Genomic DNA, 144,179 nt, shown 5'->3' on the forward strand with positions numbered 1-144,179 from the left:
AAAGGATTGGACACACCTACTCATCCAAGGGTTTTTCTTTAGTTTTACTATTTTCTACGTTGTAGAATAATAGTGACGACATCAAAACTATAAAATAACACATGGAATCATGTAGTAACCACAAAAAGTGTTAAACCTGTTATGGACAGGTGTCCCGCTAGCGGTACACCTCGATAACATCCTAGTGAAATTGCAGAACGCGAATTACAGAAATATAAATATTTTACATTTGTGAAAATACAAGTGTTATACATCAAAATAAAGCTTAACTTCTTGTTAATCCAGCCGCTGTGTCGGAATTCAAAAAGCCTTTACGGCCAAAGCGCACCATGCGATTATCTGAGGACAGCGCCCGCATACAAAAGCATGAAAAACATATTTCAACCAGGCAGGTGCGCCACGAAAGTCAGAAATAGCGATATAATAAATGCCTTAACTTTGATGATCTTCTATCGGCACTCCAAAAGGTCCCAGATACATCACAAATTGTCATTTTGTTCGATAAGGTCCTTCTTTATATCCCCAAAAACTCAGTTTAGCTGGCGCGCTTCAGTCAATAATCCACCGGTTTCCCTCCATCAAAATGCATACAAAATTAATCAAACGTTACTAATAAACTTCTCCAAACAAGTCAAACAACGTTTATAATCAAACCTCAGGTACCCTAATACGTAAATAAACGATTAAATTTAAGAGGAGAATCGTTATTGTCTTTATCTTTATCGCTATTAATAATAGCGAACTCAGACCTTCCTGCTGAGTACATGACAAACACTCATTTCTATAGGAGTAGTTAAAACATGCTAATAATGGAGCTTTGAGTATATGAAAAAAAGGTTTGATATACCTCTACCAGTATGCCATCAAGCCCTGGGTTTATCCAGACTGAAAATATTTAATAGCCTCAAAAATGCATTCCTCTACAATTCGGACTTCGCACTGATCTTTTTGTGCATTTGTAAATTTTCAAAACAAATTTGGGGGGTGGGGGGAATAATTCCTTACAGTAATCGTCATTCAGAGGGTGAGGATGAGACTGAAAAGAAAACATCTGCTTAAAATATTTTGCTTCTTTAAAAAAATATGATTCTGAGAATCATAGATGACTCTGTCTTTAGTGACAAGTTTCTGCACATCCTTTTTAGTAGCGTTCCTGTGTTGGATAATCAGAAACTTGGTGCATTTTTCTCCATATTCCATCCAGTTTGCTTTGTTTTTGTAATAGAATACATTGAATAAGTTCCTCCAGTTATTCTTGTTATTCCTCTAACTCACTTTGTATCTCTGTATAACTGTTTTTATTGCTATCTACCTGTACTATTAGTTTGTGTATTTCCCTTATTAGTCTTGTCTCTTTTTTTGCTGTTGAAATGTTAACAAGGTCATCAAAAGTAGATTGAAGTAATGCATTCTAATAATAATGCAATCTTATTAGCTAAACAGAACTAGTCTTTTACCAGCAAAATTGTCACTGAAATCAGCTTTGTTTACATAGCGGGATGAAATTAACATTATTTTGGCTGTAATGATCTCCAAAATTCTAAGCGTTAGCTCATCACACTGTTAATATAGCAACAGACACTAACAGCTAATCGAATCCGATTGTGAAGCAGGGGTGGACATACAGTGCCTTGCGAAAGTATTCGGCCCCCTTGAACTTTGCGACCTTTTGCCACATTTCAGGCTTCAAACATAAAGATATAAAACTGTATTTTTTTGTGAAGAATCAACAACAAGTGGGACACAATCATGAAGTGGAACGACATTTATTGGATATTTCAAACTTTTTTAACAAATCAAAAACGGAAAAATTGGGAGTGCAAAATTATTCAGCCCCTTTACTTTCAGTGCAGCAAACTCTCTCCAGAAGTTCAGTGAGGATCTCTGAATGATCCAATGTTGACCTACATGACTAATGATGATAAATAAAATCCACCTGTGTGTAATCAAGTCTCCGTATAAATGCACCTGCACTGTGATAGTCTCAGAGGTCCGTTAAAAGCGCAGAGAGCATCATGAAGAACAAGGAACACACCAGGCAGGTCCGAGATACTGTTGTGAAGAAGTTTAAAGCCGGATTTGGATACAAAAAGATTTCCCAAGCTTTAAACATCCCAAGGAGCACTGTGCAAGCGATAATATTGAAATGGAAGGAGTATCAGACCACTGCAAATCTACCAAGACCTGGCCGTCCCTCTAAACTTTCAGCTCATACAAGGAGAAGACTGATCAGAGATGCAGCCAAGAGGCCCATGATCACTCTGGATGAACTGCAGAGATCTACAGCTGAGGTGGGAGACTCTGTCCATAGGACAACAATCAAATCAAATCAAATCTTATTTGTCACATACACATGGTTAGCAGATGTTAATGCGAGTGTAGCGAAATGCTTGAGCTTCTAGTTCCGACAATGCAGTAATAACGAACAGGTAATCTAACTAACAATTCCAAAAAAACTACTGTCTTATACACAGTGTAAGGGGATAAAGAATATGTACATAAGGATATATGAATGAGTGATGGTACAGAGCAGCATAGGCAAGATGCAGTAGATGATATCGAGTACAGTATATACATATGAGATAAGTATGTAAACCAAGTGGCATAGTTAAAGTGGCTAGTGATACATGTATTACATAAGGATGCAGTCGATGATATAAAGTACAGTATCAACGTATGCATATGAGATGAATAATGTAGGGTAAGTAACATTATATAAGGTAGCATTGTTTAAAGTGGCTAGTGATATATTTACATCATTTCCCATCAATTCCCATGATTAAAGTGGCTGGAGTAGAGTCAGTGTCATTGACAGTGTGTTGGCAGTAGCCACTCAATGTTAGTGGTGGCTGTTTAACAGTCCGATGGCCTTGAGATAGAAGCTGTTTTTCAGTCTCTCGGTCCCAGCTTTGATGCACCTGTACTGACCTCGCCTTCTGGTTGACAGCGGGGTGAACAGGCAGTGGCTCGGGTGGTTGATGTCCTTGATGATCTTTATGGCCTTCCTGTAGCATCGGGTGGTGTAGGTGTCCTGGAGGGCAGGTAGTTTGCCCCCGGTGATGCGTTGTGCAGACCTCACTACCCTCTGGAGAGCCTTACGGTTGAGGGCGGTGCAGTTGCCATACCAGGCGGTGATACAGCCCGCCAGGATGCTCTCGATTGTGCATCTGTAGAAGTTTGTGAGTGCTTTTGGTGACAAGCCGAATTTCTTCAGCCTCCTGAGGTTGAAGAGGCGCTGCTGCGCCTTCCTCACGATGCTGTCTGTGTGAGTGGACCAATTCAGCAGTCTCTTTGGCACTTCAGAAGCTTGTTCTCTGTCAACTAAATCCCATATTCTATATTATAATCCCATATCTTTCTTTCGATAGAAATCCCATGTTTTCAATCAGCAAGAAATAAGATGCAACCCTCTGCTGGAAACTTGGAACGATCCTGGGAGAAAATACTGCTTGAGTGTCTTGAGAAGACAGGAGAACAAATAAAAGCACAAACATTGGAAAAGATGGAGTTGATACAAAGTGGTGGGACCGTGTGGGAGGGAATGCACTTCTAACATCATAGAATATAGACTGATGCTAGTAAAACATAATGATGAACAGGCTCTCTTTGCATGCACACACATGCACAAACACACGCACTTTCCTTGGATTCAAGTACATCTGTCAATGTCTGCTATGGCTGTAGAGTACCATTCGAAAGAGACAGATTCACACTCTAACCCACACATACACATAGACACATAATCAGTACACACACACTCACGTGTATAGTACATACAGTACATAAACACTGACACTCACACACAGGCAGTGACATTGTTTATGTCATTGTATACATTTTTGACACACACATGCATTTCATTTGACAGAGGCTCATGTGCCATAACGAATACGACCCACCCAGCTCCCTCAAGACGTTGCCATGGGCTTGGCTCTGAATGTACAGAGAGACACTGTATCTAATTGGTATCAGTTGAACATCTGACTCATGTATCCAGATGTGTGCCATAATTTTTTATTTAAAGGCCCAATGCAGCCATTTTTATATAATCAAATCATTTCTGGGTTACAATTAGGAACTGTAATAGATTACTATTAGAATGGGAGAAAATAACTTTCTAGCAAAAAAAATATTTCTCAAACCAGAATTTTGCTAGGGCTGTCTGGTTGGGAGTGGTCTGAGTGGGGAGGTGAAAACTGAAAACAAGCTGTTATTGGCAGAGAGGTTTGGAACTCTCTTTGTTATTGGTCTATTAACCAATTTACCGCATGGTGATGTAACCATGGAAATCCGAACGTCCTGCCCATGCAACTTGCTGATTAAAACGGTCCTGTGTAAATTGTATTTTCAACCAACAACTATTAGGAAATGACACTGGTTGTCACGTTCTGACCTTAGTTCCTTTTTTATGTCTTTATTTTAGTGGGTCAGGGCGTGAGTTGGGGTGGGCATTCTATGTTGTGTTTCTATGTTTTGTTCTCTTATATTTCTATGTGTTTGGCCTAGTATGGTTCTCAATCAGAGGCAGGTGTCAGTCGTTGTCTCTGATTGGGAGCCATATTTAGGTAGCCTGTTTTCTATTGTGTTTTGTGGGTGGTTGTATCCTGTGTTAGTGTTTTCACCATACGGGACTGTTTCGGTTGTTTGTTTGTACTTTTGTTATTTTGTTCAGTTGATTTATTAAATATATCATTATGGACACTTACCACGCTGCACATTGGTCTGATCCTTGCTACTCCTCCTCTGAAGAAGAGGAATTCTGTTACAGAACCAACCAATGACCAAGCAGCGTGGTAACGGTTAGCGGCAGAAATCTCAAGACTCCTGAACAATCGAGGAGATTCTGGATGGCAAGGGACCCTGGGCACAGGCTGGGGAATACCGCCGCCCCAAAGCAGAGCTGGAGGCAGCGAAAGCTGAGCGGCGGTGGTATGAGGAGGCTGCACGGCAGCGCGGCTGGGATGAGAGGCAGCCTTAAAAAATTATTGGGGGAGGACACACGGGGAGTGTGGCTAAGTCAGGTAGGAAACCTGAGCCAACTCCCCGCGCTTACCGTGGAGAGAGGTGGACCGGGCAGGCACCGCGTTATGCCGTGAGGCGCACGGTGTCCCCGGTGCGCAGGCATAGCCCGGTGCGTTACAGCGCAGCGCCTCGTATCGGCCGGGCTAGAGTGTCCATCAAGCCAGGTGCCATGAAGCCGGCTCAGCGCATCTGGTCTCCAGTGTGTCTCCTCGGGCCGGGGTATATGGCACCAGCCCTACGCAGGGTGTCCCCGGTTCGCTAGCACAGCCCAGTGCGTTTTTTCCACCTCGCCGCACTGGCCTGGCTACGGGGAGTATCCAACCAGGTAGGGTTGTGCAGGCTCAGTGCTCGAGACCTTCAGTGCGCCTCCACGGTCCGGTCTATCCGGTGCCTCCTCCACACACCAGCCCTCCGGTGGCAGCCCCCCGCACCAGGCTGTCTCTCCGTCTCCTCCCTACAGGTGCTCCCCCGCCTGTCCGGAGCTGCCCGGAGTCTCCCCCCTGTCCGGAGCTGCCCGGAGTCTCCCCCCTGTCCGGAGCCGCCGGAGCCTCCCCCTGTCCGGAGCCGCCGGAGCCTCCCGCCAGTCGGGAGACGCCGGAGCCGCCCGCCAGTCGGGAGACACCGGAGCCGCCCGCCAGTCGGGAGACGCCGGAGCCGCCCGCCAGTCGGGAGCCGCCGGAGCCGCCCGTCATTCGGGAGCCGCCGGAGCCTCCCGCCAGTCGGGAGACGCCGGAGCCACCCGCCAGTCGTGAGCCGCCCGTCATTCGGGAGCCGCCGGAGCCGCCCGTCATTCGGGAGCCGCCGGAGCCGCCCGTCATTCGGGAGCCGCCGGAGCCGCCCGTCATTCGAGAGCCGCCGGAGCCGCCCGTCATTCGGGAGCCGCCAGAGCCACCCGTCATTCGGGAGCTGCCGGAATCGCCCGTCACTCCGGCGCTGCCGGAATCGCATTTCACTCCGGAGCTGCCGGAATCTCCCGTTCATTCGGGACCCGTTGCTAGGGTCCCCATTCCGGGGTCAGTGGCGAGGGTCGCCACTCCTAAGGTGCCACGTAAGTGGGCCGAGACTATGGTGGAATGGGGTCCACGTCCCGCTCCAGAGCCGCCACCGCTGTAAATGCCCACTCAGACCTTCCCCTATACGTTCAGGATTTGCGGCCGGAGTCCGCACCTTTGGGGGGCGTACTGTCACGTTCTGATCCTAGTTCCTTTTTTGTCTTTATTTTAGTTGGTCAGGGCGTGAGTTGGGGTGGGAATTCTGTTGTTTTTCTATGTTTTGTTCTGTTATTTTTCTATGTGTTTGGCCAAGTATGGTTCTCAATCAGAGGCAGGTGTCAGTCGTTGTCACTGATTGGGAGTCATATTTAGGTAGCCTGTTTTCTATTGTGTTTTGTGGGTGGTTGTATCCTGTGTTAGCGTTTTCACCATACGGGACTGTTTTGTGGTTTGTTTGTACTTTAGTTATTTTGTTCAGTGTTCTGTTGATTTATTAAATATATCATTATGGACACTTACCACACTGCACATTGGTCTGATCCTTGCTACTCCTCCTCTGAAGAGGAATTCCGTTCCACTGGTCAAATCCTTTCACAGTGTTAGTTTCATCAGCTGTTGTACAATATGATATAAAATACAGGAAAACTCCATTTTGACTGCACTGGGTCTTTAAGCCTCGTAAAGTATGCTCAGTCAAATTCATACTGACGCCATCAAATATTAGCATTGTCAACAAATGGAAACTTTTTTGTCTGGCTCAACTTGGTCATTGCATTTCTGTTTTGAACATCAGAGAGGCTATATTATTTTAATATTGGTTCCTCTCCCTGACTATTATGGTAGAGCACTGTCTGTTGACTTGGCATTAGCAGTTATACAGCATCATACTCAAAATATGTATTTTTTGTGGTTTATGCCATAACCCTTCTCTTTTTCAGATGGTACGTTTTAGAGTCTGGTTACGAGGTATGTCCACGGCCAGTCAAGGTCAAAGATACGATTGGTGCCTTATCAAGGCACAATTATCTTTAGTGTTCCATTTCAGTATAAAAATATGCAGCTACACTGCATTCGGAAAGTGTTCAGACCCCTACACTTTTTCCACATTTTGTTACGTTACAGCCTCATTCTAAAATCTATTAAATTGTTTTCCCTCCCCTCATCACTCTGCACACAATATCCCATAATGACAAAGCAAAAACAGGTTTTTAAGAATTTTGGGCAAATTTATAAAATAAAACCAACTTAAATATTTACACTGCTACATACAGTGCATTCGGAAAGTATTCAGACCCCTTCACTTTTTCCACAGTTTGTGACTTTAAAGCCTTATTCTAAAATGTATTAAATTGTTTTTTTCCCTCAACAATCTTCACACAGTACCCCATAATGACAAAGCAAAAACTTCTTAAAAATAAGAAATGGATATACAGTGGGCAGAACAAGTATTTGATACACTGCCGATTTTGCAGGTTTTCTTACAAAGCATGTAGAGGTCTGTAATTTATCATAGGTACACTTCAACTGTGAGAGACGGAATCGAAAACAAAAATCCAGAAAATCACATTGTATGAATTTTAAGTAATTAATTAGCATTTTATTGAATGACATAAGTATTTGATACATCAGAAAAGCAGAACTTAATATTTGGTACAGGAAACCTTTGTTTGCAATTACAGAGATCATATGTTTCCTGTAGTTCTTGACCAGGTTTGCACACACTGCAGCAGGGATTTTGGCCCACTCCTCCATACAGACCTTCTCCAGTTCCTTCAGGTTTCGGGGCTGTCACTGGGCAGCTCCCTCCAAAGATTTTCTTTTGGGTTCAGGTCTGGAGACTGGCTAGGCCACTCCAGGACCTTGAGATGCTTCTTACGGAGCCACTCCTTAGTTGCCCTGGCTGTGTGTTTCGGGTCGTTGTCATGCTGGAAGATCCAGCCACGACCCATCTTCATTGCTCTTACTGAGGGAAGGAGGTTGTTGGCCAAGATCTCGCGATACATGGCCCCATCCATCCTCCCCTCAATATAGTGCAGTCGTCCTATCCCCTTTGCAGAAAAGCATCCCCAAAGAATGATGTTTCCACCTCCATGCTTCACGGTTGGAATGGTGTTCTTGGGGGTTGTACTCATCCTTCTTCTTCCTCCAAACACGGCGAGTGGAATTGAGACCAAAAAGCTCTATTTTTGTCTCATCAGACCACGTGACCTTCTCCCATTCCTCCTCTGGATCGTCCAGATGGTCATTGGCAAACTTCAGACAGGCGCTGGACATGCGCTGGCTTGAGCAGGGGGACCTTGCGTGCGCTACAGGATTTTAATCCATGGCGGCGTAGTGTGTTACTAATGGTTTTCTTTGAGACTGTGGTCCCAGCTCTCTTCAGGTAATTGACCAGGTCCTGCCGTGTAGTTCTGGGCTGATCCCTCACCTTCCTCATGATCATTGATGCCCCACGAGGTGAGATCTTGCATGGAGCCCCAGACCGAGGGTGATTGACCGTCATCTTGAACTTCTTTCATTTTCGAATAATTGTGCCAACAGTTGTTGCCTTCTCACCGAGCTGCTTGCCTATTGTCCTGTAGCCCATCCCAGCCTTGTGCAGGTCTACAATTTTATCCCTGATGTCTTTACACAGCTGTCTGGTCTTGGCCATTGTGGAGAGGTTGGAGTCTGTTTGAGTGTGTGGACAGGTGTCTTTTATACAGGTAACGAGGTCGAACAGGTGCAGTTAATACAGGTAATGAGTGGAGAACAGGAGGGCTTCTTACAGAAAAACTAACAGGTCTGTGAGAGCCGGAATTCTTACTGGTTGGTAGGTGATCAAATACTTATGTCATGCAATAAAATGAAAATTAATTATTTAAAAATCATACAATGTGATTTTCTGTATTTTTGTTTTAGATTCCGTCTCTCACAGTTGAAGTGTACCTATGATAAAAATTACAGACCTCTACATGCTTTGTAAGTAGGAAAACCTGCAAAATCGTCAGTGTATCATATACTTGTTCTCCCCACTGTATTACATTTACATAACATGCTTCGTCATCAAGTGGAAGATGTAGGGCTGCCATCTTATCGGCTCTTAGCCAACCATGCTGTTTTGTTTGTTTTTCTGCGTTGTTTGTAACTTGTTTTGTACATAATGTTGCTGCTACCATCTCTCATGAAAAAAAGAGCTTCTGGACATCAGAACTGGGATTACTCACCTCACATTTGATGAGGAGTTATTCTTCAATGAGTCGGATGTGAGGGACATGTTACGGACACCTGACCAGGCCCAAAAGAAAACGTAGGTTTCGCAGAAAGAGATCAGGATGCATTGTGAGGATCAGGAGATGAGTGGCTAATCTGCCCTTGCCGTCCGTTCTGCTAGCTAACTTTCAGGAAAATAAATGGGACGAATTGAAAGCATATCCTACCAAAGGGACATTCAAAGCTGAACAACGACATTAAGAACATACAGCTGGCAGGTTATACACTCTATTGGCAGGACTGAACAGCAGCCTCTGGTAAGACACGAGGCGGGGCAAATGCATATTTGTAAACAATAGCTGGTGCACGATATCTAAGGAAGTCTCAGGGTTTTGCTCGCCTGAGGTAGATTATCTCATGATAAGCTATAGACCACACTATCTACCTAGAGAGTTTCGTAGCTGTCTACATACCACTACAGACCAAGGCTAGCACTAAAACCGCACTCAATGAGTTGTTTTCCGCACTAAGCAAACAGGAAAACGCACAACCAGAGGCGGCGCTCCTAGTGGCCGCGGACTTTAATGCAGGGAACTTAAATCAGTTTTACCTCATTTTCTATCAGCATGTTAAATGTGCAACCAGAGGGAAAAAAGATCTAGACCACCTTTACTCCACACACAGAGACACATGCAAAGCTCTCCCTCGCCCTCCATTTGGCAAATCTGACCATAACTCTATCCTCCTGATTCCTGCTTACAAGCAACAATTTAAACAGGAAGTACTAGTGACTCGGTCTATAAAAAAGTGGTCAGGTGAAGCAGATGCTAAACAACAGGACTGTTTTGCTAGCACACACTGGAATATGTTCCAGGATTCTTCCGATGGCATTGAGGAGTACACCACATCAGTCACTGGCTTTATCAATAAGTGCATCGAGGACGTTGTGCCCACAATAACTGTACGTACATACCCCAACAAGAAGCCATGGATTACAGGCAACATTCGCACTGAGCTAAAGGGTAGAGCTGCAGCTTTCAAACAGCGGGACTCTAACCCGGAAGTTTCTAAGAAATCCCAGTATGCCCTCCGACGAACCATCAAACAGGAAAAGCGTCAATACAGGACTAAGATCAAATCGTACTACATCGGCTCCTAATCTCGTCAGATGGGGCAGGGCTTGCAAAGTATTACAGACTACAAAGGGAGGCACAGCCGAGAGCTGCCCAGTGACACAAGCCTACCAGACGAGCTAAATAACTTCTATGCTCGCTTCGATGCAAGTAACACTGAAACATGCATGAGAGAATCAGCTGTTCTGGACAACTGTGTGATCATGCTCTCCACAGCCGATGTGAGTAAGACCTTTGAACAGGATAACATTCACAAGGCCGCTGGGTCAGACGGATTACCAGAACGTGTACCCCGAGCATGCACTGACCAACTGGCAAGTGTCTTCACTGACATTTTCAACCTCTCCCTATCTGAGTCTGTAATACCAACATGTTTCAAGCAAACCACCATAGTATTCTTGGGCACAGGGACTAAGGTAACCTGCCTAAATGACTACCGACCCATAGCACTCACGTCTGTAGCCATGAAATGCTTTGAAAGGTTGGTCATGGCTCACATCAACACCATCATCCCAGAAACCCTAGACCCACTCCAATTTGCATATTGCACCAACAGATCCACAGATGATGCAATCTCTATTGCACTCCATGCTGCCCTTTCCACCTGGACAAAAGGAACACCTATGTGAGAATGCTATTCATTGACTCAGTGTTCAACACCATAGTGCCCTCAAAGCTCATCATGAAGCTAAGAACCCTGGGACTAAACACCTCCCTCCCTGCAACTGGATCCTGAACTTCCTGAAGTTCCTGACGTGGTAAGGGTAGGTAGAAAAACATCCGACAAGCTGATCCTCAACACGGGGGCCCCTCAGGGTTGCGTGTTCAGTCCCCTCCTGTACTCCCTGTTCACTCATGACTGCACGGCCAAGCATGACTCCAACAAGTTTGCTGATGATACAACAGTGGTAGGCCTGATCACCGACAATGACGAAACAGCCTACAGGGAGTAGGTCAGTAACCTGACCTTGGGGTACAAGCACAACTACCTCTCCCTCAACGTGATCAAGACGAAGGATATTATTGTGGACTACAGGAAAAGGAGGACTGACCATGGGGCTGTAGTGGAGCAGGTTGAGAGCTTCAGGTTCCTTGGCATCAACATCACCAACAAACTAACATGGTCCAAGTCAGGACACTGAAAATATTTGGCATGGGTCCTCAGATCCTCACAAGGTTTTACAGCTGCATCATCAAGAGCATCCTGATGTGTTGCATCTGCTCGGCCTCTGACCGCAAGGCACTACAGAGGGTAGTGCGTATGGTCCAGTACATCACTGGGGCCAAGCTTCCTGCCATCCAGGACCTCTATACCAGGCGAAGTCAGAGGAAGGCCCTACATTTATTTAGATCGGGTTCAAGTCCGGGCTCTGGCTGGGCCAATCAAGAACATTCAGAGACTTGTCCCAAAGCCACTCCTGTATTGTCTTGGCTGTGTACTTAGTGTCATTGTCCTGTTGGAATGTGAACCTTCACCCCAGTCTGAGGTTCAGAGGGCATAGGTTTTCATCAAGGTTTTCTCCGTTCATCTTTCCCTCGATCCCGACTAGTCTCCCAGTCCCTGCCATTGAAAAACATTCCCACAGCATGATGCTGCCACCACCATGCTTCACTGTATGGATGGTGCCAGGTCTCCTCCAGCCATGACGCTTGGCATTCAGGCCAAAGAGTTCAATCTTGGTTTCATCAGACCAGAGAATCTTGTTTCTCATGGTCTGAGAGTCTTTTAGGTGCCTTTTAGCAACTCCAAGCGGGCTATCATGTGCCTTTTACTGAGAAGTGGCTTCTGGCTTCCGTCTCGCCACTCTACCATAAAGGCCTGATTGGTGGAGTGCTGCAGAGATGGTTGTCCTTCTGGAAGGTTTTCCCATCACCACACAGGAACTCTGGAGCTCTGACAGAGTAAACATTGGGTTCGTGGTCTCCTCCCTGACCAAGGCCCTTCTCCACAATTACTTAGTTTGGCTCTAGGAAGAGTCTTGGTGGTTCCAAACTACTTCCATTTAAGATTTATGGAGACCACTGTGTTCTTGGAAACCTTCAATGCTATAGACATTTTTTGGTACCCTTCCCCAGATCTGTGCCTCAACACAATCCTGTCTCGGAGCTCAATGGAAAATTCCTTCGACCTCATGGTTTGGTTTTTGCTCTGACATGCACTGTCAACTGTAGGACATTATACAGACTGGTGTGTGCCTATCCAAACATGTCCCGTTGAATTTACCACAGGTGGACTCCAATCATGTTGTAGAAACATCTCAAGGATGATCAATGGAAACAGGATGCACCTGAGTTCAATCAGCAGATTCTGACGTCATTTCCGGTCACAACTTGTGGACTTGTTTACATGCTGCTGAGCTGTTTCTTGCTAATGTTACTTTGCTACCTGCCAAGTTGAAGGTTTTTACCGTTTTATGTTAAAAAATATTTCCTCGCTCAACTATTTTCATTAAACTTACTCACCCTAAATGCTTTATCTGGAAATGGTTCTACACGACCTCCACCAGCCGAAGCTAAGTAGTAACATTAACATTATGCCTTCTAATTGCAGTCACTGTACTAATAATATACAAGAAAACGATCGCCTTGTGGTGAGGATAGCCGTGCTACAAGCCCAGCTTCAGACGCAATCGTTAGGTTAAGGGCAATTTAAGTGTAGGAAAGGATGAAGCAGTGTTGGTGCCACCAATAAGTACAGATAGTAGTATAAATCCCCTCGCAGTCCCCGCAGACGGACAATTTTCTCATGGCTTCTGGAAGGAAATGCCATTGGAATGCTCAACCGGTGTAGCTCATTCAGCCAACAGCAACTTTAAACCTAGTTCTCCCCATTAAGCAAGGAGTCGGAGTCAGAGGCCGAGCCTTCTCTGGTCTCTCCTCCACCCGTTACGGGGTCTGAGATGCCGAACCCTCCCACCATTAGCTCTGACAAATTGAAAACCCTAGTCATTGAGGACTCCATTACCCACAGTATTAGACTTAAAAATAATCATCCAGTGATCATACACTGTTTACCAGGGGGCAGGGCTACCGACGTTAAGGCCAACCTGAAGATGGTGCTGACTAAGGCTAAAACTGGCGAGTGTAGCGAGTATAGGGATATTGTTATCCACGTTGGCCCCAACCTTGTTAGGATGAAACAGTCAGAGGTCACCAAGGGCAACATAGCTTCAGCGTGTAAATCAGCTAGAAAGATGTGTCGGCATCGAGTGATTGTCTCTGGCCACATCTCAGTTAGGCAGAGTGATGAGCTCTACAGCAGAGTCTCACAACTCATTCGCTGGTTGATAACTGTTTTCTGCCCCTCCCAAAATATAACATTTGTAGATAATTAGCTCTCTTTCTGGGACACCCACAAGCAGGACCAAGCCTGGCCTGCTGAGGAGTGACGGACTCCATCCTAGCTGGAGGGGTGCTCTCATTTTATCTATGAACATAGACAGGGCTCTAACTCCTCTAGCTCCACAATGAGATAGGGTGCAGGCCAGGCAGCAGGCTGTTAGCCAGCCTGCCAGCTTAGTGGAGTCTACCACTGGCACAGTCAGTGTAGTCAGCTCAGCTATCCCCATTGAGACCGTGTCTGTGCCTCGATCTAGGTTGAGCAAAACTCAACATGGTGGAGTTCGCCTTAGCAATCTCACTGGAATAAAGACCTGCTCCATTCCTGTCATTATTGAAAGAGATTGTGATATCTCTCATCTCAAAATAGGGCTACTTAATGTTAGATCCCTCACTTCCAAGGCAGTCATAATCAATGAACTAATCACTGATCATAATCTTGATGTGATTGGCTTGACTAAAACATGGCTTAAGCCTGATGAATTTACTGTGTTAAATGAGACCTCACCTCCTGGTTACCTCTCCTCCCCCGCGCATCCCGCAAAGGCAGAGGTGTTGCTGACATTTACAATACCAAATTTCAATTTACAAAAAAAGACTGCGTTTTCATCTTTAAGCTTCTGGTCATGAAATGCCTACTCAATCACTTTTTATAGCTACTGTTTACAGGCCTCCTGGACCACATACAGCATTCCTCACTGAGTTCCCTGAACTCCTATCATGGCAGATAATATTAACATTTTTGGTGACTTTAATATTCACATGGAAAAGTCCACAGGCCCACTCCAAAAGCCTTTCGGTGCCATCATCGACTCAGTGGGGTTTGTCCAACATTTCTACGGACCTACTCACTGCCACAGTCATACTCTGGACCTAGTTTTGTCCCGTGGAATAAATATTGTAGCTCTTAATGTTTTTCCTCATAATCCTGGACTATCGGACCACCATTTTTATTATGTTTGCAATCGCAACAAATAATCTGCTCAGTCCCCAACCAAGGATCATCAAAAGCTGTGCTATAAATTCTCAAACATCCCAAAGATTCCTAGATGCCCTTCCAGATGGAAGTCTTCCGACTAGCTTGGAAAGACAGTAACGTGCAGTATCGAAGAGCCCTCACTGCTGCTCGATCATCCTATTTTTAAAACTTAATTGAGGAAAATAAGAACAATCCAAAATGTATTTTGACACTGTCGCAAAGCTAACTATAAAGCAGCATTCCCCAAGAGAGAATGGCTTTCACTTCAGCAGTGATAAATTCATGAACCTCTTTTGACGAAAAGATCATGATCATTAGAAAGCAAATGACAGACTCCTCTTTAAATCTGTGTATTTTTCCAAAGCTCAGTTGTCCTGAGTGCACACCACTTCCAGGACCTAGAATCAAGGGAGAGACTCAAGTTTTTAATCCTGTAACTCTTGACGCATTGAGGAAAATAGTCATGGCCTCTAAACCTTCAAGCTGCGTACTGGACCCTATTCCAACTAAACTACTGAAAGAGCTGCTTCCTGTGCTTGGCCCTCCTATGTTGAACATAATAAGCGGCTCCCTATCCACTGGATGTGTACCAAACTCACTAAAAGTGGCTGTAATAAAGCCCCTCTTGAAAAAGCCAAACCTTGAACCAGAAAATTTAAAAAACTATCGGCCTATATCGTATCTCCCATTTCTCTCAAAGATTTTAGAAAAAGCTGTTGCGCAGTAACAATATCCTTCCTGTTTGGCCCTGTCCGGGGGTGTCCTCAGATGGGGCCACAGTGTCTCCTGACCCCTCCTGTCTCAGCCTCCAGTATTTATGCAGTATTTGTTATATCTGGAGTACTTCTCCTGTCCTATTCGGTGTCCTGTGTGAATTTAAGTGTGCTCTCTCTAATTCTCTCTTTCGCTCTTTCTTTCTCTCTCTCGGAGGACCTGAGCCCTAGGACCATGCCTCAGGACTACCTGACATGATGACTCCTTGCTGTCCACCTGGCCATGCTGCTGCTCCAGTTTCAACTGTTCTGCCTTATTATTATTGGACCATGCTGGTCATTTATGAACATTTGAACATGTTGGCCATGTTCTGTTATAATCTCCACCCGGCACAGCCGGAAGAGGACTGGCTACCCCACATATGCTCTCTCTAATTCTCTCTTTCTTTCTCTCTCTCGGAGGACCTGAGCCCTAGGACCATGCCCCAGGACTACCTGACATGATGACTCCTTGCTGTCCCCAGTCCACCTGACCGTGCTGCTGCTCCAGTTTCAACTGTTCTGCCTTATTATTATTGGACCATGCTGGTCATTTATGAACATTTGAACATCTTGGCCAGGTTCTGTTATAATCTCCACCCGGCACAGCCAGAAGAGGACTGGCCACCCCACATAGCCTGGTTCCTCTCTAGGTTTCTTCCTAGGTTTTTCCTAGCCATCGTGCTTCTACACCTGCATTGCTTGCTGTTTGGGGTTTTAGGCTGGGTTTCTGTACAGCACTTTGAGATATCAGCTGATGTGCGAAGGGCTATATTAAATACATTTGATTTGAACTCACTGCCTTCCTGAAGACAAACAATGCATAAACGAAACGCTTCAGTCTGGTTTTAGACCCCATCATAGCACTGAGACTGCACTTGTGAAGGTGGTAAATGACCTTTTAATGGCATCAGATCAAGGCTCTGCATCTGTCCTCGTGCTCCTAGACCTTACTGCTGCTTTTAATACCATTGATCACCACATTCTTTTGGAGAGATTGGAAACCCAAATTGATCTACATGGACAAGTTCTGGCCTGGTTTAGATTTTATCTGTCGGAAAGACATTTGTCCTCTGACAAATCAAATGTAAATTTCGGGGTTCCTCAAGGTTCCGTTTTAGGACCACTATTGTTTTCACTGTATATTTACCTCTTGGTGATGTCATTCGGAAACATAATGTTAACTTTCACTGCTATGCGGACGATACACAGCTGTAAAATTTTTATGAAACATGGTGAAGGCCCAAAATTGCCCTCCCTGGTAGCCTGTGTTTCAGACGTAAGTAAGTAGATGGGGGCAATTTTGTTAACTTTTAAACAAGTATTACTTCAGTACTAGCCTCTCTACACTGGCTTCTTAGGGCTGATTTCAAGGTTTTACTGCTATCCTACAAAGCATTACATGGGCTTGCTCCTACCTAATCTCTCTCTCTCTCTCTCTCTCTCTCTCTCTCTCTCTAAATGATCGGCTATGAAAAGCGAACTGACATTTACTCCTGAGGTGCTGACCTGTTGCACCCTCTACATTTGACCCCGCTGGTCATCTATGAACATTTGAACATATTGGCCATGTACTGTTATAATCTCCACCCCTCAGAGCCTGGTTCTTCTCTAGGTGTCTTTCTAGGTTCCTGCATTTCTAGGGACTTTTTTCCTAGCCATCGTGATTCTACATCTGCATTGCTTGCTGTTTGGGGTTTTAGGCTGGGTTTCTGTATAGCACTTTGTGACATTGGCCGATGTAAAAAGAGCTTTATAAATACATTTGATTGATTGAATTTTGAGTCTCATAGCAAAGGGTCTGAATACGTATGTAAATAAGGTATTTCTGTTTTATATATTTTTTTATATTTTTTATTTTTTTAATTGCAAACATTTCTAAAAACCTGTTTTCACTTTGTCATTATGGGGTATTGTGTGTAGATTGATGAGGAAAAACATTTGTTTAATCCGTTTTAGAATAAGGCTGTAACGTAACAAAATGTGACCGACCGACTCTATTTGGTCTTATTAGAAAACATTTGAAAAGGTGTTTTTTACTTTGGATAAAAGTAGAGACTCAGAGATACAAAATGGTATGTCATACACTATAGTTGAGGTACAATGGGAAAGTAATTCTCCTTTGAGAGTTGATAAACTTGTAACATCACTTTAGAGAGAATGGCCCTTGAATGTTTTGGTACCTACTGGAGAGCTCTTCATTGTCTACACCCATTCAGCATCATTCACACCCTCTTAATAAGTTTAGCCCCACACATCTCTTAAATGATTCACATGTGAGGCTATGTGCTAAACAATCAAAGATTTCAAGACTAAAGGCTGGCTTATACTGTGGATGTGTTCCTAAATTTAATCTGGAGTTGCTGGCTAAACAATGAACCATAATCCCAACTCATAACATTACTACCCTTCGTGAATCTGCTGGTAGCTAATCAACCATGTGTCACGCCTTGGTCTTAGTATTTTGTGTTTTCTTTAATTATTTGTTCAGGCCAGGGTGTGACATGGGTTTATTGTGTTGTCGTATTGGGGTTTTTGTAGGCACCATGTTCAATGTTAGCTGGCTAACATTAGGCTATAACTAGCCATGCAAATGGCTCTGAGATATTAATAATATTACAACACAGATCATACACATAACTTTAGCTAGATAGCCAGCCAGCTAATGTTAGCTAGTTAGCTAACAATACACTTTCATTTGAAATGAAAATTACTTTCTGGCAAAATTAGAAATGTGTAATATCTGAAATGGTAGCTAGCTAGACTATCTTACCGTATACATGGATGGACGCTTCTCCCTCTCTGTCATGGATACCATGGTTGCCCTTAGTTTGAAGATGTAATCCGGAGACAGGTGTTTTATACAACAGCCTTCTGTGTGTTCTCTTTTTGAATCCATCTGCATATTTGCAATCAAACGGCAGAATTTTCATCATCTCCTTAGCTATCACACTCTATTTCCACTGATTTCTGGTCCTCCAGAAAGTGGAGATCAAAACTTATGCAGTTCTACTACGTGATATTTCAAAAAAGCTGCGTTAGAAAGGAATACCTACACATACTGACCAGCTCATGTTATAGACAGAAGTGTGCTACATGACAGACCAATCCGAACTCAACTCTTGGCATATCCAGTCCACTCATGTCTAGCGGGAAGGTTGCTGACTTTTTCCGTGGCTAAACCTACTAGGCTCATAATTTAACAATTGTATTCATATTTACAGATGGTATACAAGTTTGCTATTAAGGCACATGAAAGTTACAGAAGGCATTTCTGCCCCAAAATGCATTTTGATTAAAGCAGGTTTACGATAAAATGGCACTCCTGTGAAGCAGTGACGCGCGACATACGCCACGTTTCCTGAAACGAGTCACAAATGTGGAAAAAGAGAAGGGGTCTGAATACTTTCCGAATGCACTGTACATAAGTAAGGAAAAGTTTGATTTTGGTTAACCTTAAATCTTTGAACATAGTTTCTCCTCTGTCCTTAAGGATTTCACATTTGGGTGATCAAACTAAAAGGGCATGGGGAACTGCAGTTCCATCCGGTCTGTAATCTTATCATCTCCCTTAACAACAACACACACACAAACCTATACACCTATCCACATAGAACACACATAAGGGTCCAATGGAGGGGCAACAGATTGCCAGTGGCTGATGTAGGTTCTCAGAGTAGTGCAGGTTCACTAACTGTCTCCTGCCACTCTATCAGACTGACTTGCTGCTGAATCACACTCCTCTTCACCCTGGGCTGACAGAGAGGGATCACACACTCCGCATCCATCTATATTCCTCACCAAACATTGCTGCTTTCTCACCTTTCTTCTGTATTGACTAAATGCTCCATTATAAGATATATGGATAATATATGTTTCTGTCTGTATCTGCTGCTCTCTAGTGGTGTATCTTCAGACCTACACATTTAAAGCTGTGAGACAATGTTTTATGTCGCAATTTTGAATATCAAAGAACAGAAATTGAGAAATATAATAATATATATATTGAGTACAATGATGATTCTTACAGACGCCCAATTACTTACCAATAGCCAGCATCAGTTCACTGACTTGATTCCCTGACTTGGCCAAGGTCTCCATAAAATGCAAGCCTCAGTCAATGGCAAGACTATGTCCTTCCTATGAAATAAATAGAGAGGATAAAATAGTATATGAGTGAATATAAGTGGGAAAATGCATTGCTGTCACGTGGTGACCATTGTGAAAGTACAGTACAATGTGTATAGGTTTGTGGGATGGGAGAGGGATGATTATGTCAGAATGGTCATCATATAGGAATGCTGTCAATATCCCCGTAGGACATATGTATGACTCCCTACAGTCTCCCTATAGTCTGTGTGAATGTGTTTGTGTGCTGTTACATGTACAGTGTATGTGGGTGTGTTATGAGGGTGGGTGCAATTCTGACTATGCAAGAGTGTGTACATGTATTTGTGTTTGTGTGTTGTTGTATACAGTGAGTACAGTGCCTGTAATGTCACCTGGCGCAGCTCTGAAAGGTCTCCCTTGTTCCCTAGTAGAACCCTCACGATGGAACCTGGGATACAGTGCTTCTCCAGCTCCCTAAGCCACAGCTGGGACCTTATGAAGCTCTCCTAAATACACACACCCACCCGTGCACACACACACACACACACACGAGTGCACTTAAACGTACACACACACACACAGGACATGCATTTGGTATAAGCAATCTACATCCAGTGTGTGTTTGTGTGCATTTGTGCATGTGCGTGTTAGTTTTACCTGTTTGCTGATATCGTACACCACCAGTGCATTGTGGGCTCCTCCGGATTATCCCAGATCTCAAAGTGAAGTGTGACATCATTCAGACATACCACCTGGGTGTGGTAGGCACCTGGGGGGGACAGAATATACTGTGGTAGAATAAAGACATACAGTAACCTACCCTATGAGGCAACTTTCTTCAACCAGATCTCTGAGGTAGAGCCCAGTGACAGTATTAAAATCTTACTGAAACTTATACCACCCCCCCTAATACATACAGGAAATTATAAGCAGTTACTTTGGCAACCTTGTGAAATAAATACATTTTTAGCAAAACAGCATAGCAAAACATTTTCATGACAAAAATATACCAGAGTCAACTTAGCTTGTGATTTTGAAAAATAAGATACTACTACGGTATATGAAAAAACAAGTTCCAGAAACAAATGCAAAAATTGCACAGCTGAAAGAAAATGCCAGGCGAGTATGGACATAGCTTTGGCCACATAGCACTATGACCATAACGCTGAAATAGCCATTAATATGATACCGATACACTTGCAGCAACCATAGTACTACCAATGACAGTTTTACATCACGTATGTGTACTCACAGCCTACGGTGGGTAAAGTGCACTTAAACTCATCCTGAATTGTAAGTCAAGTCCTGGCCTCTCTGTTACTGGTACAGACAAAGCCAGCGAGTCATGGAATAGAATATATGGTGTTGTAGTTTTAGCTTAAGAACTCACAAGCACACAAGTAGGCACAAGTTAATGTGAGGCCAGGAAAGAATGTGCAGAATTATGATGGTTTGTCTCTCTAATTTAGCTGATTGTAGGTGAAGATCAAACCAAAGACCAGCATTGGAGAGCAGACCACAATATGAATTCATTGTACATACCCCACACCAACTAGGCTGTACAAGAATAAAGCCAAAGAAAATTCTGATATCACCTGAAGAAACACTAAAGAAAGAAGTCAAGCTAAAGACAATACTAGTGTTAAATAAAAAACAAGACCTTGTTCCCCAGAGACAAAGAGAGAGCAGCTACAAGTGCAGTATGGGCGAGTGGGTGTGTCGAAAAAGAATGTAGTGGGCGTGTGGAAAGGAGTGGGTGTGTCAAAAGGAAAGTAGTGGGCATGTGGAAAAGAGTGGGTGTGTCAAAAAGTAAGTAGTGGGCATGTGGAAAGGAGTGGGTGTGTCGTAGCGCTCTGCTATAGACGGTTTTGATTTTGCGTTTTTTTCTTCCGTTTCTTACCACCCAACTACCATACATTTGAGCTACCATATCATGAGAGTTTGGACTTCTGCTTGAGTCTGAGACATATTTCAATGTTAGTTTTACACAAATAATTGTACATTTTCAGTTATCAAACTGACGATTATTTTTTTTAAATTAAAAGCATTTATGATCAGTGTACTGTTGCTTCATGCGTTGTATGCCTGTGCTTACTGTGACTGTCACCCTGATATTGGCTACAACAGTGGTTTCTTAATTAAAGTTTTGAGCTTATGCCGCATCTATTTGAGGTAGAGAGTACAGAGTCCAGAAACAAGCAAGGGTGAAAACCGGGAGAACTGGAAAAAGGAGAATAGCAAAAGGAGTATGGGGAAAAACACACTGATTGACTTGACTAAACATACAAGAGAAACTGGCACGGAGAGACAGGAAACACAGGGATAAATACACTGGGGAAAATAAGCAACACCTGGAAGGGGTGGAGACAAGCACAGGAACAGGTGAAACAGATCAGGGCGTGACAATAATAGGACACGTGCTGCAAGCTTGTCATTTTTCCTTATTACATTTTTTTGTAAGATTTTATTTGATCTTTTTAGACAATACAAAACAGACACATACAAACGACATCAGACCCGCCTTCTCACACCCCCATCTCCAGCACCTGCATCACTCTCCACCACATGGCCTCAAACTGCACCATTTTGTTTCTCTCCTATTGTGAAGTGTAGCCTAACAGCCAAAATAGGGCAAACTTGCAATGTATTCGATGCTTAAGTACTCTAAAGTTATACGTTTCTAACTCAATATCACAGACCAGATGTACCCTAATGAAAAATGCATCAACCCCTACAAATATATTAATTTATTATAATCAACATAATAATTCAAGCAAAAGTAGCTGTAGCGAGAGGAGAGACTGCATGCTAAAGACAATCAGAAAGAATGTGTCTTTAACCCTGCATTATAATTTAACCTTTTTGAACAAAAGCCAGGAATGAGTGAGTCACTCAGCCCTATGTTGTTCCAGCTTCTGTTGCCTATTTGAGTGTTCATTTAATATCCTACTTATTCTATCATTACCAAGCCTCGTGCAACTGCAAAATGTCCAAAAAAGCAATTTCACAAATCCAGCTATTTTTAAACTTTGCAGTGCTGTATTAAAGGCTTTACAATTTTTTTTTCATAGAACAACCTTTCTGATATTACTTCAACTTTATTTAGTATGGTTTACACTGTTCCAAACGGTCAGATAAAGTATACTGTAATCTAATAGCACCTGTTTGTCATGCAACAGTATCTCTTGCACTTTTGACAATGATTTTACATGAGGCCTAATTCACATGATATGCCTAAAATACTTATATCCACATAGCTAATAAATCATCTAAATGTTCCTTTCAATTATTTAATTAACCTATATCATGTCTTTTTAAAAATTATTTATTACATTTACTTGTGGAATGTTACCGAATAGATAACACCAATAGAAAGTATAATCTGGTGGCATTGGTAGAGAGAACCATGGTGGTGGCAGCATCATGCTGTGGGGATGTTTTTCAGCGGTAGGGACTGGGAGACTAGTCAGGATCAAGAGAAAGATGAACGGAGCAAAGTACAGAGAGATCCTTGATGAAAACCTGCTCCAGAGCGCTCAGGACCTCAGACTGGGGCGAAGGTTCACCTTCCAACAGGACAACAACCCTAAGCACACAGCCAAGACAATGCAGGAGTGGCTTCGGGACAAGTCTCTGAATGAGAGCCCAGAGCCCAGACTTGAATCCGATCTAACATCTCTGTAGAGACCTGAAAATAGCGACGCTCCCCATTCAGCCTGACAGAGCTTGAGAGGATCTGCAGATAACAATGGGAGAAACTCCCCAAATACAGGTGTGCCAAGCTTGTTTTGAATACTTATGTAAATGTGATATTTCAGGTTTATTTTTGTATAAATTTGACCAAATTTATAAAAACCTAATTTGCTTTGGCATTATGAGGTATTGTGTGCAGATTTATGAGGGGAAAAAACTATTGCATCCATTTTAGAATAAGGCTATAACTTAACAAAATGTGGAAAAAGTTTCAGAATGCACTGTATTACAACAATGAAGGATGTTTCAATGTGAAATACAAAAAACAAGTGAGTCAGTTGATTGCCCCCCTGGGAACAGACATCAATTCAATGTGTGCCCAGTGGGTGGTTACTACTATATTGCTGATTATACAAAAATGTGTATACAACCATCAGCAAACCTCATACACTTGCATGTCCTGCAGGAATGTATGGCCTGATTGTTTTATGTGGTTTGTTATGAAAGATTTATATAAAACCCAATATTGGCCTGAAGGACAATGTGTGGTTTTACCCTGTAAAACAGGTATGTTGATATTGCATTGGAATTATATCAAAATCATTAAACAAACAACCCTATTTTTGCCAATGTAGTGAAACAAGTCAGAGTTTTTCAATGGTCAACCCTGTGTCTACTCAGTGAAGTCTGTCAGGTCTAGATATCTCTCTGGTTTGTTGCAAGACATGTGACCAACACCAGAGGAAGGCATTGCTTGTAGGCCAAGTAAATTTATGAGCCTAACGTTTTGAGAGATTTCCAAGTTTATGGACAGTGTTACAGATTCCAAAAACTTGAACTACACTTCTAAATATGCTATTGTCTGGGTTGCATTGCTTCTATGATCAATTCAATGAGTTTAATTGACTTCCTATAGTGATGATAGTCAAATAAGGCAACATGGATCAACAATTAGGCAACAGTTTGGCTTATGGAGGAACAACCATGACTCAATAGAATTTAAAGGGATACTTCAGGATTTTGGCAATGATTCTGACGTTTTTGTCCCTGTGTCCAGTATGAAATACGTTAGAGGTAGTTTTGCGAGTTAATGCTAACTAAACTTAGCAATTGCACTAGCACTAGTTAACAGCTTCCTTCAAACTGCACGCATAGATATCATTTTTTTAATCAATGTGTTCATCAGGGCTGCAGTGGAGAGGGTCAAAAGCTTCAAGTTCCTCAGCATAGAAATCCCTGACAACCTGAAATGGTCCCTTCACACAGACAGCATAGTGAAGAAGGCACAACAACACCTCTTCAACCTCAGGAGGCTGAAGAAATTTGGCTTGGCCCCTAAGACCCCACAAACCTCTACAGATGCACCATTGAAAGCATAATGTCGGGCTGTGTCATTGCCTGGTACAGCAAATGCATTGTCTGCAACCGCAGGACTCTCCAGAGGGTGGTGCAGTCAGCCCAACGAATCACCAGGGGCACACTTCTTGCCCTCCAGGATATCTACAGCACCCGGTGTAACAGGAAGGCCAAGAAGATCATCAAGGATCTCAGCCACCCGAACCATGGCCTGTTCACCCCGCTACCATCTAAAAGACGGAGACAGTTCAAGTGCATCAAAGCTGGGACCGAGAGACTGAGAAACTACTTCACCAGTACCCTGCCCTGATCCTTAGTCACTGTTCTAGCCGGTTACCACCGGGTACTCTGCCCTGCACCTTAGAGACTGCTGCCCTATGTACATAGAGCCATTGAACACTGGTCACTTTAATAATGTTTACATACTATTTCACCCACTTTATATGTATATACTGTATCTAGTCATGGCTCATTCTATAGAACTTTACATTTTTCTGAATTAGGTGTGTATTTGTTTTATTTATTGCTAGTTATTACTGCACAGTTGGAGCTACAAACACAAGCAATTTGCTGCACCTGCACTAACATCTGAAAATCTGTTTATGCGACCAATAAAGGTTGATTTGATATGACTGGGGAAGTAGATAAAGGGCCTCATTGACAAAATCCTGAAGTATCCCTTTAAGTTACAATATTACCATATTTTGTTTTTGGCTAGTCTACAATCTGAATATTACTTGAAAAGCACATTATATAATTCCAAATAAATACAAATAGGCCTAACCCAATCACTGTTGAGATACTTCATAGGAAATTAATTGAATGGACATGGAGGGAAAGAAAATAGAATACTATTCTATAGATCGTTTTCACAACAAATGGGGGCTTTTGAACATAAGTGGATCAAATATAATGTTATTGTTGTGAAATATGCATAGCCATTTGTCATAGTCCTTGCCTTTAAGACGTACACGAAAAGGTTTGTTTTAGCGCTCAAAACTCATCATAAAAAATAGTGGCGAGGGTGTGAGAGACTGCTTTCGTCCCATGGCAATTTGGTCGCTGCCTGCATGAGCCCCGGAAAATGAATTTGCCTCACACCCGCCATACGAAGCATGCATTTACTTTAAAGGCTGCTCTGACAGCATCGCGTCTCTGTCCAAGCGTGTTAACCAAGTGGATTTACAAAGATAGGTAATTTTTTAATTTATTGCATTTTCATGTTTAAAACAAATCTTACGTAGCCTATTAAATTATTTGGATTCCATATCTGAATAGATATATTGCCAGTCAATGTATCTTTATTATGCGTGTTTACCAGGGTACTCAACTATTTGTGATTTCCTCTGGGCAACTCACGTGTTACAAATGGGCGGATTCGATACAAACGACTGCAACGTTTGTTAGAAATGTCGAATTTAGCGTTTGGATAGAAACCACACAGGAAGAGGTCTTGAGGACGGATGTAACCCAATGACCAATGTCGCGAGTGGTAACGAACGGTTTGCCCAGTCATTGTGATTTGACAAATGTTTCTCCCAACATTGTGACAGGCTAGTTGTATTTTCTTTCCTTGAGACGTGCTTTGGATTCCTCTTCTACCTTCAACGATTTGGACCAGTAGCCTAATTACCGGGCAGAAACCAAGACATGGGGACTCAGGGCACAGGACGTAAAAGAAATCCCATTAAGGACAGGTCGACGGCCGAGGATGATACCCTTAATCTCATTGCAAGAGAGGTACTTTTTAATTTTTTTATTAGAAAACTATACGGAAGTGGGAAGTAGCCTATATTTTTCACACAGTTATTGGTGAGGTCAGTAGAACCAATGTCCACTTGACAGTATTCATATTATTTCACCCTCATCTTTTTCCCTCACCTTTCTCCAAGCTGGCAGGAATATATTTTGATATATTATAAATGTTGTGTTACGGCCTAAATTCAAAATTGCTTACATTTTTACATCTATCTTCACACAATGTATTAAATTAATAAATTAGATATTTCTGTACATATTCACACCCCTTTGCCAAGACACTAAATTGAGCTCAGGTGCATCCAATGTCCTCCAATATATATACTAAATTATGAAAATACTATGTAATGTCTCAAAATAGATATCTAACTAGATATCTATTTAACTAGGCAAGTCTGTTAATAAAAAGAAAATGCTTATTTCTTATTGGTTAGAGTGTTGGGCCAGTAACCAAAAGGTTGCTAGATCAAATCCCTGAGCTGACAAGGTAAAAATCTGTCATTCTGCCCCTGAACAAGGCAGTTCCTAGGTCATCATTGTAAATAAGAATTTGTTCTTAACTGACTTGCCTAGTTAAATTAAATGTACAATTATGGCCTACTCCGGCCAAACCGGACAAAGCTGGGTCGATCGTGCATCGCCCTATGGGACTCCCAATCATGGCTGGATGTGATACAGCCTGGATTCAAACCATGTACTATAGTGACGTCTCTTGTGAGGAGATGCAGTGCTATAGACGCCTGTGCCACTTGGGAGCCCCACTATTGTTTTCTGGATTTTAGAAGAAAGTTCACTGTTGAACTAACATTTGAATGGACTATGATCAAGACGTGCGGCTCGAACCATTGGTTTTCTTACAGGACTATCAACACCAATGAATATTTAATTTTACCCATTGGTCGAAACATTTGTTTTTGGATTGGACACCCTACATACGGTGACTTTCTGAGGGTGCCAAATGCACACTCATTCTAGTTCTTAAATGGTCATGTCATCATGCTGTACCGAGCCGACCATCTTAAGACAGTTTTGGTAATACAGCTCAGGCAGTTTTTAGAAGTACACGACCTAGAGGGTGTAGTACTTCACCAGTGTGGTCCCTCTAATAGAATGGGGCCTGCAATGCACCACGGTTAGAAACGCCACTGTTGAATAGAAGGAAGTGTGGTCTGTTCAGACTCGTACCGGATGTTGCATGAACTTTGTATCTCACCTCACACACCAGACTCACTCTAGTGTCTGCTGCTTCATCATTACCCTTGGCAAGTCTGTAGCAGTTGGCTATTTGACTGTTTTACTTTTCTGGTATCAAGTTAGCAGACTTTATTTACTTTACAGTCTGGGGGTATTTGTCTGGAGTTGCACATTCCTGCAGTTTAGTCATTGTTGCTTCCTGTAGTCAATGTGCAGTGGGCAGAACGTGCTGTTGAAATTGCTAGTTGTGTTTTAGGGTTTTGATTTTAAAAAAGTGTGTCAAGGGGCAGTTCCCTATAGCTGCCTTTGCACATTTCCTGAGTTATGGTTTGGTTAAAAAAACAATTGTCATTGGACTGTTTGCTGTTGGAAGGTAGCTTGGTGTAGTTTCAGGACAGTTGGTTAAATGCAGTATACTATAACTGCTAGTCAGTAAAGAGAAAAACGGTGCCCTTTTAAGTGCAGATTGGGTTGAGTCCCACACTGGCAGCCCCTCAGACAGGATGGTCTGTCAGTCCGGATGTGCTGGCCGATTCTGCTAAAAAGGCTTTAAAAATAGAAAGGCCCTGAAATATCAGCTGTTACTGCACACTGCATTCAGATTGGGTCTGTCGTGGGGGATAGGCCATGCCGATTAATCGGTCAACCTCTAATTCTTATAACCTGACGATCCGAGGCAGTTGATCTGAATTAAGCTTCTATTTGTATGCCATTAATAATAGGGATCTTATGGCTGCACCAGAGTTACTCGTATGAACCATTCAAAACATATCCCACATGAGCAGGTGATAATATTCTATGGACAACAAATAGCGTGCCCACTATGTTTTCAATACAAGAAACTCTGAAGTATTATTCAGACCAAAGGTTGGGATATGGGAATGAAGCAGTCCATCAGCAATTACATGTTCTACACAGATAGTGTCCTCACAATTGAGTCTTGAAATAGTACCCAGTGTTGATTGTAAGGAGGCACAGACTCCATCTTTGAATTAGTATGGATGTAGAGGGATTTACCTCATACATTTGATACACAAAACGGTGTCTTAACACTTGCTGAGGGGACACTCAAACAATCTTTTGGTAGTTTAATTTTTTTGTAAATACAGTCCTAAAAATGTTTGCATGTTAACAGCCAAGTTTAAGATATAGCACTTACCTGCTGTATTTCTGCCTGCATGAGTGACACCCTTTGTGTCATATGATTGTATTTACAGTGGACTAATGGAGAAAAAAAATCATTTTAAGTGCACTGTTTGTCAGGTAAATAGTTTGGGATCATCTTTGGCAAGAGGGCTTACTGCTTTTGTAGTGGAACCACATGTGTTTTTTTTTAAACAATAAGATAATTGTCCTGGGTGCAAGCCCATATGAGTGTCCATTGTTTGTGTAATGCCATTGTGCAATTATACGTGCACATTTCTAAGGCATTTGGTTTGTTTTTAAAAGTAGCTAGAATTCTTTCTACTGCCATTGGAGCTTCCAGAAGAAATTTTCTCCGCACGTGTTTTCTGTCATGGGTGCCACCGTGTGCTATGATCACCTCCTGTTCAATGTAGCCTATTCTGCTATCAACTAATTTCTTGACCGCAATGGCTCCATGTAAAATCCACATACTCTAGGGACCATGGTTAGACATCAAGTACTAGCTTCATTTGATTCATTTCCAGAGTTCAGACCCTGAATTAAGATGTTAAATGTTAGCAAAAGTTACAATTAGTCACATTGGGATGTTTATCTGTCTGCATAGGCGTCCTACAACCTGCAGTTGTAGTTAAATAGTGAAAAGTGTGAACATGGTCTGAGTAATCTGAATGCATGCATGTTGAAAACCTGTTTTACTACTGTCAGTGAGGATATATGGATTATGTCTGTAGAAGGCGAAAGCTTTAGTGTAGGTTGAATAACCACTGGATACCCCACTAGGAATGCCTTTCTAAGTGATAGTGAGGGAAGATGAAACTATTGAAACCCCGAGAGTGTCAAATAAGTTCCCATTCGTTCCTGCTGCTCCTGCTTGACACTTCCTTTACAAACCGGCATGTCTTGGATTGCTGTATCATCTTTGCAGGAATACCATTCACGAGAGTGGTGGATGGAAATATAGACGCAGGGCATCCTCTGACCAGGCCAGTGTCTGTATCGATGCTGATGGCTGTCAAGTATTCTGTTGACGTTTGTGTGTTTTGTCTTGAGTGCGGTTGGGAGACAAATTTAAGCCGCGGATTAAGTTGCCAGGTCAGCGTTAAGTGACAGCCTGAGGGGCAGTGGAGCGATGAGGGGGTGAATCAAGTGTTAAGAGAGGATTAGTCTGGGACTCTGAAGCAAGGAGGGGCACAACACACCGTCTTCCTTAATCTGACTGTCATCAATGGGACAGGCCAGATAATTGGCAGTCCTACACATGTGCGTAGGCACACCACACACATGCATGCAGTCACGTACACATGCACACACAGATAAAGGCAGAGATGTATTTCAAAACTGCATACCTATGGACAATCAGGCTAAATTATTAAGCAATTTAACAATGAGATGTCATTTCACTCCTGTTTAAACTCCAGCATTTCCAAATCTATTAGTTTAGCTAAAAGTATGCCAAATAAAGAAGCAGACTGAGGCTCACACAAACATGCAGATGCAAACATTAGTACTTCAAACATTTCCTCCATATGTTGAGACATGGACGAGTGGGTTCGGTTAGCCTAACCTGCTCTGACCCCTGAAAAGGGAAGTCTCCATATATGGAGGCACTGTGCGTTAGCTTCCTCTTGGTGACGTCACACACAGGACCCGTAGAGTTTATCACAAACGCCTTCCTGTTGATTTGCTTGTACTGGGCTCCCTCCCAAGCACAGTTCATTGGTCAAAATCTCTTAATGCTTGTGTTGATTGGTTTGTAGGAAGGAAGAAACAAGTCAAGAATAAACAGTACTGTCAGTGCTGTAGAGGAAATTGTGTCATATTGCCTAATCAATCCCCTCATCATTACAAAGGCATGTGAAATGTTGACTTGCAGCACACAGTGGCTGATTGAATTTGACCTCTATGTAGGACAAGGATTTTAAGATGAGGGAAGATGATTATTATTTTATGAGCATGGCCTTATTTCTATTACAGCATATTGGATAACTGTCATTCATATTCAATTCACCCAACTCAATTTAATATTGACAGGTTTAAGCTACTTCATGATACTAACATTTTCCCAATACAGCCTTGCACACTCTTGCATGCATCTAGCTGATCTAGGTTGTACTCAACAGTTACAAAAGAGTTTGTTAAATCTTTCTTAATCAGCAGAATGAATACACCCCTGATCACATGCAAAAACAGTTCACTTTCATAGCAGCCACATCAACAGCATGATCACTCGTTGTATATACATTTGAAGTCAGAAGTTTACATACACTTAGGTTGGAGTCATTAAAACTCATTTTTCAACCACTCCACAAATTTCTTGTTAACAAACTAGCAAGTCGGTTAGGATATCTACTTTGTGCATGACACAAGTAATTTTTCCAACAATTGTTTACAGACAGTTTATTTCACTTATAATTCACTGTATCACAATTCCAGTGGGTCAGTAGTTTACATACACTTAGTTGACAGTGCCTTTAAACGGCTTGGAAAATTCCAGAAAATGATGTCATGGCTTTAGAAGCTTCTGATAGGCTAATTGACATCATCTTAGTCAATTGGAGTTAGACTACATCCACAGGTACATCTTCAAACTCAGTGCCTCTGCTTGACATCAAAAGAAATCAGCCAAGACCTCAGAAAAAAATTGTAGAGATCCACAAGTCTGGTTCATCCTTGGAAGCAATTTCCAAATGCCTGAAGGTACCACGTTCATCTGTACAAACGATAGTACGAAAGTGTAAACACCATGGGACCACGCAGCCGTCATGCTCAGGAAGTCGACGTGTTCTGTCACTTAACGATGAACGTACTTTGGTGCGAAAAGTGCAAATCAATCCCAGAACAACATCAAAGGACCTTGTACCCGTTTCCTCCAGCGTTTTCACAAAAGTATCTATATCTACAGTAAAACGAGTCCTATATCGACATAAACTGAAAGTCAGCAAGGAAGAAGCCACTACTTCACAACCGCCATAAAAAAGCCAGACTACGGTTTGCAATTGCACATGGGGACAAAGATCTTACTTTTTGAAGAAATGTCCTCTGGTCTGATGAAACAAAAATAGAACTGTTTGGCCTTAATGACCATCATTTTGTTTGGAGGAAAAGGGGGAGGCTTGCAAGGTGAAGAACACCATCCCAACCATGAAGCATGGGGATGGCAGCATGTTGTGGGGGTGTTTTGCTACAGGTGGTACTGGTTCACTTCACAAAGTAGATGGCATCATGAAGAAGGGGAAATTGTGGATATATTGAAGCAACATCTCAAGACATCAGTCAGGAAGTTAAAGCTTGGTTGGAAATGGGTCTTCCAAATGGACAATGACTCCATGCATACTTCCAAAGTTGTGGCAAAATGACTTAAGGACAACAGTCAAGGTATTGGAGTGGCCATCACAAAGCCCTGACCTCAATCTTATAGAAAATGTCTGGGCAGAACTGAAAAAGCGTGTGCTAGCGAGGAGGCCTACAAACCTGACTCAGTTACACCAGCTCTGTCAGGAGGAATGGGCCAAAATTTACTCAACTTATTGTGGGAAGCTGGTGGAAGGCTACCTGAAACATTTGACCCAAGTTAAGCAATTTAAAGGCAATGCTATAGAATACTAGTTGAGTGCATGTAAACTCTGACACACTGGAAATGTGATGAAAGAAATAAAATATATATACACTGCTCAAAAAAATAAAGGGAACACTAAAATAACACATCCTAGATGTGAATGAATGACATATTTTGAAGTCCACTAGTCCCTCCTGCAGCAAAGCACCCCCACAACATGATGCTGCCACCCCCATGCTTCACGGTTGGGATGGTGTTCTTCGGCTTACAAGCGTCCCCCTTTTTACTCCAAACATAACGATGGTTATTATGGCTAACAGTTCGATTTTTGTGTGATCAGACCAGAGGGTATTTCTCCAAAAAGTACGATCTTTGTCCCATGTGCAGTTGCAAATCGGACCAGGATTTCTCATACTATTGGAACGCTCTTTGGGTCTTTGCGTGCCAAATAACACTATTTGACGTGAAATAAGCTTGTTGACCAATCAGGACCTGAATATGACTGCACACCACACAATAATTTAACGCCTTACATTTGTTTACGTAGTTATCACACTCGTATTTCATATGTCACAACGATTCATCGATACATAGCTACTGAAACAGATGTTATGCTATAGCTAACTATATATATATGTATATGTGTGTGTGTGTGTGTGTGTGTGTGTAATCTAACAACCCTAATTTATAAGACCATTATTTGATTAATGGTGGTTGGACCCATCTATGTGAAGCTAGCCATAATAAGGATTAGCCACAATAGTGGACTTAACACTGACCTGGAGTTTTTCTTTTTTTCTTTTTTCCTCTCGATCCCGATAAACATGCTGCACATCTTATGTTCTTCATTCAAACTTGAACCCATCGGCAATACCATCGACATGCACTTTGGATCTTACTTCTGACACCAAACGTAGATAATTCTGGGGACAGGCAAGGTTAAGGTTCCTGCAGCACTTTGTTAAATGGCACGGAGGTGTGTGTGTGTGTGTGTGTGTGTCGGCATCCCACATTTTTTATGCAGTGCCATGGTGTGTGTGTGTGTGTGTGTGTGTGTGTGTGTGGTCTACAGTGCACTGCAGGCCTTTTGTATTTGTACATAAATGTGAAACCCCAACAGAGCTATGGGGTGGGAAGATGTTGTTCTCTCTGAATAGTATCGGAAAGGGTCAGCCATTATGACCCGAGGTTGTGAGACCAAACAACTTTGTCAGCTTTCTAACTTCCTTCCTGTAATTGTTACAGTACTTGAGTTAACAATTAGTGTTTAAACTAGATGTAAACCAACTTGTTTCAGCTGTTCCTTTTACCCAGTTGTGAACTTGCAACCTTATTACCTTCTCTTTGGGGACATCAACTGATGTGACCAGAACTTGGCTCCAGGATTACTTTGTAGGTGACTGGGTGTGTAGCCGGGTGGGGTTAGAGTAATGCTTTGAGGTAATGACTAGTAGCAGCAAATGCTATTGCTAATGACTAATGGCTGCATATAGTGCATTTTATGGCTGCACTGACTGTGTTTTGATAAAGATGAGGGGGTCAGTTGTTCCTTGACTTTTGACCATTTATTTGCCATCATTACATCTGTCATTAAGAAGGGGTTTGGTCCAAATCGGATGTTGGGTATTATATTTAATGAACATTATAAGAATCCTTTTGAAATGGCCAATTTTGGTACAATCAATTGGCTTAAATTCTCAGTTAAAATGTTCCTGAAACATTATTTTGTGAAAAAAAAAAAATTCTCTTAGAAATGGGTAAACTACAGAAACCATTTCAGAACAATCTGAGATGGTGGGTGTCATGGCTTGCTGAAACTAAATGGAATGACCATGTCCTTAGCTTGTTAGCCACTTGTGGTCGGAGTGGGACTTAAATGGGATAGGCTAGGCTAATGGTAATGACAACTGCTATACCACAGGGCTCACAGGGAAAACTCTGCCCTCTGGTGTGATTTTTAAGGCTGAAGCTAACAAGAAATGTCATGCCACTGAGCTCTCTATGTAACTCCTACTCTCCCCTGGGAGCTAACGAAAGATCAACGTGGCTTACTGGAGATCGGCGAAGTAAAGGCATGCCAAAGAGATACACTAATCTTTTTTCTTGAACCGACTGGACACGCACTGCTTTAGAATTACAAGTACACTTAGTTGCTCCCTCAGTTAATCATTCCTATCACAGCATTTTAAGAACACATTAAAGTAGTGTGGTACTATTAATGACCAATGATCCTGATGAACCCATTCTTGGCATTGCTACAAGTTGTTCATGGCTGTTTAGCACTTATCAGATAGGGATTTCCCAGAAGTGGGTCTCGCTTGGTCGGCACTAGGCAGCCTTCCACTTCTCTGGGAAATTATTCCATGCCAGACGCTTTCAAGCACAGACTAAGGTGGATGGTCTTGCCGGAATCTAATGTAAACCTCCTGAGCTGACATTTACATTCCTCTAATCCACTACTACGTCATCCACCTTTCCTCATTCGTACTCTGCGGCCTCTACCAGTGGTGTATGCTGTTACAAAAAAAGAGGCTCTGTTCCAATCGAAAATGCAACCTTTCTCCATTCTTGAAAGTAACCGCTGATCTCACACTGTTGAATAGGTGACGGCTGGGCTAGCTTTCATCTTATCGAATTGTGAGAGATCAGTGATTATTTCAAGAACTAGGAAGACAGAACTAATTTCAACAGGGCCTAGGGTTGCTTTGTGGAGTTCACAGGTCAAGGCAGTGGACTATAAACTGGTCTGGTATGTTTCACAACGACAGGGGGAAGAGTAATTTCACTACTGCCTGTATGGAACACAATAGCAAGTCCTGCAGGCTCTAGTTTTGTCTTTTATTATTGTCATGTGGTCAAGTGACGCAAATAAAGACCTAATTAAGCTGCAGCTGGCCCAGAACAGAGTGACACATCTTGCACTTTGTGGTAATCAAAGGCTAATATAAATACTATGCATGCCAGTCTCTCTTCGCTAAGAGTTGAAGAGAGACCGACTGCATCACTTTTTATAACAAACGTTAAACTCCAAATAGTTTGCATAGTCAATTTACACACAGTTCTGACACACACTAGCCCTACCAGATATGCCACCAGGGGTCTTTTCACAGTCCCCAAGTCCAGAACAAATTCTAACAAGTGTACCGTATTATATAGAGCCATTGCATGGAAGTCACATCTCATATTGCTCAAATAAACCCACAAACCTGGTTTTAAAAAAACGGATCAAGCAAAAACACACTGCAAAACGCTTCTCCCGTATTTGACACAGCCTACATATCAATACATACAATCTCTATGTCCCGTTTTTACATTTGTAGTTCTGTCCTTGACCTGTTGTCATATTTCATGCTTTGTGTGGACCCAAGGAAGAGTAGCTGCTGCTTTCTCAACAGCTAATGGGGATCCTAATAAAATACCAAATGTCACCCTACATTTTTGTAGAAGTGAATGACGAGGACCTTTTTTAAACACATGGTCCAGAGTTGGGGAAACGCAGAGGGGCGAGGGAGGAGGCATTCGAGCATTCTGTGCAAGCTTGTACAGTGACCCCACCTAGAGGCACATTCTGACAGCCCCAGGGACAGGAAGGAAGTGCTGACTCTCACACTCTTGCACTCTCACTCTCTAACACTGTCACTTTGAAGGAAAAGGCCCTGCTCTCACTCAAGTGGATCCAAGTCAACACACATGAGCACCAACTGCATGCGACACACACAAAACATGGCCATACCCACAACAATTATTTTCCCGAGCTAGGCTGAAAAGACGGGCTACACAGCCTTCTCTTCCTCATATTCTGATGGCTAATGTCCAATCGTTGGAAAATTAACTTTGAACTCAGAGCAAGGCTTCAATCACAGAGGAACATCAGGGAATGCTGTTTCTTTGTTTGTACAGAGCCTTGGCTTATGGACATTACACTCAACTCTGCTATTCAACCAGACAGCTTTTCCATTTTCCGTATGGATCAGGTTCTGGTAGGAGGGGTATGCTTCCTCATCAACAATTCCTGGTGTACCGAAGTTGAAACCATCTCAAATTTATAATGCTAAAATGCCAACCCCACTATATGCTGAGGTAATTAACGTGTGTTTTCACAGCTGTGTACATACCGCCACAACAAATATCAAGGTGGCACTCCGCGAACTGTGCAGGAATCCTCTCACCCGGAAGCAGTCTTTACTGTCGTGGGATATATTAACCAAGCATGTTTTAAAACATTCTTCCAAATATCACGAATATGTATACTGGCCGATGTACATACAAACATCCAATCAGATCACGTCTCCCTGTTCCTACTCCCCACCTACAAGCATCAATTCAAGAGCGAGCCACCAACGGTGGTTCTGGACAGAGGAGGCAGACTCAATGCTGCAGGACTGTTTTGAGAATATTGATTGGAATCTGTTCAAAGATTCATCCACCCAGGCCTCATCCATCAACATTGAGGGCGTATACATCGTCAGTCACAGGCTTCATTAGGAAATGTCTGTTGTACCCACAATAACAATCCGGACATACCTCAACCAAAAACCCTGGATGACCGGATATATCCGTGCCATGACGAGAGCCCGTACTGCCACATTCAATGTGAGCAGAACGAACCTTGATGACTTGGTGGCGTGCAAAGCATACAAGACAAGCAGGTGCGAGCTCCACAAATCCATTAGGGATGCAAAAAGACAATACAGACTCAAACTTTTGAATTGATTTTTGGCTACTCGCAGTCGCAAAGCATGTGGTAAGGACTACAGACTATCATGGACTACAAAGGTAAATCCACTGTCTAGTGCCCACCGAAACCTCCCTCTGAGATGAGCTTAACACATTCTATGCTCGCTTCAAGGCAGACAACACGACCAGGTGCTTTCGCTCTCTGAGGCTGATGTGAGCCCCGTTGCACTCACCCCGGTCATCATGAAGAACTTCGAGGGTTTGGTCATAGCCTACATCAAGGCCAGCATGCCAGGCACACTGGACCCATTCCAATTTGCCTACTGCTCCACCAGGTCCATGGGAGATGCCATTTCACACACGGCCGTAACACAACTGAACAAAAGGAACACCAATTTGAGAATGCGGTTCATTGACTACAGTTCAGCATTCAACACTAATGTTCCCTCCAAGCCCTGGTTCTGGATACTACCCTCTGGATCCTGGACTTTCTGATGGGAAGACCACAGGATGTGAGGATTGGCAACACCTCCTCCACACTGACTCTTAACACAGGGACCCCAAAGGGGTGTGTCCTCAGCCCTCTGCAGTACTCCCTGTTCACCCATGACTGCGTGTCTTTGCACTACACCAACTCCATCGTCAAGTTTGCTGACGACACCATGGTTGTAGGCCTGATGATGACCAACAACGAGGAGTCAGCCTATAGGGAGGAGGTAAGTGAACTGGCATTGTGGTGCCAGAACAGCAATCTCTCCCTCAATGTTAGCAAAACAAAGGAGTTGCTTGTTGACTTTAGCAAGCAGAGGGAACATTCCCCGATACACACCAACAAGACTGCATTAGAGAGTCAGCAGTTAAGTTCCTCGGCGTCCACATCACCGAGGACTTGACATGGACCAGCAACACCACCAGTCCTGTCGAGGGGCACAGCAGTGTCTCTACTTTCTAAAACGACTGAAGAAATTTGGCATGTCACCCCGGGTCCTCTCCAAATATTATCACTGCACCATTGAGATCATCCTGACTGGTTGCATCACAGCCTGGTACGGGAATTGCTCCATCCAAGACCACAATGCCATCCAGCGGGTGGTAAAGACGGGCCAGTAAATCACCAAGACATCTACTCGAAACGGTGCCTGACGAAGGCCCACAGCATCAAGGACCCCACAAACCCTAGTCATGAGCTGTTCACTCCCTTACCGTCAGGCAGATGGTACCGGAGCATGCGTCTGATGCCATCAGACTACTGAACACTTGAACTGGACTGACCACCTGCACTGACTCTCTGCACATACGCTACACACACATTGCAACTGCTGCTACCAGACTTAGCATACTGCACAATTTAAACACTTGCTCCCCCAATCCCTCCTTCCCCAAAAACACGTAAATATACTACATGCTCGTCAAACATATCATTCCAGAATCATGGGCATTAATATGGAGTTGGTCCCCACTTTGCTACAGCCTGCACTTTTCTGGGAAGGCTTTCCACTAGACGTTGGAACATTGCTGTGGGGACTTGCTTCCATTCAGCCACAATCATTAGTGAGGTTGAGCACTGATGTTGGGCGATTAGGCTTGGCTCGCAGTTGGCATTTCAATTAATCCCAGAGGTGGTATTTTATTATTTCTTATTGTTGTCAAAGGAACCTGCAAGTAAGCATTTCATTGGACTGTGAAAACCATGTGTATCCTGTACATACGACAAATAAAACTAGAAAATGTAAATATACACACGATTATTTCCGTAATACTCTTTAAATAAATAATGTAACACCCTTTTAATAGTCACTTAGTCAGTTGCTTATTTTACTTGCACATCAGCCTTCCAAATGATACCTTGATTTAAAAAAAAAAGTATTATCAAGGGTTGAATGTGTGTTTGCCTTTCCTATGTATTTAAAGACCTACATCATTGTGTGCCATAAACTGTAGAATGACAAAATAAATGTTGTGATATTAATGGAAGTTGACGTGGTTAACTTCCCAGCAGTGCATTGCAACATACTGTGGTCAAACAGTTGGGAACATGAGCCCTGTCTAGGAAAAGGATTTCTGATGACATGTTCATCATCTCCATTTATAGATGCTGGAGTTCATGCTAAACTGATCTCTCTCTCTCATTCTCCCTTGTTCTCTATTCGTCTTCTGTTTCCTTCTCCCTGTTTTCATCTTTCTCTCTAACTTAGGCAGAGGCCAGGCTTGCTCTGAAGAGGGCGGCCAGGGCAGAGGCCAGAGAAATCCGTATGAAGGAGCTGGAGGGACAACAGGAGGAGGTATAACTAAAGAGCACTACATTACACCCAAATGCACACATAATGTACACACTTATCTTATAGAACACATGCACACAAACATGCATGCAAATAGTATCATACCTACAGAACAACTACAGTTTGAAAGGACAGACAAAACCAGACCTGATGTAGTAAGGTACCTTACAAAGACTTAATCCCAAAACTACCCCAAGCTTTAGGCACCTTGACCCATGTCACATGACCAAGGAGTCAGGTTGGGAAGCGCTGTCTGTTATTGAAGGCATTTCCTGTGAACAGTGTTTCATTCTTAAACATCCTGTGCAAGGGTGGGTCCAGTGGTCACCAGTGTTAATGGTGTACCATCTCCATTGCACTAGAATGCACAGCTGGTAATTTCTACCAAACAAATTAGAATACTCTCTTAAGTCATAGTGCGAGACTTTGGCAACTAAGCCCTTTTTCCACTTACTCAGTCAGATGAACTCATGGATACTATTTTTATGTCTGCGTGCAGTTTGAAGGAAATTGCTAACTGGCGTTAGCGCAGTTACTAGCCACATAGATTTAACAATGACTAAGTCTTCTCTAATGTTATTTAGCAATCACTTGTGAAACTACCTTCAAACTACACAGAGACATAAAAATGAATTGCCAAAAAAAGTCACATTATCCCTTTAACACCATCAGTATAATCAACAGTCAAGAATATTATCATTAGATCTAGGAAATAAGGGATCCTAGTTTTGCCTTTTGGGACCCATCATTTCTTAATAAGATTAGTCTAATCTTAGTGTGATCTTGAAGTTATGCAATCTTTACATCTAGAATATTCTGGAGCATATGGTACTATCTAGTTGCCAGCTTAGTGCATTCGGAAGGTATTCAGACCCCTTTTTCCACAGTTTGTTACATTTTAGAATAAGGTTCTAATGTATTACATTGTTTTGCTTCCCTCGTCAATATACAAACAATACCCCATAATGACAAAGCAAAAGCAGGTTTTTAAAAATGTTTGAAAATGTATAAAAAAAATATAAAAAAACTGAGGGTATCCCGAATGGCGCAGCGGTCTAAGGCACTGCATTGTAGTGCTAGAGGCATTATAACTGACCCGGGTTCATTCCAGGGCAGTGATTTCAGCCTTGGAGTCTTCTTGGGTATGACGCTACAAGCTTGGGACACCTGTATTTGGGGACACCTGCATTTGCAGATTCTCTCAAGCACTGTCAGTTTGGCCACTCCTGCGTTGTCTTGGCCGTGTGCTTAGGGTCGTTGTCCTGTTGGAAGGTGAACCTTCGCCCCCCCCTCAGTCTGAGATTCTGAGCGATCTGGAGCATGTTTTCATCAAGTATCTCTACTTGTCTCCGTTCATCTTTCCCTCAATCCTGACTCGTCTCACAGTCCCTGCCGCTGAAAAACATCCTCACAGCATGATGCTGCCACCACTATGCATCACTATGGTTTTTGCCATGTGATAAGCGGTGTCTAGCTTCTTCCAGACATGATGCTTGGTGGAGTTCTGCAGAGATGGTTGTCCTTCTCAGATTGACCATCGGGTTCTTGGTCACCTCCTTGACCAAGGCTCTTCTCCCCCGATTGCTCAGTTTGGCTGGGCAGCAAGCTCTAGGAAGTCATGGTGGTTCCAAACTTCTTCCATTTTAAGAATGATGGGGGCCACTTTGTTCTTGGGGACCTTCAATGCTGCAGACATTTTTTGGCACCCTTCCCCAGATCTGTAACTCGACACAATCCTGTCTCGGAGCTCTACGGACAATTCCTCCGACCTCATTGCTTGGTTTTTGCTCTGACATGCACTCTCAGATGTGGGACATTTATATAGAGCTGTGTGCCTTTCCAAATCATGCCAAATTTTATGAATTTACCACATGTGGACTCCAAGTTGTAGAAACTACTCAAGAATTGTCATTGGAAACAGGATGTACCGGAGCTCAATTTCACGTCTCATATCAAATTGTTGAATACTTATGCAATTAAACTTTGTTCATTTGTAATACATTTGAACATAACCTGTTTTGTATTGGGACAGTAACATTAGTTTTCATCTTTGTACTTTAAGCATTTCTAGAAGTATACATCAAGGTTCTGTAATAGATAAATGTGGCAAATGTTTTTTTTATACAGCACCTTTTTTCAAGTGAGAAATTGCCAAGAAACTGAAGATCTGAAAAACTGGCTTAACAGAATAGAAAGAGTGGGAGCATGTACAGGTACAGGATGGCAACAACTGCCCGAGTTACACCAGGAATGCACAATTCTTCCATCAGTGCTCAAACTGTCCGCAATAGGCTGAGAGAGGATGGACTGAGGGCTTTTAGGCCTGTTGTAAGGCAGGTCTTCTCCAGACATCACCGGCAACAAAGTGTCCTATGGGCACAAACCCACCGTCGCTGGACCAGACAGGACTGGCAAAAAGTGCTCTTCACTGACGAGTTGCGGTTGTCTCTCACCAGGGGTGATGGTCGGATTCGCGTTTATCGTTGAAGAAGTGACTGTTACAACGAGGCCTGTACTCTAGAGCGTCCGTCATGGTCTGGGGCGGTGTGCCACAGCGTCATCGGACTGAGCTTGTTGTCATTGCAGGCAATCTCAACGCTGTGCGTTACAGGGAAGACATCCTCCTCCCTCATGTGGTACCCTTCCTGCAGGCCCACCCTGACCCCCCCCCCAGAAATGTCCGGGAACTTGCAGGTGCCTTGGTGGAAGAGTGGGGTAACAAAGTGGCAAATCTGGTGCAGTCCATGAGGAGAAGATGCACTGCAGTACTTAGTACCTGGTGTACCCACCAGCTGCATTAACTGTCACTTTTGATTTTGACCCCCCCGATATTCACTTTCTGTTAGTCACAAGTCTGTGGAACTTGTTCAGTTTGTCTCCAGTTGTTGAATGTTGTTGTGTTCATACAAACATTTACACATTAAGTTTGCTGAAAATAAATGCAGTTGACAGTGAGGACGTTTCTTTTTTTGTTGGGTTTAGTTACAAAAACCTCATGTGCTTTAGAAACAAAAGGTTGTGCTTCTTGACTGTTGACCAACACCTGGTCATCAGCATTGGAGCGCAAAGGTGGGCACACAGATAATCCTATCCATTTTTAGTAACCAAAATCACTTATTTAATTTTCATTGTTTTTTGCCTGGAAAAAACAGAGTAGCCTACCTCCTTATTATCCATATAAAATAGTTTAGCAATCAGCTACGGATGCATTTTTGCCAGAACAATAGGCTACATGGTAATTTCAATGATCATTTTCATATTTCAGATCGGCCAAGTTTGGTTGGGTTATAATTACTGGTTTGTGTGTGTGTATATACCTCAGTGGTGGGGACTGACTATGTGTAAAGATGGCTGTAACATCACACAACCTTCAATGTTTTTGACATGATATTCCCAGTTCATATTGACTGCTAACATGAATTACTTTCAGCTCAAAATGCAGGTATTAAACTTTATTTCTGTCTTGCGTTTTTGAAAATGCATCACTGTTCATTTGTGCTGTGATTGTACGCGTGTGTGCGAAGGGTGTCGCAAGCTTTGAACCACTGCTAGCAAACAGTTTCTGATTTGATGCAGCGCAAACATTAAATTGTAGGGAAAGACTATTGCCATAAATATGCAGCTCCAACAGAATTGGTGATAAAGAATATTAACTGTGTGCTTTGAAAGCTCACCAGCCTTATGGCATCAAGCAACGATTACTAGCATAAGTCTACTGGTCTTTTGGTATGTCAAAATTGACATTGATCGTTTGCATTTGGAATTTGTTTTAAATGTATTACATAGTAAAAATGTGGCGTAGACACAGGTAGCCTCAATAAATAGACACAGATTTGTAGTTGAACAAGTCATTGCATGTAAGCTATAGATATTTGTTTTTACTTGACTTGTGACTTGCTGTTAGAATGCACGACTTGGACTTGGACTCGATCCGTTCTGCTTTGGACTCGACTCTGACCTTGTGACTTGAATAATAGTGATTTAGTCCCACCTCTGAGTTTGTCATATTTAGCACTTGTCCCATTTTTAGATGTGAAAAATGCCAGCTATGAGACACTCAAAAGACACGTGGTTGAGCAAATGGCACCGTCCCTGTGTTATGGTATACATGAGCAGGGGGATCATCTGGACCAACTTTGAGGAAGTTGACTAAACCATTTCAACCATCTCCCCCTATCAAGCAATGTTTGAAATATGTTCTACCCTCTTGTGGCTTTGAGTCAGTGACTCAACACAGATTAACAGTCAGTGTTCAGATTAGTCTGGTCAGGACGTTTGTGTGTAGTTTAAACCCTCAATCCAAGCCTCAAAGTAGCTTAGTGGTCTGTGCTCCTTAGTGAAACCTCTAGTCGACTAACAGTGGTTTGCTCCAACGACGTCGAGTCTGAACAACACGAGCAGAGGGTGGCTATGCTTTCTACTACTGTCTGGATGCTAACTTTAGGAGATCTACTTTTCAACTGGAGGAACTCTCAAGCCAGAAGTGGATTACTAGCTGTATCTCTACAGTAGCACTAACTAACCTGAATCATCAGGTCGTCGTTGTAGCATCATCTGACCCGGGAACGTTCAACCTCCCCTGATCCCATCTGCAAGCCAGGCCGTCATCATTGGTGACGTCAATATGGCACACACTACGTTTGCATCGTGACAGCAGCAGGACGGCCGGGCGGCGTTTGGCAGGGAGGGGGATCCGGGCTGCCCTGAGTGGGCGTCCGGGGACCCCTCCAAATAGGAAGGTGAGCTCGGTATGTTTTGAAGCTAGTTGGGACGTGAAGCGGGAGGTACGGTACCTGAGCTTATTGTGTGAATGTAACTCATCTGATTTAATGGACTTGCACTGAGCGAGGCAAGTTAAGTATTTACGTGTTTTATATACACTTGAAAAATTATGGAACGCTTTTCATTCTTGACCAAAAACAGACACGCTCTCCTTATAGTGGTGTAGGTCTTTGGATGTTGTACACATGAAATTGTCATGCCTAGCTTTATCCACGTCATTATATTCCATTTAGTGTGACTCGAGCCGTTTCTTCCACCAGCTGTGCTGCGTGGGCTACATGCATTTTATAAAAGGGATGTAATTTGGGTGTTTTTGGGGGCTTTTATTAAGGTCCTTTGGTCACCCCCACAGTGCACAACAAGCAATGAGGAAGTCTATTGCGGCAGGGGTAAGTTTTTCAAAAACAAGTGAAATCACCAAAAACGTGTCTGGACCCTTCTATAACATTGCATTTATGTTAAAGAAAATCTATTTACTTCAGGAATAGTAAACCACTCCTTGAAACCTATCAAGCATTTATCAAATACTTTGTTCAGGGCCTGGCACTGTGGAGGATAGCAGCCATTTTATGTGCTCTTGACCAATTCTGCTATTTTGTTTTATTTTATGCTGATCTTCGCTGTTTTTGGTCATAGGTAATAACTAAAAAAGTTATCATTAACCTCGATTTGCATGACAATTTTCTACTTCAACGAGTCGGCAGCTCTGGACTTTCTGCTTACTCCCGACTGGGCCCTAATCGCCGGGATTGCAAGCGTCAAGCGAGCTGGGATCCTGACGAGACTGTTGGCGAGCATATAAACTGCCTCTTCCCTTCATTCTATTAGCAAATGTACAAATTGGATGTGCTCCGCTCGAGACTATCCTATCAACGGGACCTGAAGAATCATAATATTCTATGTTTCTTGGAGTTGTGGCAGACATCAATAATGTACTGTACAATTCGCATTGTTTTTGTCTTTTTCATGCATAGTCTAGACCGGACAGCAGCCTCGGGGAGGGGTGTGTCTCTTAAAAGCTGCTGCGCGATCTCTAATGTTAAGGAAGTCTCAAGTTTTATCTCATGATAAGCTGCAGACCATACTATTTACCAAGATAATTGTATCTTTTTCATAACGGTCTATTTACCACCACAAACCGATGCTGACACTAAAACCGCACTCAACACGCTGTATATGGCTTTAAGCAAACAAACAGCACATCCAGAGGCGGCGCGTCTCGTGGCCGGTGATTTTGATGCAGGGAAACTGAAATCTGTTTTTACCCAATTTTTACCAGCATGTCCCCTGTGCAACTAGATACGTTTTTTTAAAACTCTAGATCACCTTTTACGCCACACACAAACATAAACACGGCTCTACCTTGCCCTCCCTATGGTCAGATTTGCTAAAACTCTATCATCCTGATTTCAGCTTAGAAGCAGAAACTCAAACTGGAAGTACCAATGACGCGCTCATTACGGAAGTGGTCCGATGAAGCGGATGCTAAACTACACGACTGTTTCGCTAGCACAGACTGGAATATGTTCAGTGATTCATCCAAAACAAGTCACCAGCTTTATAAGTGCATCGATGACGCCGTCCCCACAGTGACTGTACGAACATATCCCAACCAGAAGCCATGGATTTCAAGCAACATCCGCACTGAGCTAAAGGTTAGAGCTGCCGCTTTCAAGGAGCGGGACACTAATACAGGCGCTTGTAAGAAATTCTGCTACGACCTCCGACATCATACAGGCAAAGCATCAACACAGGACTAAGATCTTATCGTATTACACCGGCTCTAATGCTCGTCCGATGTGGCAGGGCTTGCAAACTATCACTGACTACAAAGGGGAAACTCAACCGCGAGATGCCCAGTGACGCGAGCCTACCAAACGAGCTAAATGCCATAAATGCTCGCTTCGAGGTTAGCAACATTGAACCATAAATGAGAGCAGCAGCTGTTCTGGACAACTGTGATCTCGCTCTGTGTAGGCAATGTAAGACCTTTTTAATCAAGTTAACCTTCACAAGGTGGCAGGGCCAGACAGATTACCAGGATGCGTACTTGTTGCATGTGCTGACCAGCCGGGAAGTGTCTTCACTGACATTTTCAACCTCTCCTTGACCCAGTCTGTAATATCTACATATTTTAAGCAGACCACCATAGTCCATGTGATCAAGAACGCCAAGGTAACCTGTCTAAATGACTATCGTCCTGTAGCACTCACATCTGTAGCCATGAAATGCTTTGGAAGGCTGGTCAAGTCGCAGATCAACACAATCATCCCAGACACACTGGACCCACTCCCATTTGCATTCTGCCCCAACAGATCCATAGATGATGCAATCTCTATTGCACTCCACACTGCCCTCTACCACCTGGACAAGAGGAACACCTATTCGAGAATGCTGTTCATTGACTACAGCTCAGTGTTCAACACCCATCACTAAGCTCAGGACCCTGGGACTGAACACCTCCTTCTGTAACTGGATCCTGGACTTTCTGACAGGCCGCCTCCGGGTGGTGAGGGTAGACAACACATCTGCCACACTGACTCGCAACACGGATTGTTGATTTGATATTTTGCAATGAGGCACTTAAATCATGCTGGTTCTCAGAGCATCTTTTCCAGAATGCCGACTCCCACGTGTCTCACAGAGCCACAGAACTAATTATCACGTGGTTTTGTTTAGTAGCTAGGTGTCTTTTGTATACAGTGCTCTCAGGTCAGAGTTCAGCAGTCAAAGCTTGGGAGAAGAGGTTTCGTAATGCTTTTATTTTAGAATTTGGCATACATGTGGCAATGGGACATCCGTTCATTTAAGTACATATGATTTCCCTTTGCCATTCAATCTCCAAAATATAACAAACACATTTGTTCAGCTCGGCGGTCCTTGAATGTGACAGACTTGTCAGCATTTCTCTTTAGAAGTCGATCTCTAACAATATCTGCTCTTCTGACAGGTCTCGGGCATTAACCATAACAAAGGGTCAGTGAATCTGTCACGAGGGGACTTTGCCAAGGTTGGGGCAAGATCTTTTGGCTAGAACGATGGAGCAAGCACGGACATAGACGTCAAGCAGTGAAATCATAAATTAAGACTCATTACTTTGATGGCACAAGTTTTCAAAGGGGACCGAATGTGATCGGACCGTCAAACAATTAGCATATACACATTTGTGGAGTGGTTGAAAACCTACTTTTAATGACTCCAACCTAAGTGTATGTAAACTTCCGACTTCAACTGTACTAAGGGCCTACGTGAATGCTTTTGTTTCTAGGTTATGTGCTAATTATTTGAAGTTTGCTTCAAAAAATATTGCCTAATGCAAGCCTTCCTGTTAGATTACAAATCAGCACACAATTGAGCTAAACGTTTGGAAATGAAATGCATGTCAGGTGCGCGGTTTATCTCACATCTGATGACTGGGGGGCATTTAGGATGTTTTCTACTACGGATCTCTAAAATATTCAAATTATGATCACACTTCCTCAATTCAAATATTATGGTTTGGTATGGCTTAGAAACTTGGGAACCGAGCTCGAGTTATCGGTGTAGCCGGTTGTCGCCCGGACTTGTTGAAATATCTAAATGCCTAGAAAAAAATCTCCAGGCTTCAGTCATAACTGTCAATTTATATATATATTGGAGACTCACATTTTTAATGTGTGTGTGTGTGTAATGTATTAAAAATGTGAGTCTCCAACTTCAATTACATTACATAAAAGTATGAGGAGCACTGTTGGCTTGGTGTTGGGGAGATATTTTGTCTCAGCAACCACAGCTTGTAGACGGAGCTCCAAGGTACCAACGTATAGAACAGATAATTGAAACTGGTAGTTGAACCAGATCGGTAGGAGTATCTTGTTTGGTTTGCTTATTTGCTCACGTAGATGTCCACCAAGACCAGATCAAAAAGTTAGTACAAGTAAACTGGAGGCTATTTAGAAGAGACTCTTCAAACACAAACGCCCATATTGAGTTCATCAGACTTAATTTGGTGATTGCAATCGCTAATGCATTTCATAATTAATGAATTCATAAGCCTGTAAAAACATTTCTTGTTTAAGTTAGAAAAGCAGAATATAGATTTAAGTTGTCCAAATGGACATTAAAAAAAATCATACAAAATACAATATCAAACCATTACTACCAACACTGCGACCTGTATGCTCTCGTTGGCCGGTCCTCGCTACATATTCGTCGCCAAACCCACTGGTTCCAGGTAATAAATTTGTTGCTAGGTAAAGCTCCGCCTTATCTCAGCTCACTGGTCACCATAGCGACACCCATCCGTAGCACGCACTCCAGCAGGTATATTTCACTGGTCATCCCCAAAGCCAACAACTGCTTTGGCCGCCTTTGCTTCCAGTTCTCTGCTGCCAATGACTGGAACGAAGTGCGAAAATCACTAAAGTTGGAGACTCACATCTCTGGCACTAACTTTTAAGCATCAGCTGTCAGAGCATCTTCCTGATCGCTGCAGCTGTACACAGCCAATCTATAAATAGCCCATCCAAACGTCTACCTACCTCATCCCATATTTGTTTTTGTTTTTCTGCTCTTTTGCACACCAGTATTTATACTTGCACATCCTCATCTGCACATCTATCACTCCAGTGTTAATTGTTAAATTGTAATTACTTCATCACTATGGCCTATTTATTGCCTTACCACCTCACTTAATTTGCACACACTGTATTCAGATATTTCTATTGTGTTATTGACTGTACGTTTGTTTATCCCTTGTATCTCTGTTTTTGTTGCACTGCTTTGCTTTATCTTGGCCAGGTCGCAGTTGTAAATGAGAACATGTTCTCAACTGGCCTACTTGGTTAAATTAAAAGGTAAAATAGATAAAAAATACTTAGAATCAGAATTGCATCAGTGTCCGCCAGATGCGATGTGTTGGACACTTCTCCCAATCTCAGCAGAGCTCGTGAAGTAGAATTATTGTACTGTCATTAGCAATAACATGTCTGTGTGACTCTTACTCTAATTACTGTACTGTTCTCTCTCCTATGTAGCTTTACATACCGAATACAGATTCACTTTATTTTTTATTTTCTTTCACTCTCGGTCTATCTATTTTCTATTCTCTTTCTGTTTCCCAAAGTCACATGTTTTATTCTTTCCCTTTGTTTCCCTGGTTCCTCCTCAATTGCCCTGGCCGCTTCTATAGATCTATCAGGTTCATAAGGGAGGCTTGTGGCTACTTGCTTTATAAAATTAATTCCTGTACTGTTTTTCTACTTTCATTATCATCTTTTAAAAATGTGCTTGAATTCAAATGCCAAGTAGTAAAAAAAAATAAAAAAAAGTAAAAAAAATATTTTTAAAGCATTCCCATATAAATGTTGGACACCAACTAATTTCAGGGTTTTTCTTTATTTTAGGTATTTTCTTCATTGTAGAATAATAGTGAATGTAGTAACCAAAAAAGCGTTAAACAAATCAAAATATATTTGAGATTCTTCAAAGTAACCACCCTTTGCCAGCTTTGTAAACTATTAGCATTCTCTCAACCTGCTTTACCTAGAATGCTTTTCCAACAGTCTTGAAGGAGTTCCAAAATACGGTTGGAACCAAAACCTCAAATTTGGACTCATCAGTCCAATGGACAGATTTCCACCAGTCGAATGTCCATTGCTCGTGTTTCTTAGCCCAAGCAAGTCTTCTTCTTATTGGTGTCCTTTTTAGTAGTGGTTTCTTTGCAGCAATTAGACATGAAGGCCTGATTTCACAGTCTCCTCTGAACTGTTGAGATGTCTGTCACTTGAACTCTGAAGAATTTATTTGGGCTGCAATTTGAGGCTAGTAACTCTAACTTATTTTGCAGCAGAGGTAACTGGGTCTTCCTTTCCTGTGGCGGTCCTCGTGAGAGCCAGCTTCATCATAGCGCTTGGTTCTTGCGACTGCACTTGAAGAAACTTTCAAAGTTCTAGAAATGTTCCTTATTGACTGACCTTCATGTCTTAAAGTAATGATGGACTGGCGTTTTCTATTTGCTTATTTGAGCTGTTCTTGCCTTAATATGGACTTGCCCTATATGGTAAAAGGAAATCTTCTGTATACCACCCCTAACTTGTCACAACACAACTGATTGGCTCAAATGCATCAAGAAGGAAAGACATTCCACAAATTAACTTTTAACAAGGCATACCCGTTAATTGAAATGCATTCCAGGTGACTACCCCATGAAGCTGGTTGAGAGAATGCCAAGAGTGCAAAGCTGTCATCAATGCAATGGGTGGCTACTTTAAAGAATATCAAATATAAAATGTATTTTGATTTAGCACTCTTTTTGGTTACTACATGACTCCATATGTGTTATTTCATAGTTTTGATGTCTTCACTATTATTCTACAATGTAGAAAATAGTAAATTATAAAGAAAAACCCTTGAGTGAGTAGGTGTGAACGTTTGACTGGTACTGTAACTAGACAATAATGGAAGCCTGAGCTGTGTGTCCTTCCTCTCCTGCTCTTTCCTCAGAAATATTATGGCTTGGAGAGCAAAGTAGACAGTGAATGGGGACATGTCACGCAATGGATGGTACAGTCGCTTCCTGGTTATTGTGAATAAATAACAATAATTAATCTTTGGCAAACCTATGCATTGCTGAATGAATTAGCTGTACTAGCAGTTGTGGAATAATCATTTTGTTTTGATGAATGCATTATGGAAATGTACTCATTTTGAATATTCAAAACTGTTAGAAATTGCCAGTGGTATAATGTCAGTTGTTAGCCACAGGGCATAGCTGAGATTTAAAAAATGGGCTTTGATCTTAAACCTGTATTGCATTTGCTTTTTGTTTTTATCCAAGAGGCTTTTGTGTGCAATGTGCCTTTTAGCTTAGAAGTTCTAGAGCGGCTTGTTGATTTTATAAGGTCACACATCTAATGATAATCCAGTCGTTCAGGAAATGTATGTGCATGCTGATTGGGTTTGGATCTGCATGTCCTATCCCTTTCGTGTGGACTGCATTGGTTTTGATTATCCTGTTGTACTTCCAAGCCATTTTATCTTATTCTTGTACAGTTTACCTGGGTGGTTCAGATCCACCGGACTGGACGCTGTGTGACATGCGTCTCTTGTCATTGTGTTTTTAAAAGATATACCGAAATGATGTGACGGTATCGGACATCAGTACCAGGTAACCAATCACAGCATGTAGGAGGTATGAGAGGTGCCGCTGCAGGACAGAAGCTAATCTGTGTGTGTGACCATGTTTCCCGCTTGAGTGGTTGGGTGACAGGATTACTATCCATGGCCAAAGTAATATGTTGATCTGCATGCATGGCTGCCTAAGGAATGGATGCGGTGTACTTGACCATTGACAATGGTTCACTTTCAAAGTTCAGCAGGCAATTACCCTTCTCTTTCAATTCTCCTCAGTTTAATAGCCACAGTGAGTTGACTTGGAAGAAGTGAGCTTATGTGCTAGAAGTCCTCATTTGGAATCATTGTGTGTTTTTGCATGTAAGTGTGCTGTTGAGTTTACATTTGGGTTCTTGCTGAAACCCCTCTCTGACAGGCCTATATGAACACCTATGTTGACCTTGTCCTAAGTGTCACCTCCTGTCCTGTCATTTGACGTTTTAATCTTTATCTGTGTATCCTCTTCCTTTTAATTTCTCCAGGAGGACAGTGAGAGGTACTCTTGCCCCTCGCAGAGACATAGCTCTGTGTGTATTATTTTCCCCCTCTCCCTTTTTTAAACCTTCTCGCCATCTGAAAAAAAAAGCAGTTTTAATTTCTTGGAACCATTACTGGGATACCTTGAACTCGGGTGCTGGAGAGTCACAATGTCAGCAGGCTTTTGTTCCGGTCAGATACTGATCCACTTGAGTCAATTGATGATCTTATTATCCTATCAGTCAATATACTCGAATAGTGTTCCAATATCCAATCCATACTAGCATACTATTTAGTATGGGTCGATTGACAATACATCACCATCATGTAGTAGGCTTGTTGGAATGTATGTCACGTCATTGTGTGGCCCACTCTGACTCCAGTGCCCTGGGCCCTGTGCCTTTTTGAATTTAGCCATTAGGACAGTAAAAATAAACATCTGACCCTGAACCAGTGGTTGGGGGCAATTTCTATTAACTTGCGCATGAATGTACAACCATCCCTTGATGCTTAAACCCTTGGTGACAATGCTTTTGTCATTGAGCGGTCGTATCTTGATGCAATACAGGCCTACGGAGGAGTGGTAATCGCTCACCCTTGCATGCCATAATGGTCCTTTTGTCGGTAACATTAGTTTTTATAATTTAAACACTATTCAGAGCAAGGTAAAGATGGAGTACCAATACATGACAGTCCTCTTAGGAGAAAATTAAGTATACCAGGATTAGGCAGCAATTATGCCCCGGGAGTTTTTGCTCTTGGCGATGGCAAAATAGCTTCACAGGAAGACCTACAGATTGTTCGGTTGGCTCATTTATTTACATGAACTCAAACCTTCCATCAGTTGAACTGCTGACGTGATAGTTACTAACCATGTGTTTTAATGTGTGTTTGGAAGATTGGATGGGTGTGCAGTGTTGGGTTCGTGTGTGTGTCACAAACATTAGCATGGAGGACTAATTGTGTTGTTCAGACAATGGTGTGTGCTCAGTGGAGAAAGTTGGCACGGCTGTGTGACACAAAGCCTGACTAATTGACATTTGTGTTCTAAAGTTGAGTTTCACGGTCTATTACCATTTACCATCTGAACTGCTAATGATTGCTACTCTGAGCCTTGTTTTCGATGCTTAGTAGCTAAACAAGCACTTGTATTTTCACACACAGTTCTTAGCTATAATTCGAATTAGTTTGATTATTTGTTACATTGTATTCCCCCCCCCATTTGGTCCAGTTGGTTTAATATTTCCAAATGTCAAACTAAAATGCCTACACAAAACAAGTAATTTGTTTATTGGAGAAAAATGATCAGGTTAAATCCATCTGATTATCAAGAAGCATAATGTTCCGGAAGGTTGCAAGTTCAAAGCCCCGAGCTGGCAAGGTACAAATCTGTCGTTCTGTCCCTGAACAGGCAGTTAACCCACTGTTCCTAGGCCGTCATTGAAAATAAGAATTTGTTCTTAACTGACTTGCCTAGTTAAATAAAGGAAAAATAAATATTTGTGCATCTCATACATCAGATTTACTTTTGCTTTGATCTTCCAACAATATGCGTGAGGAAACGGCGCCTTAGCCGCTCTAACTGTGACGTGAATAGCCTATAGCCCCCGTCTCCCCTAATCTGCATAGGATGTGCTCATAAATGTGCTGCTACCAACACAATGTTTGAGGTATCAAGTTATGGTACTGCGTGCATTTCATCAAATACTCACAGCCAGCCAATAATACTGCGCGCCTCTGAATATTTTCCTGTGTTCTCACCTGCAGCGAACTGCACTACGGTAGGAATGGAATTGGATGTTGTTTTGTGCACTCCCGAGTGCAGATGGAGTATTTCTCACCAGTCCAAACTAACCGAACTAAGGGTGAAACGCACCAGAGTTTGGAGAATCCAAACCAATTTGTTGGGAAAGCCTTCTTTACATTAAATTCTTTACATTCTTTACATTCACGGCATAGCGGCCAGGACCACTTGTTTACATGGATATGCTTCTTAAAACCTATTCGAAACAAGCCATTACACCTCATTATTATCATGGCTTTTAATTATTATTATTATTCAGGTTATTACTTATAAATATGAATCACCAAATTTAAGATATGCAAGGTTGGATAGGATCTGTCACATTTCCGTATATATGCCTACCTTATCTGTTGGCTTTTGCATATATATTATTTTAATACAGATCCTATTTTTACACACACAACCAGCCTAAGCTACTGAAAATAGCCATTTTTACAAGATTAAATCATGACATGAATGTTTTGATTCTTATTAAAGAGATGGAGTCCAGAAGGGTACTTTAGGAGACTTTCTGATTGGACATAAAGGCCTATGGAGAGAATCAGCAAACTTGCGCTGAGGCTATAAGATAATGAATTGACAAGGAAAGTATGAAGGGCACAGCTATGCTATAGTATGAAGATGAAATTGACAATCATTAAAATAGGAACTATTATAATTTTGAATGGGTGTTAAAAAAAATACTTTGTGGATTTACTGTGTGAGGTGAAGAAAAAGACTTAAAAGAAAGCAGACACATGCTCATTGCTCACATGGAGCGGGTAAATGATAGTATGAAATAAATCAACTTGTTTCTCACAAGTGTAACCATTTGTGAACTCCACAAACGTTTCCACTCCGAGAATGAGAACGGTAAATTACTGTAATCGATACATACATTGTCAAAATTTATGTAACCAAATGACAGCGATAATGGTAAATTTCCTGTTTTACAGACGGGGCTACCACATGGGCATTCGTAAAAGTGCATTGTGGCCGACACTATATATCCTAGGGTACTACCCTACTTTGTGAGGATAGGAGGGCAGCAATTTTGTCTGGCCTAGAACGGCATAGCGGCCAGGACCAGGCCTGATCAGCATTGATTAGTCTATATATTAAGAAAGGATTTGCGTATCAAATTATACCATGCCAGGTTGGAGAGGACTGGCGTGTTGTCCATTTTTGGGACATTAGCCCATTATAGGCTCAGAGCCAGAACAACCTTGTCCACTGCTGTTGAATAATTAGATACATTTAACCTTTTTTTTAAATACCTATTTATTTACTAGCAAGCGACAAACGTGCATTGTGTAAAAAAGTCCACACCAAACTTTTTTTTATTTTTTTACTGAAGTCCCATAGCGCTCTACACCCTGGCGCGTCTAGCGGATTAGCAGCTTGAGCATCAAATGATGGAAAGAGGAGGAGCTGTAGAAAGTTTGGTTGACAAAGTTAGCAAAACCAATTGCTTATCATTAGTAAACACCTCCAATATTAGGTAAAGTTTATCTACATGAAAATAAAGTTAATATAATCCTAAAATGAATGTAGGCTTATTTAAATGGTTTTGATGATTTATTTTCATGATTGTCTTTAACCATCAGTTATTCAATTAGTCACAGACCTAATGAGTAGTTGCTACAGCGGACTAATGTCGTGGGAAGTTCAGTACTGAGACTTTGTAATTTCTTCAAACAATCTTTATTTAATATTGATTAATTATTGCAATAATGAAACCATCGACCCCACACTGAAGTGTGTTGCCAAGTGCTTAACTGATAATGAAAAAACATGTTATATAGGACCTAAAAATGCTTAGTCAGCCTGGTTCCAACCTTCCCATAAGCCACCTTGGCCCATCTCCTGGTTATCTGCACGGGATATTGTTTTACTTCCAACCTGGCTTAGTTTCCCAGATGCCAGGAAGACGAGATAATGAGGCATTGTTCTAAACTCTTCCAGGCTGTGTCTATCTCGGGTCACACACACCACATCTTGTTTATGGAATGCCATCTTTTAGGTTCGTGTCACCAAGTCATTGTCAGCTCAAGCTATCGCTAGCAGACTAACTACAGATAGCTAGACTGGAAACCATCTCTTTACAGAAACACAGAATTAAACAGAACAGAAATGTCCAACTATTTGTTAAGTATCAATTCCTAACTATTAATATTAAACAAATCAGATAAATGTGTAACTTTTCTATCACACTACTCTGTTTGTCCCTGGCTAGTGTAATGGAGTAAATCGACTGTTTAAAGAGCTGGCTAGCCTGACTGCCAACCTTCTGTTCCAACACAAACACAGGCCGCCTCCCAAATGGCTCCCTATTCCCTTTTTATAGTGCACTAGTTTGGACCAGGGTCCAGTGGGTATCATAAGTATTCACCCCTTTTGGATTAGTTCACATTGTGTTTCAAAGTGGTATTGAAATTAATTTCTTTGGTTTTGATCTACACAAAATACTCTGTCAAAGTGGAATATTTTTTTCATTTGTATTATTAATGAAAAATAAAACACTAATGTTCAGGTAACTGCCAAAATAAAGGAAACGGCAACAAAAAGTGCCACCTAATTCCATACTGTTTGTTTCCGTGTTCCTTATTTCATCAGTCCACTGTTTATAAGGTCATTATTGACCACATTGAACTATTCAAAGACAGTTTCTTGACTGTTCCTTTTGTTCAATTTTGGATTCAGTGAGGGAAGTTATGGTTATGATTTCGCAGATAGAAGGGTGCAATTTTACATGGTGCGCTCGCTGTGCTGTAGTTAGGTGGCCTGTAGTTCATTAGGCTTTCTCTGTCTCTCCTCTTCACCCACTCTCAGAGCTCCAGACTCTGTGATGAGCACAAGCAGGGTCTCTCACTACTCCAGACTAGACCTGCAGCTGGTGGGTTCCCTCTCCCTATTTCTTTCTTTTATAATTCTGGTAAAAGCCCTACTGCCTTCATTTATTCTGCCAATAAAGAACCATTTGAATTCAAAATGTATTGATCTGAAGATGGTTAACTCTGCATCTTCTGCTTTCGAAGGAAATTGATTGTGGTACATGTGGCCTGTTTGATAGCAATGTTTTCTTAAATGTTGTTGTAGACACCAGGGTTTAGTTCTCTCTCCCCCCTCACCCACTCTGAGCTCCAGACTCAGTGATATGAGCATTAGTAGTCTCTCACTCCTCCAGACTAGACCTGCAGCCGGTGGGTGTCGTGTAAATGACTGTGCATTAATACTTTTGGTGTTACCTACAGATGCTGGATCTCACTTCTGACCCCAATTTGTATTGTGCGATATGTGCGTCTTACGTAATGCTCACTCCTTCCTCTTCTCTCTTTCTCAGCACGGCTTGTCCACTAACCATCGAGTGATACCTGCAAGTCTGACTCCTCTCTCTCACTGTTTTTCTTCCAGTTAATCTGGGTGTTTCTTTAGCATTCTCTTTAGAGTAGCCACCTTTAGCTTTACATGGATATGTTTTCTTGTTCAGCATTTATGCCAAATGGATTTATTCCAGAAGCGTTTGACATGATTGACTTAGTATGACTCGGCATGGATTCATTCATCATTATTAAAACTTTAGAAAGAAACTGAACTGTGTGTGAAGTTACGGCCGCATAAATAATGCTAATGGAGTACAGCTCAGGATTTGAATTATTTTATACAGTCATTTTTGCTCATCTTTATCAAGGTTGTCAATTTCAGACTCTACTGACCTGGAGTCCACTGACCTTGTGATGTTGGCTAGGAGGATGTTTCCAACTACTTTTGTAGTATTGAATGGGATTGTCATTGGCAAGTTTAACTTTTCAACAAAACACATTTCGACACAGGTTTCCTAGTCATTTCGGTTTCCTCTCTTTTTCTGTGTTGCTTTTTATCTTTCAATCCCACCCCCTTTGCCTCTTTCTGTAATTGTAGGCATCCTTATACTTCCTCTGACCTTTATAACAAAAATGGTCTGTCCTTTCCTAGACAACAGCTTTCTTCCTACAATGGCTATGAGGTCTGTTCACACACACACGACACACACACTTCGAAGTTCTATGTAAAGACAACATTAACTCTTTCCTGGGGTGTGAACTCTCAGAACTGCTCCTAGATCAGTTTGTGCTGTTTTGCCAATATGTTTGGTGTGACGATGACCGTGGTGCAGATCTGGGACCAGGCTGTATGACATGGTCTTAATGTTACCCAGGCACTGACTACAATGTCTTTTGAATACATGTTGTGACATGTATTCTTACTCCCCCCACTGTACCAACATATGCTGCCAGATCTACTACCGGTGCCATCACAGGGTTTGTGAAGGCATTCATTAATCTGAACTTTGACCCCACCCAATATGATACTGTACGGTGCATTCTGAAAGTATTCAGACCTTGAGTTTTTGCACATTTTGTTATGTCACAGCCTTATTCTAAATTGGATTGATTTTTTTCCCCCACCTCATTAATCTACACACACTACCCCATAATGACAAAGTAAAAACAGGTTTTAAGAAATGTTTGCAATTACAGCCTCGTCATCTTCATATGACGCTATAAGCTTGGCACACCTGTATTTTGTGATTTTCTCCCATTTTATATTCTCTGCAGATCCTCTCAAGCTCAGTCAGGTTGGATGGGGAGCGTAGCTGCACTGCTATTTTAAGGTCTCTCCAGAGACATTCGATCAGGTCCGGGCTCTGGCTGGACCACTCAAGGACATTCAGAGACTTGTCCCGAAGCCACACTTGTGTTGACTTGGCTGTGTGCTTAGGTTGTTGTCCTGTTGGAAGGTGAACCTTCGCCCCAGTCTGAGGTCCTGAGTGCTCTGGAGCAGGTTTTCATCAAGGTTCTCTCTGTACTTTGCTCTGTTCATCTTTCCCTCAATCCTGACTATTCTCCCAGTGTCTGACGCTGAAAAACATCCCCACAGCATGATGCTGCCTCTACCATGATTCACTGTAGGGATGTGCCAGGTTTCATCCAGATGTTGACGCTTGGCATTCAGGCCAATGAGTTCAATCCTGGTTCCATCAGACCAGAGTCTTGTTTCTCATGGTACAAGAGTCCATTAGGTGCCTTTTGGCAAGCTCCAGGTGGGCTGTCGTGCCTTTTACTGAGTGGCTTCCTTCTGGACACTCTACCATAAAGGCCTGATTGGTGGAGTGCTGCAGAGATGGTTGTTCTTCCATCTCCTCCACAGAAGAACTCTGCAGTTCTGTCAAAGTGACCATCAGATTCTTGGTCACCTCCCTGACCAAGGCCCTTCTCCCCCTATTGCTCAGTTCTGTCGGGCGGCCAGCTCTTGGAAGTCTTAGTAGTTCCAAACTTATTCCATTTTAAAAATGGAGGCCACTGTGTTCTTGGGGACCTTGAATGCTGCAGACACTTTTTGCACCTTTCCACAGATCTGTGCCTCAATACAATCATGTCTCACTTGGTTTTTGCTCTGACATGCCTGTCAACTATGGGACCTTAAATAGAGTCATCCTGTACTGTGTGCCTTTCCAAATCATGTCCAACTAATTGAATTTACCACAGGTGGACTCCAAGTTGTAGTAACATCTCAAGGATGATCAATGGAAACAGGATGCAACTGAGCTCAATATCGAGTCTCATAGCAAAGGGTCTGAGTACTTATGTTAGTATATATATATTAATATATATTTATATATATATATTATATATATAAAAATTACATTTGCAAACAAGTCTAAACCTGTTTTCGCTGTCATTATGGAGATTTTTGTATTTAATCCATTTTAGAATAAGGCTGTAACGTAACAACATTTGGAAAATGTCAAGGGGTCTGAATGCACTGTATATGCCAGCTGTAACACACACTTTCCTTACAGTCAACTAAATACATTTTTTTTTCAACATGAGCTCTTAATAATAAGCCACTCTGGTAAACAAGACGTTCTGATCAAACTTCCTGTATAGCAGCAATCACTTCACTTTTGGATGTTCCTATTTTATTGGAGAAGTAACTGCACTGGAGAAAATTGGCTATGATTGTCAGTCATGTGGACTAGCAAGCATGATCTGAGAGCACTGGCTCGAAGAATGTAATGTTGTTTTGTGTGTGTTTGACATCCGATCCCAACCCTGCAGGGCCCTTTATATGAGGACAGTGCATAGTTGGTCTCGAAGGGTCATCGGCTCCAGTTCTAATGTAGGACTCCCATTGTGTAACAGAATTGTGCTGAGACTGATTTTTCACTTAAAATGTATGCCAAACAAAAATCATTGATTTCAAAGTTAAACAAGCCATACAACTCTGACTACCGTTCACAATTTACACCTGAACATTTCACAGAATAACATTTAATGGAAGACATGTGCAGATGCAAAGTTTGGTAACAGAATTTTCCGCAAAAACTCCTGTTTTTGTGTCCACGTTTTCCAAAAACTCTATCTGTTCCAAATTAAGATTCAACTATGTCTTCTGAAATAATGGGGTGTTACTGTGACACGACACATTGACAAAATTGAATTGGATTTACACTAGTTAACGGAATTGCTGTAATGAAATTTCATCATGGGTCCCTGATCTGTACTACACAGAAATACATAATTATGGATATGAATGTCATTCTCTTCATGGTGATGTGTCATACACAAGGTACACAAAGGTAGAAATATGTAATATCCTACTTTGCATATTTGGGTATTATTCTACACACTAGCTATTATTTTAATAAAATAAAATCTGAACCAATCATAGTCTGTTTCACTAATTTAAACATCAAAATATAGTAGAGTACAGCTACAGAAGAGTAGAGTACATTTATAGTACTGAACTCTACTGTGCTGAACTGCAGTCTTTGATGTGCTATCCAAACTTGTGAACCCTACTGTGGTTTGTGACTACTATGATAGCCAATTCCATTCAGATTTATCAGAAATTCCGTTACTGATTTTGATAATGGAATTTCTAGGTTTAATCACTTAATTGACATCAGTAAACACATTAACTAATTGATCTATATTTACTTGTTACTTCTGTGAACTTTATCTTCTCTCTCATGAGGGAGAGAGGTTAGATATGTTGGTTTTTGGTAATGGATTCTCAAGGAAATGTTTCTTAACTTTTTCTGCCTTCTGTAAGTTTATCTGTTAGTCAGGGCTGTGACAGTAATTGAATAACCGACGGTAATGGATGAACGCCGTCATGAACATAAAATTACTGTCAAAACCGTTTAAATAGGGTTATTTTTTTTTGTTTTTAGCTTGATCTTCATGTAGATAAACTTTACCTAATAGCTGGAGTGTTTTCTAATGATTATAAGCAATTGTTTTGCTTACTTAGTCTGTCTAAACCTTTCTACAGCTCCTCCTCTTTCCAACTGTCTTTTGATGCACAAGCAGCTAATCTGCTAGATGTGCGGGGGTGCAGACCGCTATAGGCTATGGCACTATAGTAGCTAGCAAATAAATAAATCTGTCTTTTAATGTTTGGATGAATCTGACTTCATTAATTATTCAACAGCAGTAGAGGAGGTTGTTCTGGCTCTGAGCCTAAAATACGCTAATGTCTCAAATGGACAATGCGACAATCCTCTCCAACCTGGCATGGTATAATTTGATACGGAATCTTTTCTTAATTTCTAGACTAATCAATGGTGATCAGGCTCGGTCCTGGCTGATATGCTGCCCTAAGCAAGACCAAAAAATTTCCGCCTTCCAATCCCTGCTACGTAGAATAGTAGCCTAGGCCAAGGAGTCTGAACATCAGACAGGATGGCATTGTCTCCCTCAATCTGTGCAATGGCTACTGCTATAGGTTTCAGGCTGCTTACTACTCTCTCCCAAAATACATCATCCAGGAAAATCCTCTTGATGGGGCTGTCCATATTGGCAGACTGATATGGCCAGATCTTGGGGAGACTCCTTCCCCTCCAGGAGACTGTCAAACATGATGACAACATCACCCCAACGGGTGTTTCTGGGCAGATTCAATGTGGTGCTCTTATTCTTCTCATGTTGCTTGGTGAGGTTGATTGCTGCTGATGACCCTTCACATACCTAACCTTTTCCTTGGCTCTCTTGTAGAGTGTATCCATTGTTTTCAGTGCCATGATGTCCTTGAGGAGCATATTTAATGCATGAGCAGCACAGCCAATGGGTGTGATGTGAGGGTAGGACGCCTCCACTCTAGACCAAGCAGCCTTCATGTTCACAGCATTGTCGGTCACCAGTGCAGATACCTTGTGTGGTCCAAGGTCATTGACTGCCTTCAGCTCATCTGCAATGTAGAGACCAGTGTGTCTGTTGTCCTTGTGTCTGTGATGGAAATTTACCTGAAAGTTTCCGGCCCTTTGCAGTCCTGCTAGCACTACACAGATGATTCAAATAATCAACTCATCAAGTTTAAATTATTTGAATGAACCTCTAAATGGCACACACACACACAAACGCTCCTGTCACAATTTAGTCTTGTTAAGGGCCTATTTTCAGTAGCTTGGTCAACATTATTTATCTCCTTACCATATCCTCTCTTTGAAGAACATATGCCAATGTCCATTGAATGACCGCAGCAGCAGGGTTTGTGACGTAATGCGTGTCTCGTGTGTGCGCTTTCTTGTGTGCGTGCACATTGATGCTGGTGGGTGAGTGTGCCATCCCCAGCCTTCAGAGTACAGTAGTTATCGTGGCACCAGGTCCAGGGTGTCCTCTAAAGCCAGCTCAGTCCATGCCAGCGCCAGTGGTGAGCAACCCTCAGTCCCACTGTCCAGCCATGGAACCTTATTAGAGTGACACGGCCATTGAACAAGCATAATCACAGACTGATGACTTTTATAGTGGACTAGTCGTATTGTCTTGAGTTAAAGTAAGCCTCCATAGTTGTACTTTTTTTTCAGTGAAGTTTTTTTAATTCATGGTGATATAAGACTTGAATGGTTTATGCATTTTCTGTCATTTTAAAATGTATTTTTATTTTACCTTTTTATTTAACTAGACAAGTCAGTAGAGAACAAATTCTTATTTTCAATGACTGCCTAGGAACAGTGGGTTAACTGTCTTGTTCAGAGGCAGAACGACAGATTTATACCATGTCAGCTCAGGGATTCGATCTTGCAATCTTTCAGTTACCAGCCCAATGCTCTAACCACAGATCTCCTAAAGTCTTTGTCCATTGCAATTCAATTATGTCTATGGCATTGACAATTTGGCTCCTGATTTGCTTGTTCTGTCCATAAGGAATTAATTGAGAATCGGAAGGTCAGTTGTCAACAGTAGTCAATTGCAGCCATATTTCACAATAACCACCATCTCAATGGCCTTCGGGTAATTTGTTAGTGGTGATTGGCAAAGCATTACAGGGTTATGCTGCGTCATGCCAAAATAAATCTCAGCGATTGCCCTGTGCCTTTTGTGATTTGGTTTTGTTTGACACAACAGGGATAGAAGTAGATAAATATATAACTGGCATCTTTCAGATTATAATTGTTACAGAGAAAGTGATGTCTGCAACCCAGTTCAGCCTTCTGTTGTAACTCCTATTGTGTTGAGAGGTTGCCCAGAAAAGCAACTTGTTTAAGTTGTCAACTCAGGGCAAATATTCTATTAACCAGTGGCAAAGATATGAAGACTAGTTGATGTCTGGTACGCTGAGTCATCCTACCTTTTTACATATCATCAAACTTTAAATTATTTCTTTACAGGAATCCTTTTGCATGTGGGCTACAGTGTATACTGTCTGGGATGCTCATTACTCTATACAGCTGTAGGCTGATCCTTGTTCCTAGAGTCCATTTGACACTCAGTTTAGCCATTTATTGTGTGTTCTGGTTGGAAAGAGGCAATATACACGTGTATTTGGCTATACACGAGTATTGGGCTATATAGAGAGCTCTGTGTTTATGTGCATGTGAGAGAAAGTGACCTCCCTGAAATATACCCTGTGGCATTGCGCCCTCTAGTGGGCCACTATGATGACTGCAGCTTCCTGCTCGGCCACCTGCAGTAGCCTGCCAGGAGGACCTGGGTCACATGACTATCCACAATTTATCCGATGTGAGTGGGGCGGCACTGCCTTCCCAGAGTCATGGCAGTATGGTCTCAACTCTCACAGAGAGACTGTCTGCTTTCGTGTGGAGTTGGAGGGTAGACCTAGAGAGAGTAACCACTGTCTGACCTGGATTGTATGGTCATTGTCAAGATGGGAAAGAGGAGACCTTAGAAAGTGTTTTTAGAACTAATGAGATGTCAACACTGGCACTAGTTAATAAAAAATATAATTGCAATTATATAGCGTAAAGTTGGATGGTGTTGATTAAACAAATTAGTGTTGTAGAATGGGATAAATGGGACTAACAACAATATGGTGTGTCGTGGACTAGAACTACTTTTGACAACTATTTTCCAAGAACTCCTGTAATAGGCATGGGAAGGCATTTGATAGGCATGGGAAGTGAACAATATGACTAACATAGCATGTCTAATACTAATTCCATATGTAGTAATATGTCAAGTTGTGACAGATATGAACAATGCAAGCCACTGAAGTTCACAGACCAGTCTGACAATTAGGTATGCACTCTTAACTTACCCAGCAATTGTTGTTGCAACAGCATTTAAACTGCTTGTGGTTTATGATTGGATGGGAAGACTGCGGATAGACTGCGGATAATGTGATTGGCCAAAGTGGAGAAAGGTAAAGATGTGATGGGGAAATTGAGTGCAGTCTTGTGGCAGAAGAGTCCGTGTTTTTTTCCCCCCATTCCTTGTGAATCCATGGCACTTTGCCCCTTTTTAAAGGCATGATGTGGTCCCTATTATATCAGTATGTCCCCTTCGTTCCCAGGTGGAGGACAGAGATTTCCTGGAAAAGGGATCTCAATCTGCTTCCACCATAACGGCAGCTACCCTCGCTTCACTCAGCGGGTCTTCCTCCCGGAGTGGAAGTGGCGAATTGTCAATGACTGGCGACACAGAGACCTCCATACTAGAGAACAAGGTAAGAAAGCCATGGGTGTTCTAGCACCCTCTCATGTCCACTCTTTAAGAGCCCATACCTGTACAACACACACTGCTCTGCAGATGTTGTTCTCTACCTGTCATTGTGCTCATCACTTCATTTATCAACCCTGTCGCAGCACCCCTTCCATGCTCTTCACCCCAGGAGATTCATGAGCTGAAGGATCAGAGCCAAGATGTGGAGTCTGATGTGGAACTGCCTCTTACTCAGTCCCAGATGCAAATATATGCATATTATTAGTATTGGATAGAAAACACTCTGAAGTTTCTATGATGTCTGTTTGAATGATGTCTGTGAGTATAACATAACTCATATGGCAGGCAAAATCCTCAGGAAAAAATCCAAACTAGAAGTGGGAAATCTGAGGTTTGTAGTTTTTGAACTCACCCCTATCGAATAGACAGTGGGATATCGGTTATTTTGCACTTCCTAAGGCTTCCACTAGATGTCAACCGTTTTTAGTCCGTTGTTTCAGGCTTCTCATGTCAAGGGGGGCTGGATGGGAGCTGTTTGACTAAGGGGTCTGCCTACAGCCTCAGTCACACACTTTCACTTGAGAGGTAGCTCTTGTTCCATTCCTTTTCTACAGACAATTGAATTCCCTGGGTTGGAACATTATTGAACATTTATGATAAAAACATCCTAAAGATTGAATCTATACTTAGTTTGACAAGTTTCTTCGACCTGTAATATAACTTTTTGAATGTTTCGTCCGAATGGACCAGATCGCGCTTTTGGATTTGTTTACCAAACGCCCTAACAAAAGAAGCTATTGGACATAAATGGACATTATCGAACAAAACAAGCATTTATTGTTGAACTGCGATTGCTGGGAGTGCAATCTGATGAAGATCATCAAAGGTAAGTGAATATTTCTAATGCTATTTATGAATAATGTTGACTACCCAACATGGCAGATATTTCTCTGGCTGGTTTGGGCTCTGAGCGCCGTTCTCAGATTATGATTTGAAGTTTTTTTTAAATCTGACACAGCGGTTGCATTAAGGAGAAGTGTATCTAAAGTTTAATGTATAATAGTTGTATTTTCATCAACATTTATTATGAGTGTTTCTGTGAATTCATGTGGCTCTCCAATATCACTGCATGTTTTAGAACTACTGAATGTAACACGCCAATGGAAAATAAGATTTTTGGATATAAATATGAACTTTATCGAACAAAACATACATGTATTGTGTAATATGAAGTCCTATGAGTGTCATCTGATGAAGATCATCAAAGGTTAGTGATTCATTTTATCTCTGTGCTTTTTGTGACTCATCTCTTTGATTGGAAAAATGGCTGGGTTTCTCTGAGTTGGTGGTGACCTAACATAATCGTTTGTGGAGCTTTCGCTGTAAAGCATTTTTGAAATCAGACACTGTCTGGATTATCGAGAATTGTATCTTTTAAAATGGTGCCTAATACTTGTTTGAGAAATTTGATTAATGAGATTTCTGTTGATTTTGTATTTGGCGCCCTGCAATTTCATTGGCTGGGAGGGAACCCCAGTCCTAGACAGGTTAATGAATGTTTTAGACTTATTTTCTTACCTATCCCATTTCAACTACAGATAGTTTTAGACTCCTACCTTGCTATTAAATGGTTTCCTGAGGCTGGGACCCCTCTAATTGTAATAGATGCTCTGTGATTTCTGTCTAGTGATGTTGAAAGTCCAGATCAGTATGATATTTGGCAGTATAAAAACTTGCGACAAGTGCCAAATTTATAGTGTTCTTGTCAGGCTAGATGGCTTGCCTATCTTTTCCCATATATTTTTCAGCTTCCTTTCAAATCAGTCAACAAGTTATGCTGTCCTGATATCAAATTCAATAACATTTAGCAGATGCTCTTATCCAGACTAAAATCAAATGTTATTAGTCACATGTGCCGAATACAACAGTTGTAGACCTTACAGTGAAATGCTTTCTTATGAGCCCCTAACCAACAGTGCAGTTTCAAAAAATATGGTTAATAAGAGAGAAGTAATTAACCTGTTGCGACGAGCAATCCCGTATCCGGGATCCTATTTATAGCCTCAAGCTCATTACCATAACGCAACGTTAACTATTCATGAAAATCGCATATTTATTTAATTTATTTGCTCTCAAGCTTAGCCTTTTGTTAACAACACTGTCATCTCAGATTTTCAAAATATGCTTTAGAACCATAGCTAAACAAGCATTTGTGTAAGAGTATTGATAGCCTAGCATAGCATTAAGCCTAGCATTCAGCATGCAACATTTTCACAAAAACAAGAAAAGCATTCAAATAAAATAATTTACCTTTTGAAGAACTTCAGATGTTTTCAATGAGGAGACTCCTAGTTAGATAGCAAATGTTCAGTTTTTACAAAAATATTATTTGTGTAGGACAACGCTCCGTTTTCATCACGTTTGGGTAAGAAAAAACCCGAAAATTAAGTCATTACAACGCAAACTTTTTTCCAAATTAACTCCATAATATCGACAAACATGGCAAACCTTGTTTAGAATCAATCCTCAAGGTGTTTTTCACACATCTATCGATGATAAATCATTCGTGGCAGTTTGGTTTCTCCTCTGAAGAAAATGGAACGCGCATGGACCTGAAGATTACGCAATAATTTTGACGGAGGACACCGGGCGGACACCTGGTAAATGTAGTCTCTTATGGTCAATCTTCCAATGATATGCCTACAAATACGTCACAATGCTGCAGACACCTTGGGGAAACGACAAAGTGCAGGCTCATTCCTGGCGCATTCACAGCCATATAAGGAGACATTGGAACACAGGGCATTCAAAATCTGGACCATTTCCTGTATGAAATTTCATCTTGGTTTTGCCTGTAGCATTAGTTCTGGGGCACTCACAGATCATATCTTTGCAGTTTTGGAAATGTCAGTTTTTTTCTCTCCAAAGCTGTCAATTACATGCATAGTCGCTGAGTGGGAGCTGGGAGGGCCAAGAGGCCTGAGATAATAGAATGGCGTGTTGGGGTATAGGGTTTGAGCATAGCCTGAAGTTAGGGAAGGGCAGTTCCATAGGTAAGCACCATGGTCTTGTTTTGGATGCGAGCTTCGACTGGAAGCCAGTGGAGTGTGCGGAGGAGCAGGGTGACATGAGAGAACTTGGGAAGGTTGAAAACCAGGAGCGCTGCAGCATTCTGGATAAGTTGCAGGTCTTTGATGGCACAAGCGGGGAGCCCAGCCAACAGTGAGTTGCAGTACTCCAGATGGGAGAAGACGAGTGTCAAGTGTCTTGCCTGCCTTGTAAGTTGGAAGGGATTGGGAAAGGGTGTGGTGCAAGGAGGGGAAAGCGAGTGTTGGAAAGAAATTAAATCGAGGCAGACATCGGGAGGTTGAAGTCACAAAGTACGAAGAGCGGTGAGCCGTCGTCAGGAAATGAGCTTATCAAGGTGTCAAGCTCATTGAGAAACTCTCCAAGGGCACCTGGTGGGTGATAGATGACAATGTTAAGCTTCAGTGGACAACTGACCGGGTGGAATTGAAATGAGATGAAATGGTGAGAGAGGGGGAAAAAATAATCTCTGCTTAAGAGAAATGAGTAGACCTGTGCCAACACCGTGACCAGATGCTCTCAGACTGAGAGAAAGCAACCGAATCAGATGAAGAGCAGTGTGTTTTCTGGGGTGATCCATGTCTCCATCAGAGCCAAAAACTCAAGGGGCTGAAGGCAGAGGTTAACTTGGCGTTCTTGACCGCAGATCGGCAGTTTCAAACGCTGCCAGAGATCTGGAATTCCACATGGGTTGTGCGCGCAGGGTACACTAAATTAGAAGGGTTGCAGCCAAGGGTGGGGAATGTCTATAAAGCCTTCAGGTAGAGGTGCGAACAGGTATAGAAAACACACACATAGTTGACAAAGCTACAAAAGAGCTAAATACAGAATCTGTAAATAACTATGTAAGATACTCAAGTGAGAGAGTGGTGTGGAGCCTTCCTCTTTCCTTCCTGAGATGGAGCCTGAGAAGCTGGTTATATAAACTCAGAAAAGCGATTAAACCACTCCCCCTGCAATACAGCCACTGATTACCAAAACAAGTCACAAATTGCCCTGGCACTTGATCCTAGTTGATGTGTCAACAACTATTTGCATATTATGAGCAGTCGGCAGTTCACACGACAAGTAGGGTACTGGGAAAACAGCCAGCACTTAAAGTAGTTAGCCCTAGCTAGAAAAAAGACAGTACTAGACAAAATTATACTTATCACTCATGGAGATATCAGGAGGAGTCTAGCTATAGATTGAAGCACACACAATAACCCCACTGGCATGCAGTGGACAGCTTTTGCTTGGGTCTAACATTTACATAATTTCCCTGAATACGAATTATGTCCTTGGAATTCTTTCCATTCTCTATCACGTTTCTGACCTTCCCTCCCAGTTGAAACCACTCGAATGAGTACAGAGAATGGAAGTGGCAGCGCTTGATAAAATACCCCTTTTTGGTTATTGGTGTGTCTTTTATGGGGGTGTGTTATTTTGTATATTCATTTTTTTGTGAGCGTTTGTTACTGTATGTCTTATGTTGTCCGTCTGTGTGTTCCCATGTGCATACACTGTCGTCTTTGCTATGCTGGATTAAGTGATATTACATGCTATTCTATAAAATAATTTCTCTAATATTACCTGATTGAACTAATCATGTAATTAACTAGAAAGTCGGGGTACCACGAAATAATATTTATAGAGCTGTTATCTTCCGAATAAAATCTTAAAGACCTGGTCATCTTTTACATCAATAGCAGTCAATTCTTAATCGTCACCTTATTCAGTCTCCTCTGAAGTCGTAGAATTATTGTTTATCTTCACGAACCCTGGGTAACAAGTTGAATCAGAAATACAAAATTTGGTTTTATTTATTTACTAAATACCTAAACAATCACACAAAATTACACATACACAGGATGGGTCATACATAGATTACTAATTATGTCATAAAAGAAAACATCCCTAGCGGACGGTACAGATATGATGGCTGGTTACACAAAGGGGGTTGGGTTTTGAATGAAAGGAATTTGGGTCTCTATCGGACTGCAATGCAGCTATCGTAAATACAGAATCTTATGCATACATTGTAGTACCGTTGTTGTGTGGTAGGACAGATACTTTGTTCGTCCTTTCCTAGCCCACATTTACAGCTGCTGCTGGGTAGCCTAGTGGTTAGAGCATTGGACAAGTAAGGGAAGGTTGCAAGTTCAAATCCCCGAGCTGACAAGGTACAAATCTGTCGTTCTGCCCCTGAACAGGCAGTTAACCGTCATTGAAAGGCCGTCATTGAAAATAAGAATTTGTTATTAACTGACTTGCCTAGTTAAATAAAGGTAAAAAAAAAACTCAATGGCTAGGAGGTATCACTTCTTTAGTGAATAAGAGTTCAAAATTCATACCAAGTTGCCGTACTTTGAGCTCACGCTGAAGTTGGCTTAGTTCTGTAGTTTGATATTAGCCCTTTTAACGTATGGACCGTCGTCCTCGGGAACACAAATGTTACATTTTCATGAAGGGCTTATGTAGTAGGGAGAGAAGGGCGTGTTTCATAGTTCACAACCAATGTCGGTTCACATGGGCAGGACCACTGAGTTGAGCCTAGTTCACTTATGAAAACCAATTCTCTCATTTAGAAGCTAAAATTACATTTAATCTGTTCACAAATAGTTTCATATTTAAACATTTAAATTGCACAACTATTCCATGTAAATCTGAACTATAATGTGTAGACTTTCCAAGATAGTTTGTCATCCTATCATCCAGTAATAATGTCTCCGATGACAACTGATCTGGTTTCATATTCTTTAAGTACAAACACATATTTTCAACTGGTTGAATTACCAAAATATGGTTCTGTTCACCACCCTTTTGATGTTACCCGAACTCTCTATGTTAAGAAAAGGCTTTCCAACAGTTCCTCTGTATAGTAGAGAGAGAGGAAAGGTATTTATGGGTGTCATAAACCTCACACAACAGGCCAACATGACATCAACAACAGGCATTTCTCTTCCTTTTAGGATTCCCTTGTGGAGGAGAAGTACCGCAAGGCCATGGTGTCCAACGCTCAGCTGGACAATGAGAAGAACAACCTGATGTACCAGGTAGATAGGCTGAAGGACTCGCTCATGGAGCTGGAAGAGCTGCTGTCCGAGTCACGCCGCGAGTACGATGCAAAGACCAAGGTATGGGAGAGATGAGGAGGGAGAGATGGAGAGGCAGAGAAAGGATAGGGCCAGATCAAGAGAAATGTACAATTACAGTAAGATGAGAGATGACGGGAAAGGAGGCCAAGTTAGTAGAGTAAGGGGTAGGCTATAGAGGAGGGCGATATTAGGTGAAAACTGGGACTGACATTAGCCAAGTGGTGCCTTTTGGAAACTATAGCTGCCTGTACCAATGCAGTAATGGAGGATTATATACATGAACTGTAAAGAAATAATTTCCTGGGTGTTTTTCTGGATCGAAAAGTGGCTTAGGGTGTGTGGAAATGGGCATGGTCAGCGCGGCTGATGTTTAAAGAATATTTTAGCTGTCCCCATCTTGGTGGTGTAGAGAAGTATTTATATTATTTGTAAGCCATGTAAAATGTCCATGTAACTGAGTGAAATGTTTTAAAGCAAATGAGAAAATGTTTCTGTTTTAAATGTCAATTATAGCTGTTTTTATCTCTATCAAATCATTAACAATTAAGTACCTTAATGTGATTATTATTTTTTATAAAAGTCATAAAGAAACAAAAATAGCTGCTTAGCAAAGAGCAATTTCTCAAAAAATAATTTTTCTAGGACTGTCTGGGAGTGGTGAGGGAAAAAATAGCTGTTGGCATTTGGCAGAGGTTTGGATCTCTATTTCTTATGTTTATTGACTAATTTCCTGCATGTCGATGTCGTCATGAAGGCCAAAACTTCCTCCCACTATAGCAGGCTGAAATTCTGTGGTCTTTTCAAACAGCTCTTACACTACAAGGGCATTTTTTCACACAGTGTGGAAATTGGCCCTTTTTAAAGCACATTTTATGTGATTCTATACTGCTTTGGAACTGAGAGAAATGTGTGGAGTTTTAAAGCTAATTTCCTGCAATTCTATGCATTTTGCCATGGCTTTGTTCTTTTGTTCAAACATATTAACAAAATCAATAATGCTAAATTCATTAGTTTTTGTAATTTTCAATTCTCCCTGACTGTCGAGCTGTTTATTTTGGTGCTTTGTTAGTTCTCAAAGATTATATTATTTAAGAATACTAGCAGCACCCAGACCATACAGACAGTAAATCATTGGAAATTAATAATTACATTTAATGCAATTCCCCCCCTGCAAATTAAAAACGTGTTCATCTGTTCAGCTTTTTAAAAAAAATATATATACATACATTACATAAACATACATGCAAACATACATGCATGCATACATACATACATACATACATACATACATACATACATACATACATACATACATACATACATACATACATACATACATACATACATACAGTGGGGCAAAAAAGCATTTAGTCAGCCACCAATTGTGCAAGTTCTCCCACTTAAAAAGATGAGAGGCCTGTAATTTGTCATATGTACACTTCAACTATGACAGACAAAATTAGAAGAAAAAAAATCCAGAAAATCACTAGGATTTTTTTATGAATTTCTTTGCAAATTATGGTGGAAAATAAGTATTTGGTCAATAACAAAAGTTTATCTCAATACTTTGTTATATACCCTTTGTTGGCAATGATGCAACTCAGCATTCTTTGTCTTCCAAACATGATGAGTTGAGTTTTTTTCAATCTTCTTCTGGATCATCCAAATGCTCTCTAGCAAACTTCAGACGGGCCTGGACATGTACTGGCTTAAGCAGGGGGACACGTCTGGCACTGCAGGATTTGAGTCCCTGGCGGCGTAGTGTGTTACTGATGGTAGGCTTTGTTACTTTGGTCCCAGCTCTCTGCAGGTCATTCACTAGGTCCCCCCCGTGTGGTTTTGGGATTTTTGCTCACCATTCTTGTGATCATTTTGACCCCACGGGGTGAGATCTTGCGTGGCGCCCCAGATCGAGGGAGATTATCAGTGGTCTTGTATGTCTTCCAATTCCTAATAATTGCTCCCACAGTTGATTTCTTCAAACCAAGCTGCTTACCTATTGCAGATTCAGTCTTCCCAGCCTGGTGTAGTTCTGGTGTCATTTGACAGCTCTTTGGTCTTGGCCATAGTGGAGTTTGGAGTGTGGCTGTTTGAGGTTGTGGACAGGTGTCTTTTATACTGATAACAAGTTCAAACAGGTGCCATTAATACAGGTAACGAGTGGAGGACAGAGGAGCCTCTTAAAGAAGAAGTTACAGGCCTGTGAGAGCCAGAAATCTTGCTTGTTTGTAGGTGACCAAATGCTTATTTTCCACCATAAATTGCAAATAAGTTCATTAAAAATCCTACAATGTGATTTTCTGTATTTGTTTTTCTCATTTTGTCTGTCATAGTTGAAGTGTATGGGTTAGGGTGAATGATGAAAATTACAGGCCTCATCTTTTTAAGTGGAAGAACTTGCACAATTGGTGGCTGACTAAATACTTTTTTGCCCCACTGTACATACATACATACATTACATACATGCATACATTACATACACATACATGCATACATTACATACACATACATGCATACATTACATACACACACACACGCATGCATACATTACACACACATGCATACATTACACACACACACATATAGATACACACACACACATACATACATACATACATACATACATACATACATACATACATACATACATACATACATACATACATACATACATACATACATACATACATACATACATACATATACACATACATACATACATACATACATACATATACACATACATACATACATACATACATATACACATACATACATACATACATACATACATACATACATACATACATACATACATACATACATACATACATACACACACACACACACACACACACACACACACACACACACACACACACACACACACAATTCATGCCAATCACTGGTTTAGGTATTGCACATCAACATTTCTTTATGCATTGCATTCCTGCTCGGACTTGTTGGATTAACTTTTTTCTTTAACAAAATGTTTGAAACCCTACAGTTTAAAATTATTTTTTATTACTTTTATATATGCCCAGCTGCTCTTCAGCTCACAGACAGATGGCCTGACATTCTCTTGTAGAATTCTCTGATACAGAGCAGAATTCATGGTTCCTTTTTATTAAGGAAAGTTGTCCAGGTCCTGAGGCAGCAAAGTATCCCCAAAACATCACACTACCACCATTCTTGACTGTTGGTATGAGGTTCTTACTGTGAAATGCAGTGTTTTGGTTTTCACCAGACATAATGGGACCCATCTCATCCAAAAACTTGACCCAAGTTTGCTAAAACGTACCTCGAAGCACCTGGAGGATCATCAAGACTCTTAGAACATTCTTCTATTTTCAGATGAGTCAAAAATATAACTTTTTGGGTGACATGGGTCCCATTTAAGCCTGGCGAAAACCAAACACTGTATTATACAGAACATTAAGATCACTTGCTCTTTCCATGACACTGACCAAGTGAATCCAGGTGAAAGCTATGATCCCTTATTGATGTCTCTTGTTATATCCACTTCAATCAGTGTAGATGGAGACAGGTAAAAAACAATTGTAAAATATTTTTAAGTTGAGATATGGATTGCAGATGTGTGCTATTCAGAGGGTGAATGGGCAAGACAAAAGATTTAAGTGCCTTTGAACGGAGTATGGTAGTAGGTGCCAGGCACCAGTTTGTGTCAAGAACTGCAAAGCTGCTGGGATTTTCATGCTCAACAGTTTCCCATGTGTCTCAAGAATGGTCTTCCATCCAAAGGACATCCAGCCAACTTGACACAACTGTGGGACGCAACTGTGGCGCCAACATGGACCAGCATCCCTGTGGACTGATTTCAACACCTTGTAGATTCCCTGCCCCAACGAATTGAGGCTGTTCTGAGGGCAAAAGTTGGAGCTGCAAGCAATGTTCCCTCTAAGCTGTGCAGTAGCCTGAAACTGCTGGGCACCTCCCCAGGACTCAGAGCGCAGAAGATATGTTAGCCCACAGAGAGAAGCACGAGATTGAACTTCACTGCCAATATTGTGCGCAAAGCTATCATCAAGGCAAAGGGTGGTTACTTTGAAGAATCTAAAATATATATTTTGATTTAACAGTTTTGGTCACTACATGATTTCATGTGTTATTTCAGTTTTGATGTCTTCACTATTATTCTACAATGTTGAAAATAGTAAAAATAAAGAAACCCTTGAATTTGTAGCTGTGTCCATACTTTTGACTGGTACTGTGTGTGCACAGCATTCGGAAAGTAAAAATGGATTTTAATTAATTTATTCAGACCCTTTGCTATGAGACTCGAAATTGATCTCAGGTGCATCCTGTTTCCATTGATCATCCTTGATGTTTATGCAACTTGATTGGAGTTCACCTCTGGTAAATTAAATTGGTCCCGCAGTTGACAGTGCATGTCAGAGTAAAAACCAAGCCATGAGGTTGAAGGAATTGTCCGTAGAGCTCCGAGACAATATTTGTGTCAAGGCAAAGATCTTGGGAAGGGTATCAAAACATTTCTGTAGCATTGAAGGTCCCCAAGAACACAGTGGACTCCATTCTTAAATGAAAGAAGTTTCAAACCACCAAGATTCTTCCTAGAACTGACTGGCTAGCCAAACTGAGCAATCGGGGGAGAATGGCCTTGGTCAGAGAGGTGACCAAGAACCCGATGGTCACTCTGACAAAGCTCCAGAGTCCCTCTGTGGAGATGGCCGAGCCTTCCAGAAACACAATAAGCAGCATTGCACCAATTAGGCTTTTATGGTAGTGGCCAGAAGGAAGCCACTCATCACATGACGGCCCTCTTGGAGTTTGCCAAAAGACTCTCAGACCATGAGAAACAAGATTCTCTAGTCTGATGAAACCAAGATTGAACTCTTTGGCCTGAATGCTAAGTGTCACATCTGGAAGAAACCAGGCACTGCTCATCACCTGGCCAAATCCATCCCTATTCGGAAGCGTGGTGGTGGCAGCATCATGCTGTGGGGTTGTTTTTCAGCGGCAGGGACTGGGAGCCTAGTCAAATCGAGGGGAAAGATGAACAGAGCACAGTAGAGATCCTTGATTAAAACCTGCTCCGGAGCTCTTAGGACCTCAGACTGGGGTGAAAGTTCACCTTCCAACAGGACAATGACCCTTTGCACACAGCCAAGACAACGCAGGAATGGCTTCGGGTCAAGTCTCAATGTCCTTGAGTGGCCCAACCAGAGCCCAGACTTGAACCTGATCAAACATCTCTGGAGAGACCTGACAGAGTTTGAGAGGATCTGCAGAGAAGAATGGGAGAAATTCCCCAAATACAGGTTAAGCTTGTAGTGTCATACCCAAGAAGTCTCAAGGCTGTAATCGCTGACAAATGTACTTTAGCAAAGTACTGAGTAAATGGTGTGAATACTTATGTAAATGTGATATTTCCTTTTTTTTTATACACACTCACACACTTGTATGTAGGTTGAAGGGGAAAAAAGCAATTTAATCCATTTTAGAATACGGCTGTAACATAAAAAAAGGTGGAAAAGGTGAAGGGGTCTGAATACTTTCCGAATGCACTATATACACAAGTATGTGGACACCCCTTCAAATTAGGGGATTTGGCTGTTTCAGCCACACCTGTTGCTGACAGGTGTATAACATTGAGCACACCGACATACAGTCTCCATAGACAAACACTGGCAGTAGAATGGCCTTACTGAAGAGCTCAGTGATTTTCAACGTGATCACCGTCATAGGGTAGTAGGCCACACAAGCTCACAGGACTGCCTAGCGTGTAAAAAATTCTGTCCTCGGTTGCAACACTCACTACAGAGTTCCAAATTGCCTCTGGAAGCCGCATCAGAACTGTTTGTCGGAAGCTTCATGAAATGGGTTTCCATGTCCGAGCAGCTGCACACAAGCCTAGGATCACCATGCTCAATGCCAAGCGTCGGCTGAAGTGGTGTAAAGCCCGCCGCCATTGGACGCTGGAGCAGTGGAATAACGTTCTCTGGAGTGATGAATCACACTTCGCCATCTGGCAGCCCGACAGACGAATCTGGATTTGGCGGATGCCAGGAGAACGCTACCTGCCTGAATGCAAAGTTTGGTGGAGGTATAATAGTATAGGGCTGTTTTTCATGGTTCCAGTTAGGCCCCTTTTAGTTCCAGGGAAGGGAAATCTTACGCTACAGTATAAAATGGCATTCTAGACGATTCTGTGCTCCCAACTTTCTGGCAACAGTTTGAGGAAGGCCTTTTACTGTTTAGCATTGGCAATGACCCTGTGCACAAAATGAGGTCCATACATAAATGGTTTGTTATCGGTATGGAAGAACTTGATGGGCCTGCACAGAGCCCTGAGCTCAACCCCATGGAACACCTTTGGGATGAATTGGAATGCCGACTGCAAGCCAGGCCTAATACCCAACATCCGTGCCTGACCTCACTAATACTCTTGTGGCTGAAGGGAAGCAAGTCGCCTCAGCAATATTCTAACTTCTAGTGGAAAGCCTTCACAGAACATTGTTATAGCAGCAAATTGTCTGTAATAAACCCTTTTTGTGGGGAAAAAAACTAATTCTGATTGGCTGTGCCTGGCTCCCCAGTGGGTTGGCCTAGCTCCCAAGTGGGTGGGCCTATGCCCTCCCAGGCCCACCCATGTCTACGCCCCTGCTCAGTCATGGGAAATCCATAGATTAGGGCCTAATTAATTTATTTGACTAATTTCCTTAACTGTAACTCAGCAAAATCTTTGAAATTGTTGCATGTTGCGTTTTTTATATTTTTGTTTAGTGTATATATTACGCTGTTTGGGTTTAGGCGATCCAACAAAAATAAATGCTTAGGCGGTCCGACCAAGGATTTCTATGGTCGACAAAATCCCTAAATTCATAGTGTACAACGCCCTTTATCCAAATTGATTTAATCCACAACTAATGTAGCTAGTGCGACGTCCTGGATTATAAGGCAGCTGTTTAGGGCCAAAATGATCACTGCATATTGTTAGGCCATTCAAACATCTCTGTCATCTTTCCCAGGACTTTGAGTGTGAGAAACATGCCTACGGCGTGCTCCAGTTCCAGTTCAACGTGATGAAAGAAACGCTAAAACAGAGCGAGGAGTTACTAACGGTGAGTCCTCAGAGGAAAACCCCTAGCTTGTCAGATCAGCCAAAATGACCTTAACTGCCACCTTTCAGTTTTCTTATTTCTGAATTTCCCCGGTCTCCTTACTTGCATGCTGATCTTCTACTGTTTTCACTCCTCTCCCACACACTCTCCCTCTCTCCTATTTGTTCCATCATCTTCTGCTTTTCTACTGTCCAGGAGATCTGTCAGTTGCGTCTCAAGCAGGACAGCTTTGTTAGGGAAATATCTGACCTGCAGGAAACTGTAGAGTGGAAGGATGAAAAGATTGGGGTATGCCCTGTGAACTCTGATCCATTTACTTTGTTAGTACATTTGGTGTATGCATGTGTAAACCCCCACACACAATTGTGATATGTGCACCTGTGTTGTGGTCTTAAAATACAATTATTCACTTAGGCAGAGAAGTTAACTTTAGCCAAGTGCATGAATACTTGAAACTGTATACTGTACCCTCACTTTCTGTATGCTCACTTTCACTTCCATCACCCATATCACTCCTTTGTTCTTCACCTGCACTTCCTCCTCCCCACCACTGGGGGCACTGCTCAGGCCTTAGAGCAACAAAAGAGGTATTCGGACGCCATCAAAAATGAGCGAGATGATCTCAGGAATGAGCTGGTCCAGCTGAAAGATATTCTGAAGGTACTTTGTCATCTCATGGGAGTCGGAGCTCTGAATATGAAACAGTGGCCCCTGAAATGGGTTTATCTATTGCAGTTATGCAGCTATAATTTACTGTTGTGAGACCCAAAAGCCTGTCATCAGTCTGTGTTCATGTCCTACCCAGAAACATGGAATTGTCCTCGGACCTAACCTGACCACCAATGGGGAAAAGGTGGAGATGGTAACTGAAAGGTCAGCTAGTAGAGATCCAGCTTCTCAATTGGCTCAGGACTCCCATACATCACCCACAGAAAGGGGGAACATCATGCTCGGTAAGCCCCATTACGGGACAAATATCCCCATATGTTGTAATCATCTTTTGCTTACCTCATAGCTTTGCCAAATTATAGCTAACTTAAACTTAAATCATGCCCACACCCAATCTAATGCAAACCTGTATACGTAACATGAGTTTGGTTGACTTCGGCGACTAACTTTTAAGCTTTCACTACTGATTCTCCTCCCAACCCATTGAAACCCCTACACCTGATTCATTTGAATTAATCCATCTAAACCATGATTTAAAGCACATGGCGTAAACACCCTTGTTTTGGTGCCATGTGTATCCTACATAGTGGTTTCATATTGAGATGGTCATATGGTTGTCTGATTTGTGGAAGTGAGCGTGACCCCCAAAGCAAAATAACACCACAGCAGACATTTCAAAGTTTAAAAGATTTGCAGCTTGCCAAAGTTTGAGGTACCAAGATGCCTCTGACCTATTCCTCTGCTTTGACAATTCATCTATGTTCAAGAGCTTTGTTTTTGTGATCTCCTATTCTTCTTCCCTTTCTTCTCTTCTGTTTTGGTTAGATTTTGGCCAAATTCTTTCAAATTCTGCTTTGCGCCAATTGGCCCAGCTTCAACTGACAGATCTTGATCATCAGAAAAATGACAATTCTTGAAACACCAGACCAGTGTTTGGCCTGTATCACCCTTACGTTCTCCCCTCATGATCTCTTAGGCAGAGCTCAGGATATGGAATTGGGAAGTAGAGGAGATAAGATGGTGGATCCAGGAAGGTCCAGGCCGCAAGTGGAAACACATGAGGCGGTTCAAGAGAGCCATCTGACCTCGCCCACTCCCTGTAGCCTCGCTGGTGTTTCTGAAACCAAAACTTCTATGGAGGCTCGGCCATGCTCGCCCAAATTGGGGGTTGAGATTGAATGCAGTAATGTCAACAAAGACTCTGACAATGGCATACTGGTAGTAGAGGTCAAGCATGGACCGGTTTGCGATTCTGAGGTAATTGTGGTTGTAACAGTTCCTGAGGAAGAGCTTACAGGGGAGGGATACAAACCAGCAGGCATGGAGGGGACAGTGCAAGGGAGAGTAGAGGCCACAAACAAATGGGAAATGGGAATAAAAAATGACAAGGCAGATGACATGGAGGCCAAAGTCACCAAGAGTAGTGATCACACAAAAGAGCCTACCTCAGAATATGGTGCATTAGCTGAACAAGATAATATAGCATTGAGGAAAGAGGTTGTGAAAAGTATAGACTCATGTCCTCACCCTAGGGAAACCATTGAGGACACCATACAAAATGGCACACAGATTAGCCCAGGGACTGACCATGATACTAGTAAGAGCGCAATAAAATCAGAATGTAAGCCTCAACCTAAGCTTCAGAAAACAAAGGCAGAAGCGTTATCAGAGATAACTGACACTCAGCCACAGGCCCAAGGAGGCAAGAAGAAGAAGAAGAAGAAAGGCAAGAAGGGAGAGAGACAAGGTGATGAAAAGCAGGAAGACTATAAGAAGAGCACAACAGAAAAGGGTGTAGTCTCCATGAAAAATAGCACACAGATTCCCCAAAGAACAAACCTTGATACTACTAAGAGTCCAGTCGAATCAAAGGCTAAAGTGTTGCCAGAGGCCACTGATATGCAGCCACTGGCCCAAGGAGGCAAAAAGAGGAAGAAAGGCAAGAAGGGAGAGACACAAGGTGATGAAAACCAGGGAGACGATAACAAGAGGAGCAAAACCGAAAAGGATGTGGACTCAGTCTCAACAGATAAGGAGCCAGTAGTGGAGGAAGTTATCACAATAGAGACACAGGAGCTTCTAGAGGGGACCGGTAGTTCACCAAATCGAGAACTCCAAAGCCCTAAAGAAAAAGCACAAACCATAGCTGAGGGAGGGAACCTGAAGGAAGAAGAACAACAACTAGCAGAGGGCCGAGTAGAGGTTAAGAGTGAGGAGCCTCCCATTGAAACCCCAGAAGTATCTCTGACGGACCAAGCCAAGAGTGAGGAAGTTGTCAAAAAGGACCACCAAAAACCTTCCATGGAATCAGAGAAATCAGAAGGCGAGATATCAGTATTATGCCATGAGTGCGACATTGGTATTGTGGATCCTGTTAACCAGCAATGTATAACCAATTGTGTAACCAGTGCTGATAACCCTAAAGAGAAATTCGAATCCACAACAAATACTGGTACCCAAAAAGACGAGTCAGGGTACACAACCAACCCTGATAACTTTGTAGACTGCCTGAACTCTTCAGCTGACCCGAAATGTCCATTGGACTTGAAAGAGTCCACTGCTGAGAATTCAAACAATGTCAAAGAAGAAGATGCAATCAAGGTCTCAGTTGATGAGACTCAAACAATCCAAGACACAAAGGAAGAGGGAATTAACTTTCACAGTCGCATAGTTCTAAGACCGGCGCTCGAGAAGCGCATGGTACCTGAAGACCTTATCGCCAATGATGGTGTCATTACTCACCCAGAGCATGTTACCGAAAATGCCATAAAATACCTGAAAGTGGCAGGTCAGGATGAACAAAATGGGAGCCCAGATGAGTGTAAAAATGCACTTGAACATAAAGACATTTCCATAGCATTGCCAGCAAGTGTAGATAAATGCAAAAATGTATCAGGAGAGAACTGTGGCACATCGCTCGACAGCAACTGCCCTGCCCCTGAGACCATAAGACAGCCTGAACAATTGATGGATCTACCTGGTTGTCCAGTCGCTGACAAGCACTTAGATGACAACAACGAGCCAGTTACACTTGATGAAGAAAAGGCATCAAATGGAGGGATCTCCACAGAGACCGAGCTGGATGATACAGAAACACGACTACAGGACCCTGTAAAAGAAACTCCGGAGACAATTGACTCTTTTAGGGAACAGGGCTCCAAAGAAAGCAAACCATGCACTATGGTGGCCGAAGCAGAAGAGCAAGACGATCCCATTGAGGCCAAGCTGGAGGGTAACAAAGTACCTGGACCCAGTGAGCAGGGGAATGGTGAGGGGGACGATGATATTGATGAGGGTCAATTGTTTGACTTTAACGACCTAGATTCGGTGGTTTCTGCAAATGTGTTTCCAGTAACATCCCAAGAGGTCAGCCAGGAGGTGAGAATGATGGAAGGCAACAAAATGGAGGTAGAGCCAGATAGAGAGAAGGCAATCAAGGAAGAGGAAGACTGGGACAAGTCAACAGGAAAACCGCAGGGCACAGTAGATGGAGTTAGCACAATAGTGGCAAAGCAGCCACTTGAACGGGGGTCAGATAGTGCACCAGAATAGCTCCGAAGCCCTGAAGAAAAAGCACAAACCAGAGTTGCAGGCCAGAATGCCAATGAAGAACAACAACTAATCACTTATTTGTGTAATATACAAACAGAAAGACATTGCAGAGGGAGTGTGTGTGTGTCTGAACAACAATGTGTAGGTGAGAGGCTGCAGAATGCAGCAGAGGTAGGGGCTTTGCCAGGAGAGGAGGAAAATCCTGTATGGGTCAAAGTAGGGTAGAAGAGAGCATAGTCAAAGAAATCTAGGTCAGGCTCGAAAAAGGGCAGTAAGAAAGGAAAAGGCAAGGGGAAAGAGGAGGACTGACGAATCACCTAGTTTTTTAGGTCTGCCCTCAATAGAAACTGCAAATATTTACGATAGGAATTGCAGAGTTTAAACTGCTGGAGCCGAAGCACCTTCAATTCAAATGAATTCCAAAGCAATCAGAGAGATGTTTGTGGGTATTTTAGCTCATTTCGATTAACCCTTTACACTCGTACCCATATACAGGTTGAAAATGGCAGAATTGGGCACTAATAAGTGCCTAAATTGGGCTGCACAGTAACATGCTATACATGACGTCAGAGCTCTGGCTCTGCGGTTCACAACGCTGTATGGGGTTTAACGAACAGCCGTTCTGAACATGAGCACAGTGCGCGACAAGACGTTTCCCCCATTCCTCCCAGTAATTGGGCAACTTTTGTACATTTTTGGTTGTCCGAGTGAGGGAAAAGCTCTAAATTTAAGATTACTATGTATTTTGAAAGATGAGACGTTGAGGTTTATAATAACGCTTTGGCATCATACAAGCAAGCCAAACACCCGAGTCCAAATTTGAACTTCAAATTTCCAAATCATAAAAGTCATTTCATATACTGTGTCAACGTTTATGATCACTATGTTTGATGTACAGTTGCAAGATGACATGGCGTTATACCCTGGGTCGTTCTGGACAGAATGAGCTTATGTTTATTGTGAAGCAAATTTGCCAGGGCACACGCACCTTAATTCAGTCATGATTCCTTTCTACGTGCACCAAAGTTTCTCTGAATTGCCTTGTGAATGCCTAACACTGTAAAATTGTATTTTATAACTTAGCTTGTGTGATGGCGGGGATGAAGTGTTGTGTTCCAAATGAAACAACTACAAGTGTACTTACTCTAGTTCCTCAACGGCACAGCTAGGAGAACTCCAAAAACTACCTTTTGTAGTTGAAGACTCGTCTTTGTGTCATAAAAGTGCATTGGAAATTGCTTAGGAACTGTGCACACTTTGGAGAGGTGTATGGCCATTTCAAATGACATTTTATTAGTCACATACACATGGTTAACAGATGTTAATGCGAGTAACGAAATGCTTGTGCTTCTAGTTCCGACCATGCAGTAATAGCTAACAATTTTGAAACTCCGAGACAATGGAGACACCAGTTAGTCCTCTCACTCAAACCCTTGTCATTTTTTTAGTCTTATGTTGCACCTACCCCACATTCTCCAGGAATAGTCTTATGTTACTGAATTCGTTAACGAATGCAGCAAAAAGTACAGTAAATGTAAAATGCACATAAAATCAGTGTAATGTTAGGATTCAGTATTGTCAGGTGAACAGTTGTGTACTCACCTTTTGGTCTAATAATTGTCCCATCTCAACTGTTCCTTTTCAATTGCTACCATGGTTATGCATATGATTTCTTCTGTAAGAAACGTTTCAATTTATCCCTATCCATATAGGACAATTCCCACGAGTGTAAAGGGTTACACAATTATTATTTTTTTAGGTGAAATGCTATGCAGAATCATCTATAATTGTCTTGAGATGTTGTTCTATATTATCTTGAATAGATGTTAATGTGCATGACATCCTGTAGATCAACATGGGTAAAATGACGTTGAGTAGACAATATTGCAGTGGATTATATATTTATTTTGTTATTTCTTTAAACTATGCTTATGTCCCTGTATTATTGTCCTTTATATTGTACAATGTGTTTTCCTATGTGAAATGCACCATTAGTGTTTTCCATGTGTTTTTTTTTTTGCTTAAGTGCTTTGGGAAGTTGGTCATAAAATGGGATGGGTAATCTTACCATGCAGACTTTTTCCCCAAATAAGCAGTAACTCAACTGATTCAACTAAGAAAGCTAGTTGTAGTAGTTGATAAGTTGAATCCATCAGGTGTGTTACTGCTTGCCTGGAACACATTGGCCCTGGCAGGGTACATCTCCCATACTCTCCTATAAGCACCTATATAATGTAATAATATTGATAGATTATTTTTTTTTTTAATGACTTATTTCTTCTTTTTTCATCTATTCAAGGGACGGTGTTACATCAATGCATGATAAAGCATCTATATATTGTGTAATTACCACGAGAAACAAATGCTGTAGCAATTAATTGCACATCATTTATTGTAATACCTTTCATCTTCACAATGTCAAAATGTTACCCAGAACTAAAAAATATATTTACTAGATTTGGTGGTATGGTTAGGAAAAAGCGTTTGATGAAAAAAACGAACAGATGCGGTTGTCTCAAGTCTCTCATGCCATAAAATAATTGGCTGAAAAATCCTCCTTGATACAAGTCAATTCCATGTAGGCTATGTCAGGTGAAATCTAAGCCCTGGTCTATTACTGTATGTGCAAACTGTAAAAATGCATTGTGTTTAGTATACAGTGCATTCGGAAAGTATTCAGACCCCTTTATTTTCCCCACATTTTGTTATGTTACAGCCTTATTCTAAAAAGGAATTTCCCCTCATACAATACCCCATAATGACAAAGCAAAAATATATTTTTCAGAAATGTTTGCAAATGTATTAAAATATAAAAAAAATTAGTATTCAGACCCTTTATTCAGTACTTTGTTGAAGTACCTTTGGCAGCGATTACAGCCTCGAGTCTTCTTGGGTATGACGCTACAAGCTTAGCACACCTGTATTTGGGGAGTTTCTCCCATTCTTCTCTGCAGATCCTCTCAAGCTCTGTCAGGTTGGATGGGGGAGCATTGTGTCATGGAAATTCTAATCAATAATGAGGAGAGACCAATCAGGATATTACTTTATTCAATACGTATTAATAACACAGATTAATTATTCCAATAATGAAGCAGGTCGACGACCCACCCGTAGGTTATTCGTTGAGAGCCCAACGAGCATATTTGATCCACAGCATTTTATAGCAAAGTGCATCCTCCTGAATGTTCATGACAAACAACAGATGTATGGAATGGGTCACAAGGTTAGGATCTGTATGAACGATACTAATAATTTACAGCAGGCAGTATCTGCTGTAAAGACTCTTCTCATTGTGTAGAAACCCATACCCAAGCCATCTCTCCATGGTACCTTCCAGTCAAACCGTAGTCATCTCCCTCACATGAATGGAATATGGGCTAAGGCATTGTAAATCTACTGGAAGCATTTAGCCCCAGAGGCCCAATTTTAGAAGACCACGCACAGATGAGTGTTCCAAAAAACCCATTCTACTCCATAAAACAACCATTTGATGCAATAACCGCATTATAACAATCTTGTAATTTCGCTATCACAGTCGCTGCACGGCTATTTTCTGGTCTCTCCAGAGATGTTCAAGTCCGGGCTCTGGCTGGGTCACTCAAGGACATTCAGAGACTTGTCCCGAAGCCACTCCTACATTGTTTTGGCTGTGTGCTTGGGGTTGTTGTCCTGTTGGATGATGAACATTCACCCCAGTTTGAGGTCCTGAGAGGTCTGGAGCATGTTCTCAAAGTATCTCTTTGTACTTTGCTCCGTTCATCTTTCCCTCGATCCTGACTAGTCTCCCAGTCTCTGCCGCTGAAAAACATCCCCACAGCCTGATGCTGCCACCACCATGCTTAACCGTATGCATGGTGCCAGGTTTCCTCCAGACGTGGTGCTTGGCATTCAGGCCAACGAGTTCAATCTTGGTTTCCAGAGAATCTTGTTTCTCATGGTCTGAGAGTCTTTACGTGCCTTTTGGCAACTCCAAGCGGGCTGTCATGTGCCTTTTTACTGAGGAATGACTTCCGTCTGGCCACTCCACCGTAAAGGCCTGATTGGTGGAGTGTTGCAGAGATGGTTGTCCTTCTGGAAGGTTCTCCCATCTCCACAGAGGAACTCTGACAAGCTCCAGTCTGCCCATCGGGTTCTTTGTCACCTCCCTGACCAAGGCCCTTCTCCCCCGATTGCTCAGTTTGGCTGGGCGGCCAGCTCTAGGAAGGGTCTTGGTGATTCCAAACTTCTTCCGTTTAAGAATGATGGAGACCACGGTGTTCTTGGGAACCTTCAATGCTGCAGACATTTTTTTGGTACCCTTCCCCAGATCTGTGCCTTTACACAATCCTGTTTTGGAGCTCTATGGACAATTCCTTCGACCTCATGGCTTGGTTTTTGCTCTGACATGCGCTGTCAACTGTGGGACCTTTATATAGACAGGTGTTTGCCTTTCCAAATAATGTGCAATCAATTGAATTTGCCACAGGTGGACTCCAAACAAGATGTGGTAACATTTCACGGATGATCAATCGAAACAGGATGCACCAGAGCTCAATCTCGATTCTCATAGCGAAGGGTCTGAATACTTATGTAAATAAGGTATTACTGTTATTTTTAATTAATTTGCAAACATTTCTAAACCTGTTTTCGCTTTGTCGTTATAGGGTATTGTTGGTCGATTTCATGAGGGCAACATTTTTTAAAATCCATTTCAGAATAAGGCTGTAGCATAACAAAATGTGGAGAAAGTCGAGGGGTCAGAAACGTTCCGAAGGCACTGTATGCCATGTGTGCTGAATTCATATAATGATAGGACTGCTAGACAAGTTGTACACAGTGTAGGAATATGAATCCTTTGTTAATCTCTGGTCTAAATGTTTCTTCATGTGCACTTTTTGTAAGGAAATACCTTGACCCTTTTCCTTAATGAATAAAGTAAGTCATTACCAGCTTTGAGAAAGGAACTGTAGTTCTTATGCATTATAGTATAATATGTAGTGGTGTCTGCCTGTCATTGACGCACAAGCAAATCTCTTATGTTTATCTTCCCTCATCCATTCGCTGTTTAGCATAAAAATGCTTTAGAGGTTGAGTGTCCTCTCCACAGTTTCTGCATGCTAACCATAGCCCCACCCCTCACATATCCTCTCCCAATGGACACCTGCTCCATTGCATGCATCAAGGGACTCTAAACTCCTCCCACTCTGACTCAGCCCCTCCCTGTCCATGTACTTGGCTCCTCCCACCCCTGGTATGTCAACATTGGTTTTACAAGTTGTTATGATTGTTCTTGCATGAAAATAATGCAATTATGTGTAATAAATGTGTTAGATGCTTACTGATAATTGTGAGAAGTTCTGTGATACTTTTAATGTGTATTTAATGTGAGACTGATCCTGTACTGTAAGCAGTTGTCCAACATTTTCTGTAATACTGAAGTGAAGCAGATGAGCTCTAAATCTCGATCTGCCTGTATTTCTTTCAGAGATCCGCCTGAGGAAGCTGGTTGACGAGCGGGAGAACTTGATAGGACAGGTGAGGAAGGACATCTATCCATAGTCTGTCTGGGTCACTTGTTACGTTAGCTGAACTTCCCAACTGAATTGGCTACATTGGTGTTGCTGCTATTTCTTGTTTTTATAGGGCTGCAACTTTTCTCAATCTGAATCTGTAGGACCTAAAATGAACTTGCTGCAGCTAAATTGTGTATTAACTAACGTTAAATCATGCTTGGTTGAAATGATAGGCCGATAAACCGAGGTGCATGGGTGACTGGACTAAATTGAAGTCACTGTACAATGTGAAGTCACTCACTTACATACAGATGTTTTAACTATGTTCTGAATGTGGTCCTCCCTATAGGTGAAGAAACTGAAGGCCCAAGTAGAGCAAAAGAAATTGAGGAACGGGACTGAGGGCTCTAGCCCAGAGGGTGAGGTTCTGGAGAACGGCACAGACCCCCACATACAAGACCTGCAGAGTAAGAGCCACAGCTCCAATGCAGGCTTTTTGGTTCCTTGGCATCTGACACACACCTGAAATGTTGTGACCTATGAAATTAATAACTCGAGACATAAATTAATGTTAGTCCTAACAATGCGATTTCCATAGTATTCATATGCTGCACATCAGATCTTGCCCCCCACCCCCACCCCCCACACACACATTTGCAGGAGATGCCAGCAGGCAACTTAGTGACCTGAAGTTCAAACTTGTAAAATCAGAGCAGGAGGTGACCGCTTTGGAACAGAATGTAAGTGTACTGCCATTAACCTGGTTGATTGCAGAGTGATAATCATCACAGATAGTTACTATTAATTTGACTTGTTATTGGCTGAGATTCTCATGATTCTCACCAATCTGCAGGTTACCAGGCTCGAGGGTCAGGTGACCCGCTACAAGGGTGCATCAGAGAATGCAGAGAAAGTGGAAGACGAGTTGAAGGCTGAGAAACGTAAGCTGCAGAGAGAGGTATGGCCCCCAGCTGTCAGTCATGTGGCTTGAATCAAGCTGCTATGCAGAGACCAGATGTCAGGGGCCTACAATCGTCAGAACATTGCTTCTGATGTAACAGATATTAATTGTACTCTCCTTGCGTTGTGTTTAGTTCAAAGAAGTCACCCCAGCCAGTGGTCCCAGTTGAGCATTTTTTATTACCTGTGATTAAATAGGAAACAGCACGTTAGTTGTGCAGGGCTTAATGATGTTGATGGCTGTCAATGGTAAAATATGTAGCATGACAACTGTGTTAGCAGTGAGCTTATGTGACCATTACATCAGTGCATGCTAGCTAACACACTCGTATACCAAAGCACATCCCAGAAAGCCCCTTAATCCCTGACAGGTACCATATACCCACACATGTATAATCCAGGATTGTACAGCAAACTGGTACACATTGTAAAATATAAAAATAGAATACAGTATTCAGAACGTGACTTACCCCTTGCATCACGTTTTCATACTGGGGAGACCTGACAATCGATCTCTCCCTATCTGCAAGGGGGGCAACAACACGCCTTATTGTCATTGGAATTGAACCAACCAATAATAGCGCTTGAACATTTAAATACGCATTTCTTTAGAGGCAAGCGGAAACATAACCAACCCTGTTACACACACTTGGTAGACTGTGAAGTAAGGGAATTGGGCTGTAAGGTAACATTTATTGTATTTATTTTAATACAAAAACATTGGAGCAGTATGTTACTAATTCATTGTTGATCTTGAATAATAGCGTCTCCGATTTAAAGTTAATGATTGATCTTTGTGCCTTCTGTTCCTTCCGTGATGGCAGTTGCGGTCAACGCTGGATAAGATTGACGAACTTGAGTCGAACAACAGCCACCTCTCCAAGCGGCTGGACAAGATGAAGGCCAATCGCACCACGGCACCGACTCCCTAACGATGACCTGCCAGCATAATTCCGACCCTATCCTGTCTGTCCACCAATGGCTGTCCACATATGACGGAGTGTCCGACCTTGCATTGAGCTCTCCTCTCCATCTGCCTCGCAACCTTATGAAAAGAACCTTGAGAAATTTGAGATCCTAATCGCTGAAGCGCACAACACACAAAAATGCGTGATGTGCCATTTTCTTAATGTCTTTGTTTTTTCCAATGATGAGAATTCTTCATAGCCATATGTGCCTGTCTGCCTCACTTCCTCTACCAGGGGGTGGCGCTGCTCTGCACCAGAGAATTATAGGAAATGTGGCGCTACAGGGGGGGGCGCCTTGGGACTGGAGGGGGTTCTTTGGACCGCACTGGCTGCTTGGGCTACATGGCGCTCCTATCCACCCCACATCCCCAGTGTACAGACTAATACTGGATGTCCCTCTGTCCTGAGCCACCCGCCTCCTCACTCAACCCCCTATGTCCACATTTACTAAACCGAGAGGACATGGCCTAAACTGGGTGAACATGGTGTACTGTGTATATGAGAGCATTTATTGTGTGCACTTGTATGATTGTTTTTGTTTTTTTTCCCGCTCTTATACCCTGCATTTCTCTCATCTGTGTCCTAAAGCCAAAGTATGAGCACATTTTACCGTGGTTGGGTGTGTATGTTTGTTACCTGTTGTGTCTCAAGTCCAAGGGCTTGTGTAGTCTAAAGGCCATGGAAGGTTGTGTGTGCATCCCACCTTCCCAGGCTACACCGTCTCTATTACCACAATCAATATAATTGTCACACAGAATGTTTTTACATGCCGACGTGATTTCAACCATTTTTCTAACTCAGATTCCAGTTGGTCCAGTTGGTTGCCGTAACTAGGTTTCCCCTTTTATCTGTGGATTAATTGTCATAGTAGAGAACACACGTGTGACTCAAAATAGGTCAAAATTCTAGAAAGATCCAGCAAAAAAAGGACCTTGTACATTTCAGGTAAAATAACAACTCAATGTTTCTATACCAGGACAAAATAGATAGCAACAGCAAGCTAACATCACTAAATGTCCATGAATGTTTCACCTGTGTTTCAACCCGGTGGGGATAGACACAAGTCAACATGCGCACAAGTTGTCAGGTGCACACTGATGTGCCAAATCTTGACATAGTGTATTATTATAGGTTATACCATGGCATTGTTGAATACTCCTTTCTCATTGGCTTGAAGGACATTCTAGAGCGGGCATTATTTCCCTATAATGCACAGTATATTTGCACGGTCAAATTCAAAGGCTATAGTTAATTTTTACATGTTTTGTTTAAGCTGCTTTTAAAAGCAAAAGTTCAATTAAAAACAGTGTTGGTACTGTTGAATTCAATTTTCATAATAGCAAGCCAGGACTGATAGTTTGGTTAGCTAAACTAGAAAGTCTGTTTGGTTACCACAGCAACTACTGTAGCTAGCTATCTAGTAAACTTGCTAGTAACTTAATTACTCGCTAGCGCATCGTAGAACACACATTCCACGTCGTTCATTATTTTCCACGCACAGCCCCTCGTTGATTATCCCTTACATAAGCATTAGAATTATCCGCCTCAATATTTGCAGCCATAGGTGATAATATCTCTCTAGGAGCTTAACCGTCGTCAGTATTGTGGAGTAAGTATAATGTTAAAGGGTAACTCAACTAAAATCAAATCATAGTTTATTTGTCACGTGCTCCAAATACAACAGGTTCACCTTACAGTGAAATGCTTACTTACTGGCCCTAACCAACAGTGCAATCTTAGAGTAAAAAAATAGGTATTTGGTGAACAATAGATAAGTAAAGAAATAAACAACAGTAAAAAGACAGTGAAAAATAACAGTAGTGTTAGAGTTGCGTTAATTCGAATCTGGTATCAGGATAAATATGACAATGAGTCACCGATTGTATACTATGTATTTTTTATTAGCTAAGCAATAAGTGGTAAATGCAATTTCCGTATATATGGGCTCTCTGTCCCACCTCGCAGGGCAAACAGAGAACTGTCTTGTTCTTGACAAAGATATTATAAATATACTCTGACAGAAATAGTTCCTGCTTCCGAGCCGGCCTGTCAGAGTAGAGACTGGGCGTGGTTTAGACTGACCCAGCCTATCGTTGATTGTTGGCGCAGAGCTGGTCCCAGCCCCCTTAGCGCTTCAGCGGTCAGTGTTGTAGCTGTGTAGAATATACAGTTATCAGGCACCTGGCTCCTGTTATCTAACAAAAGACTGTTTGTTCTCGCAACACTACGTTCTGAATGTGCCCCCCCTACTCATTGCACAGTTCCTGTCTTCATGTTATTCTGTATTTTTCCATCATGAGAAAGGCCCATGGCCCTGAAACTGTTAACAATGATTCAAGTCAGCTATGTTGCATAACACATACATACATCCACACAAGCCAACAGCAGAGAATATTCAATCACATATATGGTAACGGGCTATAGTGCATAACACAGAATCCTCATAATAGCGAGGCTATATACAGTAGCAAGGCTACATACAGGCACCAGTTAGTTGGGCTAATTGAGGTAGTATGTACAGTTGAAGTCGGAAGTTTACATACACTTAGGTTGGAGGCATTAAGACTCGTTTTTCAACCAATCCTATCTCAGAACTTCTTGATCTTAACCAGTCAGGCTTCAAGGCAGGTCACTCAACCAAGACTGCTCTTCTCTGTGTCACGGAGGCAGGCAGCAGGTAGCCTAGTGGTTAGTGTTGGCAGGCTGCTCCAACCAGGTGACGTGGAGAGGATCTGCACCACGTACTCTCACTACTGGTCTCCCCCAGGACTCGGTTATAGACCCACTCTTCTTTCTATACACCAAGTCACTCGGCTCCATCATATCCTCACATGGTCTCTCCTATCATTGCTGTGCAGATGTCACTCAACTGATTTTTCTCCTTTCCTCACTTCTGACACCCAGTTGTTGACACCCATTTTTGCACAACTGGCAGATATCTCAGCTTGGATGTCAGCCCACCACATCAAGCATAACCTCAAAAGGATGGAGATGCTCTTCCTCTCTGGGAAGGTCTGCCAGCACCAAGACCTCTCGATCACGGTTGACAACTCCACGGTGTTCCCCTCCGAGTGCAAAGAACTTTGGCGTGACCCTGGACAACACCCCGTCATTCTCTGCAAACATCAAAGCAGTGACTTGTTCCTGCAGGTTCATGCTCTACAACTTCCACACAGTACAGCCCTACCTCACACAACTCGCTGTTGGCTAGGCTCCCCGCTTTTGCCATCCCTTCCTGCAACGTATCCTGAATGCTGCAGCCCACCTGGTGTTCAACCTTCCCAAGTTCTACCATGTCATCCCCACTCCTCCACATGCTCCACTGGCTTCTAGTCAAAGCTCGCATCCACTACAAGACCTATGAAAGGGCAGCTCCAACTCAGCCCAGTGCAAGCTCTTCTCTGTCCTGACACCCCAATGGTGGAACCAGCTTCCCTCTGGGGCTAGAACAGCAGAGTCCCTGCCCATCTTCCGAAAACATCTGAAACCCTACCTCTTCTAAGAGTAATTTAAATAAATCCCCCTCGCACCGCCACCTCACAAAAAAAAAAAAAAACATTTTGTGAACTACCACTCTAAATTGACTTTCTTCCCCCCTTACTAGCTCAGACTTTTCTGATAGCTACTTTATTGAGGAAAAATGTACTTACTATGTCTGTGATGTGTTGTTGTCCCACCTAGCTATCTTTAAGGGGAATTTCACCCTGGCTCTGCAATGGCTTATAGTCATTACTATACGAACAACGCTACGCTTCTATCATAAACATCACAATTATCCAAACCACAAGATGGTACTCGCACATTTTCATTTCACTGGTAGACTCAAAGTTTTGACTCCCTATGTATTCGTCTGCTCATAGTGAACCAAAGTCCGGCATTCATAGCGAATGCCAATAAAGGCCGCCCGGTTGTGGGGGCTTCGCTATATTTAGTGAGTATTCAGACCCCTCTAGTGACACATTTTCAAAAAAGCGACTAGCGACAAATCTAGCGACTTTTTCTGGTGTTATTGGAGACTGACGTGAAAGCACGTATCTTTCTTCCTCTTCTCAACGAGCAGCAGGTGCTGCCTTGTGCCCCACCCCCGTCCCAGAGCACTCACAGGCCGCTCAGTCCTCGAGCAGCAGTCGGAGCAGGAGATGTTCACCCCTCCGCGTCCAGACTGCAAATGAATCGCGCATGCGGGAAGCCGCCGCTGGCTGATCCCGCCCTGGTTTACTTTTTTTTTTTTTAAGCTATTAACCTGAATTAGGGCCAGTTACCATAATTTTCTCACATTGCCATTGACAGTTATTTCTATTGTCTCTTTTTGGTCCATTTATATTGTTAATGTGGATTGTATACAACAACAAAATATTATGGTTAAAAATGTTAATGTTTTACTGTGACTTGTTGTAGGCTCCCAACTGCACCATGAGGTTAAAAACCAAACCAAATTAAGAAAACGAAACTAAAAAAAAAAAAAAAATTAAATCAAATTTAAAAAAATCTAATAAAAACTCCGCCAGAGTGTCTCTTTCGTGTCACTTTTGCCGGTCCCAAGACCGGATAAAGGAGGAGGGTTGGAATTGTGACATAAAAAAAAGAATCGGCAGAAGAAAGCTCCTTTGTAATTTTAAACATTATTTAGGGTGTTTTTTACTCACTTTTTGTCTCTCCCACGACGTTATTCCTCTCTCCTACAGCGTCCATCACAATTACATGCACATGGCAAATTATGCAAATTAGACGATGACGTCATTAAGCGCCTTCTATCGACTTTTAGGACAGCCAATAGCTAATTTCCTTACTGAGGAGTTGGCAACACTGCTTCCCACAAACTTGAATAATGGAGTTGTTTACTTCGAATGACCAACACAGTAATCTTACAACTTCTCTAGCTAATTTTTTGGGGAAACAGTTTTTGACTAATGTTTGTCATCATGCCCATGTGGTGTTCTGTGCCTGGCTGTACTAATTACACACAAGGGTGAAAATTAGTTACCTTTTACGGTTCTACCTACCAGAGATTCACCCCGATTCTGCTAGTGACTTGCGGCCATCAAGAATGATGCGGTGACTAAAGATTATCAGAGGGATGTTCAGACTGAACCGATGGGGGGGGAATCCATTTCGACGTCAACTGAGAAATGATGTGATACCATAGATTATGGTCCTCCACAACAAAACGGACAATTCTCAATTAGATTTAACCTAACGTTAGCTAGCTAACTAATGTGTCATTCCTGTATTGAACTCTGAAAGACATCAGCTAAATCTTATCGTTTGGTATACACACTGTCAACACAATTTCAGTTCCATCTTTGACTGATGTTAGCTAACGTAAACTGGCTAATGTTACTCTTATTTGGTATCTCAATTTGGTAGCCGTCTATTCCACCCTTGTCTGGAAAACACTAAAAATATAATTGTTATAGCTAACTCACTCTCTGTTTGTGTGTTGGTAGGAATGATGAATGTATATAAATTGTCTTTGGTTGGTTAGTTGGTCCTCAGCCAGTCTCGGCTGGCTAGCAATCTTGCTGCCAATTTAGTGACGCTAGTTAGCTAACAGCAAGTTAAAAATATTGAAATGTCCATGTTAGGTATGCTTAGCTAGCCAGTCTAATAGAGATAAATACAATTACTGGGGTGGTTACATTGTGGAATCTGATTCCACCAACATGCATTTTCAACCCCTAGCTCTGCACAAGGTGAAGATAAGTTGGCCAAAATATTTACAAATTGATGGCATAATTTACAGTAAGCATGATAAAAATTAATTGGGTAGTGTTTGTTTGGTTTGTGTTATTGGATTACAGGTGGTTAGATGTAACCTGAGGGGCACAGAGTACCTTCCAGACAATGTACTCAATTTAGTCTACCCCTCTTCTCTTTTTACCTTTTCTTTTAGTTCAAATTCAAGCTATTTGGAGTCATTCCACAGTGACCTGCTGAGAAATCCCCCAAAGCAGGGACATTTTGGCTACACAAGCATGAGGAAGCAGACACCTTGCGGTTATGGAGCACAACAACATTCTGGCTCTCCATGGAGGAGGTGGTGTGGGGGTGCTTTGCTAGTGGTACTGTCTGTGATTTATTTAGAATTCAAGGCACACTTAACCAGCATGGCTACCACAGCATTCTGCAGTGATACTCCATCCCATCTGGTTTGCACTTAGTGTGAATATCATTTGTTTTTCAATGGGACAATGACCAACACACCTCCAGGATGTGTAAGGGCTATTTGACCAAGGAGAGTGATGGAGTGCTGCATCAGATGACCTGTCCTCCACAATCGCCCGACCTAAACCCAATTGAGATGGTTTGGGATGAGTTGGACCGCAGAGTGAAGGAAACGCAGCCAACAAGTGCTCGACATATGTGGAAACTCCTTCAAGACTGTTGGAAAAGCATTCCAGGTGAAGCTGGTTAAGAGAATGCCAAGAGTGTGCAAAGCTGTCATCAAGGCAAAGGGTGGCTACTTTGAAAAATCTCAAATATAAAATACATTTTGATTTGTTTAACACCTTGTTGGTTACTACATGATTCCATATGTGTTATTTCATAGTTTTGATGTCTTCACTATTCTACAATGTAAAAATAAAGAAAAGCCCTTGAATGAGTAGGTGTGATCCTGTTGATTGCATGTTGATTAGTTTCAGTGCTATCTGGGTTGTTAATTGGATTCGCCCAGAAGTTCTTGATTTATAGTTTATTTGTATTGTACATTTTAATTATTTGTGTACTTGTTTGACATTTTACTACACAGTGTTAGGATATAGTAGCATGAGCTTTCGCTATAACAGCTGCTAAACTGTGTAAGAGACCAATAAACTTTTTTTTAATTTAACTAGATTTTTTATTTCCGAAAGAGATGGCTTACTATTGTATAAATGTCTCGTACAAAATTGTCTTTATCCACTCATGTAAAGACAGGGAGTGAAACTTTCTCCTGGTGTTCCATAACTTAATTTTATAGACCTGAACTCGACAGATATTATGGCTGAAGTTCCATATGCGAGCATGTATCAGTGTGACACTGTTTACCTTCCGCAAAAATGGAACCGTAGTATACTAGCCATCAGTGGGTGAATGTTGTGTTTATATTACTTAAAAATACAAAGATAAAAAATATATATAGAAATATCAAATATGTTAAGTACACATTAAGTAATGTAGGAATTATATCTAAAACCTTCCTACTTTTAGATTTTTATCGTCAGAGGTTGTATAGAAACCAAGTAATGTGTACCCATGTTTTCTGTCGGACGATGCAGACTAAAGGACCGAGTTGCGGTGGGAGGAAAAGATGGCGCTGTCCATGTTAAGAGGTTGTTACCGTAGCAGGCCGCCTTCAGTACTGATTCGTTTCTTGAAACCTGATCACGTTGTGCAGCCCCAGTCCAACAAGACTACTCGCCTGGCTCCAACTTTGTCCGTTGGTGTCATTTCCACAGTCCGATCTTACAGCTCTGATCGAGGTGGAGGTAAACAAAACCAGAAGGTGGTTGTGGTTGGCATCCCCAACCCTTTCATATGGTTTCGAACCCGAATATACTATTTTTTGATTCGGGTTTATTTTGACAAGGAATTCAAAATCGAAGAATTCACAGAGGGATCTAAACAGGTAGGTAGGATACAGTCCGTGGAATAAGTAGTCTCTAGCTAGTTAGACCAGAAATACTTAATTTCTTATTAAAGTATGCTTGACTAATACCACAGCTTGCCAAGAGAAACAACGTGGGCGTTACTGCAAGCTAAGTTTTGTACACAATCCAGTTCTTGTGAAATGTTTGACTGTTTCCCCTTCTAATCATGAACAGTTGAACTGGTTCCTTAGTGCATCTTACATAATTGTTACGTTGTGTTATAGCTCAAATATAATATGTTGTTGCAGGCATTCTCCCATGTTTCAAGACTGTTGTCAGGGAGTCAATTTGAGTCTCTTGAAGGTCTGGTTGCTAAAGACGTGAGTATTATATTCTCAGACATTTTTGCACAAGTCATTTCAGTGTAGAATTGATAGGAGAGCTGCTAGTGGGTTGGGGGGTGGCAGCCAGCCCTAGCGGTTGAGAACATTGTAACCAAAAGGTTGCTGGTTCAAATCCTCAAGCTGACTAGGTCAAAAATATGCCAATGTGCCCTTGTGCAAAGCACTTAACCCTGATAGCTTCTGTAAGTCATTCTGGATACTAGCGTCTGTTAAATTAGGGGTTCCTAAGCTTTTTCACTCAAGCCCCCCCCTTCCAGCATTGGGGAACATCCTCCGCCCCCCTTCCAGCATTAGGGGAACATCTTCTCCCCACGTCAGTTTCTATGGGCACAACCACTCTTCATGACACAAACTGTTCACACCCCTCTGTTTTTTTTCTTTCTTTCTTGCAATTCTATACATTTTGCCTTGTCTAATGTGTATTCATGTGATATTTGAGTGACTCAAATATTACAACATAATCTATGGGCTAAATGTCGCTGACATGGGCTAGTTCATCTAGACATTTCTTACAAGTTATAAATGTCTCTTTAAGGCAGGGTTTCCCAAACTCAGGGCCGAGTTTGGAAAAGCCTGCTCTAAGGTGTGCAATGACTGACATGACGAGAGGAAAACTGACGATGCACTACCCAATTTTGAAATTGCAACTATTACAGCTTTCAGGGGTAGGTTGTTAGCCGGACTGCCGAACTACTGTGCTAAATAACTAAAATATAAATGTATACCACGTTATCTGCAGGCATTAGGCCCTTTCTCATATTTCCTCTCTGCATTTTCTCCCTCACAGCTGATTGCAAAACTGGAAGAGAAATGTGCTCTGCTCCCTCCCAGCCACCTGCAAGCACTTTCTGCTGATCCGGAAGACTTGATGTACACAACACCAGGGGATGTTGGCATCTGTTATGATGATGATGGTAAGAGCCAGGTTATATCTACACAGCAAAAAACAACACACTAAACCACCTACTCCTTTACTATGACTGATCATTTCTGATGTCAACAGTCAGTAATATGTTAACTAAATGTGGGTGGATTCCAATAAAATTATGTATTTCCTTTTGTATAGACTTCGATTGCATATCTGTAAGAATTGAATAAGTGATTGGATTAGTAAGCACTGTGCCATTACATTTCAGATTGACAAATGGGAGCTCATCAAGGGAAGGAAATTAGTTATCACAGTAGTCTCATTCACCAGAGCCTGTATGCCTGGTGTGCAATAAATGCATTTGCCATAAGAACTGAATGACCTGGCATAGGCGTTTTTAGGGCTGGCACTATTACCGTGTAACTGACGTTTATGGATGAAAACTGTCCTGAAAATAAAATTATATTATTTTTTTTCCTTTATTTAACCAGGCAAGTCAGTTAAGAACAAATTCTTATTTTCAATGACGGCCTAGGAACAGTGGGTTAACTGCCTGTTCAGGGGCAGAACGACAGATTTGTACCTTGTCAGCTCGGGGATTTGAACTTGCAACCTTCCGGTTCCTAGTCCAACGCTCTAACCACTAGGCTACCCTGCCACCCATTGGGAACCGCAGGTGGGAATTTTGATCTGGTTACATGTACATTGAACAACACAGCAGCTTTTCAGCATGCTTTGTTATTTCTGTATAACAAAAAAATAAACGACGAATTTGTTATGTTGTTATTACGTAAATATTGACTCGGAGTATGGCTGCCTGGTATTGTGATGCAATGATTTCCATGGTAATGTAAATATTCATTCAAATTATGTTAACATGGCTCATGCAATGACATTTATTTTTTGTAAGGTCAAGTAAGTTGAATCAACAAATCACAGCATATTGATGGGTACACTTCCTGCTTTTACATCTTGATTTTAATCATCCAAAATTCTATGACTGTCACAGCCCTACTGTAGGCGTTTTGTTGTTGTTACAAAAACATTCATCTCTATTCTTTCAGGGCGGAAGTTTGTCAGTATTCTGATGAGGTACTGGTATCTAACAAGTGCCCGGTTGCCTGAGGAATCATTGGAGGGAACACGCATCTTTCAGGTGGCCATAGGTGGTGAGGGTGAGCCAGAGACTAAGAGATTGCTCACAGCGAACTATGAGTGAGTTTTTTGTTTGTTATTGTTGCTAAAGTATAATGTTCACAGTTGATTTAATGGTCTGCAGTTGGAAGTGGCTGTGATAAAGCAATTCAAGTATCTCTCTGACAAATAGAAAGCATTAAGTCTGCAAACAGTCTTAGATCCTAGATCTGTTCCCAAGGAAACAACTACCTGCAGTAACCTCCTTTGCATGACTGTCAAGTGTCTCACGTGCTTAATGTTTACACTTCCTGTTTAACAACCCTTTTATCCATCATGGCTTTTTGCAGATTCCAAAGGGAGTTTACTAAGGGGGTGCCGCCGGACTGGACCATCACCAGGATAGAGCACTCCAAGCTGCTGGATTAAACTGGGATTGTGAATGGAGATTATAGGGGGAAATGGAGAGTAGTAGAGAGACATAGAATGGAAGACCATCCTTCTTCCTGACCCTACAAGAATATCCCCCTAACTGCTAAAATCTTGAGATGCTCCTCAGGAGCAAAATAGCTCTCAAAACTCAAGACCAGAAAATATATGGGGAATATTCAGGGCAAACTTTCTATCTGCCAGAAGTCACATACTATCCACTGTAGAAAAAGAGCAAAATTCAAACATGTCTGTTCATAATTGTACTACTATACGGAAGTCTGTGTAAGACCAGGTTGTTGAGTTTTTTTGCCCTTGTCTCAGCAAGCACCGCAATCAGTGGTCAAAACTAGGCTTTGTCAGTTCTGCCTCTAAGGCCTGAGATTCATTATTTTGTTTAATGGGGAGGGTAGACAAGGGGCATACAGACAGTGTGAAAATTAGCTCTGTATTGAGATTCACCATATTGAGATTCTGTCTTCGATCTGCTGCTGTCCACGCTTTGGTGTCTTCAAGTAGAGCGTGCACACAGACTGAAGAAAATGTCACACTTTCTGTTTAGGTTTCAGATGTAAACAAAACAAAATGATGATAATTCAAGCATGCCCTGAGCAAACCTTTCTCAAACCTCCTTGTACTCTTGCTTTCACACACTCAATAGTTATGTAGAGAGGATGAATTCCAACTATGCCATAAAAATTACTATAGCTACTGTTTCCATTTCTTGAGATGTGCTCTGTCACCAGAATAGTCCATCTGAACATAAGTGATAACCAATTACTGTTGGTGACTGAAAGTATACAGTTGAAGTTGGAAGTTTACATACATTTAGGTTGGAGTCATTAAAAACTTGTGTTTCAACCACTCCACACATTTCTTGTTAACAAACTATAGTTTTGGCAAGTCGGTCAGGACATCTACTCTGTGCATGACACAAGTAATTTTTCCAACAATTGTTTACAGACAGATTATTTCACTTATAATTCACTGTATCATAATTCCCGTGGGTCAGAAGTTTACATACACTAAGTTGACTGTCTTTAAACAGCTTGGAAAATTCCAGAAAAGGATGTCATGGCTTTAGAAGCTTCTGATAGGCTAATTGACATCATCTTAGTCAATTGGAGTTGTACCTGTGGATGTATTTAAAGGCCTACCTTCAAACTCAGTGCCTCTTTGCTTGACATCATGGGAAAATCAAAAGAAATCAGCCAAGACCTCAGACATTTTTTTTTGTAGACCTCCACAGGTCTGGTTCATCCTTGGGAGCAATTTCCAAACGCCTGAATGTACCACGTTCATCTGCACAAACAATAGTACTCAAGTATAAACACCATGGGATCATGCAGCCGTCATACCGCTCAGTAAGGAGACGCGTTCTGTCTCCTAGAGATTAACGTACTTTTGTGCGAAAAGTGCAAACCACAGCAGAGGACCTTGTGAAGATACTGGAGGAAACCGGTACAAAAGTATCTATGTCCACAGTAAAATTAGTCCTATATCAACATAACCTGAAAGGCCGCTCAGCAAGAAAGAAGCCACTGCTCAAAAGCTGCCATAAAAAAGCCAGACTACGGTTTGCAACTGCACATGGGGACAAAGATTGTACTTTTTGGAGAAATGTCCTCTGGTCTGATGAAAAACAAAATAGAACTGTTTGGCCATAATGACCATCATTATGTTTGGAGGAAAAAGGTGGAGGCTTTCAAGCCAAAGAACCCCATCCCAACCGTGAAGCACGGGGGTGGCAGCATCATGTTGTGAGGGTGCTTTGCTGCAGGAGGGACTGGTGCACTTCACAAAATAGATGGCATCACGAGGAAAGAAAATTATGTGGATATATTGAAGCAACATCTCAAGACATCAGTCAGGAAGTTACAGCTTGGTCGCAAATCGGTCTTCCAACTGGACAATGACCCCAAGCATACTTCCAAAGTTGTGGCAAAATGGCTTAAGGACAACAAAGTCCAGGTATTGGAGTGGCCATCACAAAGCTCTGATCTTAATCCTATAGAAAATTTGTGGGCAGAACTGAAAAAGCGTGTGTGATCAAGGAGGCCTAGAAACCTGATTCAGTCACACCAGCTCTGTCAGGGGTAATGGGCCAAAATTCATTGTGGGAAGCTTCTGGAAGGCTACCTGAAACGTTTGACCCAAATTAGACTATTTAAAGGCATTGCTACCAAATACTAATGGAGTGTATGTAAACTTCTGACCTACTGGGAATGTGATGAAATAAATAAAAGCTGAAATAAATTATTCTCTATGATTATTCTGACATTTCACATTCTTAAAATAAAGTGGTGATCCTAACTGACCTAAGACAATTACTTTTTACTAGGATTAAAAGTCAGGAATTGTGAAAAACTGAGTTTAAATATATTTGGCTAAGGTGTATGTAAATTTCCCACTTCAACTGTATGTTTCTTCTTTTGTACAGTGAGTACTCTTTTGTGTGCACATGACTAGTAGTGATGCGATTGCATTCCCACTGACTCACATGAAAGTGTGTGTGTGTGTGTCAGTAGAAAACTACTCTCAGTCCATTGTGCAATTGTCTTTGGCAGTCACTCATTGTTATAAATCAATTAACATTTTAGTGAAATTATTATGTTGAAATGTGTTTTGTGCTTTCCCTCCCAAAACATATACACTGAAGTTTGGTAAACATGCAACATACATGTTAATATTATATATATCAAGATAATATGGTTTACATATGATTCAAATCAAATTTATTTATAAAGCCCTTCTTACATCAGCTGATATCTCAAATTGCTGTACAGAAACCCAGCCTAAAACCCCAAACAGCAAGCAATGCAGGTGTAGAAGCACGGTGGCTAGGAAAATCTCCCTAGAAAGGCCAGAAACTAGGAAGAAACCTAGAGAGGAACCAGGCTATGAGGGGTGGCCAGTCCTCTTCTGGCTGTGCCGGTGGAGATTATAACAGAACATGGCCAAGATGTTCGAATGTTCATAGATGACCAACAGAGTCAAATAATAATAAATAATCCAATTTTATTGGTCACATATACATATTTAGCAGATATTATTGTTTGTGTAGCAAAATGCATGTGTTCTTGTCCAACGGTGCAGTATAATAACAATTCACAACAATACACACATCTCAAAGTAAAATAATGGAATTAAGAAATATATAAATATTAGAACGAGCAATGTTGAAGAGCCCTGCAGTTGCGGAAGGTGCAGTTGCAGTACCAGGCAGTGATACCCCCAACAGTTACCACAGCCGTTACCATTGGCTATATCGTAAATATTCATGAAAGAAAATATAATTTAACATTTAAGTTGCATTTTTAAAAATCCCTATCAAAATCATTTTTGTTTTGTTTTAATGGCTGCGTCTAAATCCATCGCATGCCTTCTGCATCTCTGGTGTTTGTCAGACCAGGAGGCATCCAGAAAAGCGGTCTTCACACGAAAACATCTGTAGCGTCCAAACTGTTTGGGCTACAAAAATGTGACCCTTTTATGGAAAGATGAGACTCTCACGAACACAGTGGAGTTCTCCGTTCTGCTCTACGACCCCCAGAAGTGTCACAGGAATAGTCTGAAGTCGGTACCACTGATCTGCCAACTTCTGTCTGTAGCGTCCAAACTGTTGTCTACCCCATCATCAGAAGTTGAGACTCACTAACACATACAGTAGATGGGCTATGTACAGGTGCAGTAATCTATGAGCTGCTCTGACAGCTGGTGCTTAAAGCTAGTGAGGGAGATAAGTGTTTCCAGTTTCAGAGATTTTTGTAGTTCATTCCAGTCATTGGCAGCAGAGAACTGGAAGGAGAGGTGGCCAAAGGAAGAATTGGTTTTGGGGGTGACCAGAGAGATATACCTGCTGGAGCGCGTACTACTGGTGGGTGCTGCTATGGTGACCAGCGAGCTGAGATAAGGGGGACCTTTACCTAGCAGGGTCTTGTAGATGACCTGGAGCCAGTGGGTTTGGCGACGAGTATGAAGCGAGGGCCAGCCAATGAGAGCGTACAGGTCGCAGTGGTGGGTATTATGTGGGGCTTTGGTGACAAAACGGATGGCACTGTGATAGACTGCATCCAATTTATTGAGTAGGGTATTGGACGCTATTTTGTAAATGACATCGCCGAAGTCGAGGATCGGTAGGATGGTCAGTTTTACGAGGGTATGTTTGGCAGCATGAGTGAAGGATGCTTTGTTGCGAAATAGGAAGACAATTCTAGATTTAACTTTGGATTGGAGTCAGAACCGTCCAGAGTAGTTATGTTGGACAGGCGGGCAGGTGCAGGCAGCGATCGGTTGAAGAGCATGCATTTAGTTTTACTTGGAGGCCACGGAAGGAGAGTTGTATGGCATTGAAGCTCGTCTGGAAGGTTGTTAACACAGTGTCCAAAGAAGGGCCAGTAGTATACAGAATGGTGTCGTCTGCGTAGAGGTGAATCAGAGACTCACCAGCAGCAAGTGCAACATCATTGATGTATACAGAGAAGAGAGTCGGTCCAAGAATTGAAACCGGTGGCACCCCCATAGAGACTGCCAGAGGAACGGACAACAGGTCCTCCCGTTTGACACACTGAACTCTATCAGCGAAGTAGTTGGTGAACCAGGCGAGGCAATCATTTGAGAAACCAAGGCTGGTGAGTCTGCCGATGAGGATGTGGTGATTGACAGAGTCGAAAGCCTTGGCCAGGTCAATGAATACAGCTGCACAGTATTGTTTCTCATCGATGGCGGTTAAGATATCGTTTAGGACCTTGAGCGTGGCTGAGGTGCACCCATGACCAACTCTGAAACCAGATTGCATAGAGGAGAAGGTATGGTGGGATTCGAAATGTTCGGTAATCTGTTTGTGGACTTGGCTTTCAAAGACCTTAGAAAGGCAGGGTAGGATAGATATAGGTCTGTAGCAGTTTGGGTCAAGAGTTTCCCCCCTTTGAAGAGGGGGATGACCACAGCTGCTTTCTAATCTTTGGGAATCTCAGACGACACGAAAGAGAGGTTGAACAGGCTAGTAATAGGGTGGCAACAATTTCGGCAGATCATTTTAGAAAGAAAGGCTCCAGATTGTCTAGCTCGGCTGATTTGTAGGGGTCCAGATTTTGCAGTTCTTTCAGAACATCAGCTGACTGGATTTGGGAGAAGGAGAAATGGGGAAGGCTTGGGCGAGTTGCTGTGGGGGGTGCAGAGCTATTGACCGGGGTAGGGGTAGCCAGGTTGAAAGCATGCCCAGCCGTATAAAAATGCTTATTGAAATTCTAAATTATAGTGGATTTATTGGTGGTGACAGTGTTTCCTATCTTCAGTGCAGTGGGCAGCTGGGAGGAGGTGTGGACTTTACAGTGTCCCAGAACTTTTTTGAGTTTGTGTTGCAGGAAGCAAATTTCTGCTTGATAAAGCTAGCCTTGGCTTTTCTAACTGCCTGTGTATATTGGTTTCTAGCTTCCCTGAAAAGTTGCATATCACGGGGGCTGTTCGATGCTAATGCAGAACACCACAGGAGGTTTTTGTGTTGGTTAAGGGCAGTCATGTTTGGAGAGAACCCAGGGCTATATCTGTTCCTGGTTCTAAATTTCTTGAACGGGGCATGCTTATTTAAGATGGTGAGAAAGGCATTTTAAAAAAAATAACCAGGCATCCTCTACTGATGGGATGAGATCAATATCCTTCCAGAATACCCCAACCAGGTCGATTAGTAAGGCCTGCTATATATATATATATATATATATATATATATATATATATATATATATATACACTGCTCAAAAAGATAAAGGGAACATTAAAATAACACATCCTAGATCTGAATGAATGAAATATTCTTATTAAATACTTTTTTCTTTACATAGTTGAATATGCTGACAACAAAATCACACAAAATTATCAATGGAAATCAAATTTATCAACCCATGGAGGTCTGGATTTGGAGTCGCACTCTAAATTAAATTGGAAAACCACACTACAGGCTGATCCAACTTTGATGTAATGTCCATAAAACAAGTCAAAATGAGGCTCAGTAGTGTGTGTGGCCTCCACGTGCCTGTATGACCTCCCTACAACGCCTGGGCATGCTCCTGATGAGGTGGCGGATGGTCTCCTGAGGGATCTCCTCCCAGACCTGGACTAAAGCATCCGCCAACTCCTGGCCAGTCTGTGGTGCAACGTGGCGTTGGTGGATGGAGTGAGACATGATCTCCCAGATGTGCTCAATTGGATTCAGGTCTGGGGAACGGGCGGGCCAGTCCATAGCATCAATGCCTTGCTCTTGCAGGAACTGCTGACACACTCCAGCCACATGAGGTCTAGCATTGTCTTGCATTAGGAGGAACCCAGGGCCAACCGCACCAGCATATGGTCTCACAAGGTGTCTGAGGATCTCATCTCGGTACCTAATGGCAGTCAGGCTACCTCTGGTGAGCACATGGAGGGCTGTGCGGCCCCCCAAAGAAATGCCACCCCACACCATGACTGACCCACCGCCAAACCGGTCATGCTGGAGGATGTTGCAGGCAGCAGAACGTTCTCCACGGCGTCTCCTGACTCTGTCACATCTGTCACATGTGCTCAGTGTGAACCTGCTTTCATCTGTGAAGAGCACAGGGTGCCAGTGGCGAATTTGCCAATCTTGGTGTTCTCTGGCAAATGCCAAACGTCCTGCACGGTGTTGGGCTGTAAGCCCAACCCCCACCTGTGGACGTCAGGCCCTCATACCACCCTCATGGAGTCTGTTTCTGACCGTTTAAGCAGACACATGCACATTTGTGGCCCGCTGGACGTCATTTAGCAGGGCTCTGGCAGTGCTCCTCCTTGCACAAAGGCGGAGGCAGCTGTCCTGCTGCTGGGTTGTTGCCCTCCTCCGGCTTCCTCCACGTCTCCTGATGTACTGGCCTGTCTCCTGGTAGCGCCTCCATGCTCTGGACACTACGCTGACAGACACAGCAAACCTTCTTGCCACAGCTCGCATTGATGTGCCATCCTGGATGAGCTGCACTACCTGAGCCACTTGTGTGGGTTGTAGACTCCGTCTCATGCTACCACTAGAGTGAAAGCACCGGCAGCATTCAAAAGTGACCAAAACATCAGCCAGGAAGCATAGGAACTGAGAAGTGGTCTGTGGTCACCACCTGCAGAACCACTCCTTTATTGGGGGTGTCTTGCTAATTGCCTATAATTTCCACCTGTTGTCTATTCCATTTGCGCAACAGCATGTGAAATTTATTGTCAATCAGTTTTGCTTCCTAAGTGGACAGTTTGATTTCACAGAAGTGTGATTGACTTGGAGTTACATTGTGTTGTTTAAGTGTTCCCTTTATTTTTTTGAGCAGTGTATATAAACTGAACGTTTTAACAGCTTAGTTGAAATTGAAAGGCTAATTTATTCAACATAAATAGCGAGGCGATGTCGATGTAATACGTTGTATTTCAAGTCTTACCTTCAAACTCAGTGCCTCTTTGCTTGACCATGGGAAAATCAAAAGAAAACAACCAAGACCTCAGAACAAAAATTGTAAACCTCCACAAGTCTGGTTCATCATTGGGAGCAATTTCCAAACGCCTGAAGGTATCACGTTCATCTGTACAAACAATAGTAACAAGTAAAAACACCATGGGACCACGCAGCCATCAAAACCCTCAGGAAGGAGACACGTTCGGTCTCCTAGAGATGAACGTACTGTGGCGCGAAAAGTGCAAATCAATCCCAGAACAACAGCAAAGGACCTTGTGAAGATGCTGGAGGAAACAGGTACAAAAGTATTTATATCCACAGTAAAACGAGCCCTGTATCAACATAACCTGAAAGGCCCCTTGAGCAAGGAAGAAGCCACTGCACCAAAACCGTCATAAAAAAGCCAGACTACGGTTTGCAACTGCACGTGGGGACAAAGATCGTACATTTTGGAGAAATGTCCTCTGGTCTGATGAAACAAAAATAGAACTGTTTGGCCATAATAACCATCGTTATGCTTTCAAGCCAAAGAACCCCATCCCAACCGTGAAGCACGGGGGTGGCAGCATCGTGTTGTGGGGGTGCTTTGCTGCAGGAGGGACTGGTGCATCTCACAATGTAGATGGCATCATGAGGAACGAAAATTATGTGGATATATTGAAGCAACATCTCAAGACATTAGTCATGAAGTTGAAGCTTGGTCGCAAATGGGTCTTCGAAATGAACAATGACCCCAAGCGTACTTAGTTGTGGCAAAATGGTTTAAGGACACCAATGTCAAGGTATTGAAGTGGCCATCACAAAGCCCTGACCTCAATCCCATAGAATTTTGGGGGGGCAGAACTGAAAAGCATGTGCGAGCAAGGCCTACAACCCTGACTCAGTTACACCAGCTCTGTCAGGAGGAATGGCCCGAAATTCACCCAATTTATTGTGGGAAGCTTTTGGAAGGTTACCCAAAAGGTTTTACCCAAGTTTAACAATTTAAAGGCAATGCTACCAAATACTAATGGAGTGTATGTAAACTTCTGACCCACTGGGAATGTGATGAAAGAAATAAAAGCTGAAATAAATCATTCTTTCTGTTATTATTCTGACATTTCACATTCTTAAAATAAAGTGGTGATCCTAACTGACTGTAAACATGGTAATTTCACTAGGATTAAATGTAAGGAATTGTGAAAAAACTGAGTTTAAATGTATTTGGCTAAGGTGTATGTAAACTTCCTACTTCAACCGTATATACTGAGATCATGTGACAGATCATGTGACACTTAGATTGCACACAGGTGGACTTTATTTAACAAATTATGTGACTTATGAAGGTAATTGGTTGCACCAGATTTTATTTAGGGGCTTCATAACAAAGGGGGTGAATGCATATGCATGCACAATTTTGCATACATTTTTTTTAACTACATTTTTTTCATTTCACTTCACCAATTTAGACATTTTTGTGTATATCCATTACATGGAATCCAAATAAAATTATATTTAAATTACAGGTTGTAATGCAACAAAAACAGAAAAACGCCAAGGGGGATGAATATTTTTGCAAAGCACTGTAAAGAAGGCCATTTTTGTTTGTTTTTACCTTAAGGTTTGCAAATACCCACACACAACACACTTGCTATGACTATGTGTTGGTGTTTTTTAAATATTATGTTTGATTTTGTGTTTTGCTCCCCTGACCATCCGCTCAAGAACAAATCGGCCCGCTGCTGAATCTAGTTGATGATCCCTTGTTTTGAACGTTTTCTCACCACCAAACATGGTCGAGAGAGGAAGTCCAGTCATGGGTTGTGGGAGAGGATGGAGCAAGGTGAAACTGGGCCAACATTCTGCTAATTTTCTCAATACATTTTTCTGTTCCCAAATCTACAATCTGTTACGAACACAGTGCACTGAACTTTATAGACTTGATGCTTTGCCAGAGTTTTAAAGAATAGCGTTGTTTGGGACTGCAAGGTTGAATTGAGTTTGTTCACACACGCACTTCACAGAGGTGTTCCAATCAGGTATCAAGGTAAGACACAGATGCAGACCTTGTCGAAGTAACAATGTGTATTACAGCAACCGGGGCAAAGGTACAGGACAGCAGGCAGGCTCAGGGTCAAGTCGGACAGAGGTCAGCAATCCAGAGGCGGGGCAAAGGTACAGGACGGCGTGCAGGGTCAGGGGCAGGGGCAGGCAGAGTGGTCAGGCGGGTGGGTACAGGGTCAGGACAGGCAAGGGTCAAAAACTAGGAGGACGAGTAAAGAGAGACTGGGGAAAAGCAGGAGTTGACACAAAATGCTGGTTGGCTTGACATACAAAATGAACTGGCAACAGACAAATAGAGAACACATATAAATACACGGGATAATGGGGAAGATGGGTGACACCTGGAGGTCGGTGGAGACAATCATAAAGACAGGTGAAACAGATCAGGGTGTGACAGTTCCCTAATAATTAAATATGCAAATATATGCTTACAACATGCCAATAGGATCTTGCTAGCTTGTGCTGAGCTTTGCCCACCTCCTTGCCTGTTCTGCCCACTATGTTTAATTTCCTCCCACTGAATCGAAGAATGAAAGATGGCGGAAACAGAGGTTGAAGTGAATTCTGAATACCATGGAGGTAGAATCAAGGAGAATTGGAGTATTATCCAAAAGAATGGAAAACAGAGCAAAGTAGTGTACAGTGATGAGAAGGATCCTTCGTATCTAGTTGGAGTACGGTATGTTAATGAGGAGCAGCTGAGCAGAGTACCAATCTTGAAGAAACCATTTATGAGTTATCCAAACTGGGGGAGAGTGTGCTGTGATGATCACCAGAGGCAGGCTTGTTTAGATTTTTATGTGCTTCTGTGGAAGGAACATGCGTTGTGTCTTAACCGATTTGATAAGTTTGAAGTGTCGTGTGTGTTTCTTTGAAACAGGGCACCTGTCCTTGTGGGAAGTCAATTTAAAAGAGATTAAAAATATTCCCGGAGTGATTGAAGCACGCCGGATGAATTGTGTGGTGAATAGTGAAAAAGTGAATCTGTTCTTTTGTTTTTTGATATGGAGTCTTTCCCTACTCAAGTGCAGTTAGGGTTTATTATCTATAGAGTCAGAGCATGTATCCCAAGACCAATGCAGTGTGATCATTGTAAAGCTTTTGGTCATTTATCAAGTATTTGCAGAAGGGAGAAGTCTATATGTCCAAGTTGTGGAAAAGATCATATTATGTGTTATGGTGATGAATATGTGACAAGTTGCAATTGCGGTGGGAACCATGAAGCAACGTCTTTCAAATGCCCCACAAGGGTGAAAGGGAATGAGGTGGCCAAAGGTTGTACAGTCTTTCATATGCAACAGCTGTGAAAACCATTGAGGGTTTGCATGGTGCACCAGAAGAGTTTACGGTAGTGGATCGGTCTACACTGCAGGCTGCAGGGGTTGCCTTTCACCAGCAGGATCTGGACATTTGAAAGATTAAGAAGGTGGACTTTGTGGCCTTTATAGCTATGGTAATTAATGGCACTGCCAAGGTGGAGAGAAGGTCCAGGAAGATAGTAATCATAGTGGATGCGGCGGAGCAGTTGCTGGGGCTGAAAGATTTCTCAGCGAAGGAGTTACATGGAATATTGGGTGTGCTACCTTTTATAAAGCGAGGGATCGCGTATAGGTGTGTGGGAGAGGGAGTGGAACAGGAGTATGTAGTGGTAGAGGTGTGGTTGATAGGGGGGAATATGGTAATAGTGAACTTTTACAACCCGTGTAAGAGACTGGAGTTGCTGGCCCTTGGGAATGTAGAAGGTCAAGATAGGAGACGGGTAATGTGGTGTGGGGATTTTAATGCTCATAGTACGCTCTGGGGATGGTTACGGACTGATATAAATGGACAAGTGTTGGAGGAACTACTGGATGAGAAAGGGCTTGTTAGTCTTAATGATGACCGGGGAACCAGGATTGATCCAGTAACTGGAAATGAACCTGCTCTGGATCTTACTTTGATTTCAAGTTCAACGGCAGGCAGATGGAGTTAGGAGGTTTCGGAGGAATCTACAGTGGGTAGTGATCACTATACTATCATGTGTACTGTAGGAATGAGGGAGGAAGAATCAGAAGGAAAGGGATTGAGGAGATGAATATTTGGGAAAGTGGAGCGGGGTCAGTTTCAGGAGTGAACAGAAGCTGTCCCAGGTAGATCTTAATTCAGATATAGAAACAGTCAATGAGGGAATAAGAGGAGCAATAATAGGGTCTGTAAGGCAAGTGATTCCTATGGGTACAGGGGGGAGAAAGAGTAACACAGTCCCCTGGTGGAGTGAAGAGTGTAGAGAGGCAGTGAAAAGTAGGAACAGCGCTTTCAGAATGTTGCACAAGCAGTAGCAAGGAGGATCATTAGGACAGCTAAGAGGGAGTATTGGTGCCGGTTCTGTGGAAACATAGGCCGGACCACTCCTGTGGGAGAGGTATGGGGGATGATTAAGAGGATGAGTGGGGTCAGAAGAGATTGGGATATCCTTGTGCTGAAAAGTGGGGAGATTGTTGCAGTGAGAGATGTTAGCCCAGGCATTTGTAATGGTGCACACATCAAAGAATCTGACAGAACTACAGGCCGATAGCGTTGACATCTCATTAGGGATGCGCGATATATCGGTGAACATATTGGAATTGGCCGATATTAGCTAAAAATGTCAACATCAATATCGGTGCATACCTATATAACGTAGATACATTTAAAAAATATGTTTTTATTTAACTAGGCAAGTCAGTTAAGAACAAATTCTTATTTACAATGACGTCCCGGACGACGCTGGGCCAATTGTGCACCGCCCTATGGGACTCCCAATCATGGCCAGATGTGATACAGCCTGGATTCAAACCAGGGACTGTAGTGCACTGAGATGCAGTGCCTTAGACCTCTGCGTCCATGTGTGTGTGTGTGTGTTAACTATTTAGCTGTACTAGAATGCTTAAAAGGCCACACTTTTTAAAAATCAGTTATCGGTATCGTATTTTTGGCAAGGAAAATATTGGATATTGGTATCGGTCAAAATTGTCAAATCGGTGCATCACTACATCTCATGTATGTAAACCTATGGAAAGGATGATTATAGAAAGGCTGACTTACTTTCTGGAGAGTAGAGGACTAATGTCACCAGATCAAAGTGGGTTCAGGAAAGGCAAGGGAACGATGGATCCTATACTGTGAGTCAAGTCATACGGAAGGCACAGGAAAATAAGGAGGTGGTGGTAGCCGTTTTCTTTGATGTAGAGAAGGCTTATGATATGCTGTGGAAGGAAGGCCTACTTATCAAGCTGGATAAATCAGGACCTCCCCAGTGGTAGTGATGAAGGTAGAGTTGGGAGAGATGCGGTTAAAGTTAAGAAGACAACAGCTAGCCATGACATATTGGGTAAATCTACAAGGACTTAAGTTTACACATCCTACAAAAAAGGTGCTCCTAGAGTGCTGGGAAAGTGAACAAAATCTGAATACAAGCTTTTGGTGGATAGGCAATTGCATGGCGAGAGAGGTGGGGCTGTTTGGGAGGGAGTGTAGCCCACCTTGGTGTCTCCCTCAACCAGTGATAGAGCTAGGGTTGCTTGTGAGGGTAAGAGATGTTGAGGAAAGAGTAGATTCAGTTGTAAGTGAACATTTAAGGACACAATACTATGCTTTCTAGAATATATTCATAAGATGGACCTAAGGACCCTAAAACAGGGAGGAGAGCAGCAACAACACAATGGAGTTGTTGGCCATACTATTGGCTGCCGAGTGTGTGGAGGAGGTGAGGCCAGACAGGTTAGTCATCTGCTCTGACTCCTGTGCAGCACTTATGAGCTTAAATGCATGTGTGTCTCAGAGCAGACAGGATGTATTGTATGAGGTTTTGCATTGTTTGAATAGGGTGAAAAAGATTGTGATGTTCCTCTGGGTACCAGCTCATGTGGGAGTAGAGGGAAATGATAAAATGGATAGTATTGCCAAGCCTAAACATCCTAATGTTGAGATGGAATTGTCAATCAGTAAAGCAGAAGCCAAGGGATTAATAAGAACAGTGGTTCAAAATAAGTGGCAAGTGTTGTGGGAGAGGGAGCGTAAGGGAAGACATCTGTATAAGATCCAGGAACAGGTGGGGGCTGGGAGGTCCTCAGGCCCGAGGGAGGAAAGTGTAGTCACAAGGCTGGGACTGGGACACACAAGGCTAAATAGTACATTGAAAGTGGTGGGGAACCATCCGACTGGGAGGTGTGATCATTGTCAGGAGGAGATGAACACAAGGGAACATGTTCTATTTCAGTGCCAGAAATATGATGAGAGAAAGGGAGCGATTGTTATTAGATTTGAGGAGTAATGGGGTTGAAGAGCCAGGATTAAGTGAACTGCTGTGGAAATCTTCAGGGGATGTGGTATTTCATTGTGTATTTCGTTTCCTTCGGGAGACGAGAATATTGGGTAGGATTTAGACCTTCGCTCCACACTCCAGTCCAGTTGGAGGCGGTAATGCACCTTAAAGTTGGTTGCCAACCGCCTTATAGAAGAAGAAGAAGAAGAAGAAGAAGAAGAAGATCAGGTTTAACAGAGAGAGGGTTTGCAAAAGGAAAAATGGAAACAGTATACCTGTAAATAGACAAAAATCCGAAAGACAGTAGACATGAGAGTCGCCACTGTGGCCTTTTACGGGTGTGCACTGGGTCTTCTGGCGATGGGCCTGCGAGAAATGTTTTCGGGATTTGAAGAGAATAGGTGCACAATGACCTATATGTTCGAGTACCCCGAGTACCGGGTGAGTAGTTTGCCTATTGACCTCAAACAAATGGCACCGTGCGCGACTCGGTTTCGGTTCGGCGTAATCACTCGGCACTGTCAACAACACTCGGAACGTTGCTGCCAAATGCGTAACATTATTTTAGTGTCCATCCTTTTCAGGACTAGCTAGCATTCCCCCCTCCAGCTGTCAATGTCCAGCTGTGATTTTTAGAGCCATAATATGGATATGGCTAGCTATAAATTAGCCCATGGCCGATATATCATGCTGAAGCTCAAGCTACCTGTTGTCGTAAAGCACCTGCATATTATTAGGCTTCCAATTTCAACATCGCACCTCATGCATGATTTTCAGGACGATTTCCTTGTTGAGGGTGTCGACGGACTGTGTCATGCACACCTAGCTATGTTTCACATTTACCATGGAATTGTACATTATTTCTAGTACTAGCTGCAATAGAGAGGTGGCATGGTAGGCAGTTACTGTATGTTGAGGATGCTGAGTGAGTGTGTGTGTGTGTGTGGTGTCATTGTATGTTACATCAGGGCTCAGGAGATCACACCTTGTGTTGGAAGCTGCAGTTGATCCATGATAAGTACTATAAGGTGATTATTCCACCCATTGAGTGCCTGGCACAACCATATGGCCCTGTGTGGTCTGTCTGCGCTCACCATGGTGCTGATAAAATATGAAGAATTGGCCCAATCTATTAGAAGTAGCTATTATATGTATTACCCAAAATTGTTCTCGGTTCTGATTTGCTCAATCAAGAGTCAGTATCGGCCATGTGGTGCCACACCTCTCCTGTCGTTCATCAGCATGCACACACACACACACAACGATGCTTTCTCACTGTACTGTTTTTTCTTCTTCTCTGTGATGTGTTAATCTGCCTAGAAGTGTGGCTCAGCTGTTCCCAGCATATGGCTCTACCTCTAGGGAGGTGTGTGTGTATCCTTAGTGTGTTGTACTTTAGGCCCGGAGAGTACGAGTTCTATCAGGGATATGTGTGTCCTCACTATGTTTGTGTGTTGACAGCGTATTGCCCTGCCCCGACGCGTGGCCCGCCAGTACCCAGCGTATGGGCTTTACCTGTACGGAGAGGGCCAGTACGCTCAGGACACTCGCGGACTAAAACTAACCGGGGCCCCTGTTCTTTTCCTACCTGGAAACGCAGGCAGCTACAAACAAGGTGAGCCTCTATCACCATTAACCAAACTCATCCACTTTTCAAACTTACTCGAATCGAACATACCCACTCAACTCAGATTAGGGAATATCACAAGTTTGCTCTCTCCATTGCTCTAACAATGGAAGCTAAGAATTTATAATGTACAATATCTGATTCGGTTGCATATTGTACATAGGCTGGTGAAAGTCTTGTATTTGAGAAATATCTTATGGAAGGGTTTCCCAACTGGCGGTGATTTTATTTTGTCCCCCAAGTTTTCTAAGCAAAAGAAATAAAAATAAAAATATATATCTATTGAATATATTTTGGACATCAAAATGCACTATGATGACCCAGAGGATGTCACTTGAAAGTATTAATTAATATGCTTGTTTCCAAAGGGGGGGGGAGTTGTGTGTGTGTGTGTGTGTGTGTAAAAACACTAGCAAATCAGCTCCAAGATTTTAATTCTGGAAATCTGTTCCAAAGTATTCCCACGCATAAGAGAGTTATACAGTGTGTGTTTGTGATCGTATACAAGGTTTCAAATGATTCTGTTTTAGTTAAATATTATATCCGTGTGGTCAATTTGAGGTTTACAAATTATTTGTGATTATGTTCTCTTCCTCCTGATCTTCTGGCTGAATTTAGTTGATGTTCCCTGTTCTATGCCCACTCTAATGCAGATCTATCCTCTTCTGGTTTGGTGTTGCTAGTGACTGCTGGTGGGAGTAGAACACCCACGCTCTCTTTCTCTCACTCTCAATCTTGCATGCGTACGCCCACCCACCCCCACATACACACATGCAACATGCACATAGTTTGCTATTTTACCATTATGTGCATGATGGTATTCAGTGTCCTCCATCATGGGTTCTGTTGCATTAGTCTATTTACATGTTATGGTTACAATCACAAGCACATACCTCAACCCAGGCATGATTTTTATTTATTTATCTTTATTTAACCATGTAGGCTAGTTGAGAACACGTTCTCATTTACAACTGCGACCTGGCCAAGAGAAAGCAAAGTAGTGCGACACAAACAACAACACAGAGTTACACATGGAATAAACAAACGTACAGTCAATAACACAATAGAAAAGTCTATATACAGTGTGTGCAAATGAAGTAAGATTAGGGAGGTAAGGCAATAAATAGGCTGTAGTGGTGAAATAATTACGATTTAGCAAATAAACACAGAAGTGATAGATGTGCAGAAGTTGAATGCCCAAGGAGAGATTCTGGTGTGCAAAGGAGCAAAACATTTTTTATATATATACATAAAATAAATAACAATATGGAGATGAGGTAGTTGGATTGGCTATTTACAGATGGGCTATGTACAGGTGCAATGATCAGGAAGCTGCTCTGATAAGCTGATGCTTAAAGTTAGTGAGGTAGATATGAGTCTCCAGCTTCAGTGACTTTTGCAATTTGTTCCATTCATTGGCAGCAGAGAATTGGAAGGAAAGGAGGAATTGGCTTTGGGGGTGACCAGTGAAATATACCTGCTGGAGCGCGTGCTACGGGTGGGTGCTGCTATGGTGACCAGTGAGCTGAGATAAGGCGGGGCTTTACCTAGCATAGACTTATAGATGACCTGGAGCCAGTGGGTTTGGGGACGTATATGAAGCGAGGGCCAGCCAACGAGAGCATACAGGTCGCAGTAGTGGGTAGTATATGGGACTTTGTTGACGAAACGGATGGCACTGTGATAGACTACATCCAATTTGCTGAGTAGAGTGTTGGAGGCTATTTTGTAAATGACATCGCCGAAGTCAAGGATCGGTAGGATAGTCAGTTTTTTGCGAGGGTATGTTTGGCAGCATGAGTGAAGGATGCTTTGTTGCGAAATAGGAAGCAGATTCTATATTTCATTTTGGATTGGAGATGCTTAATATGAGTCTGGAAGGAGAGTTTACAGTCTAACCAAACACCTAGGTTTTAGAATATGTGGACAATTATAAGTCCGAACCGTCCAGAGTAGTGATGCTAGGTGGGTGGGCATGTGCAGGCAGCGATTGTTTGAAGAGCAGCATGCATTTCGCTTTACTTGCATTTAAGAGCAGTTGGAGGCCACGGAAGGAGAGTTGTATGGCATTGAAGCTCGTCTGGAGGTTAGTTAACACAGTGTCCAAAGAAGGCCAGAAGTATACAGAATGGTGTTGTCTGCATAGAGGTGGATCAGAGAATCACCAGCCGCAAGAGCGACATCATTGATGTATACAGAGAAAAGAGTCGGACACGAGAATTGAACCCTGTGGCACCTCCATAGAGCCTGCCAGAGGTCTGGACAACTGGCCCTCCGATTTGATACACTGAACTCTTTCTGAGAAGTAGTTGGTGAACCAGGCGAGGCAGTCATTTGAGAAACCAAGGCTGTTGAGTCTGCCGATAAGAATGCCGTAATTGACAGAGTCAAAAGCCTTGGCCAGGTCAATGAATACGGGTGCACAGTATTGTCTTTTGTTGATGGTGGTTATGATATCGTTTAGGACCTTGAGCTTGGCTGAGGTGCCCCCATGCCCAGCTCAGAAACCAGATTGCATAGCGGAGAAGGTACGGTGAGATTTTAAATGGTTGGTGACCTGTTTGTTAACTTGGTTTTCGAAGACTTTAGAAAGGCAGAATAGGATAGATATAGGTCTGTAACAGTTTTAGTCTAGTGTTTCCCCCTTTGAAGAGAGGGATTACCGTGGCAGCTTTCCAATCTTTGGGGATCTCAGACGATACGAAAGAGAAGTTGAACAGGCTAGTAATAGGGGTTGCAACAATTTTGGCAGATCATTTTAGAAAGAGAGGGTCCAGATTGTCTAGCCCAGCTGATTTGTTGGGGTCTGGATTTTGCAGTTCTTTCAGAACTTCAGCTATCTGGTTTTGGGTGAAGGGGAAATGGGGGAGGCTTTGGCAAATAGCTGTGAGGGGTACAGAGCTGTTGACTGGGGTAGGGGTCGCAGGTGGAAAGCATGGCCAGCCATAGTAAAATGAAATTCTTGATTATCGTAGGTTTATCGGTGGTGACAGTGTTTCCTAGCCTCAGTGCAGTGGGCAGCTGGGAGGAGGTGCTCTTATTCTCCATGGACTTTACTGTGTCCCAGAACTTTTTGGGGAGTTTTGGCTACAGGATGCAAATTTCTGTTTGAAAAAGCTGGCCTTTGCTCTCCTAACTGCCTGTGTATATTGGTTCCTAACTTCCCTGAAAAGTTGCATATCGCGGGGGCTATTCGATGCCAATGCAGAATGCCACAGGATCTATTTGTGCTGGTCAAGGGCAGTCACGTCTGGACTGAACCAAGAGCTATATCTGTTCCTGATTCTAATTTTTTTTTGAATGGGGCATGCTTATTTAAGATGGTTAGGAAAGCATTTTTAAACAATAACCAGGCATCCTCTACTGACGGAATGAGGTCAATATCTTTCCAGGATACCTGGGCCAGGTCGATTAGAAAGGCCTGCTCGCTGAAGTGTTTTAGGGGGTGGTTGTTTGACCGCAGACCCATTACGGATGCAGGCAATGAGGCAGTGAGTACGCAACGAGTGCTCCCGGCACATTGGCAAACCGGGCTATCTGCATTGTGTCCCGCTAACCCCTCTATTACGCTACTGCTACACTCTGTTCATCATATATGCATAGTCACTTTAACCATAACTACATGTACATACTACCTCAATCAGACTGACTAACCGGTGTCTGTATGTAGCCTCGCTACTTTTATAGCCTTGCTACTGTATATAGCCTGTCTTTTTTACTGTTGTTTTATTTCTTTACTTAACCATTGTTCACCTAATACCTTTTTTGCACTATTGGTTTGGGCCTGTAAGTTAGCATTTCACTGTTGTATTCGGTGCACGTGACAAACTTTGATTTGATCGCTGAGATCCTGGTTGAAGACAGCAGAGGTGTATTTAGAGGGCAGGTTGGTCAGGATGATATCTATGAGGGTGCCTGTGTTTGCGGATTTGGGGTTGTACCTGGTAGGTTCCATGATAATTTTGGGTGAGATTGAGGGCATCTATCTTAGATTATAAGACGGCCGGGGTGTTAAGCATATCCCAGTTTAGATCACCTAACAGTACAAACTGTGAAGATAAATGGAGGGGAATTAATTCACATATGGTGTCCAGGGTGCAGCTGGGGGCTGAGGGGGATCTGTAACAAACAGTAACAGTGAGAGACTTATTTCTGGAAAGGTGGAATTTTAAAAGTAGAAGCTCGAACTGTTTGGGCACAGACCTGGATAGCATGACAGAACTCTGCAGGCTGTCTCTGCAGTAGATTGCAACTCCAGCCCCTTTGGAAAGTTCTATCTTGTTGGAAAATGTTGTAGTTGATGTTAACATGCATGAAACCAAGGATTTTACGGTTAGTCAACAGAAGTAAACAAATGATAGCCCATGGGGAATAGGAGTGGAACTGGGGGCTACAGGGCCTGGGCCTCTACATCACCAGAGGAACAGAGGAGGAGTAGGATAAGGGTACGGCTAAAGGCTATAAGAACTGGTCGTCTAGTGCGTTGGGGACAGAGAATTAAAGGAGCAGATATCTGGGTGTGGTAGAATAGATTCAAGGCATAATGTACAGACAAGGGTATGGTAGGATGTGAGCACAGTGGAGGTAAACCTATGTGTGATGATGATGAGAGGTTTAGTCTCTGGAGGCATTAATTAATGTAGGTGAGGTCTCGTCATGTGTGTGGGGTGGGACGAAAGAGCTATCTAAGACAATTTGAGCGGGACTGAGGGCTGTGAAATAAAGCAATAAAAACTAGCCAAGACAGCAGTAGACAAGGCATATTGACATTAGAGAGAGGCATAAAGCAATCACAGGTGTTGATCAGGAGAGCTAAGGTAAACAAAATGGTGTACAGTGTTATTGAAACAGTCCAGGGGGCATCAGCTGTGTAGCCGAGTGATCATAGGGTCAAAGAGTAGCAATAGGTGAGACAGGGTGCTGTACGGTATTCACTACTACACTCGGCGAGCAGGGGACACAGCATTCAGAAAAAGCTGATGGGCCGGGGCTAGTAGATGGTTCAGCGGCGATATCATAACAGAATAGCCTGTTGAGACTAGAGGTCGACCGATTATGATTTTTCAACGCCGATAACGATTATTTGCCGACCAAAAAAAGCCGATACCGATTAATCGGACGATTTTAAATAATAATAATAATACAAAAAAATATATAATTTTAATGTAATTTATATTGTTATTTATTATTATCAATTTTTTAATATATACATAATGACAATTACAACAATACTGAATGAACACTTATGTTAACTTAATACATCAATAAAATCAATTTAGTCTCAAATAAATAATGAAACGTTCAATTTGGTTTAAAATAATGCAAAAACAAAGTGTTGGAGAAGAAAGTAAAAGTGCAATATGTGCCATGTAAAAAAGCTCATGTTTAAGTTCCTTGCTCAGAACATATGAAAGCTGGTGGTTCCTTTTAACATGAGTCTTCAATATTCCCAGGCAAGAAGTTGTAGGTTGTAGTTATTATAGGACTACTAAATACTGTCTAAAAATGCAGATTACCGATTGTTATGAAAACTTGAAATCAGCCATTCCGATTAATCGATTGACCTCTAGTTGAGACCACATCGGGCGATCACGTTGGCAGTCCAGTCATGTTGGATCAGTGGGGCTCCGTGTCGACAATAAAGGTTCCAGGCCAATTGGCAAATTAGGTGGTTGTAACCCTAGAATTAGTTGGTATATGGGCCTAGCTCGAGGCTAACTGGTGCTTGCTTCCGGACAGAGGCATTAGCTAACAGTAGCCACTCGTTTGCAGCTAGCTAGGAGTAATGATCCAGAGTGGCAGTAATCCGGTGATATGGTAGAGAGAAGCAGTCCGATATGGTCTGAGTTGATATCGCGCTGTGCAGACTGGCAGGTGATTGTCCAAGCTAAGGCTGGCTGATTCCGGGGGGAAAAGGCGAGGACAGTTCGCCGTGGCTAACAAAGACTAGTAGCTAGTTAGCTGGCTAGCTCCTAATGAAAGTTCCAATTATAAGGAATAAAAATAGCAGATCCGTTCCACATTGGGTGAGGCGGGTTGCAGGAAAGTGTATTTAGTTTGAAGATAGAAGTGAGATTATGATGTATACGAAAAAAGACCGGCTATATACAAGGGGCCATCTTGGATTCATGATCTTTAGATGTTTTACATTCAACAACATCAGCACTAAGTAGGCTATGTTTAGGCTACTTTAAAGCCTGTCAAGCCTAATACCTAGTTTTACATTAAACACACTTAAAGGGATACTTTGAGATTTTGGCAATGAAGAGCTTTATCTACTTCCACAGAGTCAGATTAACTCATGGATACTCTTTATGTCTGCATTCACTATGAAAGAAGTTGGAGGTAATTATGCAAGGCAATGCTAACTAGCATTAGCACAATGACTGGTAATAGTATGTTAACAGCTAGCTGTTACAATAGACTGCCAGTCATTGCTCTAATGGTAGTTAGCAATTGCACTAACTCTAGTTAGAAACTTCTTTTAAATTGTACGCAGAGACATATAAGTGGTATCCACAATTATCCCTTTAATCAGAGTTGATTTAAACTGTTAAAAGGAGTGCTACTGTTCATAGGGAGGTGAAATGAGGTCCAGGTTCACAGGTAAATTGAAGGGATGCTTAAATCCATAATCTACACACTGCCCTCTGTTTTGCTAATCAGATTACTTAACTCCAATAGTAAATCTAGTCTATTCAGAGGTCATCTTGTGTTGATATCCATGAGCTTTGGTTAACCTTAATCCTCACATGGGGGGACAGCCACTGTTCAGGAATGTGGTGGATGAATGTCAGGGATGTCAGGGATAAGCAAAAAAATTGAAATTAAAAGGAAATTTCACCCTGGTTCTGCCACGGCACATAGTCATCACTATATTAACAACATTACGTTCTTTATTATAAACATCAAGATTATCGAAACCACAAGCTAGAACGAGCACGTTTTCATTTCACTAGTAGAAAGTTTAGTTTTTTCCTGTATTTGGCTGCTAAACAACATAGTCCAGCATTCATTTTTTTTTAAATATTTTTTATATATTTACATTTTTTGAATCAATGTTACCAGTATTTAACTAGGCAAGTCAGTTAGGAACAAATTCTTATTTACAATGACGGCCTAGTGGGTTAACTGCCTTTTTCAGGGGACTGAATGACAGATTTGTACCTTGTCAGCTCCGGGATTCAATCCAGCAACTTTTCGGTTACTTGTCCAACGCTATAACCACTAGGCTACCTGCCACCCCCATTCATAGTGAATGCAGATACCGCCCTGCTAGGTAGATGGGGGGTGCCCACAAACTTGGATGATGGTGTTATTTACTTCTAACGACCAACACACAGTAATCTCAGATCTTCTCTAGGCAAGATATTTTTGAAAACACGTGTTTTTTATCATGCCTATGTGGTGTTATGTCTAGCTATGCTAATAACAAACGAGCACGAAAATGAGTTCGTGTCTTCGGAAAGTATTCAGACCCCTTCACTTTTTCCAAATTTTGTTAGGTTAGAGCCTTATTCTGAAATGTATTAAATATATATTTTTCCCCCCCATCAATGTATACACAATAATCACAAAGCAAAAACAGGTTTTGAAGCATTTTTGCTAATCTAGTAAAAACAAACTCAAATATTAAATTTACATAGCTATTCAGACCCTTTACTCAGTACTTTGTTGAAGCACCTTTGGCAGCGATTACAGCCTAGAGTCTTCTTGGGTATGACGCTACAAGCTTGAAACACCTGTATTTGGGGAGTTTCTCCTATTCTTCTCTGCAGATCCTCTCAAGCTCTGGATGGGGAACGTCGCTGCACAGCTATTTTCAGGTCACTCCTGAGATGTTCGATCGGGTTCAAGTCTGGGCTCTGGCCGGGCCAGTCAAGGACATTGAGACTTGTCCCGAAGCCACTCCTACATTGTCTTGGCTGTGTGCTCAGGGTCGTTGTCCTGTTGGAAGGGGAACTTTTGCCCCAGTTTGAAGTCCTGAGCGCTCTGGAGCAGGTTTTCATCAAGGATCTCTCTCTACTTTGCTCCATTCATCTTTGCCTCGATCCTGACTAGTCTCCCAGTCCCTGCCACTGAAAAACATCCCCAGAGCAATGCTGCCACCACCATGCTGTAGGGATGGTGCCAGGTTTCATCCAGACGCGGTGCTCGTTATTCAGGCCAAAGAGTTCAATCATAGTTTCATCAGACCAGATAATCTTGTTTCTTATCGTTCTTTGAGTCCGTTAGGTGCCTTTTGGCAACTCTAAGTGGGCTATCATGTGCCTTTTACTGAGAAGTGGCTTCCATCTGGCCACTCTGCCATAAAGGCCTGATTGGTGGAATGCTGCAGATATGGTTGTCCTTCTGGAAGGTTCTCCCATCTCCACAGAGGAACTCTGGAGCTCTGTCTGAGTGACCATTGGGTTCTTGGTCACCACCCTGACCAAGGCCCTTCTCCCCGAATGCTCAGTTTGGCAGGCAACCAGCTCTAGGAAGAGTCTTGGTGGTTCCAAACTTCTTCCTTCCCATTGAAGACGTCATTGAAAATAATAATTTGTTCTTAACTGACTTGCCTAGTTAAATAAAGGTTAAATAAATAAAAACATTTAAAAGTATAATGGAGGCCACTGTGTTCTTGCAGACCTTCAATGCTACAGAAATGTTTTTGTACTTTTCCCCAGATCTGTGCCTCAACACAATCATGTCTCAGAGCTCTGCAGACAATTCCTTCTACCTCATGGCTTGGTTTTTGCTCTGACATGCACTGTCAACTGTGGGACCTTATATAGGTGTGTGCCTTTTTCAAATCATGTCCGATCAATTGAATTTACCACAGGTGGACTCCAATCAAGTTGTAGAAGCATCTCGAGGATCATCAATAATCTCATAGCAAAGGTTCTGAATGCTTAAGTAAATAAGGTATTTCTGTTTTTGCTTTGTCATTATGAGTTTTTGTGTGTAGATTGATCAGGGGAGAAAACATTTTAATCAATGTTAGAATAAGGCTGTAACGTAACAAAATTAAGAGAAAGTCAAGGGGTCTGAATACTTTCCCGAATGCACTGTAAACTATACAGGGGAGTGTACACTGTTTAATGCTAACTCAAAAAGAGAACTTGGTATTCAACAAGAATGTTTTATGGTAAAAGTAGCATACACAAATACAGTATGAACAATGTAGTACAGTTCAGTGTGTAGAAAACTGTAGCTACAGATTGTTACACCAGATAATGTGATTTAACCGAATATTTTCGGTATCCATTACTGGGAGTTACAGGATAGGTACTGCTTGGTGTAACACAGAGAATTTTCGACCAGTCTTAGCTTAGCAATACTGCCTTCGTGCTCGATTCTGGGAACACAAGTCTCAAAATGTCTGTGTCTAGTTGCAGGGGGTCCTCTTTGAATTTAGAAAATGCTCCGTCATTAAAATATTTGTTTTGCTCCACGAAGTAATCCAACAAAGGGTATGCCACCATCTTGTCTATTTCAAGCCTTCTCTCATTGATCGAGACAGTTGGGTGTCTAAACGAAGACGGCATCACTAAGGTTGTTTGAAAATCCTCTGTGATATACCAAACAGTACCTATCCAGTAAATCACAGTAAGTACAATCTTTGGTTAAATCACATTATCTGGTTTAATAATCTATAGCTAAGAACTGGTGATCAGCAGATGATGGAAGAGGTGGTCATGATGAAATTGACATTCACAAAGGAACATGCAGTAAGATAAGAGTGAACAGTGTCGTAAAGTTCAGGGAATAATTGTACGGCTGTGGGAGTGGTCATTATCAAATTGCCATTCTCTTGAGTCATCTTCTGCTTGAAATACAGCATAATGTCCAATCCACCAAGAGGGAAACAGTTCTGCCACAATGACACACACAAGCAAATGAATTATTTTTCTGTATCTAGAATTCACTCCAGGAAGAAGCCCAGGCACCACAAGGTATTGTCTATAAGACAAACAAATATAATGAATTATACTCCATTGTACAGTTTGAACGACAGTTGAACTATGCCAGCATAACATCACCATTAGGGTAGAGAAGTTGAACATATGCACAGGCAGAGATATTACATTTAGAACAATATCTAGCCTAATAGAAATAAATATTGCATAACACTCAACCTTTGCACAGTGACCAGACTGTACAAATGTGCATCGGCAGACAGACAGACAGACATGGCTGTAGCTAGATACTATCAGGCATGCTTAGGCAAATATATTTATAGTAAAACCAGATTCAGTTTGAGATTTACAACAGTAAAGTGTTGTATTATTGTTTGTCCTCTTAGCTAGCTAGCTGGATAGTCAATTGTTACATCTGTTAGGATTCCAATCTTGCATCATGCCTATAATTTTGTGAGATTGAAACGCATCCACGGTCATAACCAATGTCAACCTTTGTCAATTATGTTACATAGCTGGCTAGTAAAATTATTTACAGTTGCTAATGTTACATGTTTGCTAACAAGTTAGAAGGCGCCAGACTAACTAGCTTGCCAGCTCCAGTCATGTGGTAACGTTTGCTGGTAAACCTAGCTTTAAGTGGCTGGTTGTATAACATTTTAGCTTGCTGTTTACAATATATCTCAGATTGTTAAACCTCTTCTATGTTTAGTCATAGATATAGCTACCTGTAGTTGTTTAGCTAACTTAGCTATCTAGCTAGACTAGATGGCTACCTACCTAGCTAGCTAGCTAGCTACCCAAGTTATGACACGCACATGGTGTTCTGTAGGATTAGGGTTTGACCTGTACATGGCAATTATGTCCGTTCTACAATGACCATTTAGTGACACTAGTTACACACCCCTATGAATAGTCAAGCTATTAATTTGTTCCAACCGAACATCGTTCGAGGGCTGTAACTGCATAGCCCTGAGCTATGTGTCCTCCCTTGCCCAACTTCTGGTTATTATATATATTTTTTTATCTTATCCTTAAGTGTTAATCTTCTCACAGCTTTCTAATCGGTCTATGACCTCTTAGCTCGCTCCCTGGGTTCGGTGGCTCTGAGGAAGGCTGAGGCCCTGGAAGGAGGGGTCCACCTCAACGTGTTCACCATCGACTTCAACGAGGAGCTTGTGGCCCTGTATGGAGGCAGCCTGCGCCGGCAGACTCTCTTCCTACACGAGAGCATCAAGGCCATCCTGCGCCTCTACAAGGTATATTATATAAGAAAATGTTGTGTGAGCTCTCTTAAAAACATCAGATATATAAATGCTAACTAAAAATGGCTAACAACTGACTTACACCCAAGCCCAAATCAACCCCTACCCCCCCTAGGCACTTGTCTGAGAGGGCAGGTGGAGTTTTTGCCATATTGCTTAAACTATCCAATCCTCTCAGATAAACACAAGTGCCTCGGGGCTAAGGATCAATTTGGGATTGGGCATTAGACTGATAAACTAAACCCCACACCTACCTCTTTCTCTGCAGGATCATGAAGCCCCCCCTCATAGTGTGGTGTTGGTGGGTCACTCCATGGGGGGAGTGGTGGCCCGAGCCCTCTTCACCCTACCCCGCTTCAGCCCTCGCCTTGTCAGCCTCATCATCACCCAGGCCTCCCCTCACCAGGCCCCCGTGCTGTCCCTCGACGCACACCTACTGGGTATGGAACACACACACACACACTAGGGCTAACAAAGTATAGTAACCCCCAGCACTGTGATCTGTCTGTATTCTCTCCTTTCTGCTCTGTGTGTGTGTAGAGTTCTACTCTGCTGTGAGACAGCGCTGGGTGGGTCGAGCGGAAGACCTGCGCAACGTGACAGTTCTCTCCGTGGGGGGTGGTTACCGTGACTACCAGGTGCGCTCCGGCCTCACGGCCCTGCCCTGCCCCCAGGACGACCCAAGCAAGCTGTCTCTGGTGGTAAGACTCAACAAAGTCAAAGTTTCTGCTGCATTCACATTTTACATGTTTTATCTGCACATTTATTTTGTTGACGTTTCGGTCAAATCGAGCCTTGTGAACTGCTGTAAGCTTTGTAACTATTCTATCACTTGAGACAAAATTGTCCACTCAATCTTTACATTTATAAGATGATATATGCTTTATTATCTAACTTACTGAAAACACAAATTTGTATTTTTAGGCTCCCAACCCAACACACACACACACACACACACCCCAAGAGGCTGGAAGCAATGGGTCAGCTGCAGTTCAGTGCCCCTAAACGCTAGGCTACCTGCCGCCCAATTAGTTGGCCACATGCCAAAAACAATATACACTGAGTATACTAAACATTAGGAAGACCTTCCTAATATTAAGTTGCACCCCACCCCTTGTAACATCAATTCATCGGGGCATGGACTCTACAAGGTGTCGAAAGCGTTCCACAGGGATGCTGGCCCATGTTGACTCCAATGCTTCCCACAGCTGTATCAAGTTGGCTGGATGTCCTTTGGTTATTGGACCATTCTTGATACACACGGAAAACTGTTGAGAGTGGAAAAACCCAGCAGCGTTGCAGTTCTTGACGGTGCGCCTAGCAACTACTACCATACCCAATTCAAAGGCACTTAAGTCTTTTGTCTTTCCCACTCACCCTCTGAGTGGCACACATACACAATCTAGGCTTAAAAGTAATATTTAACCTGTCTCCTCCCCTTCAGCTACAGGGATTTGAAGTGGATTTAACAAGTGACATAAGGGATCATAACTTTCACCTGGTCGGTCAGTTTTTTTTATTTTTATGCTTAGTGTGCGTTTCATTCAGATAGCCCAGATGAATTTCGATTGCCCCAAGTCCTTCAGCCTTGCATTCAATTTCAAACTGATAGTGTTAATATCCTTTTCTGTTTTTATTTTATGAAGGTTACTGCTGTTCCTAGGACCTGGGTGTCCACGGACCACCTGTCCATTGTTTGGTAAGTAGAGGAGTTCTATTTAGAGCTTGCTTGATGTAATTTCCAGACCCTCTTCCATAAATATGCAAGTCATTTGCTTATTGTGTTTGTTTTCCAGGTGCAAAGAGCTGGTTCTGGCTACTGTGCGGGCATTCTTTGACCTCATTGAACCTGAAACGGGACAGGTGAGTATCACACTGGCTCACTAGACTGGAAACCAGGCGGCGCCTCCTTGACTGATCTCAAAAACACAGGATAGGCAACATTTTGGATGCCATTTGGGAATTTGCTTCCAACTATCCAGTTATTTCACATCAGTAGCTCGGTTTCAATCCAATTGGTGACAGATTTTCATTCAAATATTAGTGTTTTTTCTAACAAAAATAGCAACTCTGTGCGTAATTAAGTATTGCACAAAAAATATTTTTTGCCTTAAATTTTCATGTACTGAATAAAAACCAAAAGTTCAATGTGTTTCCATTTCATTTTCAACTCTACCGAAAGTTTTGTAACAAACTGTTAAATAGCAAATGTGCCTACTTTTATCTTGGCACATGCGCTCTAGACAACAACAGCTTGCATATACAGTGCAGGTAGGCTTGTCTAGATGATGAGATGATTATGGATACATTTTTATTTGTCAAACAGCAGTCAAGCATCGATCATCATGTCACCAAAATAAGACCCTCGATATTTATTGGAAAGGAGCATTAAACTCATCTCTGTGCACTTTCATCACCCTGTGACATTCATCATTAACTTATTTAATCTTTAGTCTAATAAACTGCATGGTTTCCCGGGTCTTAATGGGAGGACCACATACCATATCATTGCGTGACTCCACATTTACTTCCATATGATGGTTATTATATCTATATTTGCACATGAAGGTGTTTCCACCACCATTTCTCCCACCACAATTTCTCCCACCATGTCGAACGAACAAATGATGTCTGTATTTATAAAATGTTACCGAAACGTCCTATTTTTTTTCCCTTTTATTATAATTTTTTATACGGTATGACTTTACACACATAACTGGGTGGAAACGTGGTTATAGCAGATGAAGGAAAGGAGACCAAGAGAAAGCCTATGCAGACTAGATGTACACCAGGATTGTGGCTCAATTAATCTTAGTGTGCCGCTTACTTCCCTAATTGATCTGAGAAGAGTTTGATAGAGAAATAATTAGTCTAGAATCTTGCCCAGTCTTTTCAACTCTTAAGTGGCCATGAAGGAAAGAAAATTGGAACACTGTCTGTCCATTTGAAGTTGCTAAGTACTGTGTATTGATGTCTTTTAATTTATTATTTTTTACCAGTTTTCAGACGATCCAGAGAGGAGAATGGCCATTCTGAACCATCATTTTATCAGACACCCTGTACGTGTGCTGGGTGAGCAGCTAGAGATGCCCGTTTCCCTCTCAGGTCAGTGGGTTACAGTGCTATAGTGTGTTTTGTAGTAGGGCCAAACGGTGTGACTGCATGTCACTTTTTAGGCTGTGTGTCCTTTTACAGAACATATGTATTACCGGGTGTGTGACCACTCTCTTATTTATCACATTCTCCAGGGTCTCCTAAAACGTGGAGCGAGGTGAACACACTCCGTCTGGCGTACAGTGCTCCCAAAGTAAGCTTACACCATTACCACCAGGGCCGAGGTCCATTTTGGTCCATAGACCCTTCACATAGCTCCTATCACTTTGGTCATCACAGGCCTAAAATAACTAGATTGGTGTAATTCATGTGATTTATTGAGCCACTTAGTCTTCTAGTAGGCTAAATTGCGCTTCCAGGCCCAGAAGGAGCTGGGCCTTGATCGTACATCATTTACAGATCCATGTCTTCTGAAAATATGGCTTGGAGTTATTGTTTCTTTGCTCTCTGCAGGAAGGACAAGCCAAGTATTTCTTGTTTGCCCTCTCCAGTCGCAGGAGAGCCTACAGCCACTTCTACTGTCGCAGCAACAACCTGGTGAGACTGAGATGGCAGCTCTGCTGCTTTAATGGGATTCAAACCAATATACAATATATGCTCTTAAGATAACACTGGTGCTTCCCACTGGTTATGAATCCCACTTCTGCCACCATTCATAATAGATTTTTGATATATAAGACTAATGATGTGAGTAAGTCCGCAAGTTGAGAACACAGTATAAGGTGAATTTTGCAAGCAGAAGACTGCATTTTGTGAGACTACCGAGCCAATGTTTGTAGTCTCTCCAACAGGAAATGACTAGCTGGGTTTACGGTTGTACACAGATGAACGGATCCATGTGGTGAGTAGGGGTGTGGATAAGTTGGGATCCTTAACGTTAAAGAAAAATGTTTTTGTTGTTCCCTGCCCCCCACAAAATTAAAATCACAGTGCAGTTATCACAAAACTTTATCTTCTGTGTTATTGCCCAACTAGACGGTAGGCTATAAAGGCCTGCAGGAAGCTGTGTAATTTAAATAAAACTAGAGAGCAAAAGGCAAACTTTAAGCTACTTTGGTGAATTTGTGTGACAAGACATTGCAAGATACAGATTACCAATACATTCTTTCTGCCTGCCGCCTTCTCTTTCCCTCACGCTGGCTTGCCTGCTCTTGCTTTTCGCTAATGATATGAGTGTGTCTTCAATCTGAATGTCTTCAATTTTTATTTATTGAACCTTTATTTAACTAGACAGGTCAATTAGGAACAAATTCTTATTTACTATGACGGCCTACCCCGGCCAAACCCTAACCCGGACAATGCTGGGCCAATTGTGCGGCGCCCTATGGGACTCCCAATCACGGCCGGCTGTGATACAGCCTGGAATCAAACCAGGGTCTGTAGTGACACCTCTAGCACTGAGATGCAGTGCCTTAGAACGCTGCGCCACTCTGGAACCCTGTGGCGTGTAGAATATCCTAGCCTATTCATTGATGATAGGCCCTGCTTTACTGAAGGTGTGGGACATTACAAGCCAAGAATTTAAGATACAGCATTCCATTGCGAGATACAGCTTTTGATTGCCGATAGATAGGCCTTGTGCACGTCTCTGACTCTGTCTGCCTGGTGGCCGATCTGCCTATACTGTGCCCATCCCTTCTCTCTTCGTCGCTCGCTATGAAAGACGCGAGTGTTGTTTTCTCGAAGGTACAGACAATAATCAATCACTCTCCTACGTTCCAAAAATACTGAATCTTGATACTCAGAAATGGGAGTTGACGGGCAAGGAGCCAAGGAATCAATTATTTTGGGTCGGCTCTCCACCACTATGGCAGCAAAAGGCAAGCAACACCAGCTAAGTTAAATGGGAAGGAAATGCAAACTTTGCGAGGTGGATTTGAGGTACTGTAACGGTAGTAAAGGTTCCATGCTTAAACATCTGAAAGGGAGACCCAAACCATTGCTGGCAGCAGCGCAGCTGCATTGTGAATTCACATGTAATTTTATGAACATTTCTTATCGTTTTAACGGAAAACTGATAAAATGACTGTTGAAATGTTTTGATTTTCTTCCCCCATTTGTCACATCCCTAGTGGTGAGTACTGAGTACTGGCCATGTCAGACATGCACTCTTTCCATTTGTCTTTGTCTCTCTCTCTCTCTTTCTCCTCGTTCATTCGCCTTTATCTCTGCTTCAGCTTACTGCTGGCTCTTTCTGACATCTGACGTACCATTCTTTCTCTCTCTCTCTCTCTCTCTCTCTCCATGCTCCTTCTCTTCTACTTTTCTCCCTTCGTTGCTATCTCTGACTGTACTATTCTTTCCCCAGTGTGCAGGCAGTGGATCTGTCTTTTGGAACAGAACTTCTCCCAGCCTACAAGGTAAGCATTAACTTCCCATATTTAAACCACCAATAAATATTAGCGGTTAGTCAGTTATTTGAAGTCGGTCATGTTGTTGTGTCAATGTGCTGTCTGCCGTTTCTCCTGTTTTTCATTTCTGTTTCTTGTGTTGTGGAATGTACTTTAAGTACACTGTGACATGACTTGACACTGCACTCAAACCGTGTTGACCAAAATAAATAAGTGTATATAATAATTAAGTGTAGATCAAAATAAATCTTCAGAATTGTTGCTTCACTGGTCGCTGTCTGTCTCCCCCAGGTTCTGACTCTGAGCCTCAGTGAGCTGTCCTCTGTCTCTCACCTCATTGTGGTTGCCTCCAACCTCAACGGTAGACAGGTACACTGTGTGCACTCTTTCTTCTATAACCCAAAGCACTGTCTCATTCTTAAACAGATTTTGATATCACTTTATGTGCCCTAGTTATTAACAAATACGGATACAGGTAGAGAAACACTATTTTCCATAAGGTGTAGTGACAATATAAATAAATAAACTACATTTATCTCAGTGGTAGCGCCATTCCATATTCATAAATGTGAAGAGAAGTAGAGGCACTCTTGTAGTACCCTTCATGTGAACATCTTTTCTACTCTGTGTCCCACAGTTCACAGTGGAGTGTGAGTGGCAGAGACAGGAGTCTCAGACCGTCTCTGTGCCAGTACCACACGTTCTCTCCTTCGGTTAGTCCTCCTTTTCTCTAATTCCTCCCTGTAGAAACAATTATATTTGCAGTCTGGTTTGTCTGAAAGTCTGTATTTTGCTCAGTTTTATTTTGCAAGAGCTAGTTAGGTGTAATGCATTTGTTGACGTTTCTCATTCGGTGGGCAACACTGGCTCCCTATGGCTGAACTCTGTGGGTCCTCGCTCGTTCAGGCATGAGTGTTAGTGACGTCACTCTCAACTCCACCGGACTTCGGCACACCATTGAGCTGCAGCACTTTCATCAGGTAAGTCCATCTCAATTGTATATTTCTATAATAAGTTTGGTCAAGTAATTATCCACTACTTGCAGTCCAGTACATTCTATCAGGAGGTTGACGTTCGTACATACAGTACTGGCAGAACAAGACCAAGGTATTTGGTCTTATACTTTCTGACCACTGTATCCTCAGGTCTATCAGGCTTTCAGAATTTCAGTCGTAAGCCACTGCAAAGTAACCAAAGCAGGTAAGCAGACGTCTACAGTTTTGCAGCACATTTCTATCAACTGATGGGTTGCGTGTTTGTGTGAGTTTGGTTGACAGCTGCTCTTAATCCATCTTTTAATTTATGATTTTGGTAATGGTTCAAAATGCAAAAGTACCAGTAATGTTGGATTGAAAGTCCTTGTCTCTATGTACAGACAGACTGCCCAATGTCTACATAATGAAGGTGCCGTGGTTTAGGGAGGACTCCGTTACCACATCCAGGCAAGATTTTACCACCTGTCCATCCATCTGTTTGTCTGTCCACCAATCCTGGCTATTTAAAAAAAAATTGTATCTAATGTATTTACCAGTAACCCAATGGAAAACTGTTATTTATTTGGTCTATCCCTGCAATCTCTCTCAGTATTCCCTCTGTAACAGAGATATCGGGAATGCTCCACACGAGTCGTCCTGACAACTCCACTGGTGTCCTGTTGCAGCTCCACACTGCCCCCAACTGCCTCTATAAGGTACTGCCCACAAAATTAAATGGGATACTTTTTATTTATCTGTTATCTCAACATGGTATTGCCCATTAATGTGAGGCATTAAACCATTATACAGGCTTCAAGCTGAATCACGTTTGGTTTTTAATTTATTTATTTATTTAAATTAAACTTCCCTTTTTCTCTAAGACTGGCTGAATCTCTCTCATCTCTCCCTCTCCAGGTATCTGTGAGAACTTCATTTCCCAGGGTGCTTGGACAGGTAAGACCTATACTCTGTCGTGCTCAGCTCTCACCCTTACATACAGAGTTATGAGCGTTGTCGTACTCCTGGGTAATTTAGCCTTGTGTAAAATGGAGGCTAGCTAGCTTAAATTCAAACACACCAATATGACTGACTAGTAAACAGAATTTTCTACCCTGCTGTCCTCCCAGGTGCTGAGGTTCTGTGGGCCTGTGTTGCCGGTGTACGTGGCTGTAGCGCTCCTACTGGCCTGTGGGGGGCAGATGTCCTCTGTCGTGAGGATGGGGCGCCCCCTACAGATGAGCCATGCCGTGGCCAGATCCCTGCAGCCCCACAAGGTGGACCTTCCCGTCTACCTGCTGCATCTGCTGCTCAGGTAGACCTATTATTCAATCAAGCATGCATGTGTGTGCAACAGTAGAGGCTGCTGAGGGAGAGGACTGCTCATAATAATGGCTGGATGGCGCGAATGGGATGGCATCAAACACATGGAAACCATGTTGTTGATACTGTTCCACGGATTTCGCTCCAGCCATTAACACGTTCCCGTCCTCCCCAATTAAGCTGCCACCAACCTCCTGTGGTGTGAGCACACACACAAATGCATGTGCATGCACACAGACACACTGTGAAAGACCACTCGTATTACATGAAACAACACCACACCATACAAAGTCCCTCTATCCTCCTTCATCCCACTATTTGTATCCAGGTATAGCTGGTTCCAGGATGGTTGGTCCACTCTTCATCTCCCGCCGTTAGATGCTCTCCCCGCCACCTCCCCAGATGGTATGACACAGGAGGGCTTGCCCCTAAACGAAGACTGGCCACGCCTCCTGTCCCCCCTGCTGTATGTTTTGGGAGCAGCCATTGCCTTCTGGGGCAGCGTGCTGCTCCGCCTCTTTCTAAGGCTGCTTTCGTTGCTATTGGCCCCGCTTCACAGGTAATGAATGCCCGCTCCCCTCATGCATTAGATTGAACTCCATGGAATTAGAATTAGTTTAGTCTGTGTGTGGGTGTCTGCTTTCAGGCCTTCTGTGTCTCGGGACTGCGGCACCCTGCGTAGGCGGACTCAGCTGCTCCTCATCCTGTGTCTGAGCGTGTTAGGATGGGCTTCCTGTGGAGCCCTGTCAATCACAGCCACCTTCCTGCTGCATCTCTACCGAGTGAGTCTAGGGGCCCAGTTAAATACTTACTCATTGAACTTGTTAGTTTTCCTGTGGTTTACTGATGTGTGCCTATGTTTCTGTCCAGGTTCTAAGGCTACAGATGACAGAGAGGTCTCTGAGTCATATGCTGAACCTGGTAAGAGTCAGAATTATTGCCCTCTAAAAATGACCTCTCTAAAATATTCATATATTGATTATAATCACAACTACCCTTCCAGGCGCCCGATAAACAAACCGACAAAGAGAAAGGCACTGGGGAAAAAGAGAAAGGCACTGGGGAAAAAGAGAAAGGCACTGGGGAAAAAGAGAAAGGCACTGGGGAAAAAGAGAAAGGCACTGGGGAAAAAGAGAGAGGCACCGGGAACAGTGAGGCCCTGGACAGCAAACCTAAAGAATGTAACGGCGCCCCCCTGCTTTCGGACTCGGTACTGCAGGATGTGAGAGATGACCTGCAGCTGCACGTCAGCCTGTCTGCTCTCCTCACTCTACCAGTCATGCTCTGTGCCCCATCACTGATCCACTGGACCCGCAACCTCAGGTACTAGAGTGTGTTTGTGTCTAGCCCTTACCACCCTCTACTTCCCTAACTCTACCGTGTGTATGTCCATGTGTAGAACTGTGATTTCCCCCTTCCTTTAATTGCCTTTTCTCTTTGCAGATATTCTGTTGCTCGTTTGGATCCTGACCCTTGCTGGCCCCACTCCATGCCTCTCTTCATCGCCTCTCTGCTGCTCATCAACTGTAACACACTCACTCTCAGCTACAGGTGCTTGTATTATACTGCTCCGTCTGTCTCACATGCGCGCACATCTTTCATGTCTGTCTTCACTCCTGTCCTTTCACTCAGGTGTGTTTTTAACTTGGGTTTTATGCTCTTGTGTTTCAGTAAAACCCTGCCTATCACATCCCGCCTGCTGTTGCCTCTCTCCGTTGCCATGGTGTCTTTCTCCCCACTCCATCTATACCGTGTAAACTACTTTGTGTCTGCAGCCCTGGTTCCGCTGGCTGTTTCCTGTCTCTTCTGAGTTCTGCTGGTACCTGCGCTGGGCCTATCACCCGGGTCAGGTCCCCAAACTGGTCAAAGCTAGTCTGGCCTGGGATTTGCACTCCCCTTTCAGGCCCTGAAGGGGGCGACGATGGCAACCCTACAGCAGAGCCATAGACATACATAGTTTGCGAAACTGTCCGCCATGTTGTCTCCAAGCTTTTGGTGCCAACATGGCTACCATTGGAATTCCCAGTCTTAACCAAGTTTGCCTTACTCTGTATATATATGGCTCTGTCTTCAAGGAGCATGACGCGATTACTCCTTCATAACAAATGTCACGCCTGATACTTGTGGTTCTCAACAGGATATTGCTCTTATCGTTTTTCATACAACTGTAATTTAACCTATTTTAGTACAGTATAATTGTGGTAATAATGAGTATGAGGGGATTTGTCTCGTGTTTATTGGATTCTGTTTTTGGCCCTAAACGTCTTGGCCTGTCTTATTGGTAACTTTGAATACACTCATGAAGCTAGCTACCTTTACTCTGTCATTAGTAAGATGTCATAAGCAGTCAAGTGTTGCAATTAGGGTTGCAAAACTACCTGTAATTTACCATTTATACAATTTAAAATTATATATTTTACATGCTATGAAAATTTATTAAAAACATTAAACTTTTCAAAAGTCTGGTAGTTTACTGGTCAATTTTGAAAGTTACCAGTAACATTCCCTCCCTTTGCAACCTTAGTTACAATGATGTCATGCAGCTAGCTGTACTGTATGCAAGATGACCGTGGCTAACTCGCTTGCTTGGCTAGCTATTGTAACTGCACCGGACATGTTCCGTCATGCTTTTGACAGTGTAAAGATTTGAAAGGTTTTCTTAAACTCTTATCACACCCTCAAACCTTCTTCAACTGCTATCTTATGTTGCTATCGTCCTGTTCAAAGCACAGATGATACGTTTTTGAAAGTGGAGCTCCTAACTACATAACCTGTTCTTAGCCAAGTATGGTCATTTTATTATGCAGTATGTGGCCATAGCTATGAATGTTATTGGTTAGTCTCGATCTAAAGTGACCGGGTCCTTACTACCTAGGATATCATGAGGAATGGATGACCCTGCACACCATAGCTTAATTTAGTTGTGCAATGTTGTAGGAAGGTTATATGGAGTTGGATGCTATTCCACATCAGATCACTGGGGGTATAACTTGACATTGTATCTATGTCGTAACATAACTACTCGAGCAGTTTTTCCTGTGCATCTCTATGGACGGAGTCCAGGTTGATGTTATCCATACTAGAGTATATTAGATCTGATATTACCTTGCAAACAGGCCTATCATGTGACTCTGCTATTCTGTTACAAGCTACTGTCTATTTCTGATTTAACAAAATGTCCTCCGCTTGAAGAGCTAGCTTTAAAGGGATCTTTGGCTTTTTTATTTTTTATTGATGTCGTTAAGAGGCCATGGCCCCTATTATTTACTGGAAGAGTCGTTACTTACTTGGAAAACATCAGCACTTGGTATTTCCATTTGCCTTAATCAGTTACCTCACATTTTTCCAAACTGGACTTTCTAAAGACACATAGCTCCTGCATTGAAATACAGTTGACAAACTGACATCGGCTTGGTCTCCACAAGGCAGACACGTGTATTACCCTCATTGTCGTAATGAAAGCACAGGGTTGTAGATCTTCAGGATCAGATGAAGGAGCCCTATTGCCACCGATACATGGAGGCACCAGAGATGGTGCCTTTAGACTGTTTCACCCTCTACTGTTTGCTAATTCAAGGTGGGTGTGTTTGCGTAAAACCCTATCAGCCATAGCTCCACTCCAATGTACAACACAGTGGATTGTGTTAGTGGTGTTTTTTGACAATTGTTTTGTAAGAATTAACCAATAGTGTCTGTGTTTGTACGTGTACTTTTGATGCTCACCAGCACCCCTTGACCCCTCTGTTGGCATCCCTTGGACAAAGCAGCTAGTGCCTTTCTGCCGATTTGCCCCCCCCCCACCCTCCACGCATTCACTCTCCTATCTGCCTGTCAATCAAGACACTTCCCTAGTATAGGGCATAAGATTGTGACATAGACCAGCATTTTCTGACAAGTGACTACTCTGGTCATCTGAGTGCAACAGTAGTGAGCATAACTCTTGCTTGTAGCTGTCTTAACACTTGTATTTGCAAGACAGAACAGATTTCAAATACAGAATGGTTACATGGAATGGAATGGAACAGGTTATGTTGGTGTATGTTAAATGACTTGACAAAGCCACAACGGTGTTATGTCAAGGTAAAGGCAGCTTGGTTCTTGTACAGTGTTACGACTTTTCAAGCTCAACAAGACAGGTTAGGAATTGAACACCTTTGTCCATCCTAGCTAGCTTCAATTTAGAGACCAAACTCACTCCAGCACGAACACACACGCATATACTACACACTCTCCCCGACAACACCCCCCGCCCCCGTGTCACCTGCACTGTGAATGTACCTGTTTGTTTGTATGTGTGTGCATAAGTATGTAAGACCTTTAGTGCGGGTGCTTTGTGTGTACTAAACTATAGTATGTCAATGTGGTGCAGTTTTTAGTGCTTTGAAACGTACATACTCTGCCTCACTCCAAATGTGAATTGTGACCAGATTTATATAGATGAAACTTTGTGGTAAAACTAGTAGAAATGGGCATATGTTTTCTATGAATATGATAGATTTTTTTTTCTTCTCCTTTTTTATTGGTGTTCACTGTGACCGGTGCCCGTGATTTCTGAGGTGAGATTGACACCTCGGCAACTACTCATGTTCTAACGTAACCAACCAGAGTGAAGCTGTCGCCACAAGCATATCTCAATTTAAATATGTTTGTTTAAGCTTTTTATGCTCTTTGAGATTATTTTTATGTAATGAAAAGCACTACACAAGTTAAATAAATAATAATCATTGTATGGAATACTGTTCCTTGAACCCCGAAATGCCTGTTTGCATTCATAGCTGTTATGATTGTAATGTAAGCAGTCATTTAAAAAAAATTAAAATCTGTTTATTGCAACTGTAAGTGGTCATAACAGTTGTTTGTTATTAAAAGCCGACATAATTCATGTTATGATTGCCTGAAAATGTATATGATCACATTAAGAGTAACGGTGTAGATGGTGGCTGCTTGTGGAATGACGACTGATTATACCAAGGATATAGCTGATGATTTTAAGGAAAGTGTCTCCAAATTGTACATATTGTGTGTCCAATGAAGTGAATTGCTGTTGCTTCGTGCTGTTGTAGCTTTACTGTTGCAACTAGGATGCTAGACAGACTTCAACTCCACAGCGCCCCCCACACTACTACTTTTGATTCACACCCAAGGACAAAATACTTGCATTTAAATGTCCCAACATACATATTCAACTAGAGTGGTGGGTTTAGTTCAGCAGCTGCAAAGTCCAGATGAATGCTAAAAGTTTGTTTGGGTCTCCACTTGCTCTTTGATGTTCTGTTGACTATAGGGAAGTGAACATCCAGTTAAGTGTTACCAAACTGTCGTTACACGCTGATAGTCATGTTACTGATGCGGTCTCTTGCTGTTTCTGTCCCAGGTGACTTTCAACCTATAACCTCCTATCTCGAACTGGTCCTCGTTGTGTGAAGATGGTCTCTTGCTGACCTTTGCTGAACAAGAAATGTTCCAAAAATTAAATTGGACCCAAAAAGACCTTGCCTGAGTGAATGTTTGGCGTCTGTTTCTACAGTTAGGTTATAGGTCAAGTGACAAGGACCGGCATACTCAATTCTCAGGTTTTAGCATTGTCGCAACAAAAAAAGAGATTGCTTTGGTGTTTTTTTAATATTGTAAACATTTTTTATCTAATGTTATTATAACATATTTGTGCAATTTGTTAGCATTATTTCTGTTTAAATAAAGTTGTGAGAAGAAATGGCAACCACAGGTGTCTTACACTTTTGTACCTCATTTGCTCTTTTTTCTGTTTAATCAACTGCTTATTTAGAGAATGAGGTCAATTAATGGACTTATAATAGATGGGTTGGTTGTTTTAGCATCTGCACAACTATGGGCAAAACAGACATTATTGAAAACATAAAGTTGCGTTATGAGCACTTGAGTTACAGTTCATAAAAGGAAATCAGTCAATTGAAATAAAATCATTAGGCCCTAATCTATGGATTTCACATGACTGGGCAGGGGCGCAGCCATGGGTGAGCTAAGCCCAGCCAATCAGAATAAGTTTTTCCCCACAAAAGGGCTTTATTACAGACCGAAACACTCCTGGCTCTCATGAGGACTGCCAGAGTTTACAATGCTACAGAGGTTACATTGATCTGAGGTTACCGGCCTCAGAAATTGCAGCGCAAATAAATTCTTCACATAGTTCAAGTAACATCTCAACATAAACTTTTCAGAGGAGACTGTGTGAATCAGACCTTCATGGTCGAATTACTGCAAAGAAACCACTAAAGGACACCAATAAGAAGAAGAGGCTTGCTTCGGCCAAGAAACACGAGCAATTGACATTAGACCGTTGGAAATCTGTCCTTTGGTCTGATGAGGCCAAATTTTAGATTTTTGGTTCAAACTCCGTGTCTTTGTGAGATGCAGAGTAGGTGAACAGATTATCTCCACGTGTGTGGTTCCCACCGTGAAGCATGGAGGAAGGAGGTGTGATGGTGCTTTGCTGATGACACTGTCTGATTTATTTAGAATTCAAGGCACACTTAACCAGCATGACTATAACAGTATTCTGCAACGATACACCTCCAAACTGGTTTTCGCTTAGTGGGACTATCATTTGTTTTTCAACAGGACAATGACCCAATACACCTCCAGGCCATGTAAGGGCTATTTGGCGAAGAAGGAGAGTGATGGAGTGCTGAATCAAATGCAGCACTCCTTAACCTCGTTTTGTATCACATTCCAATGATAAAACTGGGGGGGATTTCAGAATGTGGCGGGGGGGTGGGACGACACGTCCTCAGTGAAAGTCCCGCCCCTGGTACAATGATTGTCTACACTATACTTGCTTGTTTTGTCATATAAACTGAAATTAGGCAAACTATTAATATGTAAGCAACCAGGAAATGGCAGAGCGATTTCAGCATAGTGCACCTTTTAATTAATATTATTATTTTTTGTTAAATTTGACAGTAACATGTACAGTAACAGTAACATTTTACAGTAACATGCAAAACACAAAACAGAACAGCCAGAGGGATTCCACAAAGAAATACAAATTATAATAATAGAAATCCACATATCCATTAAAATAGAGACATGTAGCGAATATATATATTTTTTACATTTGGTTTTGTATATGTTTTAATGATTCTAAATAGTTAACACACATTTAGAAAAGGGTATTTTTCTTCATAAATGTTGATTTGTGTATGAAAAATGTTCCTAGTAAAAATAAAGAGATTTATGACATACTCATGTTCAATTGTGGAATCAGTGTAGTAAGATAATGTCAAACTTAGATATATCAATGGTTGTATGCATTTTGTTGCCAAGATGTAGTTTTACATCAGTCCAGAACACTAAGTAAACAATGACAGAATAAGTGTTCAATAGATACCGTTTCTAGTTCACAAAAACTGCATTCACTGGTAACAGGTATATACACTGCTCAAAAAAATAAAGGGAACACTAAAATAACACATCCTAGATCTGAATGAATGAAATATTCTTATTAAATACTTTTTTCTTTACATAGTTGAATGTGCTGACAACAAAATCACACAAAAATGATCAATGGAAATCAAAAATATCAACCCATGGAGGTCTGGATTTGGAGTCACACTCAAAATTAAAGTGGAAAACCACACTACAGGCTGATCCAACTTTGATGTAATGTCCTTAAAACAAGTCAAAATGAGGCTCAGTAGTGTGTGTGGCCTCCAAGTGCCTGTATGACCTTCCTACAACGCCTGGGCATGCTCCTGATGAGGTGGCGGATGGTCTCCTGGGGGATCTCCTCCCAGACCTGGAATAGAGCATCCGCCAACTCCTGGACAGTCTGTGGTGCAACGTGGCGTTGGTGGATGGAGCGAGACATGATGTCCCAGATGTGCTCAATTGGATTCAGGTCTGGGGAACGGGCGGGCCAGTCCATAGCATCAATGCCTTCCTCTTGCAGGAACTGCTGACACACTCCAGCCACATGAGGTCTAGCATTGTCTTGCATTAGGAGGAACCCAGGGCCAACCGCACCAGCATATGGTCTCACAAGGTGTCTGAGGATCTCATCTCGGTACCTAATGGCAGTCAGGCTAACTCTGGCGAGCACATGGAGGGCTGTGCGGTCCCCCAAAGAAATGACTGACCCACCGCCAAACCGGTCATGCTGGAGGATGTTGCAGGCAGCAGAACGTTCTCCACGGCGTTCCAGACTCTGTCACGTCTGTCACGTGCTCAGTGTGAACCTGCTTTCATCTGTGAAGAGCACAGGGCGCCAGTGGCGAATTTGCCAATCTTGGTGTTCTCCTGCAAATGCCAAACATCCTGCACGGTGTTGGGCTGTAAGCACAATCCCCATACCACTCTCATGGAGTCTGTTTCTGACCGTTTGAGCAGACACATACACATTTGTGGCCTGCTGGAGGTCATTTTGCAGGGCTCTGGCAGTGCTCCTCCTTGCACAAAGGCAGAGGTAGCGGTCCTGCTGCTGAGTTGTTGCCCTCCTACGGCCTCCTCCACGTCTCCTGATGTACTGGTCTGTCTCCTGGTAGCGCCTCCATGCTCTGGACACTACGCTGACAGACACAGCAAACCTTCTTGCCACAGCTCGCATTGATGTGCCATCCTGGATGAGCTGCACTACCTGAGCCACTTGTGTGGGTTGTAGACTCCGTCTCATGCTACCACTAGAGTGAAAGCACCGCCAGCATTCAAAAGTGACCAAAACATCAGCCAGGAAGCATAGGAACTGAGAAGTGGTCTATGGTCCCCACCTGCAGAACCACTCCTTTATTGGGGGTGTCTTGCTAATTGCCTATAATTTCCACCTGTTGTCTATTCCATTTGCACAACAGCATGTGAAATGTATTGTCAATCATCAGTGTTGCTTCCTAAGTGGACAGTTTGATTTCACAGAAGTGTGATATTGTGATTGACTTGGAGTTACATTGTGTTGTTTAAGTGTTCCCTTTATTTTTTTAAGCAGTGTATTTAGAAATCAAGCTATTACTTGGATAGAATCTATGGATAATCTTAATTCATATTTTTATTGGTCACCATACATTTGTGTGGAGTGAGCCAAGCACGGCACCTGTAGTGTACCCGTAGTGTCAGTTGTGAGGATGCAACCCTGTGACATTGTCTCGGCTGCTAGGCACTCTACAAGAAGTATGTGGACACCTGCTCGTCAAACATCTCATTCCAAAATCATCGGCATTAATATGAAGTTGGTCCCCCCTTTGCTGCTACAACAGCCTTCACTCTTCTGGGAAGGCTTTCCACTAGATGTTGGAAGATTGCTGCGGGGACAAGAGCATTAGTAAGGTCGGGCACTGATGTTGGGGCGATTAGGCCTGGCTCGCAGTCAGCGTTCCAATTGATCCCAAAGGTGTTCGATGGGGTTGAGGTCAGGGCTCTGTGCAGGTCAGTCAAATTCTTCCACTCCGATCTCAACAAACCATTTTCTTGTCATCTTCATCAATCAACTACATTATAGTAAAAAACTACTTTGACTACCACCACCGATTTCTGTATGCTAGCTACACTACCAGCTTATACGAATGGGAGTTAGCATTTGTCAGTCACTTTTTCTAAACCTGAAAAGGGATAACTTCTTAATGTTATGCAGCAAAAACAGCCAAATATATAAAATTAAATATATCAAATTAACCACATTTTGGGCCTGTTACAATACATCAATCATGACGGAATTGACAAATATCCACTTTGTTAGATCAGATTTGTTGAATGTGCGCCAATCCAGTGTCCTATCCACCCACGGTCTGCATTCCATTGATCTCTTTACTGCATTTATCCCCATTACCTACCCAATCTCTTTCCAGGAGTTCAAACTAATTTTCGTGTCTTTGAAATCCCTACATGAAAATATGTTTTTTGTGAACTTGTTCTGATAGACTTTCGTCAAAGTGCACTGCAAATTCAACAACAATTCAAATTGTCAAGGGAGTGAGTTTATTTATACAGGATGTACTGCCCCTACCTACCGTCAACCAATCATGTCAATGTGGAGCTAAGCGGAGCCCTCTGCATTGTTACAAAAATTGGGAGGCTCACAGCATCGCCGTACAGAGCTCGATTGGGTGTCTGCAAGCCTCCGGAGGCTCGCAATTGCATCACAACCTCTGTACAGAGCCTCCAGACTTGATGTCCGGATCAAATGTAAGTGGGCCCCCCCCAACCAAATCTTGCTTAGGGCCTCCAAAAAGCTAGAGCTGCCCCTGTGTGTAATTCAAAAACAACTTAG

General features: G+C 42.3%; 3 protein-coding genes and 1 pseudogene across 15 annotated transcripts; 3 read left to right on the plus strand and 1 right to left on the minus strand.

Moving 5' to 3' along the window:
* Positions 1-19,428: 19,428 nt before the first annotated feature.
* On the minus strand, positions 19,429-21,437 carry LOC112224066 (annotated as a pseudogene).
* A 4,162-nt stretch (positions 21,438-25,599) lies between these two features.
* LOC112224070 (leucine-rich repeat flightless-interacting protein 2) lies at positions 25,600-89,833 on the plus strand. 10 transcript variants are annotated; one of them, XM_042315160.1, is made up of 13 exons: positions 25,804-26,308; positions 39,095-39,181; positions 64,170-64,322; positions 70,357-70,521; positions 77,493-77,585; positions 77,781-77,873; positions 78,153-78,245; positions 78,391-78,538; positions 87,271-87,320; positions 87,648-87,765; positions 87,959-88,038; positions 88,152-88,239; positions 89,083-89,833. In XM_042315160.1, exons 1-13 carry the CDS (start codon positions 26,219-26,221, stop codon positions 89,100-89,102), a joined length of 1,278 nt encoding a protein of 425 aa, XP_042171094.1. In that variant the 5' UTR covers positions 25,804-26,218; the 3' UTR covers positions 89,103-89,833. The 10 variants fall into 10 exon arrangements, with proteins under 10 accessions (XP_042171058.1, XP_042171060.1, XP_042171052.1 ...); XM_042315151.1 differs by having other exon boundaries at positions 25,806-26,308; positions 87,648-87,717; positions 88,152-88,256; XM_042315146.1 differs by having other exon boundaries at positions 25,807-26,308; positions 88,152-88,256.
* A 6,635-nt stretch (positions 89,834-96,468) lies between these two features.
* Positions 96,469-100,348, plus strand: LOC112234954 (m-AAA protease-interacting protein 1, mitochondrial). Its single transcript, XM_024403283.2, has 5 exons — positions 96,469-96,835; positions 97,106-97,177; positions 97,989-98,115; positions 99,134-99,284; positions 99,554-100,348. Exons 1-5 carry the CDS (start codon positions 96,518-96,520, stop codon positions 99,630-99,632), a joined length of 747 nt encoding a protein of 248 aa, XP_024259051.1. The 5' UTR covers positions 96,469-96,517; the 3' UTR covers positions 99,633-100,348.
* Positions 100,349-113,583: 13,235 nt separating this feature from the next.
* On the plus strand, positions 113,584-138,781 carry pgap1 (post-GPI attachment to proteins inositol deacylase 1). 4 transcript variants are annotated; one of them, XM_042315189.1, is made up of 26 exons: positions 113,584-113,836; positions 114,857-115,010; positions 126,008-126,183; positions 126,458-126,629; positions 126,730-126,890; positions 127,836-127,888; positions 127,986-128,052; positions 129,189-129,294; positions 129,438-129,496; positions 129,757-129,840; positions 130,083-130,144; positions 131,612-131,663; positions 131,946-132,023; positions 132,292-132,367; positions 132,561-132,634; positions 132,800-132,854; positions 133,030-133,096; positions 133,239-133,344; positions 133,544-133,582; positions 133,756-133,940; positions 134,277-134,507; positions 134,595-134,730; positions 134,819-134,869; positions 134,952-135,271; positions 135,392-135,499; positions 135,620-138,781. In XM_042315189.1, the coding sequence occupies exons 1-26, from the start codon at positions 113,705-113,707 to the stop codon at positions 135,756-135,758; spliced, it is 2,943 nt and encodes a 980-aa protein (XP_042171123.1). In that variant the 5' UTR covers positions 113,584-113,704; the 3' UTR covers positions 135,759-138,781. The 4 variants fall into 4 exon arrangements, with proteins under 4 accessions (XP_042171123.1, XP_024259064.2, XP_042171138.1 ...); XM_024403296.2 differs by having other exon boundaries at positions 130,095-130,144; XM_042315204.1 differs by lacking the exon at positions 114,857-115,010 and having other exon boundaries at positions 113,698-113,836.
* The last annotated feature ends 5,398 nt before the right edge of the window (positions 138,782-144,179 follow it).

The sequence above is a fragment of the Oncorhynchus tshawytscha genome, linkage group LG03, assembly GCF_018296145.1.
Source record: "Oncorhynchus tshawytscha isolate Ot180627B linkage group LG03, Otsh_v2.0, whole genome shotgun sequence".
NCBI lineage: Eukaryota > Metazoa > Chordata > Actinopteri > Salmoniformes > Salmonidae > Oncorhynchus > Oncorhynchus tshawytscha.

What these genes read in the sequence shown, in the direction of transcription:
- LOC112224070 (XM_042315124.1), top strand. Translation starts at nt 26,219, where the DNA reads ATGGGGACTCAGGGCACAGGACGTAAAAGAAATCCCATTAAGGACAGG. An exon ending in TTAATCTCATTGCAAGAGAG is followed by an intron (nt 26,309 to 39,094) that starts GTACTTTTTAAT and finishes TCTCTAACTTAG; the next exon opens with GCAGAGGCCAGGCTTGCTCT. An exon ending in GGAAGGATGAAAAGATTGGG is followed by an intron (nt 77,874 to 78,152) that starts GTATGCCCTGTG and finishes GGCACTGCTCAG; the next exon opens with GCCTTAGAGCAACAAAAGAG.
- LOC112234954 (XM_024403283.2), top strand. Translation starts at nt 96,518, where the DNA reads ATGGCGCTGTCCATGTTAAGAGGTTGTTACCGTAGCAGGCCGCCTTCA. An exon ending in TCACAGAGGGATCTAAACAG is followed by an intron (nt 96,836 to 97,105) that starts GTAGGTAGGATA and finishes ATGTTGTTGCAG; the next exon opens with GCATTCTCCCATGTTTCAAG. An exon ending in CATCTGTTATGATGATGATG is followed by an intron (nt 98,116 to 99,133) that starts GTAAGAGCCAGG and finishes CTATTCTTTCAG; the next exon opens with GGCGGAAGTTTGTCAGTATT.
- pgap1 (XM_042315189.1), top strand. Translation starts at nt 113,705, where the DNA reads ATGAGAGTCGCCACTGTGGCCTTTTACGGGTGTGCACTGGGTCTTCTG. An exon ending in TCGAGTACCCCGAGTACCGG is followed by an intron (nt 113,837 to 114,856) that starts GTGAGTAGTTTG and finishes GTGTGTTGACAG; the next exon opens with CGTATTGCCCTGCCCCGACG. An exon ending in GACTCCGTTACCACATCCAG is followed by an intron (nt 133,097 to 133,238) that starts GCAAGATTTTAC and finishes AATCTCTCTCAG; the next exon opens with TATTCCCTCTGTAACAGAGA.